The following is a 144,179-nucleotide window of genomic DNA, read 5'->3' as shown; positions in this document are numbered from 1 at the left end:
TTTGACATCAGACCTCAAGAACAGGTTGTGATGATGATTACTGATGAAAACTTGCATAAGACTTCAGGTCCAAAGTATTGTTTGCAATTTTCATTTGTGATGTTTGCATTAAGACTGATGTATTTCCTCTTTTACAGGATCAACAGAGAGTGAAGATGATCTGAGGATTGTGATACTGGGAAAAACTGGAGTTGGGAAAAGTGAAACTGGAAACACCATCTTAGGAAGAAACGCTTTTAAAGCAGAGGAATCTTTTGAATCAGTGACCAGTGAGAGTCAAAGAGAAACATCTGAAATCAATGGCCGACGTGTTACTGTGATCGACACTCCAGGACTGTTTGATACTGAACTCACTAATGAAGAGATCCAGAGAGAAATCAGACACTGCATCTCCATGATCCTGCCTGGACCGCATGTGTTTCTCCTATTGATTCCACTGGGACGATTCACCAAAGAAGAACAAAAATCAGTGAAGATCATCCAAGAGACGTTTGATGACAAATCTTTAATGTTCACCATGGTGCTCTTCACCAGAGGAGATGATCTGAAGGACAAAACCATTGATCAGTGTTTGGGAAAACCTGGATCTGTGATCAGAAACCTGATTGAAGTGTGTGGAAACAGATATCATGTGTTCAATAATAATCAGACTGGAGACCGAACGCAGGTGTTTGATCTACTGGAGAAGATAGACAACATGTTGAAAGCAAACGGAGGGAGTTTCTACTCGTGTAAGATGTTCAGACAGATGGAGAGAGAGAAACAAGAACAACAGATGAAGATCCTGATGGACAGAGTGGAGCAACTGAACAGAGAAAAAGAAGAGCTGATGAACAAACATGAAGAAGAGAAAGAGAGAATGAATATGATGATGGAGGAAGAAAGACAGAATCATGATAAAGAGAAAAAGAGAAGAGAAGAAGAACTAAGAGAAAGCAAAGAAAGATATAAAAGAGAAATGAAAGACAAAGAGGAGCAAGAGAGGGAAATGAGAGACAATACAAAAAGAGAACGTGAGGTGTTTAAAAATGAAATAGAGGAAATGAGGACAGAAAAAAAGAAAGTGAAGAAAGAAATAGAAATTCTTCAGACAGAAATAGACAGATTGATGTATAGAATAGAGAATGAAAGACAGAATCATGAAACAGAGAGAAAGAGAAGAGAAGAAGAGTTTAATGAGAAAGAAGAACAATATAAAACACAAATAAAACACAAAGAGGAGAGAGAGGAACAGATGCAGAAACTGAAGAGTGAATGGGAGAAAGAGAAACTAGAGGAAAAAATAGAAAGAGAAGATAATGATAAAAGGAGAGAGAAAGAAAAACAGAATTCTGACAAAGAGATTCAGAGACTCAAGAGTGAAATGGAGGGAATAATCAGAGAGAAAGAGAGAATAGAAAGAGAGAGACAAGAACAACTAGAGGATTTAGAGAAGAGACTGAAAGAAGAAAGAAACATGAGAGAAGATCAACAAAAGACTTTTGAAGAGAAACTGAATCTTCTTGAAGAACAACATGAAAATGAACTAAAGAGAAGACGAGAGGAGTGGAGAGAGGAATGTGAGAGAGAGAAAGAGAAAAAGAAGAAGGTGATCTGCTCTGAAACTGAGGATTCACTACAGGTGAGTGCTCATGTTTCTTTTGGACTTCCATGATTGTTCTGTTAGGATTAGGACTTTCAAACTCAGACAATGTGAGTGTAGGAGCTTAAGGAAACTATCTTTGTTCAGTCTTTGGTAACTGAGTGATATGTGTTTGTTTCATCTCTAAAAGGTCACAGCCTACAGGAAACTAGAGACCGAATACAGCAAGTGGTCCTGGAGTCTTCACAGTGCCATGATGGAAACTGAGAACAAACTACACATCCAAATAGAAAATGAAGCAATTCATGAGGTTGAGGAAACTGTTCTTAAAACAGAACTGAAGAAGACAAGTGAAGAAGTGGAGAAATTAATGTCAGAATTCTTTGAGAAAGACAAAGATAAAGATATACTGAGTCAGTGGAAATCATCATTTGAAATCAAAATCAAAGATATTCAGGAAAACATTGTGAGAGAAACAAAAAATAAATTAATTGCGATTCTTCAGCAGCGAAACCTGAAGAAAACGTTTGATGCTCAGAGGACAAATCATGAAAACAATTTCTTTGAAAAGAGCAAAGAACTTGCTTTAAAACTCAAAGACAAAACAAATGATGAAATACTGAAGAAAGAGTTTGATTTGTTTTGGGAGCAGTGTGTGAAAAAGATAATTAAAGACACTCCTCCAATCAAAGACATTGACATAATGAGAGATGCCAGAGAGATCCTCAGTGACAGCTATGAGGGGCGTCTCGCTGTAAACTACTTGAGAGTGAGCAGGGATATTTTCTCTATGCCAAGTTATTCAGATTACGTTCAGGTCAAGAAAACCAGTGTATTTACAAGATCGAATAAAGATTCCTTCAGATCAACAAAAGAGAAACTTGGTTACGTTCTATCAAGAGAGGATGAAACCCAAATAAGATCATTAGTCACAGATGTCATTCAGCAGACAGACAGAATGATTGAGTCATTTCATATTTCAACGATGGGCTACAACATCAGTTGCATTCAACAACTCATAGATTACATCAAGGCAAGACTAATAAAACATGAGGAAGGATCAGAGAAATATGAGTTCAAGAAAAAATTCTTCATTCATTTAGTTCTTTCAATCTGTAAGAGAGCAAACAAGATGATCACTGACCAACACAGACTGTTCAGAGAAGCCAATGATCCTGTAATATTTGTTAAGAAGAAGAGACAAGAGTACTATAGTATTTTCCAAAAACACCTGCATGGGGCCGCATCAGCTGCTATTTTTGGCAAGATCATCTGTCAGAAACTTAAAGAGCCCATTGAGCAGAGTGTCTACAAGAAGACTGCCAAAGATCTGACAGATGAAATGAGATCAAACTGTGAATCACTGAATGGAAACAGATCAAAACTGGAGAAACACATCCTGAAGACACTGGCAGAAGAGGAGGTTTTTGACAAATACATGAACTACATTCATAATCCCAGAGATCATTTCAAGGATTTCATCAGAGATGAAGTCACTCAGTACATCACTGATAAGTTCAGTGTCAGTGTTTTACCCAAGATGAAGGAAAACATTGAACTCCTGCAGCAGAAGATCATGAAAGCAGCACATGAATCTACTGAACATGTTCAAGAGAACAGGGGAGATGTTGGTTTGTGGTTGAAGAGTTTCACACAGCAGTTTTCAGATGAGCTGATCTTCTCTGAAAAAGACTTCACTGGAGTGAAACATGATGATGTTGATGATTTCAGCCTCCTAGAAGATGTGATAAAAAAAGAGCTTTTTTATATAGCATTTGACATCAGCAGTGGATTCAACACAGAGACATTTCCTGCAAATCTGGACTATAGGTTCAGGCCAGATGAGCTTCTGATTGATCACTTATGTCAGTGCTGTTGGGTTCAGTGTCCGTTCTGTAAAGCCGTCTGCACCAACACCATAGAAAACCATGAAGGAGATCACAGTGTTGTTTTCCACAGAATGAGAGGAATTAATGGCACTTATTACCCTTTAACACAGAATCTCTGTGCTGATTTTTGTACAAATTTAGTCGCAAGCGATCAGTATTTTAATACACAAGATGGTACTTTTAAATATAGAAAATACAGAAAAGCAGGAGGAAGGTTTTCTAACTGGAGAATCACTCCTGATCTCTCTGAGCTGCCCTACTGGAAGTGGTTTGTGTGTCGATTCCAGAAAAATCTGGAAAAAAACTATAGTAAAACATTTGAGGGGAAGGGTGAGATACCAGATGAATGGAGAAAATACTCAAAACCAGATGCTATTGAGAGTTTAGATCAGTGCATCTAATGGAGAAGATAAATAACGAGACTCTTACTTTTTACGTCCGATTCACCTTAGCTCACAGTCAGAAATTAGTTTTTATTACGTTCATCAGTGAGAGCCTGAACTCATCTACACCTCACAGAGAATTATGATTACACTGGATGTCTTCTGACCTATGGAGTTAAAAAAACTGAATTTGAATTTTCTAAATTTGAATTTTAGACAAATGTATTAAACAATTGAATGCCACATTTAACAAAATTGTATTGTAATTGTGCTGTATTTTATAGATTAGTATTTGTAAACAGCATTATTACATACAGGTCAACAACTGAAAGACAAAATATTTTAATAGACAAAATGTTTAATCAGTGAATGAACATTAAAGAAAAAGTTCAGGAGGTCCACATCCACTCCAGACAATAGTGTAAATATGTATTGAACTGCACTCACTTGTTTCTAAGCAGATATTCTCTATTTTAACCCCATGGTTCCTTTATGACATCAAATAAACATTCATCAATCACAGATATGAGAAATAATGAGTTAAATCAGTTTGTTCTGTCCCCTGAACTCCAGCTTTTTTTAACATGAGCAGATGGAAAATAAAAGTTAAACCTTGTTTTCTTTTTACTCCAGAAGGATTCAGCGTACTTTCTTGACATGGCTTTCTGTATTTCAGATCAATTAACATATAAACAAAACTTGGAGGGTTCTCTGCACATGTGGACATAAATTACACTTCATTTTGACTTTTGGTTGGCAGTTTTTTTTTAAAATTGCCTCTTCCCTTAAACCCTCGACTCGTGAGATTGTCACACAATCCACAGTAACAGTAAACACATCCAGGTAAACACACATCAAGGCAGTCCGAGGGTGACAGTCCAAATGAAAATCCCAAACAGAGTAATCCAGAAATCAGGCAAGGTCGAAACACAGGAAGGCAAATACAAACAGCACAGAAATGTTAGCCAGGACGAAACAAGACTTCGCACTTCGCAGGGTACGTCGCGATTGTGCGCTCACAATCACAAATAGCCAGTCCTGAAATAGTCAGAGGGTGCAGTGCAACTATTTTACCCTAAGCGGCCGCTCACTGCAGACCCATAGGTGTAATTTTTTATAATATTTGCAGCATACAACATGCCAAGTCAGGGAATAGTCAGAAATCGGAAGGTCTTCCTAAGATGTGCCCCATGGTCCATTCATAGTGCCTTCAGTTTGATCTATGCTGGACAGAGATTTGCGGAAACACCAGACTACACTTTTAACTACTGGAAATAATGATTTCTGAAAAATGCAGAATGAATCAAGATTTAACATTTATTTGTCAGGTAAAAATGTATCATGCCAATTACACAAGTAAATGATTAGAAGCCAATTCAGAAACAATAAATACATGACATAAATTACTCAAAGATGACTCTAAAAGTAAGCAATGCATTCCTGACAGAGACATGCAGTGGTGTGTGAGTGTTTTCCAACAGGAAAACACTGAAACATCACTGTATGGGGGTGATCCTGGTAAAGGGTCCCAAAGACTGCTCTGTCACTTAGCCTTAAATACCCAGACCAGAACAAAAGGGTTATACAAATATTGTTTAGAGTTGTTTGGGTCAATCCATGTACCCCAGGGGGTAACACCTGGTTTCGGAAGATATCTTGAAGAGACATCACCCAGAGAGGAGAATCGGATTCTCCTAAGTTCTCAATCTTTCTCATTAAACCAATGACTGCAATGAAATTAATACCATTTTACCAATCGCACTGAGACACTTAAAATGATACCAAACATGCATAGGAAGATATTCACAAGATACATCATATGCACTCAAAAAAAAAAATTGTGTCTAAACATAAGATTTATGTATTTGAATTGCATGTAAAATTCCCATGCATTTGGATTACATAGTTGTAACATAAACCAATCAATAATCTGAATGTGATTCATATTTTTAAGTCATATATAAATGAAACAGATAAGATTTATGTAATTGTATTAATAAACTGAATGTGATTTATATTTGTCAGTCATATGTAAATGAAACAGGTAAGATTTATGTAATAGTACACAGAAAAACGCCCATGTTAAATTAACACTGCTCAGTGTTCATATGTGTGCAGACTACAGAGTAAAAGCGGTGTTGAAGTTAATGAGATAATTAAGTGATGATTGAGCATTAATTATGAACACCTGCTGTTAACAAGCAGAATCACTGAAGGAAAGAGAAACACAAGAACTACAACTGACTTCAGCCACAGTCTAGATGCAATCAACTGAAGAGAAAAGAAGACATTAAATCTGTGAAGATCTCAGCAGAGGAGGATTAAACAACTCCACAAACAGCTTTACCAGCTTCACTTATTACTAACCAGACTGACTTTATTTCATTTCCGTTTGAATGAAAACAATAGGTGTATTTTAAAGTCACCATGATGGTGGTTAGCATTTGCTTTAGTTGGGCTCTTGACCCTTGACTCTTTAATATAAAATTTTCTCTGGCTGCTATAATTATGTGTTTATAAAACACGTTTGTTGCAGCAAAAAAGCCATGAGAAAAAGAGATCAGGTGATGTTGGCTGTTTATTGATGATGATGACGACAAAGTCATCATCATGTAATTGCCTCATTCGCTGATCTTGTTCAGTGTCTAATGCTTTTTAATATTGTTTTATTCATAACAGAAGCCATTTAATTTTACAGCATGAAATCTAACAGTGTTGTTTATCAAACAATATACTTTTTTTTTTTATATAGTTAGTGCACAAAAACCTTTCATCTATGGCATTACTTCGACTCACACAGACATCAAGAAACAGCATATGAATCTCAACAATGGTGACAAAAGATACAAAAAATCCTGATGCATAATTTATTAATGTCGCAATGCATGCTGGGAGATATGGGTGAGTTTTGATTGGTGGTACCCAGCATGCACTGCAGTATGAAGCATTTCATTGATTGTCACCATTGTTGAGAGTCATACACTGATTCTTGATGTCTAAGTAATAATGTAGAAGAGAAAGTTTAATGCACTAAATGTTTTTAAAATTCTTTATATTATTTGATTAACTGTTGGATCTAATGCTGTCAGGTCACACAGCTACTATAATAAATAAAACAAAATCACATAACCCCAATAATCAAAGCATTAGACACTGAAAAAGATAAGTGATTCAGGTCACAATATGATGATTACACCTTCATCAATAAACAGCCAATATCACTTGATCTCATTTTCTCTTGGCTTTTTCACTGCAACAAATGTGTTTTATAAACACATAATTATAGCAGCCAGAGAAAATTTTATATTAAAGAGTCAATGGTCAAGAGCCCAACTAAAGCAAACGCTAACCACCATCATGGTGACTTTAAAATACAACTATTGATTTCATTAAAACGGAAATGAAATAAAGTCAGTCTGGTTAGTAATAAGTGAAGCTGGTAATGCTGTTTGTGGAGTTGTTTAATCCTCCTCTGCTGAGATCTTCACAGATTTAATGTCTTCTTTTCTCTTCAGTTGATTTCATCTGAGGCTGTGGCTGAAGTCAGTTGTAGTTCTTGTGTTTCTCTTTCCTTCAGTGATTCTGCTTGTTAACAGCAGGTGTTCATAATTAATGCTCAATCATCACTTAATTATCTCATTAACTTCAACACCGCTTTAACTCTGTAGTGTGCACACATATGAACACTGAGCAGTGTTATTTAACATGGGTGTTTTTCTGTGTACTATTACATACGACTGACAAATATAAATCACATTCAGTTTATTAATACAATTACATAAATCTTATCTGTTTCATTTATATATGACTTAAAAATATGAATCACATTCAGATTATTAATTGGTTTATGTTACAACTATGTAATCCAAATGCATGGGAATTTTACATGCAATTCAAATACATAAATCTTATGTTTAGACAAATTTTTTTTTGAGTGTGTGTTATATAGACATTTTTAACACTAGAACTCCCAAGGCGGTCATTTTGACCGTTTTTAAATTTTACAGTGTAATAACTTTGTTAAAATAAAATAAATGTGGCAATAGGACTCTGACTTTTCCTAAATATGTGTATATTTTATTCTGACACTGTTATTTTATTAAAATCACAAAACACACAACAGTTCTGACTATTTCTACCTAGAATGACCATAACGGTCATTTTGACCGCACGCATTATAAATATCAGTCCGCTACATTGCAAGTTTTGCGGAGGGACTTCATCACACGACTGGCGAGCGAACTTCGCTCCGACCACATGGAATCAAAAGCCATACAACTGGAGGAACTGCAAACAAAATAAAACCAAGGAGACATGTGCCAAATGTCACAAAGTGTGTGGGAGCTGCACACGAAAGGCGGTGTTTACCTGTGTGGAATGTGCGTAAGCGTCAATGATGCGGGGTGTTTGCGCCGTTCAAATGGGCAGTTAACCTGATTTTGTTCGTTAATATTTTTTGTTCACTGAAACTAATCGTTCTAAAGCAGTTCATTTTCTTGTTTAGCTAATGTTCACGTTTTTTTCTTAGCCTGTTTGTATACATTTTCACATTCATTTGAATTAAAATTTTGTGTCCTGTTTATTATTACCTATCATTGTATATCCATTTATTTTTAGATTTTGTATTGATTATTGAACTTATTTACAAACAAGGCTGTACTAAACAGTATGAAGCTTTGACGTTTCCTAACTTTTGTGCATGTCTATTCACGTCGTGAGTGCGGTGAAAAAAATATTATTTTGACGCAAAACGTTCCTCAAATAGAGGCAGCACCTGTCGGGGGAATCTTTCTTTTGTGCTTGTTTTAAGGGCTATGACGACAGGAATTAAAAGCTTCATTGGAAAAGAGAAGGTTAACATGTACAATAGATATGACATGACGAAAATGACGTTCAGTACGGCCATATGAACGTCAAAGTATGAACGGTCAGAATGACCGCTATGGTCGTTCTAGTAGTTATGGAATTCCGGTAGTTCTAGTGTTTAAGGTCCCGTATTATGCCCCTTTTCACAAGATGTAAAATAAGTCTCTGATGTCCCCAGAGTGTATATGTGAAGTTTCAGCTCAAAATACCCAACAGATCATTTTTTACAGCATGTTTAAATTGTCATTTTTTGGGGCTCAGAAAAACGCGCTGTTTTAGTGTGTGCCCTTTAAATGCAAATGAGCTGCTGCTGGACGACACAGGGGGCGGAGCTTCATGAGCTCACGCACAGTCTCTCAGGACAATTTCATCTCACGGACTGATGATAATATCAGAAACTCTCAGTAACGTTGTTCAGTTTGAGTCAGACAATAATGCCTACAGAGTCAGAGTGCTGTATAGAGATGAAACAGGTAAAGTTTAGTAGTTTAATTGACCCTTCGCTAAGCCACGCCCGAAAACCGCCACAGGCCAATCGTGGCTTAGCAACCGTAACTAGGCGCGGGAGGTCTGGCAAGCTTTCGAGCGACGGAAACATGCCGAAGCGTCGTGCGTATGGATTGTGCAAATCTGATACCCGGTATCCTAAAAGTTTGGACGGGGTGGTGGATTTTGTTCCCTTCCCGAAACCTAAAACCCAAGGGGAAAAATGCCAGGCGTCATCTTCATTTATATAGCGCTTTTAACAATGTAGATTGTTCCAAAGCAGCTTTACATTGATAATAGGAAATTAAAAGTAAAGTGTTTTGGCTTTATAGCAGCTCTAGAATAAAGTTATTGTCCAGCTCGTGGATCAAGCAGTGTGATTAAAGGCAAGACGGAGGCTCACTGACATAACGTTACTTAAAAATATATTTCAACATTTTGTTAATCGACGGCCAAACCGTTACCCCAATCCGATCGCGACTCTCCCGTTAGTTCTAGTAAAAGTAAAAGGTAGTTAGTAAAAGGAGGGAACATCACGGGGCTTGCCGGAGATCTCCAAGGAAAAGGTTGGTATGCAAACTTAATCAGTTCATAACAGTAAGTTAGTCCGACGTGTGAGCAGTAACGTTAGCCTGGCGCGTTAAAAATATAAGCGGGAGAATGGTATCATTGCAAAGTGGTCAGGCTAATGTCTTGTGTTTATTCCACAATACATATGGATAAGCTGTTTGTTTTATAAATATTAGAATATTTTCAAATTTCACTTACCCTGCTGGGCATGCACAAAGCTGTTCCTCAAATTTGTGTGTTTCCCATTTGAATGGTCAGCATATGAGGCGGTTGCTGCTTGCGCTGGGACCTAACGTTATGCTTTAACTTAAATTTTGATGAAATTATTCTCTAATCGTTTGCATATTATGTCGTGGATATAGCCCTCGAATGCATACTGCAGTATTGCACTCTCATATTTTCACCTGTTTGCCAAAAATGACTAATTATCTCCTTAGGAATGTCTGAAACCCGTGCATACATACTGTAATAGACGTGCCAGGCGCAAAAGTTTGACAGGCGTAGCAACAGTAACTAAGGAGGGCGGGGCTTAGCGAAGGGTCAATTATGGTTATTATAATGTATTTGTCATCTGCTTGTATGTATCCATTATTTATTAATAGCCTACAAGTCTGCTGTCTGAATGATGATCAAACATATACTGATGAGTTTAATAAAGTTTATTGTACATCACACAAAAGATGAAGCGTCAGTTTTACTTCAGAAAATCACCGTAAGAGCTGAGTAAACACTGTAAGTTATTAGAAGTGAGCAAGTACATAAACGAATTTCGGTAGAGTTGAGGGAGCATTCCTGTGGGCGGAGGTTAGTCAAAAATCGGTTTTAATGACGTCATTAAAGAAGGAAGTAGAGGGATGTAGTCCAAACGGGCCGTTCGATGTAGTCAACTTCTGTTAAATAAAATATCTCGCTTGGCATTGAACTTTGAGCTTTATAATTTTACAGATATTATTTATACTCTAACAACAACATTACACACTAACTAAAGTTTGAAACATGGGATCACGAAGAACGGGACCTTTAAAGGTAGGGTATGGGATTTGCAAAACGGCCGGCAGATTTTGAAAATACATAACTCAAATGGTCCTACCTTCTTTCCTCTGACGCTGGCCCTGACTCAACCCATTACTCTCTCTCTGTCTCTCGCGGCCACGCATGCGAGGGGGATGGGGGGAGGGGGGATGGTACGACCGTTTGATTGACAAACTTACTGTCCAATGATTCTAGGTGTTCTTGGAAATGATTGGCTAGAGTTTTTTGAGTCCTGCCCGTTCCACAGATGATTAAATTGCTTAATTTTCATTTCAGTGCTTCTAACTCAGTGGCTGTAAGTGGCTTAGGAATAGGATTTCAAATGATTTTGAAAAAATGGACAAAAAAGAGAATCACATACCCCACCTTTAATGAACTTTTGGTGACTTGAGGAGGGAGAGGGGGGATGAGTTGAAGTCAAACAAGGAGACAAGGAGATAAGTTTGGGCAGGGCAATGTCCTGTGCTCTGTCTTTGCTATCTTCTGTGGGTGCGTTTTATGGCTTTATTGCAGGGTGAGTTTTGTTTTAGCAGGAAAATCAGTCCTTACAACAACGTTATCAAAACTAAACCCTGTTCACACTGATAAGCGAAAACAACTAAAAAACGGTGTCTTATGAATGCCAGTCCAGTACTTAGCAATGTCACTTTGTAAAGCATGTGCATGCCGTCACGTTTTCACAGATTCACATTTTTGAAGTTTACAGAGATGATAACGGATACATTTTTAAAAACTTGCACTCTGAAACCTGTTTTCAAAAGTTTGCATTTTAATGCCCCTAAAACGCTGTTGTCATGTAAATTACATTAATTGAAAGAGTTGTCATGTAAACGGTAGAGATGCGCGGTTGGCGGTTACAGCCACGGACTCCGCGGATAAACCGTGGATCGGGCGGATGACGTGACAAAAAATAATATTTTAATTAAATTCGGACGGGTGGCGGGCGGTTGAACCAATCAAATGAACCAATCAAATGAAAAATATATGTATACATTCAGCGGATGGCGGGCGGGTGCGGTTTTGAAAATTGAGGCCATAGGGCGGAACATGGCCTCTCTCACCGTTGCTGAGAGACATTTATGGTTGACGCTCTCTGAGATGCCGGACTCGGAGCGCACCACGTTCCTCGACGCCCCCATCTCTCCTGCTGGCCTCTTTGGATCGTCCGTCAAAGATTTCGCGGACAGATTCGCCGAGGTACAGAAAACGTCACAGGCCATGAAACATTTTCTGCCAAAGCGCTCTAGCTCGATGACAGGTCGCTCTAAACAGCCGTCTGCTCGAAGCTCACAGCGTCGACAGGCCCGAGGTCCGGGACCGCGTTCTCGCTCTGCCAGCCGCTGCCCCCCACGTGGGCCCCAGCCGAAGATTGAGATAAAGCCCGAGGTCTCAAAGTCTTCCTAGCCCGCCTAGGAAAACGACGGTGTTCAAGTCCCGCTGTGGCCAGACTTTAACCAAAACTTCTTGCTCGATCAGTTCCAGAAAATGCGACTGTTCCAGTGTATTCTGCAGTAAACAAGCCGGTACCACGGCCCGCTTGCCTGCACACAAACCCAGATGAATCTCTCAAAGAGTGTATTTCCTGGTATTCCGGCCACGGCCGATGGTGTTATGAGTGTAGTAAAAATGCCCACTGCCCAGTGCTCATTCCTACACACAAGCACAGCCCGCCCCACAGGGCTCGCACACATAAAATCGACTTATGTCGATTGTGCATTAAATGTATTGAATGTGCCCACGACCCAGTGCCCACAAACACTACACACTGCATGTCTCACGGTTTCTGTAAAAGTGAAACGTACAGTCAGCTCAAGCCGACGGTGTTTTCAGTGTAGTAAATGTGCCCGCTGTCCCGCGCCCACATTCACTCACAGACATGACAAACCCCACGTGTTTCCCCCCGCTCGCTCTCTCTCAGCAAACCACCCTAAGAGAGTCGAGCGCGGGCAGGCTGCCCGCTGTGATCAGCGTGCCCCCCGCCTCGAACGCTGCAAGCACGGCGTCTATGTTACAGCATACCGAAGCTCTCCGGCCGCCACTATGTCACGGCCAGAGCCCAGATCTCATTCAACCCTTAGCTATTCATGCACATGCGTGGGAAAAGCTTCCCGGGGTATCAGAATGGGTGCTGAACATTATAAGAAGAGGCTATTCGCTACAGTTCGCTCGACACCCCCGCCGTTGCGCGGCGCGTATTGAAACTACGGTGGAAAAGGAGGTAGCATATCTACTTCGTACCGAAATTGCGAAACTGTTGATCCCATTCTGGATCTAAGACAGCTGAACAAAGCGCTTTCGAAACGCCGTTTCAGAATGCTCACGACCAGGAAAATCCTCACGCAAATTTGCCCAAGGGACTGGTTTGTGTCAATAGATCTGAAGGACGCGTATTTCCAAATACAAATAGCGTCACGTCACAGGCGATTTTTGAGATTCGCCTTCGAGGGCCAGGCATATCAATACACATTCCTACCGTTTGGCCTGTCTCTAGCACCCCTTACATTCACGATGTGCATGGACGCGGCGCTCGCACCCCTGAAACTTCGGGGGATGCGAGTTTTGAACTACTTATAGAACTACTTTTGAACTACTAGCTCATAGAACACAGGACCATGTTACTCGAACATCTCGAGAATCTGGGTCTCAAAGTCAATTGGGCGAAAAGTTCGCTGTCTCCCAGTCAGAGAATATCTTTTCTGGGCAAAGAACTGGACTCGCTATCTATGACAGCGCAGCTATCGCAGCAGCGCAGACTAGACATTCTGTGTATGACGGAAACCTTCCGCTGCGGCACTATTGTCCCGCTCAGAGAGTTTCAAAGGATGCTGGGTCTCATGGCCTCAGCGTCATCGGTACTCCAGTTGGGTCTGCTTCGCATACGCCCACCACAGTTCTGGCTGAAAGCGTGAGTACCGCGCCGAGCATGGACCACCGGTCTTTTTCGCTTCAAGGTCGATCAGAAATGCGTTTCGGCTCTGAAACCTTGGAGAGCGATCGACTGGTACCAGTCAGGTGTAAGCCTGGGGACTTCCTCGAGTGTGAAGGTGGTGTCTACGGACGCCTCCACCTCAGGATGGGGAGCCCTGCTCGAGGGCAGACCGTTCTTCGGCCAGTGGTCAGAACGGGAAAAGCTCCTACACATAAACTGCTTGGAAATGATGGCAGTCGTCAACATGCTGAGGCGTTTTCGTCCCCAGTTAAAAGGACACCACGTCTTGTTCCGTTCAGACAACATGTCAGTGGTGGCCTATATAAATCGCCAAGGAGGTATCAGGTCCCGAAACCTTCACAGGCTGACGGAACGCCTCTTGGTCTGGGCTCAGCACAATCTGCACTCATTGAGAGCAGCGCACGTGCCTGGCCACCTGAATGTGGGACCAGACAGACTGTCCAGGAACAATGTTCCAGCAGGAGAATGGTCTCTACACCCACAGACAGCCCAGTTGCTGTGGGAGACATTCGGCAGAGCGGAAGTAGACCTGTTTGCGTCTCAGGAAAACGCTCACTGTCCAGAGATTTTCTCCAAGAGCAGGGATGCGCTGGCCCATGTCTGGCCCCGCTGCCCGCTCTATGCTTTTCCCCCCGTCACGCTCCTGCCTCAGGTTTTGGAGCGAATCAGGGAAAGCGGATGCTCAGTGCTGCTAGTGGCTCCGTTCTGGAAGAACCAGGCTTGGTTCCCGGTTCTGATGCAGCTCACAAGCACTGCCCCATGGCTGATACCAGTGAGGAGGGACCTGGAAGCCATGAAAGGTGCCCCATTCGAGCCAATCCAAACGATAGACTTTAAACACTTGTCTTTCAAGACAGCGTTTCTGCTGGCTCTCGCTTCTGTGAAGCGCATAGGGGACTTGCAAGTGCTCTCTGTGAGCGCGACATGTATGGAGTTTGGGCCAAATGACTCGAAAGTCATACTCAAACCAAGGCACGGGTACGTTCCTAAATCCCTCACCACACCGTTTAGGGCTCAGGTGATTTCCCTGTCGGCCCTGCCGGTCTCTAATGAGGAGAAGGACGCAAGCCTCCTTTGCCCGGTCAGGGTGTTAAGGGCTTATGTGTCTCGCTCGTCTGTCTTCAGACAGACGGAGCAGCTCTTTGTCTCGTTCTACGGACGTTCTAAGGGACTAGCCGTGTCGAAACAGAGCCTATCCAGATGGATAGTTGATGCCATAGCGCTGGCTTACACTTCTAAGGGCCTGCAGTGCCCGTTAGGTGTCAGAGCGTACTCCACAAGAGGCATGGCCTCGTCGTGGGCTTGGTCTAGTGGGATTGCCTTGCAAGATATCTGTATGGCAGCAGGCTGGGCCTCCCCGTCTACATTTATAAGGTTTTATAACCTAGAGGTTCCCGCCTTGCAGGCTAGGCTGCTTTCGGTCTAATAGATCAGTATTGTCTGCCCCGATGCTTTCGGCCCAGATTACTGAAACTGCTTGAGCAACGCTCGCTGATCGATTATGCAACTCTATGGGCAGTGTAAGACCCATAATATTCATCAGACCAGGCCGAATTTTCGCCCTGGCTGTGTGGAACACTGCCAATATAATTGCTCCTTATAGGATGCTGTTTATTACTGGAATGATGCTTCTAGCCTCTCTTCCTGGACTCCTTGTGAGTCCCTGATGATTCATGTACTTATGAGCCCAGGGCACCTGCCCTTGGGACTTGGTATTGGATCTCAGCATGCACGGCGTTTTACACTGTGTTCCCTATAGCGTAAGATATTACGCAGTACGAGAGAACCTCTCTTAAGAGAATGTACTCGGTTACAAACGTAACCTCTGTTCTCTCTAGAGAGGGAACGAGTACTGAGTATCTTGCCGTGCCTGCAACACGCACTGGTTCGCTTCGGTAATGAAAAACCATATTACCAGCCTGTTCGAGCCATATTTATGGGCCCAGACCACGCCCGTTTCGGTTTTGGCCCGTTCTAACGTCACCACGGGGCCTCATGATAGGCTGCTGCAGTTGCCGCAGGGCAGCCAATAGGCGCGCGAGCCGTCTTGCCTATGTCTGTATGCTGCTGCAACGCGTTTTACATTATTCCAAAATTAAGGATAATTTCTGGCTTCAGTATCTCGCGGAAAAGAGATTTCCCCATAGCGTAAGATATTACGCAGTACTCGTTCCCTCTCTAGAGAGAACAGAGGTTACGTTAGTAACCGAGTACGTTTTTTGGGTTTTCATCAAATTTTGGCAGTTCGTAAAGTTTTTTCAGACTAGTGGAAAGAAAACATCCAAAATATACTTTTAACTGTATCTTTTAGTGCACTTTATCTATTTGCGTCTGTAGATTTCAATTACAGTACTGTATATATCTTTAAAGGCCGTTTTTCCTCCTACCCTGAGCCAGAAATCTCCTCTTCAGTAGCACATACACCAGACTTTACACTTTTATTCTTATCTATCTCTAAAGGTTTATACAGAGGGGTTTGTTCATATATAATTTCCCTAATTTTATACAACATTGTATTCCTAAAAAAATTATGAAAATGTGTGAAAATGTATTTATTTTTAATAATAAATAGAGATATCCAAAATCCCCTCTGTAAAAACCTTTGACTCTAATATACCAAAAAAAATAAAATAATAATAATAATTTTGAACCGGACTTCATCCAGTGTTCAGATTTTTATTCTACAAATGTATGCAAATGTGTGTGTAGTGTATTGAGTAGAATGCACTCAGAGTAAACTCAGGAATAAGCACTGCTTGGCCACTCTAGATTAACTCAGGGTTAGATTTTGGTTGGCCAGTTAATTGTCCAAAGAAAGAAGAAACACATGTGTTCACAAAGTTGTTCATTCTGATATTGCACAGTAAAAAGAAAGAAGAATTGTTCATCGTTGTCTCGACTCTGATTTGTGTTGTTTAAACAATAGACAAACACAACAGTTGGTGACGAGGATTTTTGGATATTATGGAAGTGCTGTCTCCTAGTTTTTTTTTCGGATGGGGATTTTTTTTTTTTTCTAGGAGAAGTGATAAAGAGAGAAACCCAGCCTCATGGCGATGAGGGGTAGATTCAGCGCAAAATAGTAAGTGAATTAAGAAAGATGGCAGGATATATTGGAAAGATTGATGCATTTGAAAGTGCTACGATGATTGGACTTTGTACTGTGAACGAATCGAGCAGTATTTCAAAGCTAATGACATTGATGGTGAAAAGTGGGTGTCAGTGTTGTTGAGTGCGATAGGAGGGAAAGCTTATGCTCTGCTGAGAAGCCTCACTGCTCCCACAAAGCCTGCTGATCTTAGTTTTGACAACATTGTGAAGATAATGCAAGAGCATCTAGCGCCAAAACCGCTGCTCATTGCAGAACGGTTCAGATTTCATAAACGGAATCAGAATGACAGAGAGTCAATCGCAGTTTATGTAGCTGAATTAAAGAAATTGTCAGAACACTGTCAGTTTGGGGACGGACTAAATGACGCGCTGAGAGATTGTCTAGTCTGTGGCATTTCACAAGAGAGTATACAGAAGAGATTGCTCACGGAGGCAGATCTAACATTCAAACGTGCAGTTGAAATTGCTGTCGCCATGGAAACGGCTGCCAGAGACGCCGTAGAGCTGAGATCAGGAGTGAAAATGTCTGTAAACAAGGTGACCACTGCAGGTAAACCTAAAAGAGCAATGCAAAAAGTTGAACTGTGTTACCGTTGTGACCGGGGTGGACACAAAGCAAATCAGTGCAGATTCAAAACCGAAATGTGCAGAAAATGCAACAAAGTTGGACACATACAAAGAGCATGTCGGCCTGATGTACCAAACATTGAGAAAGAGAGACAGTACAAGGTTCAGCAAAAGAAAAGTAGGAATGTCCATGTTGTCGCCCAAGACTCAGATGAAGAAAGTGACACAAGGTTGGCCAATTTAGAAATCTACAGTCTGAAAAGTGACTTAAAACAAGCAATCTGGCTTACACCTCAAGTGAATGGACAGAAAATCAGAATGGAACTGGATACAGGCTCTGCTGTATCAGTGATGTCACAGTACGAGTTTGAAAAATATTTCAAAACGACTAAATTAAAGCCATCGCCTGTTAAACTGAAAACATATACTGGTGAGCCCATAATCCCTCTAGGGGTGATGCCCGTGACTGTAAATTACAATGATCAACAGAGTGACTTAGATCTGTACATAGTACGAACAGAGGGACCAGCTCTTTGGGGACGTGACTGGTTGAGGAAGTTGCAGCTGGACTGGAAATCCATAAAAAGTCTGCAAATCACAGTTCCTACATCGACGTGCACTCAATTGAAACTGGAAAAAGTGCTGGATGGGGCTGTAGCTGTGTTTCAGTCGGGAATAGGAACTCTGAAGCATATAAAAGGAAAGATAACCCTGAATGAGAACGCAGTACCCAAGTTTCACAAGGCGCGGCCTGTTCCCTATGCTATTCGCCAGAAAGCGGTTGGAAGCTGAAGGAATACTTTTAAAGGTTGACTGGAGTCCCTGGGCAACTCCAGTTGTTCCTGTTGCCAAGAAAGATGGAACTGTTAGACTTTGCGGGGATTTTAAAGTCTCAGTCAACCCTGAATTGCAGGTAGAACAATATCCACTACCAAGAATAGAGGATATTTTTGCTACACTTGCAGGTGGACAGCTCTTCAGTAAAATAGACTTGGCGGAAACATATTTACAGATGGAAATGGAGGAGGACTCAAAAGTGTTCTTAACTATAAATACTCTCAAGGGCTTGTATCGCTATAACAGGCTTGTTTTCGGCGTCGCCTCAGCACCGGCCTTGTGGCAAAGAGCTATGGATCAGGTACTTCAGGGTTGTCCTGGTACCCAATGCTATCTCGATGACATCATTGTCACAGGTGATAGTGACAGTAGTCACTTGGAGAACTTAGCACAGGTTTTAAAGAAATTGGAAGAGTATGGACTGCGTGCAAGACTGGACAAGTGTGAGTTTTTCAAGAATACCATCACGTATTGTGGGCACAAAATTTATGTGAATGGTCTGCACAAGTGTCACGACAAGCTAAGAGCTGTTGCAGAGGCTCCAGAACCGAAAGATGTCTCGCAATTGAGGTCCTTCCTTGGATTTGTCAATTACTTCAACAGGTTTTTGCCAAATCTGGCTACTGTTCTCCATCCTCTAAATGCCCTGTTACAAGCAGGAAAGAAATGGACGTGGACAAAGCAATGCAGGCAAGCTTTTCAGGAAGCAAAGAAACTACAGTAGTGATGTCAGATACAGTTCTGACTCACTATGACCCACACAAGCCACTAAAGTTGGCATGCGACGCCTCACCATACGGCATCTGGCCGGTGCTGTCGCATGTGATGGGTGATGGAACAGAGCGCCCCATAGCTTTCGCATCACGCTCCCTCAGTGCGGCAGAGAAGAACTATGCGCAGATTGATAGGGAAGCTTTGAGCCTGGTATGGGGCGTAAAACGATTCAATCAGTATCTGTATGGAAACAGCTTTACCTTGGTTACGGACCATCAGCCGTTGGTTTCCATCTTCAGTCCTCAGAAAGGAGTTCCATTGACAGCAGCAGCACGGATGCAAAATTGGGCATTGTTTCTTGGAGGACATAGATACCAGATTGAATTCAAAAGAACACACAGACATGCTAATACTGATGGACTATCACGTCTACCATTGGATGGGTGTGATTCAAAGACAGAGAACGTAAGCACACCTTTGGACGTTTTTACAATTGCTCAGCTTGAGAGTTCTCCTGTTACTGACGAAATGATTCAGAGAGAAACCAGGAGAGATCCTGCATTGTCTCAGGTATATTTAGCTATACAGTCTGGCTGGAATGCAGAGCAGAAGATTCGTTTCACACAATTCTATCAGCGCCGTGATGAACTAACTCTGGATGGTGGTTGCATCATGTGGGGATTTAGAGTTGTTGTACCTCCTAAGTTGCGAACTCGAGTCTTGGAGGAGCTTCATGTTGGGCATCTAGGAGTGGTAAAGATTTAGAAGCTTTGTATGGTGGCCTGGAATAGATCAGCAGATCGAGCAGCTCGCCATGCATTGTCCAGGATGTCAACATGTGCAAAAGATGCCAAAGACTGCACCGCTACATCCTTGGGAGTGGCCTGCGTTACCGTGGCAAAGGATCCATGTTGACTTTGCGGGTCCTTTCATGGGCACCACATTCTTGGTTGTGGTTGATGCGTGTTCAAAGTGGCCAGAAGTGTTCAGTATGACCTCCACAACCGCTGGCCAAACTGTGACTGTTCTGAGAGAACTTTTTGCAAGGACTGGTGTACCAGAACAGCTGGTGAGTGACAATGGTCCCCAGTTTATATCTGAGGAGTTCAGATCTTCTTAAAGAACAATGGAATCAAACATGTGACCTCAGCGCCCTACCACCCAGCTACAAATGGCTTAGCTGAGAGATTTGTGCAAAGCTTAAAGAATGCACTACGGGCCATGACATGTGAAAAGATCACACTGAACCAGAAGCTACACAATTTCTTGTTTGCATATCGAAATGCAACTCATGTCACCACAAATCGAACACCTGCCATGTTGTTCCTTGGTAGACCCTTACGTTCAAGGCTGGATTTGTTGAAACCTAATCTGAGGAGGACCGTACACGACAGACAGATAAAGCAATCACAAGGAGGGGAAAAACGAGAGAGTTGGAAATAGGAGAGAGTGTGCTTGCTAGGAACTACAGAGGAGATCACAAATGGACACCTGCAGAGGTCAAAGAAAGAACAGGACCACTCTCATATACAGTTGAGATTGCACCAGATACTATCTGGAGACGACACATTGATCAGTTGAGAAGATCAAATGTTCCTCTGGAAAGTGTTCCCTCGAGTGTTCCATTCACCACTACTGATACTGTTTCCAGTGGAAGTGATACAACAACACTTCAAGATGGCACTGTATCTTCCAGTGAAGTGCCACAAGCACTAACTCCAACTTGTGAAGAGAAACGTTACCCTATCCGTGTACGGAAACCACCAACCCGTCTGGATTTATAAAAAGGAACCTGGAGTGGGACATTATAGTCATACAGTAGCATAAGTTTGTTCCTTTTGAAAAAAAAAAAAAAGTTTTGTTAACAGAGAAATATTGTTTGTTAAGATTTTCTTATCTGGGGGGAGGAAGTGTAGTGTATTGAGTAGAATGCACTCAGAGTAAACTCAGGAATAAGCACTGCTTGGCCACTCTAGATTAACTCAGGGTTAGATTTGGGTTGGCCAGTTAATGGGCTTTATGCCCAGCTGCACTACTTCCTGAACTTCAGCCAGCTCCTTTGTTTCCTGCCTGCCATTATTGGACAAACTGATTAATCCAGGTGTGCCTGACCTCAGTAACAATAATCAGACACACCTGGATTAATCAGTTTGTCCAATAATGGCAGGCAGGAAACAAAAGAGCTGGCTGAAGTTCAGGAAGTAGTGCAGCTGGGCATAAAGCCTATTGTCCAAAGAAAGAAGAAACACATGCGTTCACAAAGTTGTTCATTCTGATATTGCACAGTAAAAAGAAAAAAGAATTGCCCATCGTTGTCTCGACTCTGATTTGTGTTGTTTAAACAATAGACAAACACAACAGTGTGCATATTTAATTAGATGTCTCATTTGCATATTTAAACATAACAAAGAAAACTTGTAATACAAAAAATGTTTGCAATTATTATTGTAATCAATCAACTGGTGAAGTTTGGTGATATCAGGTTTTTGTTTTGTTTTTGTTTTTACCCTATTCACCTGGGGTGTCTTGCCTTAACAAATCAGTGTAAAAGGAACACTCCACCGTTTTTTCATATTAAACTATGATATTCCCTTAAATAAGACGAGTTGATACATACCTCTCTCGTCTCAGTGCGTGCACTCAATCGCTCTGGCACACTTTGATAGCACTTAGCTTAGCCCAGTTCATTCATTAGGGACCAAACAGAGATGAAGTTAGAAGCGACCAAACACCTCCATGTTTTCCCTATTTAAATACAGTTACATTACCAAGTATGGTGACAAAATAAAACGTGGCGCTTTTCTAAGCGGGTAAAAAGGATAACTATAATGTATGGCGGAATAGCACTTGGGAGCACTTCGACTCGGCGCAGTAAAAAGTCAAAGTGTTGGAATCTTTGGTTAGTGAACAAGTGAAAGAGTATTTAAATGCTCACTCAATTTTTTATAAGCATCAATCTGGTTTCAGGAAAAAACACAGCACTACCAATGCTGCTATACAAGTAATTAATGATATAGTCAAAGCACTTAAAGGGGCATTCCACCCATAGGAACATTGTTTTTTATTGAAAGTGGGTCATATATGTAGTCGAAATGTAAAATAAATTTTGAATTTGGTGCCTTCGTGACCGAGGAAAGACAAAAAATAACTTCAGGACGCATTTGTATGAAAGACAACAACTCCCACAATTGCACAGCTCTGCAAGCCACTCCCACTAATCCAGAACAGCGCATATCTGCCTATAAGAGAAATCACTCTTCCGTCTACAAGGCTAGCTACCACCAGAGCTTGAAATTCATTTCACACAAAATGTCTAGTTAGTTGGCGAACTCATTAGTGCATTACTCCTCGTTTGTATTTCTTTCGAAAAGGTGAATTATTGCATGGTACCGGGATGTTCAGTCAGAACATATGCGGTGCGAAACTAGGATAGTTCACAACACAAACGTCCGTGTCCTCGTCTGATTCAGAGATTTCGTCCAGGAGAAATTGTCATCGTTGAAATTCTTTGCCGCAGACGGACTCTATCTCTGTGTTCGTAGTTGCATCTTACAGTCTATGAGTTGCATAGTGAGATCACCGGCGCCACCAGTCCGCCCTAACTCGAGCCAGTCCGGGCTCCTCATCTGCGGCAGGCAGGTCTTCAGCCTCGGCTGCTCTTCGCTATAATGCGGCTTGTAAAGGTAGCCACAAACACCTGATTCAAGCATCAGACTTCCGAAATCCTCTTCTTCTATATCATATTGAGTACTCTCCTCCGCTATTGTCATAACTTTACATCTGTCTCCACAGCGTCTGTTAGCTTAGCTTCAAACAAGATGGAGGATATTGCTTTCAGTTTCAGAGAGTAAAGTCCCACCCACTGATCTGTAATAGGTCTGTAGCGTGAGCGGGTCCCGCCCCCTGGGAAAGATGAGGAACTAGTGCTTGTAGTCTCAACAGAAATCCCCCCCTCTTACACTTCCTCCGACAATGACGCAAAATGACGATTTTTGCGTCATTGTGGGAGGAAGTGTAAGAGGTAAATAACGGATTTCTCCCGTCTCAGGGGAAAATGAGAGAGTGTTGCACGACCATTCAATAGTATGACTGGGTTTCTAACAATGCAAAGCTTAGTGCAAATGGGTGGAGTGTCCCTTTAATGATAGGAAACACTGTGTGTCTCTGTTCATTGATCTGTCCAAAGCATTTGACACTGTTGACCATAGAATACTAGTTCAGAGACTAATTAGTATGTCTCAACACTCTGTAGGCTGGTTTATCAACTACCTCGCTGATAGGACTCAAGCTACGCAAGTTGATGGCCTAACGTCAAAATATGTATCAGTCTGTAAAGGGGTCCCACAGGGCTCCATTCTGGGGCCACTATTTATATAAACTGTCTGGGGGAACATGAATTTTTCCATTTTTATGCAGATGATACGGTTATTTAGTGTTGTGCATCTACCATTAGGAAGGCATATGCTTGCAAACTGCTTCCAATAGAGTGCAAGCACAGCTTTATCAATTAAAGCTTGTGCTTAATGCAGAGAAGACAAAAGTAATGGTATTTTCAAACTCAAGGAAAAATGAGTTAGATCTGAATATTGTTAGGCTACTGATCAGGGTAAAACAATTGAGATATTTGATAACAATTTCATCTTATAAATATTTAGGATTTTTAATTGATGATCACCTTTCTTCCAGAAATCTTAATTCGGTTCGGGAGTATAGATAAAAGCCCGCCCGCACTGACAATTATTGATTGGTTGGGTCCTTACATGCGCTTCGTGAGGCACACAGGCACACACACGCAAGGTCTCTCGCTCCCTCTCTCTGCCGTGCGCGCGCTCTTGCTCACTCGCTCTAGATTCCGGGAGATTTTAACTGATATGCGGGCATCAGGGAGCCGCTATCGACATATCGGAACTTCCGGGAGACTTGGGATGTCTGGATCTGTTGCATATGAATGCCCCATCAAAGTGTCAGATGTTGGATGCTGTGTTTCATAGAGCTTTAAGGTTTATTTAAAATTGCAGACCCCTCACTCATCACACTTTACTCAACAGTGAATTTGCCCTCTCTGTCAAATCGCCAGCTTACTCAACTTTATATCTTTATATATCAGGGCATTATAGGCAGGCTCCCATGTTATATATCCGAATTCCTTAATTTTACACAGAGTGGTTTACGGTCCCAGAAAACTATTTAATTGAATGTACCTCAAACCCGGAGAGAGTTGTTAAAAAAGGCTTTCATGTTTGATAAACCTTCGACTTGGAATAACCTACAGAAAACATTTAAACTACAGTGTCTAATTTCCTTTAATGATTTTGAAGGTTATGTTAAAACTATAGAACATGAGTCCATCCACAAGTGCAAATGTTTTAATTAATTGCACTTTTTATTTAATTTGAAATTTGAGTTGTCTTTGCCTCTTTTGTATTTGTTTTGTGATTGTGTGATCACATTTGTTCTGCTATCTTGGCCAGGTCTCTCTTGAAAAAGAGATTCTATATCTCAATGAGACTAACCTGGTTAAATAAAGGTTAAAAACACACAGTTAATTCTCGACAATAAACCTGTAAAAGTGGGGATTTAGCACTTACTCACGTGGAGAACAAATATAGACACAGACTGTGTATATCTACTATATATAAGACTCAAACTCTCTTCAATAAAGAATCATGCCCTGTGTGAGTTCAAGCAAGAATGCATTTTTTTCCTGAATATTCACATAATTGCACATAATATATGCATATGCATACTATATATTACTGAAACGCTGACTTTCGACTGTTCATTTAGAACTGGTTCTTTGGTTCAGTAACTGGTCTAGTAACTCGTAAGAGCCACTAGTGTAGAACTTGTTCATTTCCAATTGGGTCTCAGGCTCGTGGCAGGTACACTGGCTCGTCCTTATATACTATGTTGTTGTTTATAAATTGATGAAAATCAAGACTTCTTCAAATGCCAATCAAAAGAAAAACAATTATTGAGTCTCATGAAGAAATATAATCACAATTGGAAAACTAATGTTAGGAATATTAAGTTGTTTTAGTAACATCATGAAGTAAAATGTCTACTTATAATTAAGTCTCGAGACCTTCTTCTGCAAATAGTCAATTTGAATTTCAATAATTCAAAAATAGCACAGAAACAAAGATCTTTGGGTTTATAAATGTTTAATTCGATACCAAAATTTCAGTAGACTGTACCAACACCAGTAAAATTTCATTATTCTTGGTACCATTTTCGGTACCATAGCAAAACCTACAGCACGTAGCTTTTTTTTTGTTTTGTTATGTAAACATTTCTTTAAAAAGGTCAAATGAAAAGTTAGTAAGAATAAAAAGAAACATAAAACAACAAATATTAAATAAAACAAGTGGCAAGTCTGTAATTATGTATTCACACTCCAAGACTCAATGTCTGTTTTGACATTCAGTCAAAATATTCCGTATCAATATTTTTTTTTCCCTGCCCATTGCTAAGGTTATCACTATGTCAGTCATTGCAGTTTCGGATTCAATCCTACACTTGAATACAGTAAATAACAGTGTAATGTGTAATTAGCAGCATGAAAAATACAACTTTTATTCAAATTGCAAATGGGTTATACAGAAAGCGAGCAAGGAACATTCCCATTATAATCACTGCAGCTGTCAATCAGAGTTCTGCACTCTTGCAAAAACTCCCGTTATAACCAAATTACACTCTCCACACTGCACAATGAATCTCTTATATTGTGTTTATAATTAAAGGATTCATGAGTGTGTAGAACATAAACTCTGCCATTTTGAGCAGATTCTGACTAACATGTCTGATTGGCCACTGCGTTCACATGCTCAAAAGACATGTCTGTGATTAGCTACAATGCTTCAAAAAACACATTGTAAATAGAAACACTGAATGTTTTTCACAGAGCAGTCACACAAATACTGAATGCTCGGGCGTGTTTAAAAACAGCCGCCTATCAGCAGGTACCAAACTGACCTAGTACAGGTACATTTTTAAAATCTCAGTACAGACTCAGTACAATTGACACTAACACTAGTCACAATAGACAGCAAGTCCTCTGCAATCCTTGAAAAAAAAAAAATTCGGACATGACTGGATCACTGACTTCTGACTCTGCCTAATTCATTCATTTCGAACTGGTTCTTTGGTTCAGTAACTGGTGCAGTTGCTTCTAACTCTTCATCGGCATCAACTGACAAACTAAAGTCCGATTCATTTAGATTTTGTGACCCAGCTCGACCAATTCCTCACTGCAAATCGACTCAAAGAACGATTTGTTCAAAAATCGGACCTCACTAGTATCTGGAGTTTCTCCTGTGGGGATGGTATCAGCTCTACCTCAATGGAGTCTCTTTGATGTTTGAGTATGTCACCAAACATTCTGGTCAACATCAAAAGGAGAATACAAGTTTTAAATGGTCTCTAAGAGACCAGACTTCTCAGAGGCAGCTTGGGCCTATGACCTCCAGGAGGCATTTCACAACTGATCCAACTCTTCTATCAGATGCAACTCTTCTATCAGATGGAATGTAACTGGTAATATTTTCAAATCATGACACCAGAAGAATGGAAAGACAGTGTCAGAGAAGGTGGTTGTGAATGTGTGTAACTTAGTGTTAGTTACAGGATCAGAGAATGACACCGTTCCTCTGTCATAGTCCAGGTGAACTCTCACCCTCTCAAGCTTCTCTTTCACAGGAAAACCAAACCGCTCATCCAGTCCGTACTGCACCCACCAGACACCAGAGTTAAAGAAAACACCTCCCTTTCTCTGGTTTGATGCTGTAGTTACTCCAAGACTCCAGTACAAACTCTCTTTGACCTCCACATCCCAGCAGTGTGTTCCTGAGTTAAAACCCTCTGAACCCAGAACACACGAATACTCATCAAATCTCTCTGGATTATCAGGAAGTGGTTGACTGTTCAAGCTCCATCTCACACTGGTCAGATCATCAGACAGGACTAGATGTGACTGAGCCGAGTTTGGATCCAGAATCACAGGAGCTGATGAGACACAATCAACACGCTTTTATTCTGATGTTCATATAATGATCACGTGTGAACCATACACAGATTATTATGAATCATGAAAATCATCCTATTGATCAAATACATCAGACATTTTCCTCTGATCACTGTCAGTGTTGTTATAGTAAACATGCTTGAGAAACTTCAGATTTGCATTTCATGTCAACAGAAACTGATAATGACTAAACAACTGAACTCTAGAGATCCTTTGTATTAATGTAACTGTAAATATCATGTTCATCTCTTGTTGGAGTAGTAGCTAATCTATAACGCTAAAATCAGACAATCTTCACCCATGTGTGATCTGCAGTGTGTAACAGCACAGATCTTCTCCAGACTCACTGTTTTGGACGATGTCCTGCATCTTCTTCCAGACTCTGAACGGCAGGTTGCCCAAGTATCTTGTCACATGAATCAAAGCTCCAGAAGCCATCTGTGGATCCGGCTGTGAGATCTGGACTCTGGAAGAACATTCAGGAGTCAGAACTACACTGGCTTTGGATCAGAACCAGAGAGACCAGAGACATCAGCAGATCACTCACCTTTTCATTGAGACTGAAAACTTCTGCAGAAAAAACACACCATTTATCATCAAGAACTTAATCAATCATCAATCAATCAATCAATGATGTGAAATCAGACCTTCAGAAAGCAGACGTCACTGGCTTTCATCATCTCCTCCATGTCTTTGATTGTGTATGAAAGATCTGAGATGTGTCTATCCATCTCCTCCAGCTTCTCCTTCATCATCTGCTTCTTCTGCTCCTCTTCCTCCCTCAGTGCAGTGATTGTAGCTTCTTCTTCATCTCTGAGAAACAGATGAAGCTTCTCAAACTGCTGTTTAATCAGGCGCTCTGTGTGCTCAGCTTGAGACTGAAATCAAAATCACATTCACTTCAATCATCTCAAAGCCAGTGAAATGTGGGTTAGTTAAAAACAACTTTAACTTTCTGAAGTACTAGTATTGTAGTAGTAGTAGATGTTCTTTCTCTTTACTCTGCAAATACACATAATTCTCACCAGCCTCTCATCATAAAACAAGTGTTAAATAGCTTTTTAAAAAGATTCATAAAAAAGGAAAAAAGATGAACATAAATGAGGTTAGAGATTAAAATATTTCTAATTAACTGAATGTAAAAAAAAAATTAATCTATTTAACAACCTTAAAGGGGTCATGACATGAGAAATCAAATTTCTCATGATCTGCAAGTTCCGTTTCAGTCGGTCACTCTCTACGTCACTTCGGTGACTGACGAATAGGAATCTTGCTATAGATTCTACTCTACTTCGAGTGTAACTAAAACTAGTCAATGCACATTGGCATGCGATAATTGCATCAGCTGCGCTGCATCGCAGCACCCGCATATAATGAGCAGCAGGTGCATCGCATCTTCAACTTTACGATTCGGAGCCGAGTGGTTTTCATGTCTGCTCTCTACAAAGCGGTGTTTAAACTGAACAACTTACGTCTTTTTGAAGATGACATTTAACCTGTGTGTTTCTGGATTAATTCGTAACCTGGCGCTGAGGGATGGTCTTGATAGCTGTGTCACGTGTCTGGGCTTCAAACACGCTGAGATAGCGTTCATGGATGAGTCATGCACTCATTGCGGGAAGATGACCATCGCAGAGTTGCAGTAGAGACTCCAATACCTCCAAAGAGGTGGGTCCCTGTGACTCTGCCTCGATCTAATCCTCCCCAGAAGGTTACTTCAGGCAGAAGCAGGGGTGATTTGAACCCTCACTCCTCATGCGTTTCGCAGCCAGTAGAGCTGCCACAGGAACGCACAGGACCATCTCAAGGCGCTGTACCAGCCATATCCTTTGGGGCTCTGATGTCGATCACTGCATCAGAGGGTGAGCCAGACGATTTGGCTTTGTTGCCTCCTTCGGGAAATGTAGCATTGCTCAAGTCAGATCCAGAGATGATGGTCATGCTTTCTCAGGCCGCTGAGAGGGTCGGGCTCGAGTGGAATTGACCACTGTGTCCCCACCATCCTCTGCTTGTCGCAGACTGCACCATTCATTCCCCTGGGTGGAAATCACAGTCCTACTAACGAAGGATGCGATAGAGCCGGTCCCTCCCTTCAGCGGATATGAGCACAGGGTTTTACAGCCCCTAATTCATTGTATCCCAGAAAAGCCATGAGTTACGGCCGATCTTGGACCTGCAAGTCTTGAATCGGAGCTTTCACAAGCTAACATTCAAGATGCTGATGCAGAAACGCATTTTTGAATGCATCCGTCCCCGAGATTGGTTTGCAGCGATCGACCTGAAGGACGCGTACTTTCATGTCTCGATTCTTCTTCGACACAGACCATTTCTGTGCTTTGCGTTCGAGGGTCAAGCATATCAGTACAAAGTCCTACCCTTCAGGCTGTCCCTGTCTCCCCGTGTCTTCACGAAAGTAGCGGAGGAGGCCATTGTTCCCATGAGGAACACAGCGTTCGCATTCTCAACTATCTCCATGACCGGCTGATACTACCACAGTCTCAGGACCAGTTGTGTGAACACAGGGACCTGGTGCTCAGTCACCTCAGCCAGTTGGGGCTTCAGGTCAACTGGAAAAAGAGCAAACTCACCCCGTGCAGAGGATCTCTTTTCTCGGTATGGAGTTGGATTCAGATGAACAATCAGCGCGCCTCATAGAGGAACATGCTCGGTTGGTACTGAACTGCTTGAATATGTTCAAGGGCAGGACGGCGGTCCCACTGAAATTCTTTCAGAGGCTCCTGGGGCATATGGCACCCGCAGCGGCTGTGTCGCCGCTCAGCTTGCTCCATATGAGGCCGCTTCAGCACGGGCTTCACTCCAGAGATGGGTGTGGCAGCACGACACCCACCGGGTGACAATCACACCAGCATGCCACCAAACCTTCAGCCTGTGAACAGACCCTTCATTTCTTCGGGCGGGAGTGCCCCTGGAACAAGTGTCCAGGCATGCTGTGGTTTTCAAGGATGCCTTCGTACAACGGTCATGCAGTTGCCGGGGTTTGGACGGGTCCCCACCTGTATTGGTACATCAACTGCCTCGAGTTGCTTGCAGTACGTCTTGCTCTGAGCCGTCTAAAAAGGCCACTACAGGGCAAAAATTTGCTTGTCTGCACGGACAACACTGCGACCATGGCGTAAATCAACCGACAAGGTGGTCTACGATCCCGTCGCATGTCGCAACTCGCCCGCCATCTCCACCTCTGGAGTCAGAAGCATCTGAGGTTGCTTCGGGTCAATCATGTTGCTCAACTGTGTAGCCGACGAGCTATCATGAGCTGCGTTCCTGGTATAGTGGCGACTCCACCCCTAGGTGGTCCAGCTGATCTGACGTTGTTTTGGAGCTGCACAGGTAGACCTCCACATGACTTCTTCGGGGAAGGAAGTGGCTTCCACAGCATTCCTTTTACAGGGCACGCTTCCCCAGTGTTATCCAATGGTCTCACGGTGTCACAACAGCAGTGATTAGGGCTGGGTATTGCCTAGTGAATTGCCTCGATACTATCGAGTATTGAAATATGACATGTTGTTCGGTACCAGATTTCGATACCTAAGGGGTTAACTCGTCAACGTCAGTGCTCAAACAAATACATATGAAATGCACAACGACACACATAAAGTCGCTCACGCACATACAGTGAGGAAAATAAGTATTTGAACACCCTGCTATTTTGCAAGTTCTCCCACTTGGAAATCATGGAGGGGTCTGAAATTGTCATCGTAGGTGCATGTCCACTGTGAGAGACATAATCAAAAAAAAAAAATCCAGAAATCACAATATATGATTTTTTAACTATTTATTTGTATGATACAGCTGCAAATAAGTATTTGAACACCTGTCTATCAGCTAGAATTCTGACCCTCAAAGACCTGTTAGTCTGCCTTTAAAATGTCCACCTCCACTCCATTTATTATCCTAAATTAGATGCACCTGTTTGAGGTCGATAGCTGCATAAAGACACCTTTCCACCCCATACAATCAGTAAGAATCCAACTACTAACATGGCCAAGACCAAAGAGCTGTCCAAAGACACTAGAGACAAAATTGTACACCTCCACAAGGCTGGAAAGGGCTACGGGGAAATTGCCAAGCAGCTTGGTGAAAAAAGGTCCACTGTTGGAGCAATCATTATAAAATGGAAGAAGCTACATGACTGTCAATCTCCCTCGGACTGGGGCTCCATGCAAGATCTCACCTCGTGGGGTCTCAGTGATCCTAAGAAAGGTGAGAAATCAGCCCAGAACTACACGGGAGGAGCTGGTCAATGACCTGAAAAGAGCTGGGACCACCGTTTCCAAGGTTACTGTTGGTAATACACTAAGACATCATGGTTTGAAATCATGCATGGCACGGAAGGTTCCCCTGCTTAAACCAGCACGTCAAGGCCCGTCTTAAGTTTGCCAATGACCATTTGGATGATCCAGAGGAGTCATGGGAGAAAGTCATGTGGTCAGATGAGACCAAAATAGAACTGTTTGGTCATAATTCCACTAAACGTGTTTGGAGGAAGAAGAATGATGAGTGCCATCCCAAGAACACCATCCCTACTGTGAACATGGGGGTGGTAGCATCATGCTTTGGGGTGTTTTTCTGCACATGGGACAGGGCGACTGCACTGTATTAAGGAGAGGATGACCGGGGCCATGTATTGCGAGATTTTGGGGAACAACCTCCTTCCCTCAGTTAGAGCATTGAAGATGGGTCGAGGCTGGGTCTTCCAACATGACAATGACCCGAAGCACACAGCCAGGATAACCAAGGAGTGGCTCTGTAAGAAGCATATCAAGGTTCTGGCGTGGCCTAGCCAGTCTCCAGACCTAAACCCAATAGAGAATCTTTGGAGGGAGCTCAAACTCCGTGTTTCTCAGCGACAGCCCAGAAACCTGACTGATCTAGAGAAGATCTGTGTGGAGGAGTGGGCCAAAATCCCTCCTGCAGTGTGTGCAAACCTGGTGAAAAACTACAGGAAACGTTTGACCTCTGTGATTGCAAACAAAGGCTACTGTACCAAATATTAACATTGATTTTCTCAGGTGTTCAAATACTTATTTGCAGCTGTATCATACAAATAAATAGTTAAAAAATCATATATTGTGATTTCTGGATTTTTTTTTTTTAGATTATGTCTCTCACAGTGGACATGCACCTACGATGACAATTTCAGACCCCTCCATGATTTCTAAGTGGGAGAACTTGCAAAATAGTAGGGTGTTCAAATACTTATTTTCCTCACTGTATGTGTAGAGTTTGCGTAACTACACACACGAGAAGCGTGGAACTCTCCGCGCACATACTCATATGAGACGCGCGCGCGCGCACGCACAAACTCTCCACGCGCATACTTGAGACGCGAGCACACACACACAATCTCTCCGTGCACATATTCATGAGACGCGAGCACACACACACAATCTCTCCGTGCACATATTCATGAGACGCGAGCACACACACATAATACCTTAAAGATGTGGAAAAGTCGATCAAAAGTGTGGGTACATTTCTCCAGGCTCGATGCCAATGCCAACAGCGCGCAATGCAGTATTTGCGGTAAAATAATTGCTGCAAAGACCGGTACCACGACAAATATGATGAAGACCTTGACAGTGCACGGCCACGGAGTAAACATAATAGCAGAAAGTTGCTTCGCCTTCGACTGGTAAATGAAGAGGTACCTTGTTGATCACTCTGACAGTGTTTATATTGCAATAATAACCTACTGAGTGTACACAGCCCTTCAAAAATGTGTTGGTTAGTCAGATTTTTATTTCCAGTAAGGATGCATTAAAGTAATCAAAAGTGACATTAAAACGTGTAATGTTACAAAATATTTCGTTTTTAAATAAATGCTGTTCTTTTGACATTTTTATTCATCAAAGAATCATGAAAAAAATGTATCATAGTTTCCAAAATATTAAGCAGCAAACTGTTTTCATATTTATGAAGGATCATGTGACACTGAAGAAATGATTTTGAAAATTCAGCTTTGACATCACAGGAATAAATTACATTTTGAAATATATTCAAATAAGATTTTAAATTGTAATACTAGTATTTCACAATATTACAAGTTTTACTGTATTTAAAAAAAATAATAATTCAGCTTTGGTGAGCATGAGCTCTTAATAAAACATTTTTTGTTCCTTTGTGCTTTTTTGTTCCTTTGTGCACTGGCTAAGGAGCATGAGTCAAACTGAAAAAATAAAACCACAATTTTCTGAGGTAATGTGTTATGTAATCTTGTTAAAATGGATTTCATAAAATTGTTATCGAAAAAAGTATCGTTAGGAACCGGTATCGAAACTGAGGTATCGAAAATGGCACCGGATCGAAAGATTTTGAACAATACCCAGCCCTAGCAGTGATGGACTTCACAGCTATGTAAGTAGGAGGTTTACACAGGGCGCTGGATGGGGTCAGCAGCTGTGGCGCTTTGGTAGGGGATTCCTATTCGTTGGGCACCGACGTGACGTAGAGAGTGACCGACTGAAAGGGAACGTATCGGTAACGTATTTAACCCTCGTTCCCTGAAGGAGGGAACGGAGACGTTACATCCCGTCACCACATCTGCTGTGCACCGCTGGTGCAGCCAGGTCACCGGCTCGGCTCCTCAGCGAAAACCTGAAGATGCAATGCATCTGCTCCTCAATATATGCACGTGCCGCGATGCAGCGCAGTTGATGCAATTATCGCATGCCAATTTTCATTGGCTCGTTTTAGTTACACTCAAAGTATATTCAGGGAACCTCCTTCAGAGAAAGATTTTTTTTGTGATCTGTGACATTGACAAAAAGTTATACATCATTGCACCATAGGCCCAGTCACCATATGTTCAGTCGCTTAATGGCTGACATTTGCTAACACTGGGAGTGAGCATTGTGCCAAAAGCAAATAGAAGCCATTATAATCACTGACGCAGAACAAATGAAATTGAAAGAACGAGTGATTGAAAGAACATTCGCATTGACGTGTCCAGTTTAAACAGTTTGTTAGCATCTCTGTACAGATTTCAAAAGGATACCAGCATCGGAAATGCGTGGATGGTTTAGTCTAATTTTGGTTTAGTCATCCCAGATCATGTCGGAGGACTATGTGTTTGTTCGGAGCATTTTGTTTTGTAAACAAGGCAGTGTAATGGAGAGTTTGCAAAGAATCTTTTGTTGAACGATGAAGCAGTCAACTGTATTGGATCTGCCAGCAGCAACATCACAAACCGCAAGTAAATTATTTTATAATGCTTTGTCAGTACATGATTTTACATGGATTATGTTTTCAAAACACTTACTCATGTGCAATAGCGAGTGGGTGTTAGTATTGTTTAATATGCAATGAAGTTAGCCAATCATAACAGTGGCCGTTTACTGACAAGCCTTGAGGGAGCCGCACCTTTAAAAAGTTATTATTTCAGACAGAGGGTCAGAATGAAGATAGAAAATAATCGTTTTCCGCATGTTTTTTTTTTTTTGTGTGTATGCAAAAAACATTAACATTATAAGGGAACCTCAAGGAACATATTAAAAATAACAACAACAAAAATAAAATAAAATAAAATCCATGTCATGATCCCTTTCAATTACATGAAATATCTTACAATTGTCAAAAGTGACATATTTTTGATCACGTCTTCCCTCAGGTAGATGCATATTGTCAACAGCATATTGAATATTAATCACGTTGTTTGTGCTTGCCTAAAAATGGTTAGCTGAATGCACAGAGAACGAAAGGTGAACACTAACCACTTGCACGTTAGTCCAGCCCACAGCAAAAGTACCCAGAAATCGGAGGCTTCGTTTTACGCAAACGATTACATTTTATACACTTTATACCAAATAAAGTATGTCAGACAAACCAATTCAGATTTCCACATCAAATTTGTGAATGTCAAAAGAATCAATCCTCACCTTGATGTGTTGAACTGTTTTCTCAAACTTTGCTTTAATGTTTTCTTTGTGTTTCAGTTTCTCTTGTAAGGGCTTCAGTGCTGTATTGAGCTCCTCCTAGAATTTAAAGTGAAAATACAGAAGATATTCTTTAATATGTTCATGTAACAGAAAATGGAACAGACACATACATTGTTTATGATATAGCCTACAACTTCTATGACACAAGTTTTTATCCTAAGATGTGAATCTGTCTTACCTTATATGATGAAACCACTTCACCGATGGGTCTGAATGTGTGACTGACGTGTGTCTGTGAAGTATAGCACACTAAACACGCAGGCTGTTTGTCCTCCAGACAGAAGAGTTTGAGTTTCTCACTGTGTAAACTGCAGAGCTCCTCAGACCCTGATGATTGGCCCTCATTTTTCTCCTTCAGGAACGCCTCACACAAGTTCTTTAATGCAAGATTACATGTTGGATCAGATTTTGATCTTCTCCTGCAGACAGGACACTCCTGAGTTTTCTTGATTTTCCAGAACTGTTGAAGACACTCTTTACAGACACTGTGACTACATGATAAAATAACAGGAGCGCTGAAGATTTCACGACACACAGGACAGATATAATCATATTCAGCTGGTGAATCCATTTTCACCGTTTGAGCTCCAGCAATCTGAACTTTACTTTCACTTTCTGAATGATGGTTTCAAAAATGAATAATCACAAAGATCTGCTGTCTGTTCAGAAACAAACGTCTCAAAATCCTTTAAAGCATTTTCCCTCATTTTCCACTGATCGCTGATTTGTCTTTCCTTTTCTTCTTCTTCTTCTTTTTTTGTTGTTGTCAAACACAAGAGTCAGTGTGACAGGAAAAGAGAAATAATGAGGCACTCTCTTCCTGGTAAGTGTTGCAAGAGGGTGGAGTTTCTGATCATCTATGGTTGCATTGTTAGCAGGTCAGACGGCAGTGTCAGGATTTCTTTAGGTTAATGTGAACAAAATGCGCTCAAAATGAACTTGAATCATCAAACTCTCAAAAGTTTAATGTTAGAAAACATTGAATCAGCAACATAATAAAAAAAGCACTTTATTTGCAAGTGTGTTTCATTTATTGCTCTTTATTTGTTGGTGAGTGTATTTGAAGCTGAACAAATCTTTATCACAATGATTCCTTCACATGCTGATGTTGCAGTGATAAACACACATCTGTTTATCGTGCTGATTGTGAGTGTTTGGAGACAGGAGACACCAAACCAGTTACTGACTCTCCACCTGTTCTGTGTAATCCTCATTCACTAGAGGTACATTTACTGTCACATTAAAGGTAATTACCAGAAAATCAATTTACATTTGACATATTTCTTCCATTTCATATTTCAGACACTTTTATCCAAGTGAGGAATACAACAAAGTGATTCGTCTTAAGGAGGCAATACAGGAGAAGTGCCAACAATACAAAGTTATGTATGGAGCCTCAAAAAAGTGAAAAAGATTACAAATTGAGTCTCATAAATCTTAAATGTACAAAACTACTACAATTCGCTGGAGCAGTGAGGCTGAAATACGAATATTTGATAATTTGGTTTAAAAAGCTTTAAAAAAATCCGTCATGGTCATGGATCAAGTGCAAATGTCAATCTACTTTAACCCTTGTGCATTAATTTAAAAAAGTTACTCATAGGTCCAAAGAGGACAAAAATGTCCATGTCAAAAAACTGTCATAAAAAGTTGAAGCTTGGGAGCACAGACTTAACTTTGGTATCATTTTAAAGAATACCCTTGGCAGATTATTGTTGAAGTTCTTTTTTTTTTTATAAGTAAATCCAAAAAAAAGTTATATAGGTTTAAGTTTATGAAAATGATTTATGAATATTATTTTATATAAAATATATATTTTATGAAACAAGTTGAACTCTAAAACGGCTAGAAAAATCAAAGCCATAAATCTAAATAAGTTGTGTTCCAAATTTGAGGTTGATATCTCAAAAAATGAGCTTTCAGTAAGATTTTGGGCGCAGTACCAAACTTTCCCCATTGGATGCCAGCAAAACTCCACTGGTGAACACAGTGATTGGCTTTGTTATTTGCAGTCGAAGTTTTCTCTCTCAATACTACAAACACACACATGCACACAAATTATTATTTTTTTTTATAACACACATACCAACCACACTCTGACATCCATACCAACACACGCACACAATTATCATTGCATAATTTATCCAACTGGCTCTATAATAGCTCAAAATTCATGCAGTTAACATTAAAAAAAAAAAAAAAAAAAACTTACTCGTAGGTCCAAAAGGGACAAAAATGTCCAAGTCAAAAAACTCTCATGAAAATGTTATGCTTGTGTTTATGTTTGGCACACCCGTGCCAAATTTTATGCAGTTAGCATTAACACAGGCAAAGTGATCAAAAAAACAAAACTGAAAAGGACAAAAATGTCCTTAAGGATGCACAAGGGTTAAATGTTTGTTTATTTTAAAAGAAAAAAATGGGGTGTTTTTTTTGTTTTTTTTTAACCTTACTACTACAATTGAAGTTTATAAAATATTAAAGTATTTATTCTGCAGTTTGTCGCGGTCAGTGGCCAACTTAAAATAAATAAAACTATACATTAACGTTATCTCTAAGATTTTACCTCAGGCCACCAAGGGAGACTGTTCGTGCGCTAATCAACCAAACATGGTATTTAATTAGCCTACGTAATTAAATTAGAATGCTTTCAAATGCACACAACTGTACACATCTAAATTGAGATTAAACGTAACGTAGGCAAAAACGATGGAATCAGGATTGATCAATCAAATAAGCTTACCTTGTGTCTGCTGGAAAGTGACTTGCAAAATCAGGCAGGCGCGTGCGTGCGTAGTAAACAGAACGTGCACGCGCTGGCTGCTAACGCTGCAACTTTGTCTCGTGCCCCATTCAAAGCATCTCTTTTATTCACAAAGTATAAATATTATGAATAATAACCAACCATTTACTAAGTAAAATCTTTGTTAGATGCAAATTGTCCTTGCGAAACACATGACAAGATTTCCAATAAAAAATAATAATGACCCATTTCCTTTGATTCACATCAATTACGAACATGAAAAATTGGGTTCAGAAAAGAGAACAAGAGAAGACATACATTCCATTCATTTATTCAAATAAAAACAGATACTAAAACAATTCAACATAATTCATAAAATAATGTTTATAACATAATACAAAGGTCAAAATGTTTACCGCTTAATTTTCTTGTGCAAACAGTGAATTAACGTAAGAATAAAACAAACTTACAAAAATAACACTTCTGTGCTCTTCTTATTGAAGTCCTGGACAAATCCTGCATGCAGATCAACAGCTGAAAGACAAAGTGTCCTGATCGCTGTCTAACTGATGAAACGTTTATTCAGTGTATGAACAGAATGAACATAACCAACAGCAGTTCAAAAGATCCAGATTCACTCCAGAGTCAAACTAATGTATTGAACTGAACCCAGCTGTTTCTCAGCAGAGATTTTCGACTTAAGCAACATGAAGAAAAAGATCCGTTCATTAAAACATGGGAACACTCATCAGGACCTGCAGTAACTCTCAGCTGATCAAACTCTCAGACACAGTACAAATGTGAGCTTGTTTGTTTATTTCTGAAGCAGGAAGTTGTAAATCCCAAAGTTATTGTCATCTGGGGAAATCAGCTTGTCGGCTCTGGCTTTGTCCAACGTCCAGCGCAGAAAATCCCTCCGTTTGTGCCACTCCTGAAGCTCCTCCTCGCTGTGAGCGAAGTCACAACTCATGCCATCAGCACAACCATCATCAAACCTGTCAATCAAACACCACCGCCAATGAGGACAAAGATCACTGCTAATGACAGCTGTTAAAAACCACCTTCACTGATCAATCAACACGTGACTAAGGGGCTGTTTACACAACATTCGTTTACACGACAACAGCGTTTTGGGTGCCTGAAAACGTCTCCTTGTAAAAAACAAAAATGCGAATCTCTGAAGATGACGTCATCCACATGTGTATTACATGTCGAGTCTGTAGTGTTTTATCGCCATCTAATGGCCTGATTTTTCGCAGATCCGTGTGAATGGGGATCGTTTTGACAACAGTGTCGTCTGTACGCGGGAAAACCTTAAAGGAAAAACATCTCCGTTTTAAGCATATCGTTGTTGTGTAAACGTACCCCGAGTCACAATATTAATATTGAATATTCAAAGTAATGTTCTGTCGTTACTTTGAATAGTTTGGTTACTCAAACTAATGACAGATGAGGGGAGCTGGTTTACTCTGACCAGTCTGAGGAACTCTTGATGATGTTCATTGACTTGAAGACTGGTGATGGTGTACCTGGGACAGATGGAGAAACAGGGTCCAGGGAAGCGATATGACCAGGTCAGACTCTCGTCCTCTCCCTCTCCGCTAAACACCCTGAGCTTGTGTTTCTCTGAGGAGATGTGCTGCTGCCACTGCCGATCGCTGTTACTGTGTTTCCCACACAGAGGGCAGTAGAAACTGTCCTGCTGCACCAACAAACACACTCCATTAGCACACGTGGAGGACAGTAACATGAGAACGGCAAGAGTAAACACATACCATCAGTTCTGCAAAGTCCGTCGGCATGGTGATCTGCTTCTCTTCTATTGGCTGAGGCGGCGAGGTGCCATCTGGCGTTCTGTTCTGATTGGACAGCCAGACGTCAAACACCTGCTGGATGTCTGTGACTGCAGCGGAGAGCATGTGAACTCAATTAAACAAATCATTCATTCAGACTATAGCCCCTTTCACACAGCAATCCCGGTAAATTACCATAAAGTTACCATAATGACTTTACCGTTAAACACTAGGGGTGTAACAATATATTATGTCACAATTTATCGCAATACAAAAATTCAACAATATGTATCGTGGAAAGTGACAATCTGTATTGTGTATAGTTCACCCAAAATATAAATTACTGAGAGAAAAAAACAAGTTTTCAGAGTTTTAGTACTACATTCAGTACTTCATTAAACTACTGTATATAATGTTGAATATAATGTATAATAATGGGGGAATATTTGTGGGTCCTGATAATGCCAAATGTCTTAAGTTTACCACTAAAAAGTGGCCTATATTATTTTAAATATATCTAGTCAGTGAAAGAGTGCAAACATATTTGTCTAAAATAATTCTGTATTTTCAGCTTCAGAATCATGAATATTGTTATTCTGGTGTCTCTATTGTCCTGTGCTTTGGGTTTACAGCACCAAGTCCAAGCCTATTCATTTACACACAATGTAATATCAAATTTAGCATTTTAATCAACATTTTAACAACCTTTTATCATATGTCTTGGAGTATTGCAATAATGTTGTATCGTGAGTTCAGTATCGTCATGTATCGAATCATGACATGAGATTATCATTACTCCTCTAGTAAACACACAAATACGCTGTTCACACAAGCAACACTGTTCTGGCTTTTTACTGGTAACACATCAGCTCCAAAATACCAGTAAATTCTGTGATGTCAGTAATCGGAAGTGACCTTTAAACACCCTACGGTTGTATTCATCCGCCCACATGAGGGAGAAGTGCTTTAGTTTCATTATCTGCTCAATTTGACACAATTTTTTGAGGTTTGAGTGACAGACATAAGGGACATGATCAAACAGGACATGTTTTTGCTCTTAAAAACGCGAGACGCACATAAAAGTATCCAAATGCAGAGCCGCAGCGCTGATGAACAGAAAAGAAGGCTGAAAAAGCTGCGAGACGTGGTGCAACAGTCAAAGACGATCATCTAGCGCATATTTACATAGAAAAACGATAACAAAGCTTACTGTAAACAGCGCGGAGTAATCACATCATCTCCATAAGAACTTTATGATTATTTAAAAACATGACTGACACCAATCAACTTTTATCAGCTATTAAAAATGGTTAAAGTGGAATATCAGAATGAAAAGCTGTGGGTCTGTTTGACTCTACATCCCAGAGGTCAAAACTGTGCAAAACTTGAGGAACTATCATGTTTTAAGTGTGTTTAAATGATTGTATATTATATTTCGCACATACATGCATCATTCATACTTGTTAGATCTCCTCATTCTGAACAACTTTGCAGGTAAATCAAATATTTTTATCAGAAAAACTGCAATTTGTTTTCCCCCCTAAATCAATCAGCCCTAACACTAATCCTCATCTATCACACTACACAGGACGGATGGTGTGTGATTTGAGCTTCAGCGCATGAATACACATCAGTGCTGACTGCGTTTGGTTTGACGCTCACAGCCGTTGTTCTTCATGTACGTCCACAGCTCCTTCTCCTCCTGACTGTGAGCGAAAGAACAGTTCCCGATGTAATGACATTTACGCTGCTTCAGCACATGGATGCAGATCTGTGGGGAAACATTCAGTGTTAGACACCAAGAGCTCACAGTTTCAGCAGCCTTATTAAATATAATAGATTGACTGTTAGACTTGGTATTTCACTAGTTTTCCTTGAGTAATAATAAGGTCCTCCATACTATGAGTTTATAACAGTACAAGTTAGGGCTGCCCTCGACTAGAGATTTTTCTGGTCGACTGGTAGTTGTTCATTTAAGCCATTAGTCAACAAATCGCGCATTTATATTAACAAGCCATAGATCATAATAATGCGCCTTTAATTGCCTATATAAAATACATATTATAGCCTGATCAGTGCACAAATTCAAACATAAAGCTTGCCACAGCACGCCGGCAAACGTAATGATTATGAATGTGTCATGAAAAAACAGAATGAGACTGACTAAACATTTGAATAATTAATTGGTAATGTTTTCTGTGTTTTGGGCTGCAGAGATTAAGTCATGATGCTGACTCGTCATCTCCGCTGTAGTGGACGCCCATATATGCACGTTTTATATGGATTCGCAATCGGAGAATATTTATTATCCATTTGAATCTGTTCATTCAAATGTAAAAAATTCAAGCTTTCTATAGATATATTTCTCATGTCTGTGAGGCAAGTATACACTGAGTTTCGGTTAATTTATGTGATGCGCTCAAGTTCAAGACCGAATCGACAGAAACCGCCATTATTTTACAAAAGCACAACGTTTTGTTGTTATTGTGAGTGTACAAAAATAAAAGTAGACCCTTTACAGTTTGCATTTCTCTTATCTGTATCTCATGCAGTAAGCACGCGCTCTCCACACACGGCGAATAACAGCGCACATTCATCTAGGTTAACATTAGAGCGAGCAGACTTGTAAAGTGCTGTTACATGCATGTTTCAAGTGATATATTTGAGGTTGATAAATGATAGGCAAATGTTTGGATTTCATGCGTGATTTCGCCACTTTTTCAAGTTTTTTTTTTTTTTCTCCAACTAAACGACTAATAAAATGTTGGTCGACTAAGCCTCTTTAAGTCGTCTAACGGTAAGTTGACTATTAGGGGTCAGCCCTAGTACAAGTATATCATATAGAGCAGGGTTTCTCAAACTCGGTCCTGGAGGGCCACTGTCCTGCACAGTTTAGCTCCAACCCTGATCAAACACACCTAGCTGTGAGTTTCTAGTGATCCTGAAGACATTTATTAGCTTGCTCAGGTGTGTTTGATCAGGGTTGGAGCTAAACTGTGCAGGACAGTGGCCCTCCAGGACCGAGTTTGAGAAACCCTGATATAGAGAATAGTACAGAGTCCAGCAGGTCAACTAACCTCATCTCATCTGTGGATCAAACAGAGTAAAGGAGTTGTTTTCACTCACGTCGTATTGCTGAGGAAAGGTCTTGGCATAGGGCACAGGTCGCACTGAGACCCACTTCTTCCTCTCGTGAGACTTGACCAGTAAAACCCTCCTGTCTTTGGTCCAGCTGAAGAGAGACAGACAGAGGAAGAGAGTGAGACGGGTGGGGTGTGTGTTTAGGTGTGGTGTCTGTGTGTGTGTGTGTGTGTCCATCTGCACCTGTGTCGGGCTTTAGCAGTGCAGTACTTCAGCGCTCGGTCCGGTTCGCTGACCAGCCCGTCTCTCCAGCACTGACCGCACACGAACTTCAGCATCAGCTCCAGCTCCTGACCTTTGCCCTCAGCTGCGTCACCACTTCCTGTTCCCTGCACCTTCCCATTCGTTTGCTCTGCTCTGATTGGACTTTTTGATTTGGCAGCAGTGATTTTGTTTGGTGATCGCGAAGCCACAATCACAGGCTGATGAAGACAGACAGAAAGAGTTGATCACTACAAGCATTATGACACAATCTAAGTACTAATTAGTACTGTTTACTAAGTCATCACTAGCACTAGTGTTCACAGGGATCGAACCTCTAACACTAAGCATTTGAAGGATAATTCTAAAATAAAATAATCCCATGAGACTCACGCCGTATATGAGCAACGTGAAAAGTCAAGATTTTCACTAAATAATAAATCACATTTCATTTGCTCATCTGCTTCCAGAAGAGTTGGAAGACCAACTAAATTTCATAAATGACCATTTATCATTGTTTCCTTACTCTGGTGCTCTTCTAAAGTTGTATGACCTTCTTTTACAGAGCACAAATGGAGAAATTTAAGAAAATGTTTTTCTCGCAGTTATTAAATAATGGTATGTTTTATTGGCATTTAAGAATTATTACAGGTATTAAAGGTGCATTGTGTAATATTTAGGAGGATCTGTTGACAGAAATGCAATTTCATATACATAACTATGTTTTCAGTGGTGTATAAAGACCTTACATAATGAACCGATATGTTTTTATTACCTTAGAATGAGCCTTTTCTATCTACACACACCGCGGGTCCCCTTACATCAACATGTTTCTACAGGAGCCCTAAACAGTGGCCGGGTTTCGTCACTATGTTGTTCTTCGTGCAATGAAGCTAAAGCTAAAGTCAGTGAATAAAACACTGACACAATGATGAACAAGTAACAATAATATTCACAACATATCGTTTTACTGAATAATTAAGTAAACCTAATTTCTTAATTTATTTTTTTAAAGAAACCTCATTGCTGAACTGGCTACTCTCTGCTGTCTCAGACGACGACATCACTTCCACTTCACAACCTCACCACTAGATGCCGCTAAACATTACGCACTGCACCTTTAAGGAAAATTGTCATTAAAACACTAAATTATTTAGTTGTTACAATGAAACATCAATATTAAAAGACCAGAAATAAAATAGAGCAAAATATTAAAAGCACAAATAACTGATCTAAATTACTAATCTAAAAAACATGTTTTGACAAGCATGAGAAGAACATTTCCTCATACAAGTCATACAACTTTAGAACAGCACCAGGCTGAATAAATAATGATAATTACTGAATAAATACTTTGAGATTATATTAACATTATGTAATAATTGAGAAGAGACTCACACGCTGTTTGTTCCAGTGTTTCTTGGACTCCTGCACGATCTCTTCATGGCTGATTCCTAAACACACAGAGAGATGAAGTTTGGTGAGTTTATCTGATGTAATGCAGCACCTCAAACATAAAACATCCATTTAAACAGTCATTTATTCTGAACTACTTGGGCCGGTTTACAGCTGGTACTGAGATCCGAATCACAATTGTTCAGCAGCAAATACAGGTATACAAGCGCTGCAAAACATTTCATGAACGGGTCAATGAAAAAAGACTGTGATATATATATCTTTTCTTTTCTATAATTACATACATAACTGATGTCTTAATTGTCATTATTATTAGTATTATTGTCATAGTACTATTTATTTTGATAAAGTATTAATGTGTGTATTTTTTAAGATATTACCATTCTCTTGTAAACAAAATTTGAATTCATAGCAATAAAAAATTAGCCAGAGAAAAAGAGAGCAAACACAATCCTGTCAATCATTATTGTGCAAAAACTCGTTTTTAAACTCTCAAAGAAAAGAACAATATCAAACATCACAACACACTGTGTTGAAAATTGATGAATGAATAAATGCAGATCATGTTTATAATATTTTAGATTGGTAATTTGTATATTTAAACCTTGGCTCTATTTTTAATTATTTTCTATTTTAAATTGTTGGTCTATTTAGTATTTATGTTTCATTGTAACAGTAAAATAATTCATTTTTATATGACAATTGTAATAATGCTGAAAATTCAATAAAACATGAAACAATAAAACAAGTGAGTATATACAGATACTTGACTAAAATAATGTTGTTTTTGTCCCACTGCAAATGTCACGTCTGTGCATTTTTTTACTTATTTGTGCCATGTTATTTTTTCTGTCGCATGTCAATAACACGTGTGTAAATGTATTGTGTGTATGTGTGTGTGAGATCTCTAGTATGTGTGTGTGTAACAGAGTCTCTAATGTGTGTGTGTGTGTGTGAGATCTCCAGTGTGTGTATACCAGAGTATCTAATGTGTGTGTGTGTGTGTGTGTGTGTGTGTGTGTGTGTGTGTGTGTGTGTGTGTGTGTGTGTGAGATCTCCAGTGTGTGTATGTGTACCAGAGTCTCTAATGTGTGTGTGTGTGTGTGTTTGTGTGTGTGTGTGTGTGTGTGTGTGTGTGTGTGAGATCTCCAGTATGTGTTTGTGTACCAGAGTCTCTAATGTGTGTGTGTGTATTTGAGATATCCAGTGAGTGTGTACCAGAGTCTCTAATGTGTGTGTGTGTGTGTGTGTGTGTGTGAGAGAGATCTCCAGTGTGTGTATGTGTACCAGAGTCTCTAATGTGTGTGTGTGTGTGTGTGTGTGTGTGTGATCTCCAGTATGTGTTTGTGTACCAGAGTCTCTAATGTGTGTGTGTATTTGAGATATCCAGTGAGTGTGTGTGTACCAGAGTCTCTAATGTGTGTGTGTGTGTGTGTGTGTGTGTGTGTGAGAGAGAGATCTCCAGTGTATGTGTACCAGAGTCTCTAATGTGTGTGTGTGTGTGTGATCTCCAGTATGTGTTTGTGTACCAGAGTCTCTAATGTGTGTGTGTATATGAGATCTCCAGTGAGTGTGTGTGTGTGTACCTGAGTCTCTCTGCAGGATCCAGATCTGCAGTTCGATGAGCGAGTGAGCGAAGCAGCAGCCGTCCTCCCTCTTACAGCCCAGACTGAGCTCATGGCGACACACGTCAAACTGACAGTGAGGACTCAGCACTCGGATCTTACTGTAACTCACAGCGCTGCTCTTCACCACGTGAACCAAACACCTGACAGACAGAGACACACACACTCAGAGATGCTTTATCTATAATATATACACACGGATGGATGGATGAGACAGTTAGATATAATGATAAAAAACAATTGATGGATGGATGGATGGAACAATAATGAAACCAATGGATTGATGGATGGACAGAATGAGATATAGATAGATAGATGGATAGATAGGTAGGCGGATGGATGTATATAGATTGAAGGACGGATAGATGGATGGATGGATGGATGTAGTGTTGTCAAAAGTACCGACTTCGGTACCAAGTCGGTACTTAAATTTAACAAAATGTGACGATACACGTCTATCAGCAGATCCCTAACACATCCACTGCTTTTAACCCTTTAGAACCGGCTGTGTCGTCGCCGACACACACCAACAAGCTGTATTCATTTTACCTTAATTCTTCAACCTTTTGCACTATCAAAACCATTCAAATTGCCCCTGACAGTAGACAACATGCGCTTTTCGGCAATATACGGCTTATTACGGTAATTTCATGATTTCCGTCAGCAAATGACAGCAGATTTTTGGCAGCACGGGAAGGAAGGATTTGAACAGAGAGATACGAAGCGCGACAGGTTAGAGTGTTTTGGATTGCATAAAATAATAAAAGAAACAAACAAATACATGGTGAAAGAAGTGGTAGACAGCAGAAGAGGTGATTGGGATGATTTTTAATGAAACTGGAGAAGCGGATGGCCGTTACTCTTTCACATATCTTAGCATGTCGTGTGTGCGTTTGTATGAAAAAAAGTGTCCTAAATGAAAACTGTGCAACCCGATGTCACAAAAAAAGACTTGTATATACTGTATGTATTATAGTTCATACATTTCCCAACTTTAAAGTGTTAGTTTCTTTCGTTCATGATTTTTTATTTTATTTTTTCTAAATAAAAATCAGTAAATTTATTCTCGTTTTTATTTTTGTCTATTTAAATTCTATTTACAAACTCACCACACACAGTAATGGTCAATAAATGTAATTTGTTGAAAGCTAATCTTTTTCTGAAAAAGATGACATCTTGCAATCTAGAATTGTACACTCAAAAAAATCTAAATATGTGAAAAACACCTATTTTAGCTTCAGGTTCTAAAGAGTTAAGAGCTCCTGTGTGTAGGCTATCTATGTAAGCGCTTGGTGAAGAGTGTCAAAGATGTCATTGTTGATCATTGTAGCCAATCAGAGACATATGTTGAGCGCGTGAACACAGTGGCCAATCAGAGGTGTTTAAGAATCTGTTCAACAGCGCTCATAATGCTAGAGGGAAATGCTGGTATAGTCACATTTTTAAATTTCAGTACCGACTTGGTACCGAAGTCTGTACTCTTTGACAACACTGGATGGATGGATGGATGGATGGATGTTGTTCTCACGTACTTCTTCTTGTCGAACTGATGTTGTGTTTGTAGATTGGCACACACAGCTGGATTCTCCTTCCAGCGTCTGCTGATCATTCTGGGTTTACAGTCAAAACAGGCCTGATGAAGGACAGCATCACAACAGAGACGCACACAGAGAAGCGTTAGCCATTAGAAACACACGACTCAACATCCACAGCACTGATCCAGGTCATTATTTACACTTTTATTATAAATAAATATGTATCTGTGTAAAATGATGTCACTTACATGATAAGAAGTGTAAGTGCTCTAGAAAAAGCAGTTTTGTCCTACATAAGGCTGAGTGCTAATATCATTAAAGTGGTCAATAACAATGTTTTTTTTTATTTTGTCAAACAACAATACTTAAATGCATTAATTAAAACATGATGATGACAAAATATGACAAGCGAAACATGGCAAAATACTAATGAACAAACAATTTTTTTGGAAGAACATCTATCAACAAGAATGTTTGTAATAATCCAATCATAGTCAATAATGTTATTATATCTTATTTCAACAGATTAAGTTTTAACAAAACAATATGTTTGTGTTGATACACATTTAAATGTCAATTCAATTAATATATAAAGAGTTTGAATATTTCGATTTATTTTGCACTCTCGTCAAACAAATGTTTTCATTGACTAAAATTAGATGCAATTTTAGCTTTTTTTAACTTTAAAACTGACTAATATTAATGAATATCACAAGAACTTTTTGACTAAATTTAAAGGACAAAAACTATACCTAAATAAATCCTATTTGTATTTTTAACATTTAAAATATTTTTTTTTAATTTTTTTTATTCTTAGCTTTTATTGTTATTTTTATTTCTTATGCATTTCTCATGATTACTTAATGATTTTTTATCCTTTTCGTGTAAAGCACTCACTTTGTGTGGGGTGTTATATCAGGTGGGGTGTTATATCAGTAACACCCCATTATAAGACTCTTTTAACTGAGGAATAAATCCATCAGTAAAAATCTCAAGAATCGTATCGAATTGTTAATTTTCACCACAAATTGTGTGTGTGTGTGTTGTTACCTCACAGAGGAACATGAACATGCCCGTGTGTGTGTTCAGGAGTGTGATGACGCTGAGTGCTTGTCTCTCATTGGTTCCAGATGGATTGAAGAGCAGCTCTCGGACCAGTAAGCCCCGCCTCTCCTGCGTCCACACGTCAATCTCTTCTTGACAATATGCAAACGTACAGCCCTCACCGTACTTACACACCTGACTCTCCAACACCTCTACACACACACACACACATAGGGAGGATTTAATCACATTAGTTAAGGTACTAGTCAGGCTTGCTACAATAGTGATGGTGTTCAGAAGCAACTGAAGTTACGTCACTTGCCCACCGCAGCACCGCCCCCTACTGTCGATTTTGATTATTTTTTTATTTTTTTAAATAAAATCATTTAGCTCAGTTAGAGAACAGTCACTACAATTAAAAACTGAATGTGTCTGCTTAATAAATCGTGAGCTGAATGAGAGAGTCGCAGCACAAATCAGCAGCATTAACCGATGGGAAAATATCCTCACGTCACATCCCCAGTACTCGTTAATTAAATCACTGAACATGTGACGCACCTCTGCAGAGCACGAAGGCGGCCTGGAAGTTGTTGCGAGTTGGGCGGGGCCGGATCCGCCTCCAGGGTGAGTTAGCTCCGCCCCTTCGCCGGCACAGCAGAAGATCCTTCTGACAGCTGTGGTTCACATCAGACCTGAACTCAAAATCCAGCACACCTGGACCTGAGAGAGACACACAGACCCGTGAGTTAAAGCCAGAGAACGCGAGTTACGTAATCAGATTACTTTCAAGTAACAAGTAAAGTAGCATTACTTTTAAATTAACAGAATATCTGACAGCTCTCCTGTCCCCATGTTGAGAGAAATCAGATAGATAGATAGATAGATAGATAGATAGATAGATAGATAGATAGATAGATAGATAGATGTGAATCACCTGTAGAAGTGAAGCAGCTGCTGCAGGCTTGAGCAAATTCATGTGTTTGTTCCAGTGGGTTCTTGGATAGACAGGAAAGTGTGGAAGTCATGTGACCGTTCCTCTGTAACACACACACAAACACACACACACACACACACACACACACACACATGAACTCTCTCTCAGGTTAAACAGAGATGCTCTAATGCGTTCATATCATCAGCAGTCAGAGGCATCACGCTCACCATATGAGAAGAGTTCGCCAGTTTGACCGACGGCAGAAAACTACGACAGACTTTCCCACCTGACAGAGAAATAAACACACAGCAGAATTCATTTATTTGTTCCCAGTCTCTGAAAATCTGGATATAAGAGGAAATTTAATAACTGTTATTTCTAGAGATTAATCAAATCTTTAAAAAGTCTTATTGTTTATTGTAAAAAGGATCCCCATTAGCTGTCACCAAAGTGAAACGAGCTAGTCTTCCTGGGTATAAGTGACGTTGCACCTACATGTGTACTAACTCTCATTAGAGTATTAGTAGTATTAGTTGCAAAGTTACAGTACTTATAGTCAGTAGAATGTCTGTTGGAGAACCATCACAATTGTCAAGTCAAGTCATCTTCATCTATATTGCGCTTTTAACAATACATATAGTTTCAAAGCAGCTTTACAGTGATAATAGGAAATTACAGTAACAGAGATTGTTTTGGCTTTACAGCAGCTCTAGAATAAAGTTATTGTCCAGATAAAGTTAGTTTTGATTGACTGATTCACTTCCATGGCAAATAACTATGAAACGAAGAGTTAGCAGATATTAAGCAGACAGTGTACTAATACTCAAACGAGAGTTAGTTGACATGTAGTTGCAAAGTTACTTTTAAGGGGCTTTCGCACCAGAGGAACCTTTTCATAGTTCCTAGAACTATTGGCGGAAGTTCCCGGATTTTGCCGTGTTTGCACCGCAGGAACTAGGAATGATTTTAGTATCTCCTTTTGGAGGAACTACTTTACTCCTACTTCAGAGTCGCTCTAAAAACCAGCGCTATAGGAACTATCCGTGACGTTAGTGTTCGCTGATTGACCTGAACACACGCGAAACACCAGCACCCGCAATTTTTAAAAAGGCTGTGTAAACACACAGATTATAACCTATATATTTACTCCAGAAACTAACTCTACAAACATGAAAAACAGTGATAGATGGACCTCTTAACCTTCACACTGAGGAGAAAATCCAACAAGACTTTGAGGAGACCGTGTGAAACATGATTATGTATTTCTGCTCAGCAACACTGGACATCAACCACACAGCATACACTAATACAGTTGTTCTCAATTCCAGTCCTCGGGACCCACTGCTCTGCACATTTTGTATGTCTCCCTTATTTAACACACCTGAACCAGATCATCAGCTCATTAGGAGAGACTCCATGAACTGAACTGAGTGTGTCAGATAAGAGAGACATACAAAATGAGCAGTGGGTCACGAGGACTGGAATTGAGAACCACTGCACTAATAACTTTTCATTACTGTCTCTTTTCTATGTATAACAGTTCTATCTAATAACATATTAGACAAGACTGTTAGACAGATCGTAAACTAATGAACATGGAGAATGCGAGCACTGGTGTTTTCAGCGCTGTCAAAATAAAGGTCAGAACAACAAGCATGCGAATGCAACCAGGAAAACGTTCCTATGGGAACCATTAGTTCTCGGGGAACCATTCTGGTGGCTAGATCCTATAACTATCCGGTGTAAAAGCTCCTTTAGTCAACAAAGTGCTGAAAGGGGACATCAAAATAAAGTGTTACCAAATAAAATGTCTAGAAGGTAATACAGTAATCATGGACCTGGCAGACTGAATTCAGACAGCGAGTCGAGCACGTCTCCTCCCACCACCAGAGGGCGCTGCAGGGAAACTGCGTCTGTGGACGAACAGATGGAGTCTAATGCGTCCAGGGTGGAGCAGGAGTTCATCTCAGGTTTAGTGAAAGAGTCCAGAGAGTTCAACTGACTCCCGACGGAGAAGAACGCGGGAGGAAGACGAGGAGACGGAGACGAGAAACACACCAGGCCGGTGGGAACGACTCCACTCTGAGAGCCAAACAGGCAAGATTCAACTGGTAACTATAAGCTGTATCACAAACACACAGTTTCATTTCATATTCAGTGCCCTCACCTGCGGTGTGTCTTCCTCTTTGGACATGCAGTCCAGCAGACTGTCCAGCTCGTCACCCATCAGGTCGTTGTCCTCCAGCGGCTGAGACACGGGCACCGACAGGCCCAGGGCCTCATGGGAGTCGCTCACGGGGACCGGGGCCGGTAACACAGGAGACGGCCATTCAGACGCTGTCAAGAGGAGACGACAATACTGAACACACACAATCAACAGCAGAGTTTAAAAGAAACACTTGCGTACTTAACGATCCAACATATATTGTATACTTGAGACCAATGTTGGGCGTAACTCATTACTAGTAACCTGAGTTACATAATCAGATTACTTTTTCAAGTAGATAGTAAAGTAACATTACTTTTTCCATTTACAACAAAATATAAGTTACTTTTTCAAATAAGTAACGCTAGTTAAACTTTTATAATTAACTATATTCAATTACACAAATACACTTTATGTATTTAATCTCACTTTATTAACCAAAGTCTGACCTTCAATGATCTAATTCAACCATACTAATAAGCAAAAATGACTGAGATTTAGAAATAAGAGAGTTGAACTTCCTTCCCTCTAGGGCTGGGTATTAGCAAGGGCCTCACGATACGATACATATCACGATACATGGGTCACGATACGATATATCACGATACGATACAGTACAATACATATTGCGATATATTGCAATACTTTTTTTTTTTAAATCAAAAATGTAAAAATAAAATAAAAATAGAGCTGAATATACAACTTGTTATGTACCACCTGGGGTATTCTGGTATGTGTATCACATTATATTGATAACTCAGCAGACAAAAACTTAAATCCCATTTTTTCCGCAAAGGTATTTGCATTGTGTCGAGTGTGTCTGCGTGCGCGAGCGACAGTACGCGAGAGACAGAGTGTGTATGTGTGCGAGAGAGACTGAGAGTGCCCCAGTATTAGTAGCCTAATTGGTACATAATATTATATACTATAAGAGGCATGGAAGTTCGGTTAATGGACAGCAATAATCAGTTCCACAAACGTCTTGTTTTGAACTATTGTTTATGGGAAGTTCCCTCTATACCCTATTCTTCTTTAATCCAGAATTGCAGAAGCTGAGAGGTTTGTTTGAGCGGTGCCCTGTACTGTTCATGCGTAATATGCATTTCCTTAGCCTGAGGCTTATTCACTTCACTTTTCATGTGAAAGGGTCTTAATATTTGGCATAAATAGATTTAGAAAAATAGAAGAAAAAAAAGAAACACTGCAAGTCCAGCCAGTAACCCAAAAGTGATGTAAACACATTACTTTTCATAAAAAGTAATGCAAAGTTACTTTTTTTGGGGAGTAACGTAATATTGTAATGCATTACTTTTAAAAGTAACTTTCCCCAACACAGCTTGAGACATTATGATTGACATATTTTCTATTACAATATGCATTGAGATTTTTATTTTATTATTATTATTATTATTAATAATACTCTTTTTTACGTTGTTTAATTATTACTATTTATTTTTTTATTGGGTCGGGGAACAATATTTTTTCATTTAATTTCATCTATTCTCCTGTATCCTGTTATTAATGTAAAAGTTCAATAAACAGATTTAAAAAAAAAGAAACACTGTGCACTACATTCTATACTTAATTTGTATAAAAATGGCATGTGAAACTGTATGCAGCATGTTTGCCTCTATCATTATTTCAAAAATAAATTATCATGTTGTATTTTTATTTACATTTTGTGTAAAAGCACCTTACCTTTTTGCAGTCAGATAAAAATATGGGTCAAGATTTTGTTGATTTGAATACAGTATTTCTCACAGTGTGCTTACCATGTTTATGGAAAAACATCTTTTTGAAAGAAGTCTCTTCTGTTTATCAAAACTGCATTTATTTGATCAAAAATACAGTAAAAACAGTAATAATGTGAAATATTACAATTTATTATTTTTTTTATTAAAGGCAGGATAGGTAGGAATTGTATACATTTTTTTTTTCAAAATTTGTTTAAACTTTCTTTATATATCAATACATAATTAAAATGTAAGTACTCTGAAAAAGAGAGTATACAAATCGAGTGACTCTAGACCTTTTAATCTGCAATAAACACAGCTCATTATTTCCATTCGGGACGAATTAAATGATTGGCCGGGTCGACTGTCACTCTCCCTCGCTACCATGGCAACCACCCCTGCATGTGCGCGCACCCGTTTGACTTGAAGAGGGGAAGAGGCACGGAGAGAGACACGGATCGCAAGGAAGAATCACAATAATGGCAGAGAAAGAGCAGTCACAATTCCCAGTACCTGCATAAAAAGTCAGCGAAGGCAAACAAGGCAAAAAAAAAGGAACTAGTAAGGTAGAAAGGTAGGCTACTTGTCACCGGAGTGTAACGTTTGTCCTCTTCAGAGCCAACAGTGCTTTCATCGTGGAAGCGCTTACATGCAAAACACCGTATGTTATGAATCTTACACGAAATTCACCTTCATCACAGTGTAACTGATGGTAATGGTAAAACGTGTATCAATGCAACCTGTTTTTATACTTTGCCTTATGTTACTAGCTCGTTACCGAATCAAACTCAATATATTTTAAACTTTACCCGTATCGATATGCTAGCTTGATAGTGAGTACTAACAGCCATGTTAGTTGTTTATATTCATAATGATGAAGTTAGGTATTTTATTACATGTGATTCTGACATGATGTCACTACATGCACTGCGCTCCTCTCCTCCGCTTGGCACTGGCAAACGCGTCCTCCAGCTGCAGACGTCGGCATCGTGCGTTCATGTGTTTTGGGGCGTGGCTTTGGAAGGAGCCCAGAAGGGAGGGGGTGGGAGCGAATGGAATAAGTAGCTGTGTTTATTGCAGTCCTGAGAGGACTACAGACACTCGATTTTTATACTCTCTTTTTCAGAGTACTCACATTTTAATTATGTATTGATATATAAAGAAAGTTTAAACAAATTTGGATTTTTTTTTTTTTTGAAAATTCCTGCCTACGCTACCTTTAATTTATTATTACAATTTAAAATAAGTGTTTTCTATGTGAATGTTAAAATGTAATTTATTCCTGTGATCAAAGCTAATTTTTCAGCATCATTACTCCAGTCTTCAGTGTCACATGATCCTTCAGAAATCTTTCTAATATGAAGATTTGATGCTCAAGAAACTAGAACCGCTTTTAACATTTATAATAGTAAGAAATATTATCATCAATGTTTAAAACAGTTTTGCTGCTTCATATTTTTGTGGAAACTGATGCATTTTATTATTTCAGGATTCTTTGATAAAGTTGAAGTTCAAAAAGAAAATCTTTTGTAACATTACAAATGTCTTTACTTTTGATCAATTTAATGTGTCCTTGCTGAATAAAAGTACTAATTTCTGATTTTTTTTTGGAACTGTAGTGTGCATTTACACATCATTTGTTAACATAAGTTAACCCTAGTAAACATAAACAAACATTAAACAATAACTCTATAGAATTTGTTAAAAGTCCTAATCTAACACCATTGTTAGTTAATGTTAGCTATTGCAAGTTAACCAGTGAGATCTTATGCTTTTTGGCAGACGCTTTTATCCAAAGCGACTCGCATTGCCTTCAAAGTATTTCATCAGCTCATGCTTTCTCTGGGGATTGAGCCAAAGACCTTGGTGTATCTAGCGCTGCTCTTCACTATCTGAGCTACAGGAAAACATGCTGCACTCCCTGCATTTCACACAGAGTAATAATAAATGTCTCTTTAAGTACCTGCAGAGTCAGCCACTTTCTCCAGCTCAACGGACGATGTCTGCAAACAAACACAAAACACAAGAGAGGGAGAATGTCTTAATCTACTCATCTGAGCTGCAACGCACAGATCAAGATTCATGCAATACTGATTAGAGTTTAAACATGTTGATTTTGTTTTTTGAACGAAGTCCTGCCTCATCTAAAGGTGGAGATACGAGCCCCTCGTCCTCAAATCCTGACGCTTTCCCACTCTGAGACAGAATAATAAAGAGAAAATATTATGCAAATAAATCTGTCCAATAATATGATTATCTTCATGAAGGATTTCTTTGTTACACTGAAACATAACATTTGAAAACATTTCATGCAGGGAATTCTGGGTATTTACCTGAGAACTGATGTACGCTTTTCTGTTTTTCAGGCCAAGACTGGATGCGATTTCCTGGGACAAATTACTGACCGTCTGATCCTGAAAAAGACACCGAAAACGTCACTGAAAACCCTGACAAGAACACTAACTAATGCGCAGCTAAACACTGAAAATGCTCCAGAAGATTAAGTTCATTTATCTGTTTATTAGACACATATCCCAGAGATTAACAATCATTCCTGATTTTCGTTATAAATAATGTTATAAGTAATTTTCTTAATATACATATTTAATAAATAATATTCCCAGTTATGCCAGTTAACCGTTTATTTCAGTTCAATTTCTTAAATATTTGTCATTCTGAAATTGCTGAATATTTTTGAATCCTATGTATTTATTTCTACTGTGTATTAATTTAGTCTATTTAGTCTAACTGAAATGTTTTAAATTATTGTGCTGCTTTAAATGTCACATTTATACATTTAGATAAACTCTATGAAAAGGGGTTGAGTAATATAGATTACAAAATAAAGAAATACATAAATATAATAACTTTGGGCATTTTAGTGATATTGAATAGTATGAAATGGTTTAAGTGTGTTTTATTTCCCATTGGAAACATAAATGACTAAAAGTATAAAATACAGTAACATTTTTGTTAAATAATTGTACATAATTAAAATGGTAAATAATATTGCATATTAAATAATATTACAAATGTAAAAAAATAATACTACTTTTTCACTAAATTACTTAACAGAAGAGATTGAATCACGTTTATTTAGCACCAATATATCAACACACATTAATGAGCAGCAACAGTTACGCCAGTTAACCATTTACTTCAGTTTAATTTCATAAACACAAATAATTTTGAAATTGCTAAACATTTTACTGTTTTTTTTTTCCATTTACTGTGTATTAATTGTGTCTATTTATTCTAATCTAAATGTTTTAAATTATTCTTAAAATGGGACATACAGCTTTAAATGTCACATTTATATATTTAGTTTAATTGTACAAATACTAATAAGGGTTGAGCTGTATAGATTAAAAATAAACCAATAAATATAATAATATTTGTCCTTTTAGAGATTATTGAATAGTGTGAAATGGCTTAATTTAGTTTTTTTCCCCATTGGATAAATAAAATTACATATTTGCAAAGTATAAAATACAGTAAAAATCTAGATAAAATAACTGTACATAATAATTACAATTTTAAATACTATTACATATTTAAAATAATTTTAAATACTATTACATATTTAAAATAATTTTAAATACTATTAGTTTTTCACTAAATTCCTTTAAAATACACATTAATGAGCAGCAACATTTGCCTACATATTGATGAGGTTTACCTGCGGTGAGGCCAGCAGACACACAGCGCTGCAGTCATACGCCTCTCTCAGTTTCCCAGACTCCTTCAGACACACGGCTTTACGGTATAACGCTTTAGTGCTGTCTTTACACACCTCCAGCGCGCGCTCGCAGTCCTTCACCCCGCTGTCAAACTCACCCTGACAGAGAAAATACAGAACACTTATACACTCATTGGTGATCAGTGCATGACCGATATATATTAGAATTTTTTCTGTTTGGCCGATAAGTGTCGGAAGCTGGCTTTTATTTTGACAGCGTGTGCGTGAGCTCCCATTCTCCGTCTTCACTAGTTTACTGTCCGTTTTATAATTAGACAGAACTGATAAACAAAGAAGGTGAATGACATTTAAAACTAAGTATTTTAGCGTTTTTAAAAATAGAAATACACACACTATAATACTTTCTCATTTACTGTCGGCATTCAGAAAATATGAATTTATATCATTTAAAGTTACACTACAAAGGTACACCATATAACTTTTGGCTTTTTTAGTGGTTAAAAACCCCCGAACAGCACGCATTTTGCAGAAGAACATTGCTATGGTTGTGCTTTTGTAATATGCAATATGCTTTTTAACCAGTTTAGAAAGATCTCAAGCTGACTAGCTACAGACTTTAGCTGTAGCTTTACCATCTTTGAAAAGCCAAGCTTATGTTGATTCTTGTTTTATTACGAGCTCTGTCTCGTTCTCTTTTCGCCTCTGTTCGCCTATTTTTTAAACCGTTGATTCTCCGGAGGTTGGAGATTTATCGGCTCCATGTCGACCTTTCTCTCTCGTTGTGACGACTAATCTTACTCAAAGTCAAAGTAACTGAATCAACTTTTCTCTATTTACCAATAAGACACGAGACACGCATGGGCGAGTGAAGCATGTACGCTTTTTCCCGCGAAAACAATCCCGACATGTCTAAAATATAAACACTTATAATAGACTTACCATAGTGAATCAGTGTAAGAATGTAAGCAGGAATTATGATGTATTGACTCATTTACATTTTGTTAAACTTTTTTTAAACATAATTCCACGGACCTCACAAATCCAGCTGTTAGTTTTTCTGAAGAGTGCAGAACAAGACACATTTGATTAATTGGATCTAGTGTTGACATAGATTTCACAATTCAGTTTGACCGAGTTGGTCAAGTACCCACTTAACTACAAAGACTCTCACAGTAGGTACATTAATATAACAGGCTAAAATTAAAATGGAGCACAAACAGTCCGCTAAAGATGGGAGGATTTTGACCACATCTAGAAGTCCTCAATCTGTCTGGTTCTTACAGTGTCCCTCGTCTGGCAGTCTGGTGAAGGCCTCAGTCAGTTCACACACATCTAGCTGGAGTTAGAGAGGGATCTGTGACCTTGGGAAGTGCTCAATACGCTCTTTTTCATGCTATCATGTCGTCCTTGCTCCTTATCCATGTCTGGAGATATCCTCGCCTGGTTCCTTTAACATTCCTTGCTTCCCAGCGCATGACTTATTGGCGCTAATGTATTCCTGCCGTCGAGTTTATATACACTAGCTGAACAATAAACCTCTGAAAAAGCTTGAACACTGAACTTACTGTGCTTTTAATTTCTTCCAATGGCGAGAGGCAACAGAGAATACTGGGGCGAAAGGGCTGAACCTTTATAGTAGAGCCCGACCGATATGGATTTTTGGGCGCCGATGCCGATACCGATAAAAAAAAGCCAGATACCGATATATCGGCCGATATTATTTATGTGTATATTATAATACAGTAGCAATATTATTTATGTGTATTATAGTACAGTAAGTTTGGACACACTTTCCAATTGGTGTGTACAAACTTTTGATGGGTACTGTATATAGAATACACAGTATAAACAGAATAAATACATAAACGGTTTGCAATGATCACTCAAATGTGGTGATCAAACACTTGTGTGACAAAGATATGTAATGGAGGCAGGGTAAATGATAGAATGAGAATTTGAGCTGTAACCAAACTAGTTTGCATTGCATTTTATATTATATTATATTCTAAATACTGTTGCATAATCTTCACTAACGACTTTGTCTTTTAATTTAGTCACATTATTTAAAACATAACTTGTATCAATAAATATATCAAAAGTGTCACTGACAAAACCTTATCTTATATTTTTAATCTTAATTTCTCTAATATCTACCAGTGGAGGAAGAACTCAGATCTTTTTAGTAAAGTAAAATTAATAATATCATAATGACGTTTATAATTACATATGTACAGTAGTTTTATACTATTTTAAATAAGTAGTAAGCAAAATGTACTAAACGTGAAACTAGTAGGGCTGGACCCGAATATTTGAATATTCGTTCGGTGGGTTGGTATTCGATTTGAAAATTTGACATTCGAATATTCGTTTTTTTTTTTTTTTTACATCTGGGATCCCCCGCGAAACGGTTCTCATTCGCGCTTGAATAAGGCCGGCGACACACTGACTGCGTGGCATGGCCATTTTTATTTCGGCTCCCATGTTAACAGGTTGGAGTTTGCACACTGCCTGCTTGTGACACGCGTCTCTCAGGTGCGGCTCGAGCCACGCGGAAATAGAACCGACGCGCAAGTGTTCCAGCAACGGGAGTGTTCTCTGGCTAGAGCGCAGAACAGCGGAGTTTGTATGGACGAAGTGCATGTCTGAGCTTGTTATTTGGATTAAGCTATGTTGCTTTGACATTGTGGAAAATAGAATAATAGAAACAAAATGTATTAGCCTTTTTACCCGTTATTATCAATCTAAATTAATCTCGTTTTTAATTTAACTTAATTTCGTTTTTCTTTATTTAAATTTCGTTTTTCTTTATTTAAATTTCGTTTTTCTTTATTTAAATTTCGTTAAATTTCTTTTTTTAAATTTCTTTTTTCTTTATTTAAATTTCGTTTTTCTTTATTTAAATTTCGTTTAATTTCTTTATTTAAATTTCGTTTTTCTTTATTTAAATTTCGTTTTTCTTTATTTAAATCTACCCTTTACTGTATCAGTAATTTTGTTAGTCAGAAAAATATTAGACTACCTTTAAAGTATTGCTTAATTTAACAGACCTGTGTGTGTGCGTTTTATATCACTAATGCAGTGTCCATTCTCGGACGCGTTCTCTGCCCGCCGCTTCCCGCTCGCGCTGTTCTGTAGTTTACTAAAAGTGTATTAATTCTGAACGTGTTGCGTCTCGCGTGTCCATCTGGCTACTCTTAATGCAAAATGGCACTATATAAAGTGTTATAATTACATAAATTATTGGAATATTGCTTGATGTTGTAACGTAGCAGAATGAGCTTTAACACTGTGTCTACACCGGACGCGGCCGTTATTTTTTTGCCACTTTTGCCAGTTCTTTGTGACAGCTTTTAGGTGCTTTATTAGCAGCGCCAGCGCCATCCTTACATAAATCACTGCATCGCTGCATTTTTTTAAATATTAATTTATCGGCCATTATGAATGCCGATACCGATAGTTAGGAAAATGCCTTATATCGGCCGATAATATCGGCCCGCCGATATATCGGTCGGGCTCTACTTTATAGATTATACGACAAATATAAATACCCTTCGAAGCACACAGACTCACTAGATTAATGAGAGCACTCTTGGTTCCAGTGTTTACTTTCACTTTTAATTCATGTTTTTAACAGTTTCTTTATTTGTGAGAATTAAGAATCAAGAAGTTTCTATGAAGTATAAATCACTTATTTTAAAGATTTAATTTTTATTGTGATTTTTTTATGTTGATTTATTTTTTAATTATATCTTATTTAGTAAGTTTGCGATATATTCATTTTAATGCAATTGTTATGCATGTTTTATTTACTATCTTTAAATTAAAAAGTGTGATGTCAAGTCAAGACACCAAAAAAAAAAAAAAAAAACACTTATCACTGATTACTATTATTAGTAATCAATATTTTCATTATGCAACATAAAATATAAAACATCCAACAGGAACTTTACAGCTAAAACTGCAGAAATCATGATCGAATCGGAGTCTAGAGACCCTGGCATCTATTTTTATGCAGATTTTGGGATACTGCATTAAAAAAACACTGAAGGAAAACATTAAAATGTGCATACATTTAAAAAATGCACGTGAAAAAAACTTTTGAGGCGGATCATTTTTTTACTGATAAGACGGCGTGCAAAAACTATGAAAAAAAATATTGTGACTTTACCTCAACAAATCATGTGATCATAAAAATGTGACCACATAATAGCAGAGCAATCATAACTGGACAAACCAGCAGAGCGATCTCATCGAACAGCATTACAAATGTTAGTTCAGTCTTTCTAAAATGCCTGAGCCAAAGTCTGTCATCAAAATAATTTAGTTTAATTTCCTCCCAGAAGCGTCTCACATGATTGCATTCTCAAACACCAGCATCTGAACGCAAGAGAACATGACAGCGCTCACTGCATTTCGTCTCCCGCTCTGAGACGCAACTCATTTATAATATAGGAAAAAAGAGCCACAGTTTCTTCCCCGATTGCAGCAACTTTCACTTTTGTTACAGATATTCTGCACCAATTTCCCAGGAAGTGACGATTTTGTTCTCTTGAACACAGGATGGAAACGTAAATTCGTAAAATGTTTTATGCAATATTCCAACTTTGTGCCCAAGTCAAGTTCAGAGATTTGTCTGTAAACACAGGTACACTCACCATGTTCTGATGTGCGGCCGCGCGGTTGATGTACAGACTCTCCAGCAGGGCGTCGGGAACGTGAAGCCCTTCGCCCTGAGCGTAAAGAGACACGTTCACGCCCTCGCTGAAATGACCCCGCGCCTGAGTCCACTCGCCCTCTCGAAACGCGGCATTGCCCTCGTCCAAGAGATCACACACCAGCTGAACCACGAAGCCCTGCAACAGGGACAGAAGAAACAAACAAATGCTCTTTATGAATCTTTTTAACATTCGTTTAGAGCTATAATAACAGTACCAGCATGCTAAATGTCTGAGTGAGTTTACTCAGCTAAACTATGGTGAAATATTGCGAATGTGTCTTCATTCAGATTAGCATTTGTGTGCAGAATATCCTCCAACCTCATAGCCTGCAGGGTCCGGATAAGGCAGAGAACATCTGTAGACACGGATAAAAACAGTCACTCAAAATGATAAGAGTAATAGTGGAGAATGACAGAGTAGATCAGTGCTTCTCGACTGGCTTGTTTCACACAATCCGCTCATGTTGACATCTGTCGCATTTGACCAGATAATGCGTGAATTGGTGCCAAAACACTTTGATTGGATGCCAACACAATCTACTATCAAAACAAAGTGAAAACTCATTTTTGAGCCACGACCAGCCAGTTGAGTAGCACTAAAAGTGTTCGCTGATAGAATAGAGTTGAAGAAGTTTCTTCACTGCATTAAACCAAGCACAATCTAATGAAACATGCTTCAGAGATAAAGCATTTTGACAAAAACAACGTGTTGGTGAATCTTCTTTCTCCCGGCCTAATCGGCAACGGATCTAAACAATCTGGTCCGAGAATAATAGAGCGATCTAGTATTTGTTTCTCGCCGCAGGGTTTGATAGTTTGTCGTACTTGATGAAGCTCAGCGCTCTCTGAATCTCCTCTCTGCGCTTCTGCCGCTCAGCGCTCATGTTTGACCATCACAAGCCTGAAAAACAAACAAAAGCATGTGTAAAAGTTCATGATTACCATCTGTTCAACAAATGCCTTCAATGTAAAAGTGCAATGTAAAAATCCTGTTTGATTTTTTTTTACAGAAAAAAATGTGATTTAAAGAACCTGTAAAAATACAGTGAAGATGTTAACACTTACAGACCTGTAAAGTTTACAATTTAAAACTGTCATTACCTAAAAAAGTGACATTTTAAAAGAGTTCACAACAGTTATATGATATTTGTCCATTTTTACTTAACTTTATATTAGTTTCCCCCATTCATTACATAGTCAGAGATCTTACTGTTAACCAATTAACCATTTGTAGTCTTTTACATATAAAGTTAACCATTTCTTTACGTGTTTATTCACCCGTTTATACACCAAATATCAAAGCCTGAAGGAGGTGACAATACTTTGAAATTATTACAGTATACAAATATTATAGCATACATGCTCAGATCCTACTCAAAACCGCTAGTGTATTAGAAGAAGAACTAGTGGACATATGAAACACGCCCAAGAGAACTTCCTCCCAGTTTCTGCAAAAACGAAACGGAAGCAGCTAGAAATAAACATTCAAAACGAGGACCCAATAACACACAAAGTCAGTCACCAAACAGCAAATATAACGTCCGAATACAGTCATATCACAATAACTCAAAAACTTTCCAGATGACTCCACTAAGTTAAACTCACCTGTGTCTGGAGAAAATCAAGACCTAACGCGCTTTCTTTTGAGCTTCGCGCGTGTCTATTTTGTGGTTCGTCTCTAAAACATTAGAGGAATGACTGACAGATTATGAATTGATCAATTTCAAGACATTTTCCAGACGTATCATGTGTCGACAACACTGCACTGTGAACTCGACAAATGTTTCCAGTTAATAACCGCTTCCCATGAGACGCACGCGACCGTTCCGCCAGGAGGCACGACTCCGCGTTCAAATCGCACTCTGAACGTTTTGATATTATTATTATTATTATTATTCATTATTAAGAACGTTTATACTGTGAAAATGTTAATTTATAGAGTCGATAACTGCTATACAAATGGAAACACGTATTAATAAACATTATAAAGTAAAATTCAAATAACCCATTTCCAGGAATCATCGACATCTGTGATTGGTCCATCCCGAACAGCGCTGATAAAAGTAACATTTGTCATGTTACAGTGACTTTACGATATAACGGAGGTCTCTGGACACTTATAAACTTTAATCGACAAATAATTATAAACATTTATAATACTAAATTATTTTATAGAAAAAAAAACTGCTAGCATACACTGACCTGTTCTTTACTAACACATATACACAAACATAACTGCTGTTAATCTTAGAGAGACCATGAATTCCCTTCCAGCATTTCAGTATCTCTACACTGAACTCAATAAATCTAGTCACTGTAGGGGGAAAACATACTGATGTTACACTGCAGTTTAACAAATTTCCTTCTAATATATTAAAGCTAAACCTGCCAACATATCAATACTGTGAATTATTATTATTATTACTTTTAATCCTAAACCAGTTATGACACGTTGTTGGTATGTGTTAGTTTTACTCAACACAGGCAGTAAATCTCAAACAAATGACAAAAAGACACGCAAAATTAAGGGCTCCAGAATTAGGACATAGAACTACAAACCCCATGAATCACTGCGCGGCTACGCCATTTGCGTCATCAGCGCGAGCGGGAGGAAGCAATTGGGAGAAAAAAGAAATAGCCTACATTTACAGCCAGAAATCATTTCAAACACCACTTGTAAGTACAAACATAATATTTATAGACTAAGTTTGTTCCGGGAACGAGTTTATAGTTGTAATAGGCTGAGTCGCTTAAAACGTGTTTTGTGTGTTGATCATATGGTGTATGAATACATGTTCATATGGCAACAACAATACCCCACATTAATAATATAGTGGTGGTGAACAACAGCGGTTACACAATTAAGAATATTCAACGTTTTAACATGTAAAATAGGTTTATTTGTGATGAATTCATTTCATGAATGCACTTTAATATTAACAATAAAAAATAGAATAATACACTATAGGAAATAGTACACTACAGATGAACATGGTAAAAGATGATCTAATAGATTTTGACTTGATTGATTACATTAAGAATTGCAATAATATTTTTGTATTACTGAAATATTGTGTTTAAATGTGCTAACGAGGCATTATCTAGTTAAATATGCACTAATGTGCATACATTTCCAGAAGATAAATCTGAACATTGGATAAAGCCAGGTTAAAAATTATTGTAACTTTGTTGACATATTAAAGGTTTTTACTGAGGGGATTTTGCATATCTCTTTTTATCTTTTCATAAGTCAGAAAATACTGTCAACAGCCAGAAAAAATACTTTCACCCTATTTTTAGGAATAAAACGTTAGGCTATATAAAATCAGCTTAATGGTACATGAACAAACCCCTCAGTAAAAACCTTCAGAATATAAACAGGAATAAAACTGTAAAGTTTGGTGTGTGTGTAAGTGCTGTTGAAGTGGTGGGAAAAAAACACTCTTTAAAGGTACTGGAATTGAAATCTACACACGCAAAATAGATAGACACTTAAAAGTGTATTAGATGTTTTCCTTTAACTAGTCTAAAACAACATGTTATTGGAAAGCCCAAATAACTCAAATACCCCAAAATCTCAAAATTTATCAGCGCATGAACAATGTTTTTACCTGTAGTGTCTTGGCCTAATAATAAAAATAAATTGGGTTTGATTCTAATGTGTGTCTAATGTTATACTGTATCATCATGATTCACGTGAACTGTTTCTTCTCCCCTTTTAAACTCGTATGTGTTTCTATATGGTCTTCAGTTGGTGTCAGGATGGCGTCAGATGATGTGGCAAATCTCGCCGACTCGTTGGCGAAAGCTCAGGTCAATGAGGGAGAGCTCAGCTATAAAGGACAGGGTCTTAAACTGGACAACGCTCAGTCCGGTGAGCTCAGCCGATGATGATCATCTAGTAATGTCTCACATCTGTTTCTGCTGTGAATAATGTGTGGTTTTGTGCGCAGTGGAGGAGATGGTGAAGGAGATCGAGGAGTTTGACGGTCTGCGTGCCCTCAGACTCGAGGGAAACACCATCGGCCTGGAGGCGGCGCAGACCATCGCCAAAGCCTTGGAGAAGAAGAGCGACCTGCAGGTGCCGAAACCACACTCGCAGTCTTCATTCTCATTAAACTCTATCCTAAAACAGTCGACCACAATCTGAAAGTGGGTTGCAGGCCTATAAGCTTACCGAAAATTTAGAAATGTTGCCTTGGCAATAAAACTGAAATATAAATGAAAGCCCATTTCTGTCACAATCATGCAGATTTCAGGCATAAAACGTTGAAATTAGGGCTTGAAAAGTATGTCATAACTTTGACTTTATCTCATAATTATACTTAATATGTCATAATTTAAACTTTTTAAGTCATAATTTCGAGCCCATTTCCGCCATTTTAAGAAACAATATTATGAATAAAAAGTAGAAATGATTACTTAAAAATTATGATTTTAAAAGTAGGGCTGGGAAAAGATTAATCGCGATTAATCGCATCCAAAATAAAAGTTTGTGTCTACGTGATATATGTGTGTGTACTGTGTATAATTATTTTGTATATATATATATATATATATATATATATATATATATATATAAATACACACTTACATGTATATATTTATATATAATTTATATTATATATAAATTTAAATATTTTATATATAAATTATAAATAACAAATATTTCTTAAATATATACATGCAAGTGTGTATTTATATATATATATATATATATATACAAAATAATTATACACAGTACACACACATATATCACGTAGACACAAACTTTTATTTTGGATGTGATTAATCGCGATTAATCTTTTCCCAGCCCTACTTTTAAAATCATAATTATGAGATAAAAAGTCAAAATTATGACTGTAGAAGTCATTGAAATAAAATGTCTAAATTACTTAAAAAGTATTTCTTTGTATGTCATGATATCTCATAATTATGGCTTAGTAAGTCAAAAATGTGATTTGTATGTGCTAGAAATGGGCTTCAATAGAAATAAAGTTGAAGCACAAAAACTGAAATAAAATAAACCAAAATAGAATTTTTTTTTTTTTTTAACTAATAAAATGACAGAGCACATAACAAAATTAATAAAACATTAAACTAAAATTAGACTTGAAATATATAGTTTTATTATATCACAAACTAAAATAACAATTTGTGACAATCACAATGTTACTGAGCCCCAAATGTGACATGATGATGGAAAAAATGTGCAATATTTATATTGATTATGAATGATGGGAATCAGTGTGTGTTTTGTGCGTTGAATTATTGGCTGCCAAGAGCAAGAAACCACATTTTGATGATAATATTATATTAATTACTATTTACTTAACGCCATTATTAGGAAACAAATGAATCTATGTCCTGTAACTCTATTGTTTCTCTCTCTGTTAGTGCTGCCACTGGAGCGACATGTTCACTGGCCGCCTGCGAGCTGAAATTCCTCCAGCGCTGGTAAGATCTGACCATTTAACAATCAAACTTTTCTTTATGGTTACACGATCATCTTTGATTGGTGAAACCCTTTGGCGAACTCTATATAACACCCAACGTGCTCCTAGTTGTGACCAGAGTTGGGGAAGTCACTTTTAAAATGAAAGCATTACAATATTGCATTACTCACTTAAAAAGTAACTAATTGTTTCACTTTTTATTAAAAGTAATGTGTTATGTTACTTTTGTGTTACTTTTTCTCACCTGGGCTGGGCTGGGTAACAAACAATACATTTAATAACAATCTTCAGCAATAAAAAAAAAAAAAGTGATATTTAACGAAAGTCATTTTTGCTTATTCGTATGGTTTAATTGGATCATCAAAGGTCAGCATTAAAGACATTGGTTAATAAAGTGAGATTAAATACATAAAGTGTATTTGTGTTATTTAACATATTTAATTATAGCAGGTTTTCGTAATATTCTGAGTTTGCATTTCACCGTTTTTATTCATTTCTAGGAATACTGAATCTATTTTTGTGCGTAAATGCTCACATTTAGTCTAGAACTACAATAACCATCATGTTTATGCACTTAAGATTTCTCGGAAACAAGAGAGGTATCAGTCAGTAAATGGAAAACAAAGTACCTTGCATTACTTGTTTGTAAAAGTACCTCAGATATTTTGTGGTAAATTTAAAGGTAATGCATTACTTTACTAATTACTTGAAAGGAGTAGTCTGATTAGGTAGCTCGAGTTGCTTGTACTGGGCGTGACTGGAGCAGAGCGTTTAACGATAGCGAGCCGTTTCCGCAGGTTTCTCTGGGTGACGCGTTAATCACGGCGGGAGCTCGTCTGAAGGTTCTGGATCTGAGCGATAACGCCTTTGGACCCGATGGCGTGAAAGGCATCGAGAAGCTGCTTAAGAGCGCCGCCTGTCACTCGCTGCAGGAACTGCGCCTCAACAACTGTGGAATGGGCATTGGAGGAGGAAAGGTGGGCGGGGTTTATGATGATGTAAAAACTCCATTCATTTTCTCCATAAGGGAATTGATTTTGAACTTAAACGGTTGAGGTTGTTAATTGCTGGTATTTGCTTTTAAACTAATTTTAAAATAGTCATTATAACAGCAGAATTCCTGGTGAAAAAACTACATTACCCATTATTCTGCAGAGAAATATCCACCAATTAGAGAATCACGACAAGCAAATCATACCCAAATGAATGGGAGAATGGTTCAGAAACCAAAGATGCTAAAAAAGTGGACGGATCTGTTGCGCTCTATTATATTTAGGGTTGGCAATCGAATACTTAAGGTGAGAAATCGGATACTTGTTATAAAATTAATATTTCGATTTATCAATTCCTTTGTGAGCATTTTAATATGACTTCAAACTATTCAAGTGTGAGACGAATTACGCCTTGCTTTAAACTCTTAAAGTGACAGCACCTTCAGTCTCTGTAATATCACAAGAGAAAATTCAATCGTTCATGACTGAATAACTTTTGTAAACTATATTTGTAATTTTATTTATAAAGTGCAGAGTTATTTTACATTTGATTAAATTTTCTGGACCTGAATACCTGAACATCTTAAAACACTGTTTATTTCAATTTTTTATTTATTTATTTATTTATTTATTTACTGAGTGTTTACTAGTCTTTAATAATGATTGAAATGTATATTAGTTAGGCTAGTTGTTTTTTCTATGGTATTTTTAAACCACAGGCCTTGTGTAAGTGTTCTTTAACCTGTTGGTTTTTGTTCATGATATTTAGCTACAATGAAATGTTTTGCAATAAGACTAAATGTGAAGTGTGAAATCGAAAGTTTTTTTGTTTTTTTTACCTCATTGGAATTAGGAATCGATAAGAATCGGAATTGTTAAAATCCAAATGATACCCGACCCTAATTATATTGCCATTTGTTGTCTCTGGTAATGTGGTGTTCCTGGTTCTGTAGATCCTGGCGGCAGCTCTGACGGCGTGTCACAAGGATTCGAGTGCGCTCGGCGCCCCACTGCAGCTGAAGGTGTTCATCGCCGGCAGGAACAGACTGGAGAATGATGGAGCCACAGCGCTGGCGCAGGCCTTTCAGGTGCTGAAGGACACGAGAACGAAGTCTCACCAACAATATTAATAATTTTCTTGATTTTTGTTTATTTGGGGTTTGTTTTAAAATCTACATGTAAGTCCATTGCGAACGTTGTTTCGTTTCCCTCATTTCGTTAGCCAACTATGGTCGCAAGTTCTGTTGTTATCAGTAGTTCAACAAGTCTGTGTTTATCGAAAACACCGTTCTAACAGACATTTGCAAACAGCATAGCACAGTTGTGTGTTTGGAACGACGGCTCTCGACCTGTGGTCAGAAGCATTGTTTCTCATTTTCATGACATGTGGCCTCAATAAATCCTTATCTTGATCAAAATAAGCAAGCTGACGTTCAGTACAATCTATATCTTTTATTTAGAATACATACAAATGTCATTCACGTCTTTAGTTTGTCAAGAGATTAAAAGCACTGTTTTTGAAGAGTGCGAATGTGTGAACGTGCTCTACCACGTAAGAACGAGCCTATGATTGAATCTGGAAATAAAGCAAAATTGAAAAATGAGAAATAGTCCTCAGATGTCATGTCTGTAATTTATAGCAAAACATCTAGCGTTAATTCGATCTCAAACAGATTCATAAAAAGTAGGTATTACGCCAACACCTGAGTGACATAATTAACCAACGTGGTTGAACGACCAATTTACGACTATACGGTTTCGGGAAACAGTCGTGACTAGCTAGTTGATTTCTTCAACGATGCATCGTACTACGGTAGTGAAGCAGCGAGTTACGCTGTTGTGCGGGATACACACCTCTGATTGGCTCATTGGCGAATGCTTTATCTTCTCAGTTGATTGGCAGTCTGGAGGAAGTGCACATGCCCCAGAATGGCATCAATCACCCAGGAGTCACGGCTTTGGCCACAGCCATGCAGCACAACCCACAGCTGCGAGTGCTTAACCTCAACGACAACACTTTCACCAAGAAGGGAGCGATCGCTATGGCAGAGGTACACTGGAAAACACTTATTGTGCTTTAGATGAAACATCTAAATTGTGGAAGAGTTTAAGAAATTAGCAAATGAAGCATTGTTTAATTAGGAATGCACTAATTTGCATACATTTCCAGAAGATAAATCTAAAGCCAGGTTCAAAATGTTTGATTCATTTTGTTGACATATTAGAGTTAAATGTTTTTACTGAGGGGATTTTGGATATCTCTTTTTATTAATACATAAATCAGAAAATATTGTCGAAAGACAGAGAAAATAAATTTTCACCATGTTTTTAGGAAAAAACTGTTATATAAATCAGGCTGGATGTTATATGAACAAACCCCTCTGTAAAAGCCTTCAGAATATAGACAGGAATAAAACTGTAAAATTTGGTGTGTGTAAGAGCTGCTGAAGTGGAGAAAAAACTCTAAATATATTGTAATTGAAATCTACAGACGCTTACATCAACAAAACACTTATAAGTGTATTTTGGATGTTTTCTTTCTACTAGTCTGAAAGAAGACATGTTATGCAATGTAAATAACCCCCAAAATGTACCAGTACCAGAAAAAGCAATGGTTTTCAAAGGTGTGTGTGTGTGTGTGTGTGTGTGTGTGTGTGTGTGTGTGTTCTTAGGCACTGAAACACCTGCGAAATGTGCAAGTGATCAACTTTGGGGACTGTCTTGTTCGGTCTGAAGGAGCCAGTGCCATAGCAGAGACTCTGAGAGATGGACTGCCGATACTCAAGGTACTGACAGATCATTCGGACTAAATGTTATGAAGCTTTGGCTAAAGGGCTTAAAAATGATGAAATGATGAAAGCTAAATCAATAAAGATGCTCGTCTCGGTCTCACCAGGAGCTGAATCTGTCTTTCGGTGAAATCACAGAGGAAGCTGCTCTGGATGTGGCGCGATCCGTCCAACTCAAAGATCAGCTGGAAAAACTCGACCTGAACGGTACAAACACACACAACACACACTTAAACAGGAAAACATCACCGCATCATCAGGATTTCTCTGCAAATATCTGAACGGTCTGTGATAAGTAAAGATGCACTGGTTTAATCAAGTTTGTGCTCTCAAAACAAAGGTGAACAGGTTATAAACCGCTTTTTGACGTTTAAGATTTAATTATGTTTTTTTCTGTCTCAGTTTTGATTGATGATTTGCAGTGATAAAGCAGCCCTTAGATGCACAGATATAATTTAACAAAAACTTTTTGTTACTTGAAATAAACATTAAAGGCAGGGTAGGTAGGAATGGTCTAAAAAAATTCTTTTTCAAATTTGTTTAAACTTTATGTACATATCAATACATAATTAAAATGTAAGTACTCTGAAAAAGAAAGTATAAAAATCGAGTGTCTGTAGACCTCTCAGGACTGTTTTAAAGACAGTTCATTATTTCCATTCACTCCACCCCCTCCCTTCTGGGCTCCTTCCAAAGCCACGCCCCCAAAACACATGAACGCGCGACTCCAACCGCTGAGCTGAAGACGCATTATTTACCTGAGACAAGCAGAGAGGAAGGAGCACAGTGCATGTAGTGACATCATGTCAGAATCACATGTAATAAAAAAATCTAACGCTAATTGCTTATGAATATAAACAAATAAGATGTATTTTAGTACTCACTATCAAGCTAGCATATTGATATTGGTAAATTTAAAATATATATTTTTTGATTCGCTAACGAGCTAGTTATATAAGCTAAAAACAGGTTGCATTGATACACTTTTTTACATTACCATCAGTAATATTGTGATAAAGATGAATTTCGTGTAAGATTCATAACATATATGGTGTTCTGCATGTAGGGGTGGGAGATATTGACAAAAATGAATATCTCGATATTTTTTTCCAATATCTAGATATCGATATTCAGGCGATATTTTTGCCATCCTTCAAAGAAATGTGAGCAAACTGGCAAAGAAGGTCCAGTTGGTCTTTTGACTTGCTGCATTTGACCTATATTATACTAGGCTATAGAAAAAAACAATAAAGGAGCTAACTAAACAGAATCTGTGGCAGCCCCTACTTTTTCCACTTACAAAAAAAAAAAAAAAAAAACTTAACTAGGCACTTCTTGCAACAGTGATTATTAAATCAAACAACAATATGGTTGATGATCAATTCAAAGTAAAAAAAAAATAACATTTTCAAAACGGTATAAATCCATTCATTTTTCCCCCAAAACGCTATAAATCCATCTTTTTTTCTTTTTTTTTTTCTAAATTTATGGTTTGTCTTTTTAAAAAAGTTTTTGTCTTTTATTTTTCGTGTTTGCATTTATGAAGAAAAAACAATATTACTTGACAGTTCTCCATTATGGACGCGAGCGCTCTGAAAGCTGCACTAAGACTTTCAAACTTTAACAGAGACCTCAAAACAGAAAGCACAAAGCCTTTCTTTAAAACGAATTTCGTTTTGTATTAATTGTATCTTAATTTTAATATATTTTTTTTTCATTAATTCATTAATATTTTCATTCCTGGATTAAATACATAAAGTAAATATAGGCTATCAATCACAACATAAGGTGCTTGAACTGGAGATTATATCATCGTGAACCGAACCGTAGCCTCGCCTCACAGGCCTAAAAAATGTGGAATATATTTACAGAAATCTGGTTCTAAACAAAACCATCCAAAACAAAATAAAACAATGTAGCCTAATAAATGTGCATTTCTCCGGTGCATGCGTTCACTAGCCTACTGCGAAGATCGCGAGTCAAATATCGTCAACTTCATCTTTGCAGCCGACACAGAAATTAATAAACAATTAAAATGTCTTATTGCAATATTTTACACATTCATAATCATTACTTTTGCTGGTTCTTTGAGGCAGCTTTTTAGGTTTATGGCGTTTTGGAAAAGAGCTCTTCACGTACAAACATCGTTTCACCAAGGCACAGCAGCCCTTCAGCACATAAGAACAAAAAGAGAAAAAGCACGGACTTACTAATTACGAAACTTTGATGTGGTTGAACAGCTGAAACAGTCACAAATTCCTCTGCAACTCAAACATTCTCAGTACGAGTTATGAAGGAAGAGAACAGCATTTCAGTTTTCAGCGCGTCCTCCTTTGATTGCTGTGTTGTGACTGGAAAAGTGCATGCAGGAGCACATGCGCAAAATGTAGGTTTGTAAAATGTCCTTTTGTAAAATAAAAAATAATTTTAGGGCGAAGCAGAGGAGGTCGTGCAAGAGGCCGTGGCGTGCAACTAGGGTCCGAGGAAGTAGAGGCTGAGGACGGGGTGGTCGCTGGAAAGCCACGATGATATTGACACGCGTTTTATTTCTTTGATTATCCAAAGACTTTTTGTTCATTACCTTTTCTTGTACTGTCTTCTTTTTTTGCCTTGTTTGCCTTCACTAACTGCATGCCAGTAATGTGAATTTTGATTGCTCTTTCTCTGCCATTGTTTTGCTATTCCTAGGTTCCGTGCCTCTCGAATTCCTCAAATCAAACGTGCGCGCGCAAGTGGGCAGATCCCGTGGCAAAAGGGTGGTTGCCATGGTTGCGAGAGAGAGTGACAGTCGCCTAAGCCAATCCTTTGATTCGTCCCGAATCGAAATAATGAGCTGTGTTTAATACAGATTAAACGGTCTAGAGTCACTTGATTTTTATACTCTTTTTTTCAGAGTACTTACATTTTAATTATGTATTGATATATATAGAAAGTTTTAACAAATTTGGATCTTTTATTTTTATATAGTCCTACCTACCCTGCCTTTAACTGAAAAAAAAAAACGAAACTTATTTTATTTCTGCTAGTTTCCAAAGAAACATTTCACATTTTCAATTAGTTTAAAGGTCCCATGACATGCTACTTTTTGTAGGCTTTAATATAGGCCTTAGTGGTCCCTAGTACTGTATCTGAAATCTCTTTCCAAAAATTCAGCCTCGGTGCAGAATTATAGCCACTACAAGCCAGTCCCAGAATGAGCTTCCTTCAGACGGGCCGTTTCTGTGTCTGTAGCCTTAAATGATAATGAGGAGGAGAAAGGCGGCGCAAGGTGGAGGGTGGGTGTGGCCTTGACCATCTTGCGCAACGGTACCATGCATGTTTACGTTGGATAACTGTTATAGCAATGGCAGGAAGACACGCAGTCTTTCAAGCATTTCAGTTTGACCCAGAATCTGATCCGGATGGAGAAGCAACGGATGAAGAAGTTGCAACTCAGCGGCTCCAGCAGGACGTTTCCGAATGGTTAGTTTAAAATATTATGTCTGGATACGGTACTTTATTCGGATGGTTTACAGTTATTGTCATGTAGCTAACGCTAACCTACTGTTGCCTTTTCATGAGAGATCTGTAATGTCTGTATTTATCTTATTACAATTACATCAAGCTCTGCGATCTTGAAATGCGGATATCGCGCGCGCCATATAACCAACAGGAAAACGGTTATCCAAATAACGTACTCGGTTACTAACGTAACCTCGGTTCTCTCTAGAAGAGGGAACGAGTACTGCGTTTTAACCAAAACGCTACGGGAAAAGTCTCTTTTCACGAAACACTGAAGCAAAAAATTATCCTTTAATTTTCATATATGTAAAACGCGTTGCGGCAGCAGTCAGCTATGGCGAGACGGCTTGCTCGCTCATTGGCTGCTCTGCGGCAACTGCATAAGCCTATCGAGCGAGGCCTGAGGTGACGTCAGGCCAATGAGGGCGCTTCGCGCCCTCCTCGCCACTTCCCGCCGAGACGGGCGTGGCTTACCTCTATAAAAGGAGCTCGAGAAGGCTGATTCACTTGATTTTGATCGCCAAAGCGAACCAGAGTGAACCAGACGCACGGCAGAGAACGCAGTACTCGTTCCCTCTTCTAGAGAGAACCGAGGTTACGTTAGTAACCGAGTACGTTCTCTTACGAGAGTTCTCTCGTACTGCGTTTTAACCAAAACGCTACGGGAACCCCTTGTAAAACGCCGTGCGTGCTGGGATAAAAACACTGATCACCGGAAGCTATTTCAGGCATACAGTGCATAATCACCAGATAGACTCACACAGAGTCAGGGAATAAGGGAGGGGAGCCTTAATTCCCTATACTGTAGCGTCCGCAGGCTTAACGTGACCTCACAGGGAGAGTCTAAAGACAGGAGGGGTTTCCCTCCGTCCTTATATAGATATGTCCACAGACGCGAATATGACATCACATAGACAGGGTAGGGAGCCTGAACTAATGTGGGAAATGTGGGTCTTACACAGTTCTGCCCAAGATAGTCGGTAGCGCATTGCGCCTGCGATTTCAGAGGTCTGGCTAGACAGCTGAATAGATTACACCGACAAAAGCTTAGCCTGTAAGGCGGGAACCTCTAGGTTATAAAACCTGATAAATGTAGACGGAGAGGCCCAGCCTGCCGCCGTACATATATCCTGTAGGGAAATCCCGCTGGACCAAGCCCACGAGGAGGCAACGCCTCTCGTAGAATGCGCTCTAACTCCCAACGGGCATTGAATGCCCTTGACAGTATAAGCCAGCGCTATGGCGTCAACTATCCATCTGGATAGACTTTGTTTCGAAACAGCCATTCCTTTGGAACGTCCGCTGAACGAGACAAAGAGCTGCTCTGTCTGTCTGAAGACAGCAGAGCGGGACATATAAGCTCTTAAAGCCCTAACAGGGCAAAGAAAACTCGAGTCCCCCTCCTCACTCGATGCCGGCAGGGCAGACAGGGAAATAACCTGAGCCCGAAAAGGCGTGTTGAGGGATTTCGGCACATAGCCGTGCTTAGGTTTGAGTATGACTTTAGAGTCATAGGACCAAACTCCAAGCACGCCGGGCTCACAGAGAGCGCGTGCAGATTGCCTATGCGCTTCACTGAAGCGAGAGCCATCAAAAACACTCTTTTGAAAGACAAATGTTTGAGGCTAATAGACTGGATAGGCTCGAAAGGGGCACCTTTCATGGCCGCCAAGACCGTAGAAAGGTCCCACATAGGGACTGAAGGAGGTCTGGGTGGATTCAGTCTCCTAGCTCCCCTGAGGAAGCGGATGACTAAATCGTTCCTTCCCAGTGACTGACCCAGCGTTGAACCGGAGAACGCTGAAATAGCCGCCACATACACTTTGAGCGTGGAAGGGGATCTGCCCTTATCCAACAGCTCTTGTAGGAAGGAGAGAACCTCCGTTACCTCGCATTCGAGGGGTGAAAGGCTCCGAGCTGTACACCAGCCGGAGAAAACCGACCACTTCGAAGCATAAAGCCGCCGAGTCGACGGTGTTCTAGCCTGAGTGATGGTATTCATGACTCCCTCTGCGAGACCAACGGGTATCCGTTGAGCGCCCACACATGAAGGGACCACAGTTCCGGGTGTGGGTGCCAAATCGAGCCCCCGGCCTGCGAGAGGAGATCTCTCCTCAACGGCACTGGCCATGGAGCGATGTCTGCTAACTGCATCAGGACTGGGAACCATGCTTGGTTCTCCCAGAACGGTGCTACAAGCAGCACTGGGCATTTTGTTTCCCTGACCCGTTCCAACACCTGTGGCAGGAGGGAGACGGGGGGAAAAGCGTATAGCGGGCAGCGCGGCCACCTTCGGGACAGCGCGCTGTCGCTCTTTGAAGAGAACGCGGGGCAGTGAGCGTTTTCGTGGGACGCGAATAGGTCCACCTCCGCTCTGCCGAATCTCTCCCACAACAGCCGGACTGTTTGTGGGTGTAGAGACCATTCGCCCGGGGGAACGTTGTTCCTGGACAGTCTGTCTGGGCCCACATTCTGACGCCCAGGTACATGCACTGCTCTCAGCGAGCGTAAGTTGTGCTGAGCCCATATTAGGAGGCGTTTCGCCAGCCTGTACAGGGATGTGGATTTCAGACCGCCTTGGCGATTTATGTAGGACACCACAGCCATGTTGTCCGAACGTGTTGGTCCTTGATGTGGGGACAAAAACGCGTCAGCGCGTTGTGCACTGCCAGCATTTCTAGGCAGTTTATGTGTTGGAGCTTTTCTCGTTCCGACCACAGGCCGAAGAACGGTCTGCCCTCGAGCAGCGCTCCCCATCCCGAGGTGGATGCGTCTGTCGACACCATCCTCACTCCCGAGGAAGTCCCCAGGCTTACACCTGATCGGTACCAGTCGTCCGCCATCCAAGGCACCAGGGCTGTAACACAGTTCTGATCGACCTTGAGGCGTAATCGACTGGGTACCCGCGCTTTCAACCAGAACTGCAGCGGGCGCATGCGGAGCAAGCCCAGCCGGAGAACTGATGATGCTGAGGCCATGAGACCCAGCATCCTTTGAAACTTCCTGAGCGGGGTGAAAGCGCCGCGGCGGAAAGACTTCGCCGCGCGTTGAATGTGCAGCACGCGCTGTGGCAACAGCCGCGCTGTCATAGACTGCGAGTCCAGAACGATACCCAGAAATGAAATCGTTTGACTGGGGTTCAGTGAACTCTTCGCCCAATTGGCCGTGATACCAAGATTCTCGAGGTGATCGAGTAAAATGGTTCTGTGCTCCACGAGCTGAGATCGTGATTGGGCTAGGATCAACCAGTCGTCCAAATAGTTCAGCACTCGCATACCTCTGAGTCTGAGAGGAGCGAGCGCTGCGTCCATGCATTTCGTAAATGTACGAGGTGCCAGGGACAAACCGAACGGCAGGACTGTATACTGGTATGTCTGACCCTCGAAGGCGAATCTCAAGTATCGCCTGTGATGTGACGCTATCTGTATTTGAAAATACGCGTCCTTCAGATCTATTGACATAAACCAGTCTCCTCGGCGAACATGCGCGAGGATTTTCCTGGTCGTGAGCATTTTGAAACTGCGTTTCACTAATGCTTTGTTCAGCTGTCTTAGATCCAGTATGGGTCTGATACCACCGTCCTTTTGGGGACTAGAAAGTATCTGCTGTATAGCCCCCCTTCGCTTTGAGCTTGGGGCACACGCTCTATCGCCCCTTTGCTTACCAGTTTTGATATTTCGGCGCGAAGTAGGTGTGCTACTTCTGAAACCACCGTAGTTTGGACGCGCGCTGTGAAGCGGGGAGGGCGTCGACAAAACTGTAGCGAGAAGCCTCTCTTATAATGCCTAGCACCCAGTCCGAAACCCCTGGAAGCGCTGCCCATGCTTCTGCATGGTTGGCTAAGGGCTGGATGCGAAGCGCGCTCTGTTCGCCGTGCGACAGAGGCGCTTCGGGGCGCAATAACGTAGGCGTTATACCTGTGGCATTCGAGGCGGGGGGCGCGCTTATTACAGCGGGCAGAGCGCTCGTCCTCGACCTTACTACAGCGCTTGACTGAGTGAGGGAGGGCTGAGCGGGTCCCGCGGGACTCATGTCTGCGAGTAAATGTGGGCGGGAAGCGGGCACATTCACTGCTTTGGGCGCGCTGTCTGACTGAGCAGAGCGAGCGCGCACAGATCTCGTTTTTACAGAGAGCCTGTGGTCTGTGAGACATAGTGTTTGTGCGGGCACTTTCACTATGTTGGAAGCGCAATCGACCTGAGTCGATTTTATGTGCGCGAGCCCTAAGTGTAGGGCTGTGCTTGTGTGTAGAGATGGGCACTGAGGAGTGGGCATCGACACTACACTTATAGCACCATCGGCCGTGGCCGGGACACCAGAAAATACCGTGAGTAAGTGTGGGCGCGGGAGAGCGGGCACAGTTACTGCAATGAGTGCACTGTCTGTCTGAGCAGAGTGAATGCACACAGGTTTCGTCTTTACAGAAACCACAAGGCATGCAGAACATAGTGTTTGTGGGCACTAGGCAGTGGGCACGTTCACTATGTTGTGTGCGTGATCGACCCGAGTCGAATATATGAGCGCGGGCCCTGTGTGAAGGGCTGTGCTAGTGTGTAGGGATGGGCACTAGCAGTGGGCATCTTCTCTACACATATAGCATCATCGGCCGTGGCCGGGACTTCGGTAGAAGTCCGGCCATGTACCACGTGCTCGTGGGCTGCAAAAAACATGTCTGCAGTTGCCTCTCGGGGAACAAACAAAGTGATTTGCATTCGGCGGCATAAATATTTTCTGCCGGCAGGCCTGGGGTTCGAACCTCCGATCCCCAGCGCGCAAGTCTAAGAATCTACCACTGGACCACAGTGAAGATACATAGACAAAGTCAGCGCGAGTGTTATCCACACTGGCGTTTGCTTGCAGGCATGTACCACGTGCTCGTGGGCAGCAAAAAACACGTCTGCAGTTGCCTCTCGGGGAACAAACAGAGTGATTTGCTTTCGGCGGCATAAATATTTTCTGCCGGCAGGCCTGGGGTTCGAACCTCCGATCCCCCGCGCGCAAGTCTAAGAATCTACCACTGGACCACAGTGAAGATACATAGACAAAGTCAGCGCGAGTATTATCCACACTGGCGTTTGCTTGCAGGCATGTACCACGTGCTCGTGGGCAGCAAAAAACACGTCTGCAGTTGCCTCTCGGGGAACAGACAGAGTGATTTGCATTTTCAGACGCCTGCAAAATGCCAGAATGTGAGAAGAGTGGATATTGCCCAGTTTCAGCGGGGCTGAAAACACTCCATTCTCCTTTCGCCAGTGACGCACGGGAACCGTAGAAACGGTGTTCGGTTGCAGGCAAGCGGGTACTACGCGCTCGCTGGCTGCAAAATGCATCTCTGCAGTCGCCTTCAGGGGACTGACAGAGCAAAGCATTGGCGGCATAAAAATATATGCCGCTAGACCGGGATCCGAACCCTGGCCTCCCGTGTGGAAAACCTATAATTCCACCACTGAGCCACAGGGGGATACAGGCTTTTGAAAGCGGCGTCAACATGTATTCTTCGGCGTTTGCTGGCAGGCAAGCGTGTAACAGACTCACTTGCTGCAATAATATTTCCAGTCGCCGAACAGGGAACTGAGAAATGTGAGAGAAAAGAGGTCAGACCGACCAACGGTGGGACTAAGAACACTCTTTTCTCCTTCGCCGGTGAATGACGCGTGCAGAGGCAGGGTAGCTTTTCTTGTAACGTAAAGAAAAACTAATCCCGCCATCCGCTTCCAGGAAGGGCAGCCTCGGAAAGGATGCCCGGCGAGTCCTCAGAGTCGCGAAGCGCCCTCATTGGCCTGACGTCACCTCAGGCCTCGCTCGATAGGCTTATGCAGTTGCCGCAGAGCAGCCAATGAGCGAGCAAGCCATCTCGCCATAGCTGACTGCTGCCGCAACGCGTTTTACATATATGAAAATTAAAGGATAATTTTTTGCTTCAGTGTTTCGTGAAAAGAGACTTTTCCCGTAGCGTTTTGGTTAAAACGCAGTACGAGAGAACTCTCGTAAGAGAACAAAGAAGTGTACAACACTCGCGTTACAGTGTGTGTATTCACACACACAAACTGCATAGCTGCATAGCTAATGTTACAGCCACATTCTACGTGTAACAATCTAGGTAACCATAAACAGTAAAGCAACACACTTATATTAGTTGACTTACTTGTCCGAGGTGTGTGTAGCTGAGTTAAAGAGAGTGATCCAGACTTTAGTTTCAGACGTTCAGCAAGCCCAGCTCTGTATTGACCCTTCGGTGTTCATTTGTACATCCAATTATTGAGCAATTGTTATGCTTTGCTCGCTCAAAAGCCATGATATCTCTCGTGGACAAACTAAAATCGCGCGCGCGCGTTCCTACTTCCTAGCTCATTTTCTCATGGGCGGAAAATATTCTCTGGGCAGGCAAAGCAGAGACAGGGGAGGTAACATTTCCTCCTTATGACGTCCTAAAGAGGAGATTCAAGATCAGCGCGTATGAGCCTCCATTTTCTCAAAGGCAGTGAAAGATAGCAAAAGCTCGATTTACACCGATTGAAATTTCTAGAAACTTGGGGACCGTATACAGGCTAGGGGAACTCATATTAATGTTAAAAAACCTCAGAAAGTGAAAATTTCATGTCATGGGACCTTTAACTAAAATAACTAATACTAAAAATGCTATAAAATTAATAATACTAAAAGTGAATATAAATGACAAAAATAAATAATAGATAGATAGATAGATAGATAGATAGATAGATAGATAGATATACACACATATATATAGATATACACACACACGCACATATATCTATCTATATATCTATATCTAAATATATATATATATATATAGAGAGAGAGATATAGATATATACACACACACACACACACATATATATATATATATATATATTATAAACAAAATTTTAATGCCTATGATTTTTGTAGTAATGTTTATTTCATTTTTAGTATTAGATGGAAATTATGGAAAAAAATTACTTAAATATAAATATAAAAATACTAAAATAACAATAAATAAAGTTGAAATAAAATGACAAACTATATTTACATATTACATAAAATATAAAAAAGAATAAACAATAGTTACAAAAGCAAAACAAAATCACTAAAACTTAAAAACGGAAAATATAAAAAATAAAAACATATAATAAAATATTACAAAAACTATAATAGTATCTCAGTGATGACAATGGATAAATGACTAGATGAGCGACAAATGTTTGCATCATTAAAAATTAGACACTGCGGTATTACTCATAATGAATGTTTTTGTCTTTAGGGAACAGTCTGGGTGAGGAAGGATGTGACAGTCTTAGAGAGGTGATGGAAAGCATGAACATGGCAGACAAACTGGGCTCTCTGAGGTATCAAACACACACTAAACAAACTCAATCTTACAAAACACTTGTGCCTTCCAGATTCCCTTTATCTTTATGTGAAAAAATACCTTTCCCTGATTTGCATGAGCTTTCGTTTGCGGTCTTCTGTGTTCATATGCATTTGAATGGAAGTCAGTGAATTTTAAAGACTCTTGCACACACACACACAGTGATGACGAGGGAGAACCCGAGGAAGATGAAGATGAGGACGAGGACGATGATGACGATGAAGACGTGGAGGAGGAAGAAGAAGAAGAAGAAGAGGAGGGAGAAGGCGAGGAAGAAAAGAGTGAATTAAATCAGGTTTGTTAAAAGCTTCAAGGCTTCCAGTTTGAAGTAAAATTCAACATGAAAAAGATGAAAACACAAGAAGAGAAATAAACGCGTATCTGTGGATGTTTGTGTAGTTCTCAACGCCGCCTTCGGCACCTCGTACTCCAGACGTCTCGTCTTTCCTGAGTTTTCCGTCTCCAGACAAACTACTGCGACTCGGTGAAAGGAGAAGCTCCCTCATCCAGCAGCAGGTAGCGTTCACATTCAACACACTAAACATATACGGATACTGACATAATGCACTTCTGCATGAGATGTGAGCACAAAGGTTAAAGACGGCCATTTAGAAAATTTTTACATAGAAAACCAGTGGCAAAGCAAAGCAATGGAATACAGAAATTAAACCTTGCCTCGTTTGAATTGCAATATGTGATCAGAATTTAAGGCGCAAACAGAGAAGATGGCAGTAATCTCAACAGGCCTAGTGCTGAGCGTTTGCGCGTCTTTTGCAGGTGGACGTGTTGGATGTTGGTAAGACGGCTGAAGCGTTTCTGAAAATCTCCTCTGTGTACAAGGACGACGACGCAGAGGTGAAATCAGCCGTGCTGGAGAGTATCGGTGAGGTGACGTGAACACATGGTTGTCGAATGATCTGAGAGTGACGTTTGACTGATTCTTGTGTGTCTGTGTGTTTCAGATGCAGTGCTGAGCAAAGCCTTCTTTACACCGTCTTTCCAGGGTTTGAGTTTTGTGTCATCGTTACTGGTGATGCTTGGACTGTTGAAGGTACAATCATTCAGACTGCTAGCTAAAACTGAGCTTGTTTACATACAGATTTTATACATATACTTTTGGTTACACTTTACTTTACAGTGTCCTTCTACATATGTTACATGTACTTACCATAGTAATAAGAGTAAATTATGCATAATTACATGCAACTAACCCTCAACCAAACCCTAATCCTACCCTAACCCTATAGTAAGTACATGTAGTTGCTTAATATTACTCAGTACTTAAATATATAATTACATTGTAACAATGACGCCTTAAAATAAAGTGTAACCATAGTATTTTCTTGACGAATACCCTTTCTCTTGGAAATATGTCATATCACGTAACTAAAATTTGCCATTTGATATTTTAACATGGTTACTGTCACTGAATCATGCATTACTATACTAGTCCGTATGTTTCTGTACTAGTATTCCAAACCATGTTCTAATATCCTCAAATATGATGATCCCATTGCAAACGACACCCTTTCTCAATATAAATGCTTACATTTTCATGTAGAACCCCAGTTTGAAAACCTTTGTGCTATCAGAAATGCTAGAACCGTTCCAGCTGATGGTGGAAAGCATGTTTTGATGTTCAGGTATTTCTCTCTCTTTCTCTGTAGAGCGAGGATAAGTTAAAGGTGGTGAAGGTGGTCCCAGGTCACCTACAGTGTTTGGAACATGCAGTAAAACAGAGTTATTTCCCCCGAGATCACATCACTGTCCTCAATGCTTTCATGGCCAGGTAACTTAACTAACAAATGTTTATGAATGTAATGTTCTGTATAGTATGTGACGACTGAATCTTCTCTTTGTTTGTGCGTTTGATTATTATGCAGGCAGAATAAATCGCTGGAGGTGTGCAGCAGTTCTCGAGACCGCCTGAAATTAACCCTGCAGAAACTCGTACCTGAGAGCTGAAAACACACACTATACAGTTTCAAAACACAGACATTTGCTTAAATGAGTACCATGTGATTCTTAATAATAAACTAACAAGTCTTGAAACATCACCTGTCGTCTTCCTGCGTTTTCTTTAGTAATAATAAAGAAATGTACAGTAACTCAGGATTTGAAGGGTAAAAATGAGTTCAAATAACAGACAAAAAATGACATTGTACTAAAAAGAAAGTCTCTATGGTTTTTGTTTCTTTTAAATTCACATTTTAGTTGTGCTAGCTTAGAAGCAAGTTCATTTATTACCTCAGTTGAAGGGGGGTCTCTCCTTTTTTAATTAACAGACATTTTAAACACTTTTTTTGTTCCACTTATAACATTTATATAGTTAATATCAATAAAAAATAATTGAAAAAAATTGACCGTTCATTTTGAAAAGAGGCACGCACACACATTTCTGTGACAGTTCCGAGAGAGACTGAAAAAGCTAGAGTGGAAACGTGAATCTCCGATTATTGGTTGTTTTAATAATAAAGGAAATCCATTGTGTTTGAAACATATCTGATAGTGAAGCCTGAAATCAGTGAAGCCACTGTAGTGAAGACAAGAAGTCAGTATTGGTTTTCTTTTGCTTTATTCATTTATTATTATTTTAGAGTGCAGGTAATGAGATTTAATATATTCAGATATTAATCTAAATCACATTTAAGTAAAAATCCACTAATTGTATTGCAGTGTTTTGTTTGCATCAAACAACATAGTTCAGAACGTGCAAGCATAGGCTATGCCTATAACGTGTGCTAATGCTAATTCTCTATTAGGGCAGACATTTTTTGGAAGCTGGAAAAATGGAAGCTGATCAACAAAAGTAGTAAACATGTACGCAATTTAAAGTTTAAACTGTGCTTGAAAACAACCTAAACTATTTTTAAGATAAAGCATTCATTGAAGAAACTTACCGACAACTTACCAACATCTCCAGTTAACCAGAAGAGTATTCATTTAGTTTGTTTATGTTAAATAAGAGGCAGTCTTGGACTGGAATGTTTTTGAAATCATGTGACTCTTTGTTCTGGTGAAATCACAACAAAACTCACACAAATCTGTCCCTGTTCTTAATATACAATCACTGATGAACATCTTTTTATAAGGAAAAAAACCTTCTAGGGATTAGAACCCAAAACCTGAGAACTTCTGACATACTTAAAGGGATAGTTCACCCAAAAATGAAAATTACCCCATGATTTACAAATACAATCAGAGTTATATAAAAAAAATATCCTGGCTCCAAGCTTATCCTAAGTGTTCAAGCTTTATAATGGCAGTGAATTGCTGTTTCTGTTATGAAGTCCATTAAAGTCCAACTGAAATCAAAAGTGACCCTATTTACCTTGTTAGCGCATATTACTAGTCTTGTGGTGAACAATTAATCCGTGCAAGTTAATACACAGAAAAAAATTGTTTGCCGTCGTAATCTTTAATCAAAGTCTGAAAAGTTACTTCCGGTCTGGAATGGCGTCCCTTCTCTGATGACGTAGGTTTGAGGACTTGGGTTGGGAAACGCGTAACCACTCCCCTCAAACCGTTAGTCTGCTATGAGCGAGAGATGGAGAGGAGGAGCGCTAGAGTAAAACCCTGCCCTTTGTTCAATATTCCGTTTCACTGGGAAATACGTCACAGCACTGGAGAAAAGTCGTTTGCAACTTCCGGTTCACGCGGACTTTAAAGTGCATCTGTCTATCATAATAGTGCTCCACACGGCCCCAGGGGGTTAATAAAGGCCTTCTGAAGCGAAGCGATGTGTTTGTGTAAGAAAAATATTAATATTTAACACTTCTGGCCTTTTATGGACTTCAAAACAGAAATTCACTGCCATTATAAAGCTGGGAAGAGCCAGGACATTTTAAATATAACTCCGAATGTATTCGTCTGAAAGAAGAATGACCATTTTTCACAGACGCTGGTTTTCAGCGTCCCGCCCCGGTGCCATTCTTCCCATTCTTACACAATATGGCATTCTTACAGGTCCATCAATTCAATAAAGAAATAGAGTGTGCACATCCAAAAACCCTTCAGGTGCTCAATCAAATAAAGCATCAAACTCAAAATAAACAAGAATCGGCACACTGTCACTGCTGCTCCCAAGAATTTATTAAAAAGAACAACGTTTCGACCCAAAGGGTCTTCGTCAGGCCAGCAACAATCATAGAAAGGTACAATTTATATTAGTGTGAACCATCACACCTGACCTCATTAGTGAACTAATTAGCCAATCATCCAATGCAGTAACGATCTAATCAAACACATCACAACAGCCAAAGTGCTCAAGGACCTGCACGAGGGTGGTCATGACCCAGAAGTTCTGCAAGAGCTTTGTGTCGCAACAGACCAGAGGCGGAGATTCTAGGTGACCTACCCCATGAGGTAATAAACACCATCAATTCGGCACAAGCACGAAATCCCTTCTTGCCCTCCCTTCATTCCCTCTTGAGATTTGTCTCTGGTGCTCAGAGCACTTCAGAGTGCCCCGTTCAAGCCTTTGCAGTCCGCAGAGTTAAAAGTCTTGTCTATGAAGACATTACTCCTTTAAGAGGGAAGGGGACCTGCAATCATTTTCGGTCGGTCGACGAAACATGCCTACAGTTCAGGCCAGGTGATGCCAACGTGGTATTGAGACCCAGGCCTGGCTATGTGCCCAAGGATCCTATCAATCTCTTCAGAGATCAGATGGTTAACCTGCAAGCACTGCCCCTGGAGGAGGCAGACCCAGCCCTGGCTTTGCTCTGTCCCGTCCGTGCTCTGCGACTGTACCTGGACCGAACACAAAGCTTTAGGACCTCAGACCAGCTTGTCTGTAACGGAGGCCAGCAGAAGAGAAAGGCTGTCTCCAAGCAGAGAATGGCCCACTGGATAGTGGATGCCATCGCCTTGGCTTACCAAGCACAAGGCATGCCTTGCCTGCTCGGGTTGCGAGCTCACTCTAATAGGAGAATTGCATCATCCTGGACACTGGCACGGGATGGCTCGCTGACAGATATCTGTAGAGCGGCTCGGCGATACCCAACACGTTTGCTAGATTCTATAGCCTACTCGTTGATCCGGTGACCTCCTGTGTTCTCATCTCAAACGGGTAGAAGCACGGAGAGACCCGGCTCAATTTCGGCTTGTTGCACCCTATTGTGCTTATATTCTCCAGAGCAAAACCTGTTGAGCTCCACCATCACCCCGGCAGCCGGACATGGCGGAGCGTCTGGAGCCAGGCCTACATCCGTTGTATCTGTAGAACCAGTTCTAGGCTGTGTGCCCATATGTAGTGACAGAAGGGATCCATCCATCCATCTTCTTCCGCTTTTCCGGGGCCGGGTCGCGGGGGCAGCAGTCTAAGCAAAGATGCCCAGACTTCCCTCTCCCAAGACACTTCCTCCAGCTCTTCCAGGGGGACACCAAGGCGTTCCCAGGCCAGCCGGGAGACATAGTCCCTCCAGCGTGTCCTAGGTCTTCCCCGGGGTCTCCTCCCAGTGGGACGCGCTCGGAACACCTTCCCAGGAAGGCGTCCAGGAGGCATCCGGAACAGATACCCAAGCCACCTCAGCGGACCCCTCTTGGTGTGGAGGAGCAGCGGCTCTACTCTGAGCTCCTCCCAAGTGACCGAGCTCCTCACCCTATCTCTAAGGGATCGCCCAGCCACCCTGCGGAGAATGCTCCTTTCGGCCTCCTGTATTTTGAATCTTGTCCTTTCAGTCATGACCCAAAGCTCATGACCATAGGTGAGAGTAGGAACTTAGATTGACCGGTAAATCCACGACAGACCGGTACAGCGACTGCATTGCTGCAGAAGCTGCACCGATCCGTCTGTCAATCTCCCGTTGTGAACAAGACCCCAAGACACTTGAACTCCTCCATTTGAGGCAGGAACTCTCCACCAACCTGAAGTGGGCAAGCCACCCTTTTCTGACTAAGAACCATGGCCTCGGATTTGGAGGCGCTGATTCTCATCCCAGCTGCTTCACACTCGGCTGCAAACCATCCCAGTGCATGCTGAAGGGGTGCAGTGCACTCTGAAGTGCACCGAGGGGATCCCATATGCATTATCCACGGTATAGTATATAAACAGAAGGGGATATATATAGTATATTTCCCTTAGGGGAGCCCCCCTTTGATGAGGTGATAAGTCATTCCATATTGAGTACGGCCCTACAGAGTTAGTCCATATGTAATCTCCACTAAACTCCCTGTGGGTAGGATGTGGCTTCTGCCACGTTCCTTTTCCAGTGGAAAGGGCACGCTTTCCCAGTTTTTTCCAATAGTCTCATTGAGTAGGGTCATGCGGAAGAGCAGTGATTGACATTCTCTCCATAAGCACTGTCCCATCTCCCATCTCTCGGCTCCTCAGCGAAAACCTGAAGATGCGATGCACCTTATGCTCATTATATACTCGCACTGGGAGGCGGAGTAGCTGATGCAAATATCGCAATGTGCAGTGACTCATTTAGTTACACTCAAGGTAGATTGGTCTCTCTATCAAGATTCCTATTCGTCGATGAGTCTGACGTGTTGTCTCCGTTCCCTCCTTCAGGGAACGAGGGTTACACACGTAACCGAGACGTTCAAACACCAGACCATTAGAAAACAGGAACATTAAATGCAGATCTATGTAATTTTTCACTAACATAAAGACTCATATTGTATTACAGTCAATCTAGGATGAAACCATCACATTAAAAGTGAGTTCTATATCGATCAATTAAACTCAATGTATTATTGATTTGCATTTGATTTCTGGACATCATCATGTTATTTTTTGTGCATTTGTAATTTTAACCTGTAATATAGACCTTTTCACAGCATCACCATCTTTGTCAGCCTCGCTTTTGCCAGGGTCGTGGCACTGCTCTCAATAAGATCTAAAGCCTTGTATTAGCACCCCCGCCACCAAACACACACACACACTCCTGACCCATTTTTTTCTCCACCCTGCACCCTTTCACAGTTCTCCACCCTGCACTGTGAAAGATTTAGTGTATTGATACTTTGCACGTGACGTCAGTTGTACTGGCTGGCGGGCAAGAACGTCATTCTCTAGCAACGAAAACCAGTAAACTAATCAAGGATCTTGCCAGGACGTTGCCAGTTTTAATATACAAAAAGTTGGTGTTTTGAGGTGTACACAACATGTCAGATAGTTGTTGTGCGATTGGATGCACTAACCGCGTTTGTTGCCCGCCAGATATCACGTGACTGCAAAGTATCAATTCGGTATAAAATGTGAAAAGTACAATAGTTTGTGTTATTAGTTTAGTCTGATTGTGTTTGTCTACAATTGTGAGTTAAATTAAGATAAAAACACTTTTTTTTTATTGAGGAGTCAAAGCAGAAATACAGATTTTCAAAGGGTTCAGTAGGGGATATGACAAAATAATTGGTAGAACCTCTGTATGATTTAATTGGTCAGACGACACAGTTTCACCCTTGAGTGTCTATCTAATCCAAACGCAGCATAGAGCGGCTGGTTGAATGTGGCCTGGACTCTGTGGATGAGACTCATTGTGTCTGAGACGCTGTAGAAGGACAAAATCCCTGCGCCATAATCCACATACACTCCTATTCTACTGCTGGAGACTACAGGGAGAACAGTCTCAATGTTATTGTGACAGAATGAACAGAAAGTGGGAGTACAGTACAAACTACATGACTGATCATTAAACCCCACTATACTTTCAGGACCATTTCCCTTCCTGCTGATGGTCTTGCATGTCACTCCTATAACCACTCCTAATCTCCCATCTCCAGTCCACTCCACCTCCCAGTAACAGCGTCCAGTCACACTCTCCACACACAACGCCTCTGCCCAATAATCAAATCTGTCTGGATGATCAGGATACGGCTGAATTGTGTCAGAGTAAGTGATCTCTGTGTTTCCCTCAGACAGACGGAGCCAATTATTCACTGAGTTTGGATCCAGAGTCAACAGATGGAAATCTGATGGAGATAAACACATAATCACTCATGACCTTCCATCATTATTAGCACATTGACACACATAACATTAGCTCATAACACATTAGCAGGATCTATTAGTTTTATAATACTAAAGTTGGACTTTTTTAATGTCTCTCCGACTGGTAAAATCACCAATGAAACCTCAATACATTTCAACAGTGTAAAGTGAGTGTAAACAAGAGGGTAAAGTGTTAAAATATGAGTGTTAATTTAACACTGAAGAGTGTTAAAGTTAATGAGATAATTAAGTGATTCATTTAGTGATGATTGAGCATCATTGAAGACACCTGATGTTAACAAGCAGAATCACTGAAGGAGAAAATCACAAATTGTAAGCCACCGTTATGGCGATCAGTGTTTGCTTTAGTTGGGCTATTGACCCTTATACATTCACTTTAAATTTTGTTTGTCTGCTGTTATTGATTTACAACAGTTAAATGAACAAAGAAAAGTGTGATCTGATAGTGTTGGTTATGTTTTGACAATCATGCTGTGAACTGAAAAATGAAACTTATTGAGATAGTTTGTTTTAACTTGTTAGCAGCAGCTCTGTGATTCTACAGCATACATATATATATGATTATCAGTATTTTTCTTATAATTCAAAATATTTAATAAACTTTGTTCTGATCAAAACACTTTCAAATGAATTAATTTAAAACACAGACATCAATAATCAGCCTGTGAATCTCAACAATGGTGACAATAATAAAGCATGTTGCAGTGGCTGCCACCAATCACAACTCATTAATGGCTCCCATCATGCATTGCGGTATGAATAAATTATGATCTAATTTACTTTTCCTAATTGAATATTCTGCTCGTCACCATTGTTGAGATGCATTGACTGAATCTTGACGTCTTTGTGTGCCTAAAAGAAAGATTTTTTTTAAACAACTGTTAAGAAATCCTTTATATTATATCTAAAATTCTGGATATTTATGCAGAATCACAGTTATGCTGTAACCAACAACATAAATCAAAAACATAAAGTTCAAATGATGATTGTCATAATATAACCAACACCATCAGATCACTTTTTTTCTTTGTTCATCTGGCAGTTATAACTCCGATACAGCAGCCAAACAAAATCTAAAGTTAATAATATAAGGGTCAAGAGCCCAACTAAAGCAAACATTGATCGCCATAACGGTGGCTTACAATTTGAGATTTTCTCCTTCAGTGATTCTGCTTGTTAACATCAGGTGTCTTCAATAATGCTCAATCATCACTCAATTAATCACTTAATTATCTCAATAACTTCAACACTCTTTAGTGTGGAAAAAATTAAAAATTGATTAACTAAACTAAAAAATGATTAATAAAATTTGTTGATTTAGGGTTGCTGCACAATTTTTAAAGTCAAATATAAGGCTTTTTAAGACCTTTTTAAGACCTGAAGAAATCAAAATTAATACTGTACATTAGGGGTGCACAATATTGACAAAAATATACCTCGATAGTTTCAAAGTTTTGTTGATAATAATTAGATGATATTTTACTGATTGTGTTTTTGTACTGGTAGCATGGCTGGTTTAGGCCTGTTGTTGACAGCAGACTCACAAAGATATTCATATTTTTCATATTCTATGCAGTGGTCAGTTCACAGCAGTGACAGAAATTAACATTTTTATTAAGGGACAACATTTGCCACCTTAAACTGATTTCTAGGGGCATTTTCACCTATATATCTAAACGTATTTAGAGGTATGCAAATACAGGGAAAACAAACAATATTGACAATATTGTGTCTAAAAAATAACTCACAATGTTAACTTTATTGTTAATTTAAATGTTGTATAAAATAAATAGCACATTTGCAGTTGTGCACAGGAAAACGGCACTCTTGCTCATGTGATATTCTAATATAACAACATAATATGATATAAATATAAGATAAAAACTTATTTGGGGACATACCTAAAACTGCACACATCACGCAGTGAAAGCACGAGAGACAAATGTGATGTCAGCTCACAGTGCCTCGTACATAGTTAAAACAATGATTACAACATCATCATAGTTCATAGACAATATTGCACACTCCTAAGCACATAAAGAATGAACTTACAATTGAACTGACATTTACTCATTTTCTTTTTCTCTCTTTTTCGCGTGCAGGAGACAGACGTAATATGCTGCCGTAAATGACGCGAATTGTCACGTGAACAAGCAAATCCACAAAGATAGAATAATAAAAAATAATATGTATGTTAATTAGATAGTTTTAATTTGGAAAGCATTTAGATATGTCTAAGTCAAAGTGTCATCTAAAATGTAAGACCTTTCATAAGTAAAAATAATACTTTTTATGGCCTTAAATTTTAAGACTTTTTAAGGATCCGTGGGAACCCTGTGATTATTTTTATTATTGATTTTATAATTTATTTGTTGTAGCCCATGCAATGTAGCACAAAAAGTAAAAGAGGCCATTAACTAGTCATTATTAGTCAAATTTATGTTCATAGTAACTCACACTGCAGAAACTCTTCCCTGGTCTGATATTCAGGGGCGCCAATATCCTGGATGGATTTCACTATGGAAACAAAACACATCTGTAGTTTAATTCTCATTGAGAATGTATATGCATGTACAGTATATATATGATGCTGAACTCATTTCTGAGAATAGATGTCTTTACCTATTTTATATGACTTATCTATAGTCTCTCTGCCGAACTGCAGAAGTTTGTCTCTGAGTTGAGAGACTGATTTCACTATGATGTCGAAAGACAGATGAGAACTGATACTGAAGCCATCTGTAGACCCAGAGAGATAGAGAGACGGCAAACTCTACAGACACAAAAACAAAGACTCCCTGTAATTACAGAAGCTTGTGTTTTTGAATTACAGAAGTCCTCAGTGTTTGAGAAGATCTCTGTTACCTGGAGGAAATGAACATGATCTTGTGTGTGTGAAAGCTTATTCATTTCAGCATCTCTCTTCCTCAGATCATCGATCTCCTGCTTCAGTCGCTCCAGTCGTTCTTCAGCTCGACTCACTGCAGATCTTTCCTGATCTCTGATCATCTGCGTCACCTCTGAGCGACGTCTCTCAATGGAGCTGATGAGCTCAGTGAAGATCCTCTCACTGTCCTCCACTGCCGTCTGTGCAGAGCGCTATTACACACACACACACACACACACACACATCACACAGTGATCTAGTAGAGCTCCAGCACTGGAGGAAAGTCCAAACTGAGACTCAAACTTCTCTTCTTCTCCAAACTCACCTTATGAGACGCCACAGCCTCTGTCAACGCCTGAAGATCTTTCTCTCTCTGCTGGATTCTCGTCTGGATGTTTCTCTGTGTTTCTTCAAAATGACTCTGCAGAAAACAAAAATATGATTAAATTGACACTACCAATAAAATGTTTGGGGTCAGTAAGATTTTTTAATGTTTTTGAAAGAAGTCTCTTATGCTCACTAAGGCTGCATTCATTTGATAATTTTTTTTGTAAAAACAGCAATATTGTGAACATGTTGGGTGTCGTTCATTACTAAGTATAATAATAATTACACTTGAAATAATAAATACACTGTTGAAGATGTAAATAATTCATTAGTAACTTAGCCAACAGTGATTGTGAAATATTATTACCAATAACGGTTTTCTATTTTCTGTCAAAACACAAATAATGAAGTTAGCTTCTCTGATCGAGAGATTCAGTAGGGAGTAGGGGTTCCAAAGACTAGTCGCCTAGTCGACTTTAATGCTCTGCCATGACGCTTTTAAGCTTGATGTCGACTAGTCTTTGATCATGTGATTTTGAAACTAACAACATATATAACAAGACCTTCAGACTGTTCTGACTTCGTGTGCTATATTTTTTTCTAACTGATTGGACTTAAGGTTTTTGTAAAAAAAATTGATCTAAACTCCCGAAAAAATCTCAGAGATTTACATTTTCTGTAATACTAATGCGTCCTATAGAGGGGGCCAAAGGATAAGAAATCTTTGAAGTCCCCTTTTACGCTCAGTTTCCGTCTGTTAATATGACAAATAAATGCATACTCCGAGCGCTCCACAATTTATGTTTGTGTATACCATCTGAATGCTCAATATTGAACGTTGAAATGCATGTCTAACACAGTTTATTGCTTAAAGGGGGGGTGAAATGCTATTTCATGCATACTGAGTTTTTTACACTGTTAAAGAGTTGGATTCCCATGCTAAACATGGACAAAGTTTCAAAAATTAAGTTGTACGTTTGATGGAGTATTTCTGTACCAAAAATACTCCTTCCGGTTTGTCACAAGTTTCAGAAAGTTTTTTTCGAGTATGGGCCTGTGTGACGTCAGCTGGGGTGGAATTTCCTTATACGGTCCTAAGGGCTCTTCTCCCGGAAGGGCGCGCGCGCACCTGTAGACCAGGAAGAGAGAGCGAAAGCAGTACCTCATCTAAGCGCTGTGCTCGCTGCAGTCACAGGACTTTGTTTGTTCCCTGCATTTCAACGATGATTGTTTTATAAACAAGGCCCAGTTCGACGCCGGATATAGCAGTCCCAACGATAAAGGTTCACGGTCGTGCGTTGGAACCGCAGGCGGTGAGTAAAACTCGTAGACAAACTGCTTCAAATGTCTGTGTGTTGTTAGCTATCGGCGAGTAAGCACCGCCCACACGGCACGCCTCCAGCCGCTCGTTTTTTTCCAGAAAGACTCGGTACAGCCTATCTTTCTTTTATAAATATAATAAAACTAAAGACTTTTTGGAGATATGAAGGATGTAATACTACTCTATAGGTACTCAAGTTTAACATGAGATTGACTGAAACTGAGTGTTTCACCCCACCTTTAAGAACTGGAAAGTGCCAGCATTCCTTTCTGTTTTTGAAGTAAGCTGTTCACAAGGTGACACGAGTTCAAGCCTCAGCTCGAGGTTCAGGATTCTCAAGCCAACATCAAAATTTGTTCACAAACTTTAGCCTCTACTAGTTGCAAATTGAGTCATGTTGCAAAGCATGTTGCAGAAGTAATTTCATAGCCTTTATGGTTAAAATTCAGTAAATTAAACTACAAATCTGTAAAAGCTATTAAATGCATTTATTTTGTACTTTAAATGTAAAATAAATGATGTATGTAATTTATTGTCATTGGGCTGTATAATACCTACCAGCTTTAATTGAATGTGTAGTATTTACCAACTCAGACCTATGTGCAAGAATTAAAATTAAGTCATGGTAAACCTGCCAATTTATGCACTTTATTGGATTTGCTGGGGATTAACATTGTATGTTTATTTGTTTAAAGGTTTTTCACTATGTGAATGCTATAATAAATAAATGGATGGAAATAAGTCACAAGGCCTAATCATTGAGTGGAATCCAGTTTACAACTTAAAATAGTGAGAACCTATCTTCTTCGAGTGTGGGAAAGTGCACAGTTAGAAAAAACACTTGACACCCATAGTATGAAGCAGTACCTGTTCCTCTGTCCTCACTGCTGCAGTTGATACAGTGTCATGATTTTTGTGTTCATCCACCAAACACAGCATACAGATACACCGCTGGTCGGTACGGCAGTAAATCTCCAGCATTTTACCATGTTGAGGGCAGATCATCTCCTGCAGTCGTCCAGTGGCGTCCATCAGATTGTGTCCTTTACCTCTGAAGAGACTCTCATGCTGTTCAAGGTGAATTTGACAGTAAGAGCTTCGACACTCCAGACACGACTTCACTGCTTTCTGTTTATTTCCAGTGCAGGAGTCGCACTCCACATCTCCAGATCCAGTGTGAGGAACCGCAGGAGCAGGAACAGGAGCAAATTGGAGTCTCGTCGCCTTGAGTTTCTCCACCATTTCAGCAAACACCACATTCTTACCTAAAACAGGTCTTGGTGTGAAGGTCTGGTTGCATAAAGGACATTTGCAGATTCTCTCCCGATCCCAGTAGTCTGAGATGCAGCTCATACAGTAACTGTGTCCACATGGAATCGTCACTGGATCATTCAGTAGATCCAGACACACTGAACAGCAGAACTGATCCTGATCCACTGAAATATTGGCTTCTGCCATTTCACTGTATAAACACACAAAGAGAGAGAGCAGTTCATTAGTTTACTGTGGTCCTTTCATGAGTTCGCCTGCCAATCCAATTTTAAAGGGGTGCTTGATAATGATTTCACTAACTCTAGTTAGTGTGTAATGTTGCTGTTTGAGCATAAACAACATCTGCAAACTAAAGATGCTCAAAGTTCAAAGCAAAGGGAGATATTTTGCTTTACAGAAATCACCTTTTAAAGGGGTCATATAATGGTACATGCACTTTTACAAGTTGATTGTACTGAAATGTGTGTTGGCAGTGCCTGTACACAACCATCATAAAATGATAAAAATCCATCCAGTGGTTTTTTTTTAATCTTCTTATATGTTTCCTCCTGTCTCAAATCAAGCGGTTCGATATTGTGACGTCACAATATCGACGCCCCGCCCACGATGGGTGATTGACAGCAGCATTTCAAACACAGACCCGCCCTCGCGCCCTCGTGCCCTCGTGAGCGAGCTGTCAATCATAGCACGCGCCGACTCGCGTTCATTGTTGATAGCTGGAGTGCTGAGTAGAATGGCGTCTAACGATTGTGGTGTTCTGTTCTTGGGTGTAATAACGAACACAGCAGTCATATTGATGATGTTTCTAAATCCGTACAGCTGAAGACGCAGTGGCTGAGTTTGTTTTCGAAGGGAATATTCCCCACGATCAACGTCAATGCTGTCATGTTTGCGCGAATCATTTCACCAGACTGCTTTACAAACAAGGGTCAGTATAAGGGCCTGCTCACATATCACGTCTTTTGCGCGCGCAAGTTCGTTATTTCAAATGTAGCCGCGCGGTATGCGCGCTCATAATGGAAGCGACGCGGTCGCGGTGCGACGCGCTCGTTTTTTCCAAGCGCGTCCGCGCCGCATCGAGATAAAAACATCTAAACTTTTCAGAATGCGCTTCTGCCATTTGTCCGACTCCAGTCTGAACATAAAAGGCTAAAAGTTTTTGAAATTTCCAGTGTGTGTCTGCGTGAGGTAAAGCTGCTAACACACTCTTGAAGCTCCGCCCTCTTTTGCGGAAGCAGCAGCTCATTTGCATTTGCATAAAGGAACACCCTCAAAAAGTGACAATTTTAACATGCTATAAAAATATATCTGTGGGGTATTTTGAGCTAAAACTTCACATACAATCTCTGGGGACATCAGAGATTTATTTTACATCTTGTGAAAAGGGCATTATAGGACACCTTTAGTAGTTAATGCTGTCCTCGAAGAAGGCTCGATCCGAGCTCAACCCCCCACTGTACAGTTCAGATGAATGCAGAAGTAATTATTATTCATGAGCCGCAAGTTTGACATGTGTTAAAGTGTTAGACTACTGTAAATTAATGCTGTTAAACAGATGGGGGGAAAATTACATGCTGGTAACATTTATCAATCTCAGACCTCTTTAAAAACACTGAATGGTCAGTAATTTGTTAAACACAACTATTAAAATATGATAATTCTGTTTGTGATCATTTTAAATCAAACATGGATGCCACGTTTTTGCTCTAATTATTCAAGTAGCCTATAATACAAATGTAATCTTTCTTAATTTCTTAATACTGATATCCAGTAATTTTTAAAGACATATCGGCATATTCTTTTAAATTCTTAAAAAAGGTGGTGCTGTTGTCTGATGAAATTGATCTAGGAAAAGAAAACGACGTTCGTCTCTACCGAAAGAGAACAGGCGCGTGAGGTCTGAGCAAAAGTAAAAGCTTTGACATGAAAAGTTTATTTTCACACAAAAAAACAAACAAACATAATTTGCCACATTTTGCATCTGCAGAAAGTCATAACAGCTGTGAATTCACATGTGATTTGACTCTTTCATTCAAACTCTGCACTTCACCAGTGCGCTCTGTAGATTCGCCAAACCGAAACTAAACACAGCTGAAACAAACATTCATTAAAAACTCCAATAACTTCTAAAATACCTTTGAAATCACCACAAGTTCTGCGTCTTTAATTTCTGGAGTTTATTCTTTGAAAGGCTGAAATGATCGTCGATCGATTTAAAGATGCGGTGTTTTCTGGCGTCGATGAACATGCGTGAACAAATCAGACTCTTCCTACTTCCCGTAGTGTCACATGGTCTACAGTACACTAAATAAAGTCACAGAATTCTTCTATTTATACAAACATAACCAAACACTATGACCGTATAGGCTATACTATTTCTTTTAACTTGCAATATTATTACATGCATGTCATGTCACTGGAAGACATTATTATAACTTATAACAAAAAAATCATATAAACTCTGGCGGAAACGGGCTTATGAAAGCATCTTAACTTTATACCCTCATGAACTATGTGTTGAACAATAATCACAATCAAAACTGCAATATCTGAATCAAATTTCATTGAAGAGAGACTCTGATCAAATCTCATCGAGCTCTGATTAAACTGTGATCTCTTTCTTTCCACTTCAGATAGCCTACAACTAATAGCCTAACACTTCAGATAACTACAACATAATATTTCATACAAAATATAAAAATACCAGAGCAAGAAAATAAACAGAAATGACATTAAATGAGTGAAACCAAAAGAAATGTCAAAAATTGTTTTTTGAAAATGTTTAATATTACATTAATTCACAAAATCTGTTTTAGTCATTTCTGTGCAATTTGGTGCAGAGATTTTGAGTCAATTTTGGCAATAATCAGACAAAATTTTAAGGAGGAATATACAGTATTTAAAAAAAAATGGTGACTATAGTATTCTTAATGTAAGAATGAATTGTGATAAGTAAACAAATTATTTTGTGCCTAGGCCATAGTATTCAAAAGTTATCTAAAGAATATACATTTTAGTAGTGCTGCTACGGAGTTGGTCCTAGAGAGCCCAAAATTGTTCATTGGTCTAAATACCCACCTCTATCAGGGTGCCAAATTTAATAATGTTTCTACATACAATTTATAGGATTGCCATAATCTCACATTAGGAAGAGTTTGGTACACTGAACAGTATACAATGTATATTATAAGTTGGAGTAATTAAAAATCGTGCTTTTTTTCAAAGTCTTGATTTTGTTTTAGAGCTCTAGAAAATGTTTTCATAATTGATTTAAAAAAAAAATAATAATAATAATAATATTTTTAATTTTTCACAAGTAATCAAGAATTTCATCAAATTCCACCAAAAGACTCACATGAATATGACTACATTTACATTTTCTTCACGTCTCATGATCAGTTCCCACTCCCACAATTCAACCATTTTTAGATTAATAAGATGCTATCATATCTGAGATCTTTAGAATTCCAGCTGTTAATTTATCAGTTAGAAAACAAGAGAATTAATATCATCTCATCGTTGCTGATTTATCATGGTACTTAATACATGTGATATGGAAATATTTTTTTTTATAATCTATTTAACATTTACATTATTTTGGCAAATTTACACTCCAAAGGTGGCACAAGAGCGCTTCTGAAGTGGCATGTAGGTACCTTTCTTTACACTAACATTATTGCTGCTCAGAGGTGCCATAAATGCATTTACACAGCAATTCCAATCACTCTTTGATTCTGGTGGCTGAGGTGGGTCTGAGCAGGCACAATTTTGTCTGGCTTTATGCGGCATTACATCTTTACACAGAGTTTTGAGCAGGCACAGAGCAGCCTTAACTCGGCTGTGTAGGATCTGAACTTAGTTAATTGTGTACAGATGCTTTTAGATGTCTCAGTTTTGCGATTGAGCGGACACCTAATCCAAACCCCGGACAGAGCGGCTGAGTGAATGTGGTCTGGACTCTGTGAATGAGTCTCATTGTGTCTGAGATGCTGTAGAAGGACAAAATCCCTGCGCTGTGATCCACATACACTCCTACTCTACTGCTGGACACTACAGGGAGATCAGAGTTTATGTTGTTGTGCCTAAATGAGCATCTCGAAGGAGAAGAGAACAATATCCAGGATTGATCATTACATCCAAATGCACAGTCCAAACTCTGTCCCTTCCTGCTGATGCTCTTATAAGCCCCTGTTATATACACACCTTCACTACCGCTGTACTCGACCTCCCAATAACAGCGTCCACACACACTCTCTGTGCACAACGCCTGAGCGTAATCAAACCGCTCTGGATGATCAGGATAACTGTAGTATGTGTTGGTGTAAGTGATCACTGTGTTGTCCTCAGACAGGTAGAAACATGGATGCACTGTGTTTGGATCCAGAGTGAACTGATGGAAATCTGATGAATACAAACACATAGGCATCTTAATAATAAAGTATGACTTTTAGCATTAACATAACTTTACAGAAGTTATTGGTAGACATATGATAAATAAAGAAGTAGGAGAAAGTTTGTATGCATCACTCATTAGGGGGTATTTTAGAAGCATAGATAAAACCAAACCCAGTTCAATTGCAACTATTGGTTCTGGAGAACTGGTTTGAAATAATTTATATTCACTCCAGATTGGAGTTTACGTGCTTTCGCAATGAACACTGAGCAATATGGGAAGTATGCTATTCAAAATGTAGCTGTAGTCCGAAACTACAGATACCATAGAAACACATCTAAAGCGTTTTTAAACTTGCAGGTTTCATAACATAAGCAGTTAAAGTAGGACTGGAGACATTTGGTGTGATTGACCTGGATGGGAGTGAGGTTTAAAGGGGGCGAGTGAAACGGATGTAGGTCAGTAAGAGCTGCACATGTAAACCTCACTCCCCTGGCCTCGAGAGACGTGCTAGCGACTGACGCTAGTGGCTGCTGTCTTTAGCGTCCTAGCTAGTGTGTCCGCTTCCCATGCCAGAGACCCTAGTTCGAATCCATTTTGGAGCGTGTCGAGTAAGACCGGTTACATTTGGTTATCACTTCAATTAACTGGTTATTGAACACCCCCCTGTTGAGATCATCACGTTTAATTACTATAGAAAAGTCTTTTGAGTGTTTGTGTGTGTTTGCATAGTGTCTCACATTGTAGAAACTCCTCTCTGGTCTGATAGTCAGGAGACTGAATGACCTGGACGGTTTTCACTATGGACACCAAAACACATCTGCAGTTTAATTCTCATATCAAGAGGAAATTCAACCTACATATACTACTTTTTTATATTCAGGTAATGATGGTAAGTTCACTTTTGAGATGTTTCTTTTTTTTTTTTACCTGCTCCAGATATCTTTTCTGTCTCCTCACTGCAGAACTGCTGTAGTTTGTCTCTGAGTTGAGAGACAGATTTCACTACATCATCAAAAAGCAGATGAGAACCACCAGTGATGCCGTCTGTTAATCCAGGAACAGAGACAGACGACATACTCTACAGACACAAACACAAAAACACAAACTCACTGTAATTCCAGAAGTTTGTTAAAAACCTCAGTGTTTGAGAAGATCTCTGTTACCTGGAGGAAACGAACATGATTCTGTGTGTGTGAAAGCTTATTCATTTCAGCGTCTCTCCTCCTCAGATCATCGATCTCCTGCTTCAGTCGCTCCAGTCGTTCTTCAGCTCGACTCACTGCAGATCTTTCCTGATCTCTGATCAGCTGCGTCACCTCAGAGCAACGTCTCTCAATGGAGCGAATGAGCTCAGTGAAGATCCTCTCACTCTCCTCCACTGCCGTCTGTGCAGAGCGCTGTTACACACACATTTATTGAGTAGCTATAATATATAGTGAGTCTTTTACTCACTATACTCACTGGAACACAAAGATGTTTGGTTGAATGTCTAAGCTTGTGCAATACATTCCCAGACTTCTAAAGTTATATGGTTTTGAGTGAAGAACCGCCTGATATTTAAGTCACTATTCACTGAAAAGCTTTCAAGTTGCATCCACTTTTGTTGTATTGAAAAGAGCTTAGAGTGAATAAATCATGACAAGATTTGGTGCTCTTTCTCACCTTATGAGACGTCACAGCCTCTTTCAGCTCCTGAAGATCTTTCTCTCTGTTCTGGATTTTCTGATTCATTTTCTTCTTCATCTCCTCCAAATGTGTCTGTAGGAAACATACAAATTTATAAACCAGAGAAAAAGTTTTCTGGTTTTCTCATGTGGGATGCAACTTCTGTGTTAATGTACTAACAAACCTAACAACTCTATTGTGTTTTAGATTACTTCTTCTGCACAAAAACAGATTGGCTTTCAGAGACGTTAAAGATCAGAGATCAAATTTTGACTTACTGCACATTAAATTATGGGCTAAATTATGTTTGCCCCTGTAACACAGGGTCATAATCAATTTGTTAATCAAGTGACTTAAATGAAATATATGTATTTCCATTTCTTGTGAAACCTACTTTTCCTACATTCTTGTGAACCATTCATCCAATTGGCATGAGATGTATGTAACATGGCAAACCCTGCTGGAAGTTGCTATCAGAAGATGGTTAGACTGGCCATAAAGAGACAGGTCAACAACAATGCTCAGGTAGGCAGTGGCATATAAACTTGCCACTTTTAGTTATCTTTTAGTGCTAGAAAATACTTAGTGTTTATAACATTTTAACCACTATGGAGATTGTCTTGGTTACTGTTGTAATCCATATTCTCTGAAGGAAGGAACGGACACATCAACAGACTGACGTTGTGGGATCTTAATCACCTTCAAGTAGTAACAAAACAAGCCAATGGACATTGGAGAATGAGATTTACATGGCAATTCACTCCCCTGGACAGACAGGTATATAGGCTTGCCAGCAACTCACTCATTCAAGTTTGTGCTTAAGAGCCGACATGTGGGTCCCGTTCATTCAGTGGTGGTACAGGGTGGCAGGCCACGTCTCCATTCCCTCCTTCAATGAAAGAGGGTTACAACAATAGCCAAGACGTTCCCTATCAGTAACATTCAGCGTTATATCGACAGACTGATGTTGTGGGGTCCTTATGGAAAGCGCTACTACTGCTGACCCTTCTCAGCACCCCATGTAAGTCGAACAGACCTCTGTACCTGGTAGGACAGAAGGATAGAACTTTCCAAAGAAGAAGGTCAATCTACCCAGCAGAGGGGAATCTACCCAGGGAAAGACACTGGTTTACCGACAGGAAAACCGTACCGTGGAAGAATACATATATTTGATTACCAAGAGGGAATCACAACATATGTCTAGCCAAGTACAGGGGCTGGTCATGCGTCTTGAGAACTGAGCCTGGTATCAGACGACTCCACTACATCTGACTGCCAAAGGATGCCTGGAAGAAAACTCCATCCAGGGTTCGCCAGTCTGGGAACTCACCTGGAGAGCAAATAGGGTACTCGTACCCTGACTTTGCACAATATCTGTGTGAGCAGGCTCACTGAGGGAAACGCATATTTGCCTAGGCCCTGGGGCCAGGTGTGTCCATACCGAGGGTCCCCTCAGTCAGGGAATAGAACAGTCAGCAATGGGAGGACTCTGAATAGGCAAACAGGTCAAGCCAGCAACCAGAGGCAGCATAAATGCCAGTGTATTCAAGGTCCTGTCCAGGAGGCAGAGGCAGCATGTACGTTGCATACTGCACCACAAACTGTTCTGGAGGCATCCATTGTAACAACGTGCAAGAGGCACCAGCGGAACTACTGATGCACCCATGGAGGGTCAGCGAGGTGGAGGGCTGGGGCTCAACCCAGGAGGCATAGTGTCCCGAAGTAGAGGCAGTGAGTGTGATGTGACTCTTCCATGGTTCCTGCGAGGCTGAAGATGCGTGAGGCATTGAATTCTCGAACCCCAAACTCTTGCACTTTGGCAAAAGAAGAAGGGGATGAGAGTGAGAAAGCATAGTGTCGCTTCGCTCACCATCAAACCACACCTTGTGGGACCCAGAGATTGAGGAATGTTTGGCAGAACAAAGGCCAGAACTCTTTTATGCAAAACAGAAGATTTTTCACTCAGCCCTCCTATAACATCCCCTGAAAAAGGGCAGCTCCCTCCATCTCTGGGTCAGCCATCTCAGAGATATTGTTTTTCCGACTGCTTAGAGGGCTTAGCAGTGGCTGAGACGGGCTGTTTCGCCTACCTGCGGTTAGCTTGACATTGCGGCCTGGATGTTGGCTGCTGCTCGGGCCCAACCTCAGAGGATGTAGACGCCATAGGGGGACGCCCTCAGTGATGGGCAGATGGAGGGGCAGATGGAGAGGCAGTCCTCGGCGGTCTGGTGGCAGCAGCATCCCACTGGGGCAGGGTGTGCTTGATCGCATCTATCTGCTTCCGTACTACTGAAAAAAGTCCTCAACAGTGTCACCAAAAAGGCTGGCCTGGGAGATGGGGGCATTGAGAAAGGTGACTTTTTCGGCTTCCTTTATCTCAGCCATGTTCAGCCAGCGATGGTGTTCCTGGACCAACAAGGCAGACATAATCGGGTCTTGGGCCCACTTTCGTTGCCCTGAGGGTGAGGTCCGTCACCATATGCTGTTCCTGCATTAACACCCCTCAAAATTACCTTTGTGCAGCTCTTTTTGTTCTTTGGCCTGTTGTACTTGCAGGAGGGCCATCGCATGCAAGGTGGAACCAGCCTGTCCAGTGGCACTGTAAGCCTTTCCAGCAAGCACGGCCGAGAACTTTCAGGCCTTGAATTGGAGACACAGGCGATCCAGCCAGGTGGACTGCATTGCACTCTCCACCTGAGAAATCTCCATATCTCCACACACTTGCCATCTCACAAGGCCATAGGAATGTCACGTTCAGCCAAGAACAAAGAAATAAACCAGATCTGGGGCCGTATTCACAAAGAATTTTAAGGCTAAAAGTAGCTCCTAACTGGCGAATTTAGGAGCAACTCCTAAAAATAATGGGCGTGTCACTCGTAACTTTAGGACTCCTAATTTTTTTGACTAAGAGTAATTCATGAAGCATTTTAGCCCTAAAGGTAGTACCTAAGTCTGGGACAGCTTAAAAGAAGTCGAGAGGACTCCTAACTCACTAAGACCTATTCACAAACCGCTTTCTGTGGCATTTCACGTTGCGATGTTTTGAAATGCTTATGCGGCTGCTACAGGAGCTTCCAATCGCGAGGGAACAATTTTGCATTGTAGGCATAACTAGGGATGCAATAACGCCACCAACAACAACCAAAACTAGGCTACTCATTCCATGTAAACTAATTGTAACGTTTCATTGTGAATCAAATTAAAATGTTCTTCTCTTTGAAAACGTAGGCAGAGGCATATGTGACCCTGGACCACAAAACCAGTCTTATGTGTAATTTTATTAAAATTGAGATTTATACATCATCTGAAAGCTGAATACATAATCTTTCCATTGATGTATGGTTTGTTAGGATAGGACAATATTTGGCCGAGATGCAACTATTTGAAAATCTGGAATCTGACGGTGCAGAAAAATCTAAACATTGAGAAAATCTCCTTTAAAGTTGTCCATTTCTATTGGCGATTGTGCTGCATTCACTCACAAAAATCATTTTTTTATATATTTAAGGTGGGAAATTTACAAAATATCTTCTTGGAACATGATCTTTACTTAATATCCTAATGATTTTTGGCATAAAAGAAAAATCGATAATTTTGACCCATACAATGTTTTGTTGGCTATTGCCACAAATATACCCGTGCGACTTAAGACTGGTTTTGTGATCCGGGGTCACATATAGTGACAGATTAATTCAGTAATGTTGCAAAGATATTGCATCAATCCATATGTTTCATTAGGCTACTAGGCTATTTGTTTTGCCTTACTCTTTATTCATTTAGGCTATTTATTCAGTTATTCATCATCTTCCGTCCTTCACACTACTTGTGTAGCGCACGCATTCTCAGACCTGTCACCTGTCACTCATCATCGTAGGGGAGGTGTTTGGAATCATTCCCGCGTTACAATCATCAGCCAATCAAGGCGGTCACTTCAGTCAAGCTCGTGCATGAGTAATGACATCATCCATAGCAACGGAGACTCACTCTTAGTTTATGAGTTGTCATTTTTCTTTACTAAGAGTAGGTCTGAAAGGCATTGTGAATAACTTTTAAGAGAAAACTCCTAGCTAAAATCTTTTAGTGCGATTTAGGAGTACTCCTAGTGGTAAGATAAAATGCTTTGTGAATATGGCCCCTGGACCTTATCTGAGCCACGAAAACTGAAACGTATTGTTAACTTGTTTTTATGTAGTCCAGTGACGTTTAATAAAGAGTTTGTTTGAACATTTGGATGGTTTAGACATCATGAATCTACATAGACAGGCTATTATTGAGAATTAACTGAGTTTTAGATGTTGATGTTTCATTGAATGTTTTATTTGAAGTCACCAGAATTGTGATTAATGGCTCCTTTATTTGAGCTCTTGACCCTTTACTCTTCTTTTAGTTTTTCTCTGGCTGCTTTAACTGTATTTTAATAAAATACATTTGTTATGGTGAGAGAAAATATGATCAGATGTTTCTTGATGATGTCATAATCAGCAAGTGCTGATCTGGGGCCGTATTCACAAAGCATTTCTTCTTACCACTAGGAGTACTCCTAAATCGCACTAAAAGATTTTAGCTAGGAGTTTTCTCTTAAAAGTTATTCACAACGCCTTTCAGACCTACTCTTAGTAAAGAAATATGACAACTCCTAAACTAAGAGTGAGTCTTCGTTGCTATGGATGATGTCATTACTCATGCACGAGCTTGACTGAAGTGACCACCTTGATTGGCTGATGATTGTAACACGGGAATGATTCCAAACACCTCCCCTACGATGATGAGTGACAGGTGACAGGTCTGAGAATGCGTGCGCTACACAAGTAGTGTGAAGGACGTTAGATGATGAATAACTGAATAAATAGCCTAAATGAATAAAGAGTAAGGCAAAACAAATAGCCTAGTAGCCTAATGAAACATATGGATTGATGCAATATCTTTGCAACATTATTGAATTAATCTGTCACTATATGCCTCTGCCTACGTTTGCAAAGAGAAGAACATTTTAATTTGATTCGAACAATAAAATGTTACAATTAGTTTACATGCAATAAGTAGCCTAGTTTTGGTTGTTGTTGGTGGCGTTATTGCATCCCTAGTTATGCATACAATGCAAAACTGTTCCCTCGCGATTGGAAGCTCCTGTAGCCGCCGCATAAGCATTTCAAAACATCGCGACGTGAAATGCCACAAAAAGCGGTTTGTGAATAGGTCTTAGTGAGTTAGGAGTCCTCTCGACTTCTTTTAAGCTGTCCCAGGTTTAGGTGCTACTTTTAGGGCTAAAATACTTCGTGAATTACTCTTAGTCAAAAAAATTAGGAGTCCTAAAGTTACGAGTGACACGCCCATTATTTTTAGGAGTTGCTCCTAAATTCGCCAGTTAGGAGCTACTTTTAGCCTTAAAATTCTTTGTGAATACGGCCCCTGATCAAGTTTATCGAGTATATGGATGGTGTGCATTTCATTTATTTATGTGCTGTTAGTTATAACAACCCAGCTAACAAAAATATGTTCTAAGAACGTTGTGGGAACGTTGATTTGGAATGTTCTAAAAATGTTGAAATGTCCAGTTTGCTTAACGTTGCTGGAATGGTATTTTAATGTTAGAAAAACATTGCTGGAACGTTAGCATAATGTTGCTGGAACGTTATCTTAAGGTTAGCATAACGTTGCTGGAACGTTAGCATAACGTTGCTGGAACGTTAGCATAATGTTGCTGGAACGTTATCTTAAGGTTAGCATAACGTTGCTGTAACGTTAGCATAACGTTACTGTAACGTTAGCATAATGTTGCTGGAACGTTATCTTAAGGTTTGCATAACGTTATCTTAAGGTTAGCATAACATTGCTGGAACATTATCTTAAGGTTTGCATAACGTTACTGGAACATTATCTTAAGGTTAGCGTAACGTTGCTAGAACGTTAGCACAACATTGCTGGAACATTATCTTAAGGTTAGCATAACGTTCATGGAATATTATCTTAAGGTTAGCATAATGTTTATGGAATGTTATCTTAAGGTTTGCATAACGTTGCTGGAACATTATCTTAAGGTTAGCATAACGTTGCTGGAACGTTAGAACAACATTGCTGGAACATTTTTAAGGTTAGCATAACGTTCATGGAATGTTATCTTAAGGTTAGCATAATGTTTATGGAACGTTATATTAAGGTTTGCATAACGTTGCTGGAACGTTATCTTAAGGTTAGCATAATGTTCATGGAACATTATCTTAAGGTTTGCATAACGTTGCTGGAACGTTATATTAAGGTTAGCATAACGTTGCCGGAACGTTAGCACAACATTGCTGGAACATTCATAAAGGTTAGCATAACGTTCATGGAATGTTATCTTAAGGTTAGCATAACATTGCCATAATGTTGCTGGAACATTAGCATAACGTTGCTGGAACATTATCTTAAGGTTAGCATAACGTTGCCAGAACATTAGCACAACATTGCTGGAACATTCTTAAGGTTAGTATAACGTTCATGGAATGTTATCTTAAGGTTAGCATAACATTCATGCAACATTATCTTAAGGTTAGCATAACATTGCAAGAACATTGGCATAACATTGCTGGAACATTAGCATAACATTGCTAGAACATCATCTTAAGGTAAGCATAACGTTCCTGCAACGTTCTTTCCCCCAAAATGTTATTAACAATACAACATTCAAAGAACATTAAAATGTCCACTTTCTTTCAAGTTAAAATGTTATTTTAAGGTATAAAAAAATTCTGCACCATTCGTCCAACTTAATTTTTTTATTAACACAACCATGTGAATTATAAGCACACACTTTTACAGCACATCAAAAAGTAGAAAATTTCATGATTATCATACATTTTAAACGCTACATTATAGCTTAAAAAACAACAACAAATATTTTCATATAAACATTTAAATGAAATGAAAACGGTGTTTAAGAGTTAGTTCACCAAAAAAAAAATTGTCAGTAATCACTCTCCCTCATGTTATTCTAACCCCGTAAGACTGCTGTTCATTTTCAGAACACAAATGAAGATATTTTTGATGAAATCTGAGAGCTGGCTCACTCCTCTACTAAAAGCGACCTGAGATTGAATGCATTGAAAAGCCCTCACACTACTCGTATACTGGGAGAGAGATAAGACAAAAGAGCTGCACGATTCATCTTTAAAAAAATGTGATCTCGATTCAAACGCCCACACGATCTGCTACCATTTCGTCTGTCTATTAAACCTTTGACAAAATCATATCGCAACATTTAAAGCTGTGCTGACTAGGGCTGAAACGATTAGTCGACATTGTCGACAACGTCGACAATAAAAAATTGTCGACAAATATCTTTGTTGTTGAGTAGTCGTTTGATCCCACGTGACCTAATGTAAGGGCCTGCAATATCGTGATTTGACCGCTACGGCGCTGTAGCGCTAGAGTGTAATGCAGCCGTTACAAATGCGGTAGAAGAAAACACAGCGCGAATTATGACGGAGTGCAAACGAATCCGAACCTGATCCGAACTAGCAAGGTGTGTGAAAGTTTCACAAAACTTCAAACCAAGAATATACTGTCGTGTGTAATACATGCAAGGCAAAACTTGCTTTTCACGGGAGCGCAACATGCATGTTAAAGCACTTAAAGAGGAAACACCCCGGCACGAGACGAGCCGGTGAGAGCTGAATGTTCTCCAGCTGGAGTTAAATAACTAGCAGTAAATCTCTTTTTAGAGAATGCAATACTACTAATACTAGCAATAATATTAACAATAATAATATAATTACAGTAATGTGATGATTTATTTTTGCATAGAATAAAGCTTGATCGAGCTTAGGAGTCAGAGCTGTTTTTATTATTGTAACACTATTAGGTATTACAGTCTTATCACTTGCCTGTATTTTGTTCTATATTCATGAAGACTTACACAAGGAGATGTTATGAAGAATATCATGTCAGTTACTTTTTTATTCTGTAAATTAAAAGGTGAATGAGTGTCTCTGTCAGCTCAGCTCAATTGTCATGTCATTTTTTATTCTTATAATAATAATAATTGTTTGCAGTTTAAGTTTTTCTGTAATGCAGCTTATTATTTTTTTTTGTTTAGTTTTTCTATTGAAAGAGAACAGAATATTTAACCAATGCTTAGAGAGCATTTGTGTGTGATTTGAGTTGGACAGAAATCTGAAAACTTAAAGAGAATGACCTGTTTAGTTGCTCAAAGTTCATTAAAACAACCATTTCAAAAGCTGAAGTGATTTTCTTTTTTTATATTAGTTAGAATATGTATAACTCAGTGTTTTAACTAATTGAAAAAGCTGAATAATCGTTCCAAACTTAATGATTAGTCGGCGAAATAATCGACGATTAGTCGATTAATCGTTCTAATAATCGTTAGATTAATCGATTATCAAAATAATCGTTTGTTGCAGCCCTAGTGCTGACCCAGAGTCGTCATGAAACAGCTTCACAAACAATCTTTTCAACCTCATAGTATCATTATTTCTGTGATACAATAGTTCAAATTATCATAGAAGTACTTGGATAAAAGTTTAAATTTCAAATATAAACACTGATGTTTATGATAACGATCAAAATAGAGTAAAGCCCCAATCACACCTAACGCGTTTTTCCGGTTTGAAAAAGCGAGGAGCACAGCACTGCCTCAATCACACAGAACGAGCAGTGAACTGCGTTTTTTTGTTGCTAGGCAAACACTGAAACAGCTGTCCTGTCAGTCAAGTAAACGTCAAATCAGCCTTTTATAAACTCCGTTTATTTTCTGTTAACATTGTGGTAGTTACGATTCGTGAAGTTGTTAAGCTCCTGGTAACCCGCGAGAGCACCACAAGTTTATCCTCCATCATCACATTCTCTGGTGTTCACTACAACGGAAGACCCGCCTCTCCATTCATTCGATTCGAGTTGATTTTATTTTCAACTCCAAAAACATGAGGCGCAGCCGGCGGTTAAACGCGAGGCGCCTGGGGCGCATAAACAGCGCGCAGAACGTGCACTGCCATAGGAAATCAATTGAAAAAAGGCGCCTCTCACTTCCAAAAATGCGTTAGGTGTGATTGGCCCCTTAAAATAACGCATTTATCGATCATATTGTTTCGCCACAAGATGGGGACAAGTGCCTGTTACAAAATGTATTTGTTATCGAATCATTTATTAAAGAGAATGTAGTACTAACTGTATGATGCTTCTGAAATAAGTCAGAAAGATGTGATGAATTGTTTTTGTAAATATGACTTATCTTATACATCATTTAGCCTATACAGTCTGTATTTAAGTGTATGATTTAACATTTTCTGATGGTCTAGTGTTAAAAAATAAAATAAAAAATCGCAATATCGAATTGCAATTCTTAAAAAAAATCGTAATACCAGCAGTATCAGCACCCAAGTATCGTGATAGTATCGAATCGGGAGATAGTTGTATCGTCCCGGCCCTAGAGTTCACTAGAGCAGCGAGAAGATGACGCATATGGGTCTCGATGTAGTGCGGAACTTTTGTGAACTCACTCAGAGGCCCACACATAAGAAAATTAATACATTTTTGCACACAAAAATTATTGTCATCACTTGATGAACTTGAGGTTGAGCCAGTCACTTGGACTATTTTAACAATGTCTTTACTAACTTTCTGGGCAGAAAAGGCAGAATGAAATTGCCTAGAAGACTATGGAGGAGTGAGCCAGCTCTCATATTTCATCAAAAATATCTTAATTTGTGTTCTGAAGATTAACGGAAGTCTTAAAGGATAATTCCGGTATTTAGCACTTTAAGACTCTTTTCTGGTTTGTTTTGGATGAACTAGAGCGGTGGACGATGGGTCCTGTCTCGACTCTTGACTCGTTTAGAGTCGCCTTTGACGGCTTCAGAGTCGCTGGCTACCGGCATGCACAAACATGTCCTTAAAACAACCCTTAACGTTCGTTGTCAAAACTGTGCAACTCACCGAGTGGTTAGTGGTGTTCATTGATGTTCCAAAACAAGTAGCGTAGCGAAATACATTTTCTGTCGTGTTTTATTTGGCATTTTGTAAAATCCCATTGATTTCTGTTGGAGGACTCATTGCTCGTTGATATTACTGCGCTTCAGACTCAAATATCGAGCGGTTGTGAGGTATCTGAAAAAATAGTTCCACTATAGCAAATAACACGGATTGAAATCATACATTGTGCTAATATATTTGTTTTTAATCATCAACGAACACCACTAACCAGTCGGTGAGTTGCAGTTTTGAAAACGAACGTTAAGGGTTGTTTTAAGGACATGTTAGTGTATGCCTGTAGCCAGCCACTCTGAAGCGGTCAAAGGCGACTCTAAACGAGTCAAGAGTCGAGACAGGACCCATCGTCCACCACTCTAGTTCATCCAAAACAAACCAGAAAATAGACTCAAAGTGCTAAATACCGGAATTATCCTTTAAAGGATTAGTTCACCCTAAAATGAAAATTTCCTACTAATTTACTCACCCCAATGCCATCCAAGATATCCATGTTTTTCTTTCCTCAGTGGGTGAGAAATTATGTTTTTTGAGGAAAACATTTCTGGATTTTTCTTCTAACAATGTACTTCATTGGTTACCATCGTTTTTAAGTCCAAATTAATGCAGTTTCAAAAGTCTTTGAAGTGTTTAAACGGGCTGTACGCGATCACAGCTAAAGAAGAGGTTGTTATCTAGCGAAAAGATAGGTAATTTTTTTAAAAATATATAATTTAAAGACTTTTTACCTTCAATAGTTCAGATTGAGCTGATCAACAAATGGACAGGGAACTACGTCATCACGTTGAAAGGTCACAACGGCACCGGCAGAAGTACCGCCCCACTGTTTACAATGCGACCGTACGTAGGAGGATAGTTCAAATAGTATTGTTTGCTATTATATATATAGTAATAGTATTCAGTGAATATGAATAGTAAATGAATAACATTCTGATGAATATGAATAGTAGCTCAAATAGTATTGCCGGCGCGACCTTTCAACGTGATGACGTAGTTCCCTGTCCGTTTGATGATCAGCTCAATCCGAACTATTGAAGGTAAAAAGTCTATTAATTATTAAAAAAATTTAAAATGACCTATCGTTTCGCTAGATAACAACCTCTTCTTCAGCTGTGATCGCGTACAGCCCGTTTAAACACTTCAAAGACTTTTGAAACTGCATTGATTTTTTGCTTAAAAACGATGGTCACCAATGAAGTCTGTTGTTAGAAGAAAAATCCAGAAATGTTTTCCTCAAAAAACATAATTTCTCTCCCACTGAGGAAAGAAAGACATGGATATCTTGGATGGCATTGGGGTGAGTAAATTATTCGGAAATTTTCATTTTGGGGTGAACTAATCCTTTAAGGGGTTGGAACAACATTAGGGTGTATAAATTACTGACAGAATATACATTTTTGGGTGAACTAACCCTTAAATATAAGTAGTGTGGGGGTGCCAAACTAGCACTGTGGTCCAGTCTCTTCGTGCTGTGGTCCAGTCTCTTCATGCCCCATCTGGAAAGTGAACAGATTGACTGATGTTACTAATGGTGATTTATTATTTCATAAACATTTAATAATAACAGTGTGACTACTCCATAAATGTTAACCCTTAAGTTATTTAGGCTGTGCTTTGAGTACTATAAATATTAAACCACACAAGATTAAAATGTAGTTTACAAATGTTATACAATGGAAAGGTTCAATAACACATTGTAAAGGATTAGCTACACCTGAAAATGAAAACTTCTATCAATGAGGGGAAAAGTAAGATAATGTGCATCAAAATTCTTTACCTGCTAAACTTTTCTAATTTGTACTAATTTGCCATACTATGGAAGTAGGAATATAATACTTTCAATTGTATGACAATAGCAGCATTGAGAAATGTCTTCTGAAGCTATTATAATAAAATTATAAAAATCTATAAACCAGGGCTTGGCATTAACCCTGGTCTTGTAAGTTATTTGTCCTTTGGACAAATAAATCGTTCATTCACTTGTAAAAAAAAGAAAAAGAAAAAAAAGCAGCTTGTCCAGGAATATATATTTTTTTAAGTAACTTAAGGTTATTAATCGGTGTGTAACGTTAACAGTCAAGTTAACGTTACGTTACCTGCGAATTAAGCGGTTGCGTGACATTCATGTTAATACTAATGTTAGGCATAAATGGCATTATAAAACCCCAATTTGCCCTCCAGGTGGGCATTCCGTCACGTGAAAACTATGAATTAACCGTCCAGTGAATATTTTTAAGTTAATTACTTTTAAGATAATTTATAGTTTACTTCCATTCACATTGAAAAATTGCCAGCAAAACCTTTACAAAACCTCTAATCAACACATAAGATTAAAAGCCTAAACTTTACAGCTAAAGTCTAATCAACCTAACCTTACCTAAAGTAACGTTAACTTAAGTTAGTTAACGTTAGCCTAAAAGTTGAGATGCTAACTGACTTTTCCCGAAGACGCACTATACCATTTCTATAAAGTAAATATTCAACGGAAGCGTGTCATTTACATGAAAGAATGTGTCAGAAACATTTGTATGTACTATTTGTGTAATTTTGGTGACTAAACTTACCTGAAATTAGCGAAGACAACAGTGAGAGACGGAGCTGCTGCTTGTCGTCACTTGAGCTTCTCGTCAGTTGAGCTTCCCGCCCGTTTCTATAGCAACTCCAGTTCAAATCTGGTTCAAATGCAACTCGAGTGCGCGCGCCAATTAAAAGACGTAGAAGTCTCGCGTCATTTACATAAAAGAAGAATTGATGGAGGGAATTATTTGATAATCAGATAAAATATCCTGAAATGTGAGGTTAACATTTAAGTGTATAGGCTAGTGGCCATCACCAAACTGTAAACGGAATGAGTATATGAAGCATGAGTGTAAAACAATGTACAATTTATATAATAGGTTATAATAGGCTATAATATAATGTAAAATATAATAGCCTATTATATTACATAGCTTTATAAATGGTAAACGTGGTGTTGAAATAAAATTGCAAAAACATTTATTGAAAACTAAACATGATATAAGGCATGAATATATTTTGTGAAATACCGGTATACACAATATGTAGGCTAGACATTTACAGATGTAACATGAGGAACAATTTAAAAGATTTATGTTCAATGTATTTTGAAATAATATATTTTCAAAATGTATTTCAATATATTTAACAGTGCTTCACATATGTGAATAGCATATCTATCTATACATCTATAAATTATGGGAAGGTCTGTCTGTCTGTCTGTTAACAACATTTTCAAACTTGACAGGTTTTTTGCTACGGGCACAAGTAAGTGCAGTGTAAAGTTTGACATAGTTTGGATTAGAAATGTAAAAGATATTGTTAAATATATGGGTAAAAGAAGGTAATTGTTTAAAAATAAACATTCTGGCATAAACACTCTGTCAGCTACACTGTTTACTTCTGAATATTGTTTTTTATTCACAGCTTTTCTCAGAGTTCACTGTGTAGCCTGCCTGAATCGTGTAGTTAAATTTTCCTTGGTGCTTTCTTCCATGCATAAATAAAAATGTCACTGAACCTTTGCTGTGTAATTGTAACAATCAGCACTCAAACACACCTAAACAACAATTATTAAAAACACACACAAAAACTGATTTTGCACGGGCACTTTGCCATCATTTGTAGTAGCTATTCACACACTGTTTGCTCAAGCGTAGCGTTTTCTCTGAGTTCACTGTGTAGCCTGCTCCCTGAATCATCACGCTTACTCATTAGTGGATGTTCTGAATCTGTAAGTCAGCTATGCTGTTTACTTATGAATATTATATTTCATTCTGGTGTGCTTAACGTTATCACTACTGTGTAATAGTAGCTTATGCTATTCACCAACTAAACATATCCTATTCAATGCGTTCACAATTCTCTTTCACGGGCATCATTTGTAGTAGCCTTTTCACAAACTGTTTTTACTCAAGCGTAGCGTTTTCTCAGACTTCACTGTGTAGTCTGCTCCCTGCATTGTGTAGTTCAATTTTCCACATGTTTTATGTCATTATTTCAGGATCAGTATTTGCTTTCTACCATACACAAATAAAAATGTCACTGAACTTTTGCTGTGTAATTGTAACAAGGAGCACTCAAACACACCAAAACAACAATTACTAAAAAAACTGATTTTGCACAGGCATTTTGCACTAGTTAATATTAATTTATTAATAGGCTATATAGTGCTGGTTTATTGGGGTGATGTTATAAACTACTGTGATGTTTAAAATGATTATATGGATATAGTCATTATACAAATCTAGTGATTGTAAACTAATGTTAAGAAGCGCACATTTGTTAACGAGTGTACTTAACATTGAGAATGTTCAGCAAACAACATGTTCCCAGAACGTTTTATGATAGCCTAAATATAACATTCAGAAAATCAACGTTATGAGAACTTTCATCCATCACAACATAACGTCATAAAGACGTTTCAAGAACCTTGTTCTAAGAACATTTTCTATCAACGTTATGAGAACGTTCATCCATCACAACATAACGTCATAAAGACGTTCCAAGAACCTTGTTCTAAGAACGTTTTCTATCAACGTTATGAGAACGTTCATCCATCACAACATAACGTCATAAAGACGTTCCAAGAACCTTGTTCTAAGAACGTTTTCTATCAACTTTATGAGAACGTTCATCAATCACAACATAACATCATAAAGACGTTCCAAGAACCTTGTTCTAAGAACATTTTCTATCAACGTTATGAGAACTTTCATTAATCACAACATAATGTCATAAAGACGTTCCAAGAACCTTGTTCTAAGAACGTTTTCTATCAACGTTATGAGAACTTTCATCAATCACAAATAATATCATAAAGACGTTCCAAGAACCTTGTTCTAAGAACATTTTCTATCAACGTTATGAGAACTTTCATTAATCACAACATAATGTCATAAAGACGTTCCAAGAACCTTGTTCTAAGAACATTTTCTATCAACGTTATGAGAACTTTCATTAATCACAACATAATGTCATAAAGACGTTCCAAGAACCTTGTTCTAAGAACATTTTCTATCAACGTTATGAGAACTTTCATTAATCACAACATAATGTCATAAAGACGTTCCAAGAACCTTGTTCTAAGAACATTTTCTATCAACGTTATGAGAACTTTCATCAATCACAACATAATGTCATAAAGACGTTCCAAGAACCTTGTTCTAAGAACGTTTTCTATCAACGTTATGAGAACTTTCATCAATCACAAATAATATCATAAAGACGTTCCAAGAACCTTGTTCTAAGAAAGTTTTCTATCAACGTTATGAGAACTTTCATCAATCACAAATAATATCATAAAGACGTTCCAAGAACCTTGTTCTAAGAACGTTTTCTATCAATGTTATGAGAACGTTCATCCATCACAACATAACATCATAAAGACGTTCCAAGAACCTTGTTCTAAGAACGTTTTCAATCAACGTTATGAGAACTTTCATCAATCACAAATAACGTCATAAAGACGTTCCAAGAACCTTGTTCTAAGAACGTTTCAATCAACGTTATGAGAACTTTCATCAATCACAAATAATATCATAAAGACGTTCCAAAAACCTTGTTCTAAGAACATTTTCTATCAACGTTATGAGAACTTTCATCCATCACAACATAACGTCATAAAGACGTTCCAATAACCTTGTTCTAAGAACATTTTCTATCAACGTTATGAGAACTTTCATCCAGCACAAATAACGTCATAAAGACGTTCCAAGAACCTTGTTCTAAGAATGTTTTCTATCAACTTTATGAGAACGTTCATCAATCACAACATAACATCATAAAGACGTTCCAAGAACCTTGTTCTAAGAACATTTTCTATCAACGTTATGAGAACTTTCATTAATCACAACATAACATCATAAAGACGTTCCAAGAACCTTGTTCTAAGAACGTTTTCTATCAACGTTATGAGAACTTTCATCAATCACAAATTAATAATATAAAGACGTTCCAAGTACCTTGTTCTAAGAACGTTTTCTATCAACGTTATGAGAACTTTCATCAATCACAAATTAATAATATAAAGACGTTCCAAGTACCTTGTTCTAAGAACGTTTTCTATCAACGTTATGAGAACTTTCATCAATCACAAATAATATCATAAAGACGTTCCAAGAACCTTGTTCTAAGAACGTTTTCTATCAATGTTATGAGAACGTTCATCCATCACAAATAATATCATAAAGACGTTCCAAGAACCTTGTTCTAAGAACGTTTTCTATCAATGTTATGAGAACGTTCATCCATCACAACATAACGTCATAAAGACGTTCCAAGAACCTTGTTCTAAGAACGTTTTCTATCAACGTTATGAGAACTTTCATCAATCACAAATAACGTCATAAAGACGTTCCAAGAACATTGTTCTAAGAACGTTTTCTATCAACGTTATGAGAACGTTCATCCATCACAAATAATATCATAAAGACGTTCCAAAAACCTTGTTCTAAGAACGTTTTCTATCAACGTTATGAGAACGTTCATCAATCACAAATAACGTCATAAAGACGTTCCAAGAACCTTGTTCTAAGAACGTTTTCTATCAACGTTATGAGAACTTTCATCCATCACAACATAACGTCATAAAGACATTCCAAGAACCTTGTTCTAAGAACATTTTCTATCAACGTTATGAGAACGTTCATCCATCACAACATAACGTCATAAAGACGTTCCAAGAACCTTGTTCTAAGAACATTTTCTATCAACGTTATGAGAACATTCATCCATCACAACATAACGTCATAAAGACGTTCCAATAACCTTGTTCTAAGAACGTTTTCTATCAACGTTATGAGAACTTTCATCCAGCACAAATAACGTCATAAAGACGTTCCAAGAACCTTGTTCTAAGAACGTTTTCTATCAAATTTATGAGAACGTTCATCAATCACAACATAACATCATAAAGACGTTCCAAGAACCTTGTTCTAAGAACGTTTTCTATCAACGTTATGAGAACTTTCATCAATCACAAATAATATCATAAAGACGTTCCAAGAACCTTGTTCTAAGAACGTTTTCTATCAATGTTATGAGAACGTTCATCCATCACAACATAACATCATAAAGACGTTCCAAGAACCTTGTTCTAAGAACGTTTTCTATCAACGTTATGAGAACCTTCATCCATCACAACATAACGTCATAAATATGTTCCAAGAAACTTGTTCTAAGAACGTTTTCAATCAACGTTATGAGAACTTTCATCCATCACAACCTAACGTCATAAAGACGTTCCAAGAACCTTGTTCTAAGAATATTTTGTATCAACGTTATGAGAACATTCATCAATCACAACATAACATCATAAAGACGTTCCAAGAACCTTGTTCTAAGAACGTTTTCTATCAACGTTATGAGAACGTTCATCAATCACAAATAACGTCATAAAGACGTTCCAAGAACCTTGTTCTAAGAACGTTTTCTATCAACGTTATAAGAACGTTCATCCATCACAACATAACATCATAAAGACGTTCCAAGAACCTTGTTCTAAGAACGTTTTCTATCAACGTTATGAGAACTTTCATCAATCACAAATAACGTCATAAAGACGTTCCAAGAACCTTGTTCTAAGAATGTTTTCTATCAACGTTATGAGAACATTCATCAATCACAACATAACATCATAAAGACATTCCAAGAACCTTGTTCTAAGAACGTTTTCTATCAACGTTATGAGAACTTTCATCAATCACAACATAACATCATAAAGACATTCCAAGAACCTTGTTCTAAGAACGTTTTCTATCAACGTTATGAGAACTTTCATCAATCACAAATAATATCATAAAGACGTTCCAAGAACCTTGTTCTAAGAACGTTTTCTATCAGTGTTATGAGAACGTTCATCCATCACAACATAACGTCATAAAGACGTTCCAAGAACCTTGTTCTAAGAACATTTTTTATTAACGTTATGAGAACGTTCATCCATCACAACATAACGTCATAAAGACGTTCCAAGAACCTTGTTCTAAGAACGTTTTCTATCAACGTTATGAGAACTTTCATCAATCACAAATAACATCATAAAGACGTTCCAAGAACCTTGTTCCAAGAACGTTTTCTATCAACGTTATGATAACGTTCATCAATCACAACATAACATCATAAAGACGTTCCAAGAACCTTGTTCTAAGAACGTTTTCTATCAACGTTATGAGAACTTTCATCAATCACAAATATTGTCATAAAGACTTTCCAAGAACCTTGTTCTAAGAACGTTTTCTATCAACGTTATGAGAACGTTCATCAATCACAAATAACATCATAAAGACGTTCCAAGAACCTTGTTCTAAGAACGTTTTCTATCAACGTTATGAGAACGTTCATCCATCACAACATAACATCATAAAGACGTTCCAAGAACCTTGTTCTAAGAACGTTTTCTATCAACGTTATGAGAATGTTCATCAATCACAACATAACATCATAAAGACGTTCCAAGAACCTTGTTCTAAGAACGTTTTCTATCAACGTTATGAGAACGTTCATCAATCACAAATAACGTCATGAAGACGTTCCAAGAACCTTGTTCTAAGAACGTTTTCCATCAACGTTATGAGAACCGTTCATCAATCACAAATAACGTAAAAAAAACGTTCCAAGAACCTTGTTCTAAGAACGTTTTCCATCAACGTTATGAGAACCGTTCATCAATCACAAATAACGTCAAAAAAACGTTCCAAGAACCTTGGTCTAAGAACGTTTTCTATCAACGTTATGAGAACGTTCATCCATCACAACATAACGTCATAAAGACGTTCCAAGAACCTTGTTCTAAGAACGTTTTATATCAACGTTATGAGAACGTTCATCAATCACAAATAACGTCATAAAGACGTTCCAAGAACCTTGTTCTAAGAACGTTTTATATCAACGTTATGAGAACGTTCATCAATCACAAATAACGTCATAAAGACGTTCCAAGGACCTTGTTCTAAGAACGTTTTCTATCAACGTTATGAGAATGTTCATCAATCACAAATAACGTCATAAAGACGTTCCAAGAACCTTGTTCTAAGAACGTTTTCTATCAACGTTATGAGAACGTTCATCAATCAAAAATAACGTCATAAAGACGTTCCAAGAACCTTGTTCTAAGAACGTTTTTTTCTCAACGTTACAAGAACGTTAATAACGTTGTATGAACGTTCCGAAAACATTATTTTAATCACGTTTTGTACTAACATTTACACAACTTTTAAAGAACGTTAGTGAAAGTTCTGGGAACGTTCCCTGTTAGCTGGGAATCTTGTGACACTATATCATGCTATCCAGCAGTGCAGAATAAATAAAATAAAAAAATGTTTTCTGAAAATTTGACAAACGAAAAGCTTCATGCCGCAATGCATGCTGGGAGTCATGGATGAGATTTGTACTATGGTGGCACCCAGCATGCATTGCGGCATGAAGCTTTTTGTTTGTCACCATTGTTGAGATTCATGTGCTGATTCTTGATGTCTGTTTGATACCATAGTCTGTAAGGTTCAGTATGAACTGTGCATTTAAAAATTAATTTTAAGTTAATTACAATATGCTAAACTTTTATGCATTACACTCATCTTTCAAATATTAAACTCTTGCTGAGCTTAACAATCTTACATGTCCATGATGATAATATTGTCATCTGTGCATATTTTTCTCATGATTATTTCTCATGAGTATTTTATGGGATACCATATAAAATATACCTATAATTTTTTTCATAGACACAAACTGCCCTCCACCCAGTACTATTCTATCCAGAGTTAGATTTTAACACACATTGTGTGCTAAAATCTACACAACATGTGTCAAAATGCTATCTACACAGTCACATGTGTTGTTTTTTGACACATCTCTTTTTGCAGTGTACCTGTTTCTCTGTCCTCGCTGCTGCAATTGATACAGTGTCATGGTTTTTGTGTTCATCCACCAAACACAGCATACAGATACACCGCTGGTCAGTACGACAGTAAATCTCCAGCATTTTACCATGTCGAGGGCAGATCATCTCCTGCAGTCGTCCAGTGGCGTCCATCAGATTGTGTCCTTTACCTCTGAAGAGACTCTCATGCTGTTCAAGGTGAATTTGACAGTAAGAGCTTCGACACTCCAGACACGACTTCACTGCTTTCTGTTTATTTCCAGTGCAGGAGTCGCACTGCACATCTCCAGATCCAGTGTTAGGATGACGGCGAGGAGGAACAGGAGGAAGAACAGGAGCAGCAGCTTGGAGACTCGTCATCTTGAGTTTCTCCACCATTTCAGCGATCACCACATTCTTACCTAAAACTGGTCTTGGCGTGTAGGTTTTCCTACACTGAGGGCAGCTGTAGATTCTGTTCCGATCCTCCAGATTCCAGCAATCTGTGATGCAGTCCATGCAGTAACTGTGTCCACAGGGAATCGTCACTGGATCCTTCAGGAGATCCAGACACACTGAACAGCAGAACTGATACTGATCCACTGAAATATTGGCATCTGCCATTTCACCGTATGAACACGCAGACAGAGAGACGATACGCACTGAGCTTGACAGTCCAGTACCTTCTTTGATTATATACTTAAACAGGTTTTTCTGCAGGGCGTGACTTACAGTAACTTGTTCATTTCCGTGTTTTTTTTATTTTTTATGACTAAGCTGTTTTGGATGCCACAGTTGTGTAAGCTGAAAAATGCAGAAATACCTTGAACTGAATATGATTGAACTCTTTGTATTATTTCTGTCCTTTAATAGTACTAGCATCAGTGCCCCCCAAAAATACAAATCATGTTACATCACAATATCATAACTGGATCATGTTTGAGACTGCAGCAAATGTGAGAGAGACTCACTGATGTCCAATAGATTGACTCAATACAGGTTTTAAAGGACAGTATGCTTGAACACAAATAATACAAATATCAACATAGCATTCTCATACTGAAGGTTTAAAAATTATATATAGAATACAGAAGCTAGCAAAGTGACAGATCCAACACATTTATTTACAAAATAAATTATGATTGAATTTTTAAAAAGATTAAACTTTTCCAGCACAAACAATAACTATGTGGGGAAAATAGTAAGTGATAAACTTCCAATTTTCAGTTGGGGTTTAGGAATGTAGTTGGATGAGATCTGAAAAGAATGTAGGGAGGGCACAAAATGTTCCAGTAGGACGTACACATACTGTAATGTGTTACAGTGCCAGGCATTTTTTTCATTGACCTTATTTCCGGAAATATTTTACAACAGGGATTTAAGAAAAAAAAGTATTCTCTAAAGAACTATATGCCATGAAGGATATGAAAACATGGTAATAAAAAAAGTCTGACATAGCCAGACATATTTTAGGTTAATTGCAACATATGCATCAAACACACATGTAGTAAACACCTTTGACACCTAGCTGTGGAAACTTTTTAATAATATTTATAAAGGAAACCCAATTCGTTTCATGAGATCCATAGCCAATAGCGCATTCTGACGGTGAATCCAAAAATCTGAGCTGGAATGAAGACAACACGTCTGTCTTGGTTTTCTTTAGCTATTTATTGATAAATCTTTTGGATTGTCAAGTCAAGTCAAGTCAAGTGTATTTATATAGCGCTTTTCACAATACAGATTGCATCAAAGCAGCTTCACAGCATTAAACCAAAATAACACAACAAGGTTGTTTCTAGTGTAAATTTATTGATTGATAAAATTAAATTAATTGTCAGGTAAAGGGATAATTAAGATATAAATAGCTTTCAAATTCATTAACACAACGCTAAAATCAGATATGGAAGTTACTTTTGACAGTCATTGGCAAAAATGTCATCAAATCTTTTGTTTCATCTAATTCCAACCAAAGAATTCAATTACATTTTTTTTTGGCATTCCAACAAGGTACGAGTTTCTACTCATACATTACAAACATTATATGATTCATTTGCTATCCTGTTATCATATCTGAGATATCAGCTGTTTATTAATTAATTAGAAAAGAAGTGACTATCATCGTCTATCATCAACGTGGTGCTTATACATGTGATATGGCAGTGTTAGTTACAATGTTAGACGACACAGTTTCAATGTTGTGTCATTTTGAACTCCAATCCCAGCATAGAGCAACTGAGTGAATGTGGTCTGGACTCTGTGGATGAGACTCATTGTATCCGAAACACTAAAAAATGACAAAATCCCTTGAAATCTAAATCTAAATTTCATTTGCATCTAAATCATGAAGTATGACAGTCATCATTGATCAAAAAAATTATAACCTTGCCATACTTCAATACTTCAACTTTGTTTTATTGATTTTGAACAAGAAATATAAAATCACTCCCAAAAACATAAGTCTGTATTGCCATGGTGCAATTTTAGCTATCCTAGGAGCTCACAAAGATTAATTAATTTAATTAATTTACTCATGTTTTTGAACAATTAAGTCATCTAGTTATCTAATTAATTTATCTAGTCTGTGTTTGTGTGTGTTTTCATAGTTACTCACACTGTAGAATCTCCTCTCTGGTCTGATATTCAGGAGACTGAATGACCTGGATGGTTTTCACTACGAACACCAAAACACATTTGCAGTTTAATTCTCATGTCAAGAGCAAATTAGTCCTATTTATATTTAAAGCGTTAGTTCACTCAAAAAGTAAATTGTGTCACTAATTACTCACCCTCATGTCGTTCAAAACCCTCTCTCCACTGACAGCTACACAACCTTTCACTTTCAAGGCCCAGAAAGGTAGTAAAAACATCATTAAAGTAACCCATGTGACACTAGTGGTTTAACCTAAATTTTATGAGGTGACGCAACTTCTTGTTGCAAAAAAATATTATTTACCACTTTATTTACAAAAATACTGATCTGAAACGCACATTCACATTAGCATCACAGCGAATGCGTGTTGTGTTGACGCGAGAGCAGATGTTGTGTGAACCCTCTTTAGATAATATTATTTTGAATATTACTTTAATTATTTGCCCCTCACGGACGACTGCTGTCACATATAACAAAACACCAATAAAATCCAGGCCTGGCCTCTCTAGATCTCCACTGTCGTCGCTCCTCCTTTTATGCTTCCGCTCCTCCATGAGAGATACAAGACCGGTGCGTCTCACAGGTGTCGCTCATTATTAATCACGTCATCGGCCTCGCACCGTTCTCCCACGGCCCCCAGCCTTGTCCTGCTCGCCACAATTACGTTTTTATTTGTGTTCCGAATATGAACGTGAACGTAAGTCTTACGGTTTGGAACGACATGAGGGCAAGTAATTAAAGGAGAACTCCGGTCAATTTTAACATTGAGCTAATTTTTTTGGTAAATTTGGAGTGCTGTCAGTACAGAGAACAATGACAAAAATCGGTGTTGCCTACACCATGTTATCCTCTTTTTAAAATTTGCACCCTGTTGACTTCAAAGGGGCAAGTTTTAAACCTGCTTTTAGCCTCTTAACATCCTTGATGTGTCATTACAAGTGCACAGGTCATGTGAGTGATTCTTTTAGAGTTAACACGGGTGAATCTAACTGCAGTAGATGTGAAAGATCTGAAGCTCAGGCTCTACTCTTCAATGCAATGGTGACCCACGAAACACACCATACAGAAACACTTTAAACCCCAACAGAACATTAAACACTACCAGATCTCTCAGGATCTCAGCATCTTCACTTATTACAATCCAGACTTTATTTCTTTCATACTAGCGTTCTTATTGAGAATTAACAGAGGTTTAGAAGTTGAAGCTTTATTGAAAAGAATAAAGTTTGATGTCACCATGATGGAGATCAGTGTTTGCTTTAGTTGGGCTCTTGACCTTTTAGTGTGTAACTTAAGTTTTTCTCTGGCTGCTTTAACTGTGTGTCTTTGATGCATATTAGTTATGGTAGGAATCCAAAAGAAACTCAGATCAGATGATGTTGGTCACTTTTTAATTATAATAGTCATCATGTAGTGTCCTGCTTTATTAATACCACCTGAAGTGAAATATCTGATTAAGTCGTTAAACATTAGTATTAATTTTTGCATGCCAAAACTGCTGTGATCCTCAGATTTTATGAAGTCATTAAACAGAAAATGTTTTGACAGGATCATATCGACTCACTCAGACATCAAGAATCAGTGTATGAATCGCAACAATGGTGACAATGAAAAAAAATCTGAACTACTATAAAGTCACAAAAAGGCTTTGTTGGTTGTCACCATTGTTGAGAATCATATGTTGATTCTTGATGTGTCTATACTACTTAAAAAAATGAACCAGCTCAAAACTTTTTCTGTACTATATATATATATATATATATATATATAATTTTTTTCCAGATTGTTATAATACTGATGCCACAATATTTCAAGGGTTATGTGAAAAATTACAACATTGATTAGACTTTGTATAAAGCTAAACTCCATCTACATATTATGTAATCTAAGCTAATATATTTATAGTTTTGACTGTCATATCAGAGAAGCAGGTCATAATATGATGACATCATCAAAGAATGACCAAGATCATCTTGTGGAAATTGCAGTAATTTGCAAGAGACAACTTCTCACTTTGAGCACACGAATGCGTGTGTCGTTTATTTTACAAGGTAAACAAAACCACAGATGAATGGCGCTGAACAGCGTCCCGCGTCATCACGCCTTCCCAACATCTTAAAGGGACCGCGATCCCTGAACAGTTATGCAGAAAAACAGTGTACAGAACTACACTTAATAACAAAGGTGAATTATATCTTTCACATTCACTACACACGTCCCCCCAGAATTCACCATAACAGAAAAACCAAACAGTCAACGTGGAGGTGGGCGTATCAACCGGCCACAACGACTACGCTGTACCGAAGGTCGAGGAGACTCCAATGCAGCTGGTGTAACGTCATTACACGGGTGAGGGGCATGGAGTGTGGGAGGCTTGAGTGGGATGGGAGCACAAGGTGGGGGCAGAGCAGGAGGCCGTCCGCGTCGTGGGGGCTGGGCCAGGTCAATGGGCCTGGCCACGTCCAAATGAGCCGGTTTAAGGCGGTCGATGGAGAGTCGCTCCGGTTTGCCACCCCTGTCCACCACAAAGTCTTTGTCCCCTGTCTCCAGAACCCGGAATGGGCCCTCGTAGGGCGGGCGTAGTGGTCCCCTGTGGGCATCGTGGCGAATGAAAACATAGTCGGCTGTTTGAAGTCCTGCGGGGATGTGCGACTGAGGGAGGCCGTGACGGGAAGTGGGGATGGGTGCAAAAAGCCTCGCATTATCCAGTAGAGTAGACCGCTGGAGAGAAGCAGACCAGGGAACGGAGGTGTTAGAGACAAAATCCCCTGGCACTTGCAGCGGCTGTCCGTAAACAAGTTCCGCGGATGAGGACTGAAGGTCCTCCTTTGGTGCAGTCCTGATGCCCAGCATCACCCACGGGAGCTTGTCGACCCAGTTGCTGTCTTTGAGGCTGGCACGCAGGGAAGCCTTCATCGACCTATGAAAACGTTCACAGAGTCCGTTAGCCTGTGGGTGATATGCAGTCGTGCGGTGGAGTTTCACTCCGAGGCTCTGTGCGACAGCGTCCCAAAGCTCAGACGTGAATTGCGCACCTCGGTCAGAGGAAATGTCCGAAGGGGTACCAAAACGGGCAATCCAGGTGCCAATAAATGCCCGTGTCATCTCGACAGACGTCACAGATGTCAGTGGCACAGCCTCAGGCCAGCGGGTGGTCCTGTCAACCATGGTTAACAAATATGTGAAACCTTGAGAGCAGGGCAGAGGACTAACCAGGTCCACGTTTACGTGGTCAAAACGCCTCTCAGGAACCGGGAATGATTCTAATGGGGCTTTAGTGTGGCGGTGTACTTTGGCCCGTTGGCACTCAACACAGGTATTAGCCCAGTCCCTAACGTCCTTCTTGAGGCCGTGCCAAACAAATTTAGCTGCAACAAGTCTCTGTGAAGCTTTCGCCCCTGGGTGGGAGAGACCATGGATGGCATCAAACACTTGTCGTCTCCACCCCAAGGGAACGATTGGCCGAGGACTACCTGTGGAGATGTCACACAGGAGCGTTGTGCCGGCATCGGCAAAAACCACGTCCTCAATCTGCAGCCCAGTAGTAGAGTTTTTCAGATGTTGCACGTCTGGGTCTGTGGTCTGAGTCGCGGCCATGTGGTTGTAATCTAAACCAAGATGGACTGCCCCTGCCACGGCCCGTGATAGGCAGTCCACCACGTGGTTGCTCTTACCGGCAATGTGCTGCAAGTCCGTGGTGAACTCAGAAATGTAAGACAGATGCCATTGCTGGCGGGCGGACCACGGCTCAGCCACCTTGGCCATGGCAAAAGTCAGCGGCTTGTGGTCCACAAAAGCAGTGAAGTGTCGGCCTTCTAGCAGCGAACGAAAGTGTCTAATGGCGAGGTAGAGACCCAGCAGCTCCCGGTCGAAAGTGCTGTAATTCCGCTCACAAGGGCGCAGCTGACGGCTAAAGAAAGTCAGCGGCTGCCAGGCCCCGCCTACCCACTGCTCCGAGGCGTCCGAGGTGATGGCAATGGGGGCTGTAGAAGGATGCGCCAGCAATGGTGGCGTTCGCTAGTGCTGTTTTAGTGGTATCAAAAGCCTTGACTCTGCTCTCAGTCCAGTCCACAGCGTGTTTGGGTTTACCCTTCAGGGCCTCATGCAAAGGCCCCATGAGCTGAGCGGCTCGAGGGATGAAGCGGTGATAAAAATTTACCATGCCGAGGAACTCCTGCAGGGATTTGACAGTGGGTGGGCGTGGGAACTGTATGACTGCCTCCACCTTTGATGGGAGAGGAACTGCCCCGTCCTTAGTGACTCTGTGTCCTAGGAAGTCGATGGTGGAGAGACCAAACTGGCACTTGGCGGGGTTGACAATTAGTCCATGGTGGCTAAGCCGCTCAAAAAGGGTTTGGAGGTGCGACAGGTGCTGAGACTTGGACGTGCTTGCTACCAGGATGTCATCCAAGTACACAAAAAGGAAAGGCAGGTCCCGCAAAACAGAGTCCATGAGGCGCTAGAAAGATTGGGCGGCGTTTTTAAGGCCGAACGGCATGCGCAGGAACTCAAACAGACCAAACGGCGTGATCACTGCTGTTTTGGGAATGTCCCGTGGGTGTACCGGCACCTGATGATATCCCCGGACGAGGTCCACCTTGGAAAAAATTACCTTGCCAGCCAGGTGTGCTGAAAAATCCTGTATGTTCGGGACTGGGTATCGATCAGGTGCCGTTGCCTCATTAAGCCGCCGGTAGTCGACCACACGGGCACCAGCCGCTGCCAGGTTTGGGGACAATGTGGAGGGGTGATGCCCATGGGCTGTCGGATCGGCGTATTATGCCCAGGCATTCCATGTTTGCAAACTCAGCCTTTGCAACGGCAAGCTTGGTCAGGTCGAGGCGCCGAGCGCGGGCGTAAACGGGTGGACCAGCAGTGGCAAGATGGTGCTCCACACCATGCTTCACAGTAGATGCAGAGAAAGTGGGCTGAGTGAGGGCTGGGAAACTGGCCAGTAGACGGTGGAAGTCATCGGAAGCTGAGAGCATGTTAGACAGTCGGACAGGGTCAGCCTCGCTGAGCGTGCATGTATAAGAACAAAACGTGACAGCATCAATCAGATGGCGGTTCTTAACATCTACCAACAGTCCATGTGCACACAAAAAATCAGCGCCGAGGAGGGGAACGGCAACCTTTGCAGTAACAAAGTCCCAACCGAACTGCTGTCCTCCGAAACACAGTTCGACATACCTCGTTCCATATGTGCGGATGGGGCTACCGTTGGCAGCTTCCATAGGGGGGCCGTGGCTGTCGGTCACCATGTCCAAACGGGATGCAGGCAGAACGCTCCTTTGTGCTCCCGTGTCACACAGAAAACGGCGACCGGAGATGCTATCGTAGATGAAAAGCAGCCTGCCTACTCGGCCGACACTCATGGCCACTACTGAGCGCCGGCCCTGGCATTTCCCGAAACACTGAAACTGCATGGTGGACGGCATTTGTTGGCCTTGGTTCCAAACTTTGCATGATAGAAACACAATCCTGATGGGCTGTTGGGTGCCAGAAAACTGCTGCCGACGAGAAGTAGTCGCAGCAATGAGTGTGGAGTCGTCATGTGTCACTGAAGAGATATGTGCGGGGAAAAATGCGGCCGCACAATGTCCCTGACTCGCCAGGAAAAATGTATCAGCCTCTTCAGCTAGTTTACGACAGTCAGTGATTGTGGTGTTGGCTAATGCAGCTCTCATTTGGGAAGGCAGCTGACGCAGGAAAAGCTGGATGAAAAGAAAGTCAGGTCTGTGTTCGCCCAAAAGATCCAGCATATGGTCCATGAGCTCGGACGGCTGCGCTTCAGTCTGGGCGAACCATGCAGATGCTGACGATTCCCAGAATTCGGGGAGTTTGAGGGTGACAGCATTCGCGGTCATGATCGCGTCGTGTCTCTGGATACGTCCAGCAGACTAATGTCGGGGTCACCAGTGTGGAAATTGCAGTAATTTGCAAGAGACAACTTCTCACTTTGAGCACACGAATGCGTGTGTCGTTTATTTTACAAGGTAAACAAAACCACAGATGAATGGCGCTGAACAGCGTCCCGCGTCATCACGCCTTCCCAACATCTTAAAGGGACCGCGATCCCTGAACAGTTATGCAGAAAAACAGTGTACAGAACTACACTTAATAACAAAGGTGAATTATGTCTTTCACATTCACTACAATCTGATATTTTCTCCAACATTTATTGCTATAATAAATGTGTATCAAATATACAGTTAAAGCAGCCAGAGAAAAACAAAAGTTAAAAACAGAAGGGTCATGAGTCCAACTAAAGCAGACACTGATCTCAATCATGGTGACATCAAATTTATTTGTACCGATCAAGTTTATTTGTGCGATTTTTGCTGTTTTTATGAGCTCGCAGATGATTTTTTTCACTCGGGAGAAATCAAGTGGAATCGGTGATGCTCGCATGGTCGCGGCTGAGAGGAATTACGAGCCAAGCCGAGCATGTTATGAGCACCTCCCGACCTCCCGATAATTTTTAAACATGTTTAAAAAATTCGGGGAGTCGGCCCGATTTTCACCAGCTGTTCCCTATCGCCAAATCATACACAACCACGTCGATGGAGCTATACCTCAGTGGCAGCAACCATACAGCGTGCGCATACACTGTCTCTCTCTCTCTCTTTCTCTCTCTTTCTCTCTCTCTCTCTCTCTCTCTCGTAAAAGTTTTTATGTTGAAAGGCTACTGTTCTCTGCTTTACAACAAATCATTTGCACACACATTTCTGTCATTTTTTCTATCTGAAGCTTTGCCTGCATGCAACATTGACGGTCTCTGTGTTTAGCTCGAAAGCTCACGTGATTGCTGCCGGCTCGGGATAAAATTTGTGCAGGACAGTCGTGCCGTGTACCAGCTGCTTTGATGCAACGTCAAACTGACTCGCAACGTGTGGAATATCTCACGACCTCCCGAGTGTCCGAACCTGGTCCGAACTCGCACCGTGTACGCCCGCCTTAAGAGAAATAACGTATTATCTGGATGTTTTGGGAAGAGTCTCCTTTTTATAGTTAGAGCCCGGCCAAATCCAGTCTTGAATAAGCTGCGTGTCGGTGTGTGTGTGTGTGTGTGTGTGTGTGTGTGTGTGTGTGTGTGTGTGTGTTAGTATTCTCGGTTACAGGTTAAGGAACAAGTATTATCGGAGATTGAGTGACTTGTTTTCTTCGACATGTTGGCGACTAGAAACGCAGATCTGTGACCTGGAAGGTCACGACGTGCCTAACTTCAGGGTCTGAGTGTCTCCCGCATAATCGATTGAGAAGATATGCTTCAGTCAATTTAATTTACTATGTTTATATATTTCTTAGCCAATGAGAATCATTCAACCTTGGTGTAGTGTATAACTGCTGTGATCTTTGTAACTCGCCTGTAGCGAGGCGGCCTACAAACTCCTTGTGAGTCCTGAAGCTGACTTCAGCTGATGAAACTGCAAACATCTTCAGTCAAACTTTTCTTAAATTTATTATAATTCTAACTCTGACGTATGACTCCTGGTCTAAATTAATCATATATGGTTCTTGGGTCTTTAATTGTAAATCCCCTAACAGTGTGTTTTCATAGTAACTCACATTGTAGAAACTCCTCTCTGGTCTGATATTCAGGAAACTGAATGACCTGGATGGTTTTCACTATGGAAACAAAACACATCAGTAGTATAATTATCAATTGTCAAGATTAAATAAAATATACATCTATCTATATATTTAATTAAACTAATTTCTGAGAATAAATGACTGTCCAATAGATCGACTCATCATATACATAGAACATATCAACTATATACCAATACATGGAATCTCATAGTGCGTTTAAAAAGGCTATATATCCAAATACAGAAGCAGAGTCCAACATATTAATTTTAACATGCTATTAGTAATTATGATTGAATTTCTATAACGATTAATCTTTTCCGATGCAAACAAGCACTATGTGGAAAAATAATTTTAAAATAATATAAACTTCCTTTTTATAAAGTAGAACAAGCACTAAACTTTTAGGAAAGTTTATGTTTGGGAATGTGGTTGGATGAGATCTGAAACAAAGCTAGAGAAACTATGCACACAATGTTCCAGTAAAATTAATGTTTGCACGCAATGTTGTATAAACATGGTAATGAGTTAGTGTAATACAGTGACAGACAATTCTTTTCAGTGCCCTTGATTTTAGAAATATTTTACCTATAGGGAAGTGGTGATCAAAACCTGCTCCTGGAGGGTCCAGCTATTCACTACACAGAAAAAGAAAAGAAAGAAAAAAAAAAATTTAAGTGTTAAAAAGAAAACTGAAGCAGTGTTAAAGTTAATGAGATAATTAAGAGATTAATTGACTGATTCTTGACCATTAGTCAAGACACCTGCTGTTAACAAGCAGAATCAAAGGAAAGAGTCACAAGTTTAAGTCACCATTATGATTATCAGTGTTTGTTATTGGGCTCTTGACCCTTGGCTTTTTGAGAAAAAAAGAAAGATTTTCTTAATTATTTAAATTAACTGGGGTCTTTGCTGTGTAGAAACTTCCAGGCAAGTGTTGTGGAACTGGGTTGTAGTTAAACTCTGCAGGACATTGAGCAGGATTGAGCACATTAAAACCATGAAGCAACCCAATCAAACAAGGTGAATTGCAACATTACAATCTACGATTACAAATAAAATAGCATTTGCATCCCATGAAGCACTGTGAACAGGCATGTACTGGCCATCGGGACTACCGGGAGATTCCCGCTGGGCAGCGGTCTGTGTGGGCCAGTGCGTGATGTATTTTGTTTTTAAATAATTATTAATCGTCAATATATTCGTAAGTATATTGTTGTATAGTCCAATTCTGGGCTTATGTGTCTCTCTCATTGGCCGCATGAAGCTGATGCGAGCTGCAAGACTGACAGGTAGGTTAAACGTGTGATGAGCACATGTGACATGTTCACTGAGCATTGGCCAATCAGAATCAAGTTATAGACTTGCAAAGCGGCCGCTTTACAACTGCAGCGAATAGCCTATGTGATGTGCAATGATAGTCAACAAAATCTCTAAACGTAAAGGAGGGGCCGATAAGTTGAGAAAAAGAAAAAAAACGACAAGCACTTGAGGAAGAGGCCACCAAATGTGTGAAAATAAATGAATTATTTGCTGGAAGGCCGGCAAAAAACTTCAGTGAAGTTGTCAGCAGGGCGGGCCTGACTGCTGAGGTGAGACGGACATTTAATGATACACGTATTGCATTGTTTTGTTTCAAAGTTAAGAAATTGCAGCTGTAATAGGCCACCACTCACTGATCTATATAAATGACATTTATATACAACAGATCAGTGCTGCCACTGTATAATCTCACTGCTATTAAAAATAACTTTAGTTTTCTTGCCTATGAAACAGTGCGTGAGTTATCTTTTGCATCTTCTTTGCGCCCGGATAGATAAATTTACACACAATTGTCAAAATAACTTTCTTGGTGAGAATAAGTGAATGTAATCAATCGAGAAAAAAATCCCTTAAAGTGACAGGCGCCGCAGCAGCCTTGAACGCCTGCCGCCTAAACGATTACCGATTTTTACTAGAATTGTAATGAGATGCCTTTGTAAACCAAAATCAATTTTGATTTTGTTCCGCCAAAATAAAAGCTCGATGCAGTTTCCATCAAAATAAAAGATGTGTGCTTATCACTTTCAAGTAGGCCTATAGAAATTAGTACAAAACTAATTATAAAAGTTTCCTTTATTTCTCAGTGCATTTGTTTTACAACATATGGCTATTACTACCATGGGATTAATATTATAACTATCATTAGAGTAATGTAGACAGATTAACTAAAAGAGGATCGAGTTTTTCTTTGTTCAATTTGCACACTGAATATGGGTTGGAGCTTTTAATTTTGAACTCTCAAAGTGCACCAGATTGATGAATTTAACATTAAAATGCACACAATTTTCTTAGAGGGTGCATGCCTCCGAACCCCCCTAGAGGACCCGAGGTCCACCCACCACAGTTTTACTAAAAATGCTGTGAGAAACGCTTGTTTTAGGATTCATCACTTTGGAGTATAGTTTTTTTTATAGTAAATTGTTTTAATAAATTACAATTTTTTTTGTTATTTCATCTATTAACTCTCGCTCGTTCCTACTCACTCATTACATGGCATTAGCGGTTTTAAGGAAAAGGAGTTGTTATAGGACAAATTCAATGGCGTGCAAAGATGTGTGGTGTTTATGATCATATCATGTAGTGGGCCAGTATGGGCCAAAATGCCAGGGACGATTTTTTGTCCCAGTCCAGCCCTGACTGTGAATAATTTAAATTTTAGTTTATATAATATCTTAATAATTGGAATTTTAACATCAAGTTCTTTGCTGTTGAAACACTCAGAAAACTTAAATATAGCTAAAACAAAAAGCATGTGTGCAATCTCTATGGGTAGAAATTTAACTCTGGATATTAGATTTATTATAGTGACAAAAATGCATTAGAACTGAAGACAAACTGATGAAAAAAATTTAGAATTCAGAATAATTTCATTTTTTATATTTCAATAAATTTGCTGTGTTTTCTCATCGTTGAATTCAGCAATTACCTGCATTCAGAATGAGACTCAATGAGCACCACAATGAGCACCACACTTTTGAATAGCCTAAAACCCTCACTGAAGAGTAAAATACACTCTCCGCTGTGAACTCAGGTGAATCAGACTCAGAGTTTGCCTGTAGGCAAGAAAATCACCACCAACAGCACCTTCTGCTCTTTAGTTGGCTAAGAAACAAACAATCCGTCAATCGAGCTGAAAGTATTTGGGGCGTTTTAAAGATTCACTGATCCGTGATTGAGAGATGTGGAGTCAGACACTTTCTGCTTTCCGTGAAGTCACCTGACCTAGGCTACCTAAAGAATAAGCACTAGTATCTAACGAATAGGCACTAGTACCTAAAGAATAAGCTCTAGTAGCTAATGAATAAGCATTAGTACTTAATGGATAAAAAAATAAGTAGTAGCATGAAAATAGATACTAGTAGGTTTTAAGGATTAAATGTTAAAATGGCTTGCCATACTGTGTGAACGGCCCCTTATGGCAACGTGACATTAGCCTAATCCAAAATATTTCCATATGTGGGTCTTTCCTCCTTTCTTGTCAACAAGTGGATTCAGAGTCACCGCTTTAGCAGCGCCGCCGGTCGCCATGTCTCATAGTGTGTGTCCACTGCAGCGGCAAAACTCCGCTCAGTGCCGCTGGCAACGCTATAACGCCTCCGCTTTGGGGTGTGTCGATTGCGAGTGTTTTTAATGTACTTTTTTTCAACACATGGACAGTATAATCATCAGAGATGCATGTGATTACATTTAGAAATAGACAAGCTTTGTTTCCAAATTCCAAATGATTTTTAGGCTGCATAGATTAGGTGAGCCGGAACCAGGGACACTTCCTACAACACCTGATGTACTCGTTACATCATAAGAAGAATGCCATCTACACTAATGTTAGTCTTTCTGTTTATTCCGAGGTTTACTGAAGTCAGCCGGATCTAGATCAGATGGTGGACCTGCGCCTGGACCCATCCATGACGCATCCCTGAGGTGCCAGCCTCATCAGCCCTGTGAAGGCCTCATCGACACTGATCCTCAACAAACTTGTCTCCATACTGGCGTGATGACTTATTTGGTTCCTTGGCACTGTTGCCTTGGCTTTTGGCTTGCTTAGTTTGGGACATTTAATATTCAACAATATTATTAATCTGCCTTACTTAAGGTGGACGATGATGCAATTTTCTTCTAGAAACAAACTTTGTTGTATTATTTTCATATTATCACTGTGACGCTGCTTTGATACAATCTGTATTGTAAAAAGCGCTATATAAATAAAATTGACTTGACTTGACATGATTCATGTTATTCCTAATTAAATGTGACAAGAAAATAATCAATAGCCTTTCAAATTCAGAATTTTGTCCATGAAGCTTTTGTCCGGAACGCAATTTCAGCCCTTCAGCCACAGCAACGAAACGTGACAAAATCAATTTTTAAAAATATCACAGCCAATCAGAAGAATGTGTGGGCGGTCTCTCTTGAAAAATTCTAAGTCCGACACTATCTGCTTCCCATGCTGTGCTTGCATACTTTACCACAGCTGAAGTGAAATAAATTCAATATTTGCCAAATACACAGACTTTTCAAAGACATTTTCATTCAATACTTTATGTACTGCTAAATACAGCATCTGGTTGTACAAGAATAAAGTTCTACATAAGTATACTATCAATGAAGTGTGGTCTACATTTTTTATCGGTTTTATTTTGATAAACATGACACAATATAACACTGCGACTACATGAAAAGAGCTTTTACTTTTATAAAAAAAAAAAAACTGATTTGTGAGCATAAGTGGAACTGAAGGTGTTCGAATAAACACGAAACACACGTGATCGTTGTCATGAGGTGAATCCGGCCAATCGTGAAACAACTGTGTCGTCATCAGGGGCACATTCAAGCTCAAACCGGTGTGCAACCGGTTTTACTGCGGTTTCCAGGTTGAACAACAACGGTGTGCAACGGTGTTTGAGATACATTTTCTTGTTTCGTGGGTTTGTCAAAAATGTCACCCCAATCAGCAGCAACATGTATATAAACAACGAGGTATTAAAGACAGCTCGCACAATGGGTCCAACTAAAGTCGTCTACAAATGTGTCCGCTGCAGCTCGGCATTCTCAACACAGGAAGATATTAGAATGTTTGTCGTAAGATTTTTATAGTAAAAATATGAGGCATATCAACAGTGATCAGCAATAATGATAAGCCTAATACTCACAATAAAAATAATAAGGTCATATAGATCATAACACAGTTTCGGAGGTAAAAAGTGGATTATTCTTGACCTCATATGTTTGTCTTTTTATCCTGAAATGCGAGGCAAATGTTGGATCACAATAATTAGGAACCACAGTTTCCGCAAATCCCTTCACTCGATTGGGGTGTTTTCTCTTTTATTCTGGACGGCAAGGGCAGTGACTGTAACATCGAGTGTATTTTGCAGTATTAAACACGTATTTACTGATTTCATCAGGCTCCGAAAATTCTTCAAAATGAACACAAAGAATGGCCTTCTCAGCTGCCATAGTTGCAACTCTTGCATCATCAGAACAGGCTGTTCAACGCACCATTGTTTCCGTTTAAAAAACGTTTAGCAAATTTTTCTCGGGCCTGAATGCAGTGCAGGGGTTCGTGCAGTTGTGCTGCCTCAAGTCAGACAAAATTTCTAACCCGTATGCACTGCTTCAAGTCAGCCGCTGATCGGTCTGAACAGCATGAAGTCGAAGAAACCTATACCTAACTGAGTGACTGTGATGCAATTTTTATCATGTGATGCACTTGTTTGTTCACAGAGTTCACAGTTTTTTTTGTTTCCTTTAATTTATTTTCCACATCTGAGATAGATTAGTTAAATTGTGTTTGTCTACAGTTGTTTGTTAAATTAATATCAGACAACATTTGATGAGTAATCAATGCATTGTATTTATTAAAATATATTATTGGGAGATCTGTAAGCTACTTCTTACAGTCAAACAAGTTTCATCAAATTTCAACAAAATTGACAAATTTCTACACATTTTTAACATTTATTATCTTTTATTCAGCCGTCATTATAATATTTTATTGAGAAAAATTACTCTCATTTGGAATTTGGATCAGATGGAATTTTTGGATTAGAAAATAAGCCCCATGATGTCTTACAGATACTTTTTAATCATGTTAAAAGACTAAATAATACATGGAATATCTGATTTAATTGTTCAGACGACACAGTTTCACCCTTGAGGATATATATGGTCCAAGCATGGCATAGAGCGGCTGAGTGAATGTGGCCTGGACTCTGTGGATGAGACTCATTGTGTCTGAGACGCTGTAGAAGGACAAAATCCCTGCGCTGTGATCCACATACACTCCTATTCTACGGCTGGACACTACAGGCAGGACTGTCTCAATGTTATTGTGCCAGAAAGAGCAATAGTAAGGAGAGCAGTATAATCTCCAGGATTGATTATTACGTCCAGCATCAAACTGAGGGTCCTCTCCCTTCCTCCTGATGCTCTTATACGCCACTGATATATCTACTCCTGATGTCTCTCCTCTGCCGCTCCACTCCACCTCCCAGTAACAGCGTCCAGTCAAACTCTCTCTACACAACGCATGACACCAACCTTCAAATCTGTCTGGATGATCAGGATACGGCTGATATGTGTCAGCAATAGTGATCACTGTGTTTCCCTCAGACAGACGGAGCCGACGATTCACTGAGTTCAGATCCAGAGTCAACAGACGGGAATCTAATGGAGAAAAACACATAATCATTCATGACCTTACTATATTAATATGACACTTTAGTGGGTCTATAATAGTTGTATAATCCAAAGTTTTTTTTATGTATTTAATTTAGCGCTGCTACAAATCTATGCTAAACATGGAGGTAAAAAGTAATTACTGATCAGGACTTTACCTCCACAATAGTAATGTGTTGCTATATTTAATTTATTATAAACGCTAAAACCTTTACATTTATTTGTTCATGTTAAAATAACATTTCTTGTGTTACAAGTGTGAAATATGGACACTTAATATTCAACAATATTCTTGACCATTGTATGAGAACTGAACTGAGCTGGACGATGACATCACTGTTTTTTTCCTGAGCTGCTATATAGATAAATTAACTAAATTAATAACTAATAATTTTTTACAACAAAAATTAACCATCACTGAATTTACTTAATCTGGACTATGATGCTATTTCTTCTAGATCTGTTGTAAAGCCAAAACAATCTTTGTTGCATTAATTTCCTGTTATCACTGTAATGCTGCTTTGAAACAATCTATATTGTAAAAAGCGCTATATAAATAAAGGTGACGACTTGACTATGTTTTATAGCAATTTGTTCATGATTATTTTCATTTATTTGTTGCAGACCATTATTATACTAAATTCCTTATGTATATATGGTGGATCATGGAGCGCCACCATTGACTTTCAGTGGGCAGGCCAAGCCCGCCTCGACTGGGGTTCAGCCGACAAAGCACGAGTTATCATCATCTCTGCAGTATGGACAAGGTCTTGCCATAGTCAGTGGGGGCATAGACATGGGGCTCAGCGGCCTTGTGGAGCAGCTAGATGTTGGGGGATCTCTTCCCTCTTCTCATTACACATCTACAGTACCACAGCACCAAGATAACAGCCAGTCAGAGTGTGAGTCGTTAAGTAGTGGCACTGTTTCTCCTTTCTCCGAACGAATGGAGCAGGCTCAAGCTTACTCATCATCACCCATCGTCAGGCCAAAGGCTACTGCAGTTCCAGCCATCCCATTACTGGATACAGAGATGCTCATTCCATGCCTTGGGGCGCCCAGGGACGATTCCCATCAATCTGTACGGTGGCAGACATCTGAAACTACAGCTCATATGGTGTACAGCACACCCAGACCACAACCCTTTATCCAGCTGCCAGCAGCAAACACCAGCGGCATGCAGTGCAACATCATCCCTGCTTACTATAATCAAACCATCACATCAGTGAAGCTGTCTATAGCCTTGACCCGACACAACACACAAACTGCCACCAGTTACCAATTACAGATCCCTGCACATTGCCAGCGACAGAGCCAACCTATATCTGGGCCATACCCGGGATTGTGCCACAATGGGATATTACACACTGCAGCCCCCCAGTCAGTCTTCAGTACAGAACTGGTATCCTCCTCCAGTGGCACCCACTGTGCTGTATCCGCCATCACAAGCATGTTCAGTACACCAGCCAGCACCTGCTGCACCTCCGCTCCAACCGGTCCCAGTCCCATCGCTACCAAAACTTGTGAACGACAGTGAAAGAGAATTCACAGATCTATAAATAGCCCTAGACAATCTGCTGAACCCCCACACTGAGCTCACAGAACATTACAAATGGATGGAGTAGTTGATCATTGATGAAGCAAAATTGATAGCCCAAGCGTGCCGTCACCACCCTGCACCTTACACAGCAGCCATGGCAGCCCTGCAGCGCCAATACAACAAACCCCACCAGCTTGCACAAAGTGACGTTGTGGCTCTAATGAATTTACCAGATATCAAGGCTGGAGATTCAAAAGCATTCCATAACTTTGCTCTTAACATTGATCTTCTGGTGGGTAAGCTTATGTCTCTGGAGGTACCACAAGGAAGAGAGCTTACCTGTACGGATCATGTTAACAGGCTGCTTAATAAACTCCAAAAAACACTACAAGGATGGTTTTCATAAAGAACCTTCAATTAAGGGGAAGACTGAGTATGGACAGTCTTAATCCATGTAATTTGTACAACCTTGCAGAGTGGTTGAAAGTCAAGACTAAAGACCAACGGCTTTCATCAAAGATGGCTACCACACTGAGAAGGCTCCAGCTCCACATGGATAGCTTCCTGCTATTATTAAGCCACAGACCTGGGCCATCTCAGTTTATCATGGTAGTAATCAGCCCAAGGAGGTTAAAGAAGTACAGCCTGTCCGAACAGAGGCTTTTCCAAACCAGCAACCATTCAAGAGAACAAAGCGCCAGTGTTTATTCTGTCACAGTGAAGAGCACTACCTCTCTCAGTGCAATGAGATGGCTGAATGCCCACCTGAGTGACTTATCAATTGGATAAAAGAAGGTAAGAGATCCTGTAAATGCGGATGCACCAGCAACAATTGTAATGAGTGCACATTGAGAAAACCATGTGAAGAATGGGACATGCATCTTAACTTGACAGTTACAACATCAAGTGACCGCATCTATGTGACACCACCTAGCCATACAGGACGTGTCTTCCTAAAGGTCACCCCTGTGCTGCTGTGGAAAGGAGAGAAGTCTATACAATACGCGATCCTTGATGATGGTGCACAGCGCAGCATTATTCTCCCTGCAGCGATCCAGCAGCTAGGACTAAAAGGAAAGAAGGAGGTTATGGCCTTTCATACCATCCATCATGATATTACCCAGCTGGATGGACAGTCAGTTCACTTTCAGCTCTCACCCCAGTCCAGGCCGAAAGAGACATACCCTAGCAAGAGGCTTCATCTGAGCTACTGTCACCTAAGGGGTATTCCTCTTCCATCATTAAGCAAGATTCAGCCCCTTCTCTTAATTGGATCTGATTACCGAGGTCTAATCACTGCAAAGGAGCCCACCAGATGGCGGACCAGCGGCTGTTAATATACAGCTCGTTTGGGTTCTCCAGGGATCAGACAGGCTTCTTCCGTACCAAATACCACCTCAACAGTGTTTGCTCACTTCCCTTTCATGAGTGCGAGATCCTATTATTCCTTACCGCAACGAGAAGCTGGTAATGTGATCACGACAGGACCAAGTAGCCATGGTACTACTGGAGAGCAGCAAACATGCGGAAAGGAGATCAGCCTGATGTCTACTAGTGGGAAGTCTTGCCTTTCGGAACAACCTGCAGCCCATGCTGTGCGACCTTAAAAACTGCAGAAGCATGTCAGAGACCAGCAGGCAGGCAACGAAGAAGTGAGACAGTTCATAGAACAGAGATTCTATGTGGACAACTGCCTACAGAGTCTTCCCACTGTGGAATAAGCCAGGCATTTAGTCAACAAGATGAGATCCTTTCTGGCCTCTGGGGGGTTTGAAATATGGCAGTGGGCCAGCAATGTACCCTCAGTGGTTGAGCACTTACCATTTCAGAATGATTATTCTGCAGCCATAGCACTATACTCTTGTGATTTCAGCTTTAGAGGAGCCAGCTTTAGACCTGATGTGGCACTGCCTCGATGATCGTCTGGGTTACAAGCACCGGCCGATGACTGAGTGTCTCCCGACAATGAGACACATCTACAAAGTCCTGGCATCCCAATATGACCCTTTAGGGTTTGCCAACCCCTTCACCACCAGGGCTAAAGTTTTAGTCTTTTAGTTTTATCTTCCCACAGATCTTCTTGAGAGCTGGAGAGCGTGGGAGCACAAGTTACCTAACCTTGCTATGGTAGTGTTTCCCCATTGTTACATTTCAAGGAGGAGGCGTCCCGATTCAGCTTGCACATTTTCTGTGATGCAGCCGAGGTGGCATACGGAGCAGGCTATGGAAGTGGAAGCTATGGAAGTTATGGCTAATGGAAGTATAATGCTGGACTTGTAAATTGACAAATCCTGAAGAGATAAACAGTTAAACGATCTTCTGTCTCCTGTCACACTTCTTGCCGGGGTTCCGTAGTGGACTAGCCTTCCACCTAACTTCAGAAAATAGAGTCCTTTACACAAAGTAAAAAAATATATAAAAAAAACTCTCCTGCTAGACTGGATTTTAGACTTGTGTGTGTTTGCATAGTGTCTCACATTGTAGAAACTCCTCTCTGGTCTGATATTCAGGAGACTGAATGACCTGGACGGTTTTCACTATGGAAAACAAAACACATATGCACTTTAATTACTCTGTCAAGAATAAAATGAACCCATTTGTAATTAATACATGAGAATAATGAAATGACTATAAAAGTACCTCTTCCAGATATCTTTTCTGTCTCCTCACTGCAGAACTGCTGTAGTTTGTCTCTGAGTTGAGAGACAGATTTCACTACATCATCAAAAGACAGATGAGAACTGACAGTGAAGCCGTCTGTTAATCCAGGAACAGAGACAGACGACATACTCTAAAGACACAAAGACAAAAACACAAACTCACTGTAATTCCAGAAGTTTGTTAAAAACCTCAGTGTTTGAGAAGATCTCTGTTACCTGGAGGAAATGAACATGATCTTGTGTGTGTGAAAGCTTATTCATTTCAGCGTCTCTCCTCCTCAGATCATCGATCTCCTGCTTCAGTCGCTCCAGTCGTTCTTCAGCTCGACTCACTGCAGATCTTTCCTGATCTCTGATCATCTGCGTCACCTCAGAGCGACGCCTCTCAATGGAGCGGATGAGCTCAGTGAAGATCCTCTCACTGTCCTCCACTGCCGTCTGTGCAGAGCGCTGTTACACACACATCACACAGTGATCTAGTAGCGCTCCAGCACTGGAGGAAAGTCCAAACTGAGACTCAAACTTCTCTTCTTCTCCAAACTCACCTTATGAGACGCCACAGCCTCTATCAGTGCCTGAAGATCTTTCTCTCTCTGCTGGATTCTCGTCTGGATGTTTCTCCTCCAAATGTCTCTGCAGAAAACAAAAAAATTATTACATTTACACTACCATTCAAATGTTTGGGGTTGGATCATTCAAGAGATCCAGTATGAAGCAGTACCTGTTTCTCTGTCCTCGCTGCTGCAGTTGATACAGTGTCATGATTTCTGTGTCCATCCACCAAACACAGCATACAGATACACCGCTGGTCGGTACGGCAGTAAATCTCCAGCATTTTACCATGTTGAGGGCAGATCATCTCCTGCAGTCGTCCAGTGGCGTCCATCAGATTGTGTATATTACCTCTGAAGAGACTCTCATGCTGTTCAAGGTGATTTTGACAGTAAGAGCTTCGACACTCCAGACACGACTTCACTGCTTTCTGTTTATTTCCAGTGCAGGAGTTGCACTGCACATCTCCAGATCCAGTGTGAGGAACTGCAGGACTAGGAACCGGAGCAGGAACAGATTGGAGTCTCATTGCCTTGAGTTTCTCCACCATTTCAGCAAACACCACATTCTTACTTAAAACTGGTCTTGGTGTGGAGGTTTTTCTGCACTGAGGGCAGCTGTAGATTCCCTTCTGATCCTCCTGATTCCAGTAGTCTGAGATGCAGCTCATGCAGTAACTGTGTCCGCAGGGAATCGTCACTGGATCCTTCAGGAGATCCAGACACACTGAACAGCAGAACTGATCCTCAGCCCATGAGATACTGGCTTCTGCCATTTCTCCTTTTAAACACACAAATAGAGAGATGATGCACACTTCAGTTTGACAGTCAAGTTCCTTCTTCTAACGGAAGGGTTTATATCTCTTCCCGATAACATAACTAAGAAACAGGTGTTGTGTGACTTACTGCAACTATTTAA

General features: G+C 39.8%; 5 protein-coding genes and 1 pseudogene across 7 annotated transcripts; 1 reads left to right on the top strand and 5 right to left on the bottom strand.

Moving 5' to 3' along the window:
- Window positions 1-25,140: 25,140 nt before the first annotated feature.
- On the bottom strand, window positions 25,141-36,077 carry trim35-3 (tripartite motif containing 35-3). The gene is made up of 6 exons (XM_084109289.1): window positions 35,144-36,077; window positions 34,906-35,001; window positions 27,658-27,888; window positions 27,558-27,580; window positions 27,358-27,476; window positions 25,141-26,991 (listed from the first exon to the last, which is right to left on the bottom strand). Exons 1-6 carry the CDS (start codon window positions 35,534-35,536, stop codon window positions 26,465-26,467), a joined length of 1,389 nt encoding a protein of 462 aa, XP_083965415.1. The 5' UTR covers window positions 35,537-36,077; the 3' UTR covers window positions 25,141-26,464.
- Window positions 36,078-38,023: 1,946 nt separating this feature from the next.
- On the bottom strand, window positions 38,024-63,626 carry zc3h7ba (zinc finger CCCH-type containing 7Ba). 2 transcript variants are annotated; one of them, XM_084106468.1, is made up of 23 exons: window positions 63,359-63,626; window positions 62,579-62,654; window positions 62,073-62,109; window positions 61,692-61,889; window positions 57,016-57,174; window positions 55,670-55,750; window positions 55,476-55,532; window positions 55,300-55,339; window positions 51,565-51,734; window positions 51,236-51,479; window positions 49,625-49,683; window positions 49,398-49,500; window positions 49,022-49,183; window positions 48,470-48,675; window positions 47,417-47,517; window positions 45,846-46,027; window positions 44,242-44,297; window positions 42,826-43,064; window positions 42,628-42,733; window positions 41,164-41,272; window positions 39,484-39,611; window positions 39,238-39,410; window positions 38,024-38,703 (listed from the first exon to the last, which is right to left on the bottom strand). In XM_084106468.1, exons 2-23 carry the CDS (start codon window positions 62,635-62,637, stop codon window positions 38,523-38,525), a joined length of 2,850 nt encoding a protein of 949 aa, XP_083962594.1. In that variant the 5' UTR covers window positions 62,638-62,654; window positions 63,359-63,626; the 3' UTR covers window positions 38,024-38,522. The 2 variants fall into 2 exon arrangements, with proteins under 2 accessions (XP_083962594.1, XP_083962595.1); XM_084106469.1 differs by having other exon boundaries at window positions 39,238-39,407; window positions 63,359-63,604.
- Window positions 63,627-64,337: 711 nt separating this feature from the next.
- Window positions 64,338-83,917, top strand: rangap1a (RAN GTPase activating protein 1a). Its single transcript, XM_084107748.1, has 16 exons — window positions 64,338-64,429; window positions 65,505-65,627; window positions 65,707-65,834; window positions 67,151-67,210; window positions 68,007-68,186; window positions 69,155-69,289; window positions 70,094-70,252; window positions 70,874-70,987; window positions 71,098-71,197; window positions 81,753-81,837; window positions 82,023-82,155; window positions 82,260-82,376; window positions 82,638-82,743; window positions 82,823-82,911; window positions 83,528-83,649; window positions 83,744-83,917. Exons 2-16 carry the CDS (start codon window positions 65,516-65,518, stop codon window positions 83,823-83,825), a joined length of 1,722 nt encoding a protein of 573 aa, XP_083963874.1. The 5' UTR covers window positions 64,338-64,429; window positions 65,505-65,515; the 3' UTR covers window positions 83,826-83,917.
- Window positions 83,918-89,133: 5,216 nt separating this feature from the next.
- On the bottom strand, window positions 89,134-97,930 carry LOC311079198 (tripartite motif-containing protein 16-like). The gene is made up of 7 exons (XM_084108412.1): window positions 97,763-97,930; window positions 95,223-95,817; window positions 93,033-93,128; window positions 92,686-92,919; window positions 92,443-92,593; window positions 92,278-92,337; window positions 89,134-89,780 (listed from the first exon to the last, which is right to left on the bottom strand). The coding sequence occupies exons 2-7, from the start codon at window positions 95,811-95,813 to the stop codon at window positions 89,242-89,244; spliced, it is 1,671 nt and encodes a 556-aa protein (XP_083964538.1). The 5' UTR covers window positions 95,814-95,817; window positions 97,763-97,930; the 3' UTR covers window positions 89,134-89,241.
- Window positions 97,931-98,958: 1,028 nt separating this feature from the next.
- Window positions 98,959-122,252, bottom strand: LOC311078921 (tripartite motif-containing protein 16-like). Its single transcript, XM_084107974.1, has 7 exons — window positions 121,556-122,252; window positions 101,686-101,781; window positions 101,187-101,420; window positions 100,951-101,101; window positions 100,761-100,820; window positions 99,034-100,028; window positions 98,959-98,992 (listed from the first exon to the last, which is right to left on the bottom strand). Exons 1-6 carry the CDS (start codon window positions 122,168-122,170, stop codon window positions 99,487-99,489), a joined length of 1,698 nt encoding a protein of 565 aa, XP_083964100.1. The 5' UTR covers window positions 122,171-122,252; the 3' UTR covers window positions 98,959-98,992; window positions 99,034-99,486.
- Window positions 122,253-137,685: 15,433 nt separating this feature from the next.
- Window positions 137,686-144,036, bottom strand: LOC311079266 (tripartite motif-containing protein 16-like; annotated as a pseudogene). Its single transcript, XR_014609535.1, has 6 exons — window positions 143,431-144,036; window positions 143,255-143,342; window positions 142,926-143,159; window positions 142,690-142,840; window positions 142,527-142,586; window positions 137,686-138,497 (listed from the first exon to the last, which is right to left on the bottom strand). The product of XR_014609535.1 is annotated as a tripartite motif-containing protein 16-like (transcript).
- Between the last annotated feature and the right edge of the window lie 143 nt (window positions 144,037-144,179).

The sequence above is a fragment of the Abramis brama genome (assembly GCF_963993115.1).
Source record: "Abramis brama genome assembly, chromosome: 1".
NCBI classification, from domain to species: Eukaryota; Metazoa; Chordata; class Actinopteri; order Cypriniformes; family Leuciscidae; genus Abramis; species Abramis brama.
This window is presented reverse-complemented; position numbering and strand designations above follow the sequence as displayed.

Excerpts from the sequence above, each read along its gene's own strand:
- trim35-3 (XM_084109289.1), bottom strand. The coding sequence starts at position 35,536 with ATGGATTCACCAGCTGAATATGATTATATCTGTCCTGTGTGTCGTGAA. Across the intron at positions 27,889-34,905 it reads AAACAGTTCAACACATCAAG|TCTCAAGCTGAGCACACAGA; the intron begins GTGAGGATTGAT and ends TTTTGATTTCAG. Across the intron at positions 26,992-27,357 it reads GCAGGACATCGTCCAAAACA|CTCCTGTGATTCTGGATCCA; the intron begins GTGAGTCTGGAG and ends GTGTCTCATCAG.
- zc3h7ba (XM_084106468.1), bottom strand. The coding sequence starts at position 62,637 with ATGAGCGCTGAGCGGCAGAAGCGCAGAGAGGAGATTCAGAGAGCGCTG. Across the intron at positions 47,518-48,469 it reads TGTTCATGTTCCTCTGTGAG|GCCTGTTTTGACTGTAAACC; the intron begins GTAACAACACAC and ends GTCCTTCATCAG. Across the intron at positions 44,298-45,845 it reads GATCCTGCAGAGAGACTCAG|GAATCAGCCATGAAGAGATC; the intron begins GTACACACACAC and ends CTGTGTGTTTAG.
- rangap1a (XM_084107748.1), top strand. The coding sequence starts at position 65,516 with ATGGCGTCAGATGATGTGGCAAATCTCGCCGACTCGTTGGCGAAAGCT. Across the intron at positions 71,198-81,752 it reads GGAAAAACTCGACCTGAACG|GGAACAGTCTGGGTGAGGAA; the intron begins GTACAAACACAC and ends TTTTGTCTTTAG. Across the intron at positions 83,650-83,743 it reads CTCAATGCTTTCATGGCCAG|GCAGAATAAATCGCTGGAGG; the intron begins GTAACTTAACTA and ends ATTATTATGCAG.
- LOC311079198 (XM_084108412.1), bottom strand. The coding sequence starts at position 95,813 with ATGGCAGAAGCCAATATTTCAGTGGATCAGGATCAGTTCTGCTGTTCA. Across the intron at positions 93,129-95,222 it reads CAGTGAGGACAGAGGAACAG|AGTCATTTTGAAGAAACACA; the intron begins GTACTGCTTCAT and ends TGTTTTCTGCAG. Across the intron at positions 92,920-93,032 it reads AGGCTGTGGCGTCTCATAAG|CGCTCTGCACAGACGGCAGT; the intron begins GTGAGTTTGGAG and ends TGTGTGTAATAG.
- LOC311078921 (XM_084107974.1), bottom strand. The coding sequence starts at position 122,170 with ATGGCAGATGCCAATATTTCAGTGGATCAGTATCAGTTCTGCTGTTCA. Across the intron at positions 101,782-121,555 it reads CAGCGAGGACAGAGAAACAG|ACACATTTGGAGGAGATGAA; the intron begins GTACACTGCAAA and ends TGTTTCCTACAG. Across the intron at positions 101,102-101,186 it reads ATCATGTTCGTTTCCTCCAG|AGTATGTCGTCTGTCTCTGT; the intron begins GTAACAGAGATC and ends TTGTGTCTGTAG.